General features: G+C 44.0%; 1 protein-coding gene across 1 annotated transcript; it reads right to left on the bottom strand.

Moving 5' to 3' along the window:
- Nucleotides 1–7664: 7664 nt before the first annotated feature.
- On the bottom strand, nucleotides 7665–105998 carry LOC126209839 (uncharacterized). The gene is made up of 7 exons (XM_049938969.1): nucleotides 105909–105998; nucleotides 85226–85339; nucleotides 69242–69355; nucleotides 57100–57157; nucleotides 29957–30042; nucleotides 13366–13463; nucleotides 7665–8215 (listed from the first exon to the last, which is right to left on the bottom strand). Exons 1-7 carry the CDS (start codon nucleotides 105996–105998, stop codon nucleotides 8146–8148), a joined length of 630 nt encoding a protein of 209 aa, XP_049794926.1. The 3' UTR covers nucleotides 7665–8145.
- Between the last annotated feature and the right edge of the window lie 22654 nt (nucleotides 105999–128652).

The following is a 128652-nucleotide window of genomic DNA, read 5'->3' as shown; positions in this document are numbered from 1 at the left end:
AACGGACAGTTGTTGTATTCATTTAAAATTTTATTTTGTGCACTGATGTTTTGCCTGTACAGCCATTTTCAAGCACCAGCACACACATCACTAAGAACGCTATTAGAATACCACACACAAAGCAGGCAACGGTTATAGTAAAAAGCATAAAACCAGAACAGAAAAAGAATGAAATGAAGAGTTACTATGTTTAACACATTAAACACAGATGTGTTGGGTTACAGTGATGTAATTTTGCTGTCTGTGCATGTATCATCTAATATACAATGAACAGTAAAAGAATTAAAAACTCTGTATTTACAGGTAAAAATGGTAAACAGGTTATAGTTGAAAAGTTATACAGGGTGTTACAAAAAGGTACTGCCAAACTTTCAGGAAACATTCCTCACAAACAACGAAAGAAAATTTGTTATGAGGACATGTGTCCGGAAATGCTTACTTTCCATGTTAGAGTTCATTTTATTACTTCTCTTCAAATCACATTAATCATGGAATGGAAACACACAGCAACAGAACGTACCAGCGTGACGCCAAACACTTTGTTACAGGAAATGTTCAAAATGTTCTCCGTTAGCGAGGATACATGCATCCACCCTCCGTCGCATGGGATCCCTGATGCGCTGATGCAGCCCTGGAGAATGGCGTATTGTATCACGGCCGTTCACAATACGAGCACGAAGAGTCTGTACATTTGGTGCCGGGGTTGCGTAGACAAGAGCTTTCAAATGCCCCCATAAATGAAAGTCAAGAGGGTTGAGGTCAGGAGAGCGTGGAGGCCATGGAATTGGTCCGCCTCTACCAATCCATCGGTCACCGAATCTGTTGCTGCGTACGAACACTTCGACTGAAATGTGCAGGAGCTCAATCGTGCATGATCCACATGTTGTGTTGTAGTTGTAAAGGCACATGTCCTAGCAGCACAGGTAGAGTATCCCGTATGAAATCATGATAACGTGCTCCATTGAGCGTAGGTGGAAGAACATGGGGCACGATCAAGACATCACCAACAATTCCTGCCCAAACGTTCACAGAAAATTTGTGTTGATGACGTGATTGCACAATTGCGTGCGGATTCTCGTCAGCCCACACATGTTGATTGTGAAAGTTTACCATTTGATCACGTTGGTATGAAGCCTCACCCGTAAAGAGAACATTTGCACTGAAACGAGGATTGACACATTGTTGGATGAACCATTCGCAGAAGTGTACCCGTGGAGGCCAATCAGCTGCTGATAGTGCCTGCACACGCTGTACATGGTACGGAAACAACTGGTTCTCCCATACAGTGGCGTGGTCAACGTTACCTTGTACAGCAGCAACTTCTCTGACGCTGACATTAGGGTTATCGTCAACTGCACGAAGAATTGCCTCGTCCATTGCAGGTGTCCTCGTCGTTCTAGGTCTTCCCCAGTCGCGAGTCATAGGCTGGAATGTTCCGTGCTTCCTAAGACGCCGATCAATTGCTTCGAACGTCTTCCTGTCGGGACACCTTCGTTCTGGAAATATGTCTCGATACAAACGTACCGCGCCACGGCTATTGCCGCGTGCTAATCCATACATCAAATGGGCATCTGCCAACTCCGCATTTGTAAACATTGCACTGACTGCAAAACCACGTTCATGATGAACACTAACCTGTTGATGCTACGTACTGATGTGCTTGATGCTAGTACTGTAGAGTCGCGTGTCAACACAAGCACCGAAGTCAACATTACCTTCCTTCAATTGGGCCAACTGGCGGAGAATCGAGGAAGTACAGTACATACTGACGAAACTAAAATGGGCTCTAACAGGGAAATTAAGCGTTTCCGGACACATGTCCACATAACATCTTTTCTGTATTTGTGTGTGAGGAATGTTTCCTGAAAGTTTGGCCGTACCTTTTTGTAAAACCCTGTATAATAAATTGGTTTATCGCATTATTCGGCTTGCGAGCTGTGCAAAACCATTTCATTATATTATAACGATGTCAACAGTGAGTAAAAACACTGAAAAGTGCATAGTTCGAATGTCTCCCTATCTTCAGCTTTCACAGGTAAATGTTCAACCACCTGAAACAGCGAAGCACGAGTCAAGACAGACAGGTACTGGCAGGATCCAGGCTCTATGGACAGGTACTTGGATAGGTAGGTGAGTGAGCACTTGCAGGCGAAAAGCAAACGTTGCGCGGCTTAAGTTCCGAACCAATAAACAGCTGCAGTCAACAGGAAGCTGCCCACTCCATTCCAGCGTGAAACTACATTACGGAAATGGAAAAAAGAACACATTGACACCGGTGTGTCAGACCCACCATACTTGCTCCGGACACTGCGAGAGGGCTGTACAAGCAATGATCACACGCACGGCACAGCGGACACACCAGGAACCGCGGTGTTGGCCGTCGAATGGCGCTAGCTGCGCAGCATTTGTGCACCGCCGCCGTCAGTGTCAGCCATTTTGCCGTGGCATACGGAGCTCCATCGCAGTCTTTAACACTGGTAGCATGCCGCGACAGCGTGGACGTGAACCGTATGTGCAGTTGACGGACTTTGAGCGAGGGCGTATAGTGGGCATGCGGGAGGCCGGGTGGACGTACCGCCGAATTGCTCAACACGTGGGGCGTGAGGTCTCCACAGTACATCGATGTTGTCGCCAGTGGTCGGCGGAAGGTGCACGTGCCCGTCGACCTGGGACCGGACCGCAGCGACGCACGGATGCACGCCAAGACCGTAGGATCCTACGCAGTGCCGTAGGGGACCGCACCGCCACTTCCCAGCAAATTAGGGACACTGTTGCTCCTGGGGTATCGGCGAGGACCATTCGCAACCGTCTACATGAAGCTGGGCTACGGTCCCGCACACCGTTAGGCCGTCTTCCGCTCACGCCCCAACATCGTGCAGCCCGCCTCCAGTGGTGTCGCGACAGGCGTGAATGGAGGGACGAATGGAGACGTGTCGTCTTCAGCGATGAGAGTCGCTTCTGCCTTGGTGCCAATGATGGTCGTATGCGTGTTTGGCGCCGTGCAGGTGAGCGCCACAATCAGGACTGCATACGACCGAGGCACACAGGGCCAACACCCGGCATCATGGTGTGGGGAGCGATGTCCTACACTGGCCGTACACCACTGGTGATCGTCGAGGGGACACTGCATAGTGCACGGTACATCCAAACCGTCATCGAACCCATCGTTCTACCATTCCTAGACCGGCAAGGGAACTTGCTGTTCCAACAGGACAATGCACGTCCGCATGTATCCCGTGCCACCCAACGTGCTCTAGAAGGTGTGAGTCAACTACCCTGGCCAGCAAGATCTCCGGATCTGTCCCCCATTAAGCATGTTTGGGACTGGATGAAGCGTCGTCTCACGCGGTCTGCACGTCCGGCACGAACGCTGGTCCAACTGAGGCGCCAGGTGGAAATGGCATGGCAAGCCGTTCCACAGGACTACATCCAGCATCTCTACGATCGTCTCCATGGGAGAATAGCAGCCTGCATTGCTGCGAAAGGTGGATATACACTGTACTAGTGCCGACATTGTGCATGCTCTGTTGCCTGCCCGCATCTCGTGGTCGTGCGGTAGCGTTCTCGCTTCCCACGCCCGGGTTCCCGGGTTCGATTCCCGGCGGGGTCAGGGATTTTCTCTGCCTCGTGATGGCTGGGTGTTGTGTGCTGTCCTTAGGTTGGTTAGGTTTAAGTAGTTCTAAGTTCTAGGGGACTTATGACCACAGCAGTTGAGTCCCATAGTGCTCAGAGCCATTTGAACCATTTTTTCTGTTGCCTGTGTCTATGTGCCTGTGGTTCTGTCAGTGTGATCATGTGATGTATCTGACCCCAGGAATGTGTCAATAAAGTTTCCCCTTCCTGGGACAATGAATTCACGGTGTTCTTATTTCAATTTCCAGGAGTGTAGAACAGCCACCATTTTAACAATCTGATCAAAATCCGGAGTAGGAAGTATTCAAGGCTCATTGCAGAAAAACAATCGCATGCAAGTAACTGACAAGTACAGATAGTTAGTAATAAGTACTTTTTTGTTGAGTTACGTGTTTAATACACTGAAGACCCAAAGTACACCTGCCTAATAACGTGCAGGGCTCCCGCGAGCTTGCAGAAGTACTGCAACTCGACGTGGTACGGACTCGACTAATGTCTGAAGTAGTGCTGGAGGGACTTGACACCATGAATCCTGCAGGGCTGTCCTCAAATCCGTGAGAGTACTAGCCGATGGAGATCTCTTCTGAACAGCACGTTGCAAGGCATCCCAGATATGCTCAATAATGTTCATGGCTGGGGAGTTTGGTGGGCAGCGGAAGTGATTAATCTCAGAAGAGTGTTCCTGGAGTCACTCTGTAGCAATTCTGGGGGTCGCATTGTCCTGCCGGACAATTGTTCGTCGGAATGCACAATGGACATGAACGGATGCAAGTGATGAGACAGGACGCTTACGTCCGTGTCACCTGTCAGCTTCGTCTCTAGGCGCATCAGGGCTCCCACATCACTCCAGCTGCACATATCCCACACCATTATAGGGCCTCCACCAGCTTGAACAGTCACATGCAGGGTCCATGGAATCATGAGGTTGTCTCCATACCCGTACACGTCCACCCTCACTACACAATTTGAAACTAGACTTGTCAGACCAGGCAACATGTTTCCAGTTATCAAGATTCCAACGTCGGTGTTGACGGGCCCAAGCGAGGCATGTGGTCATCAAGGGTACAGGAGTGGGCTTTTGGCTCCGAAAGGCCATATCGGTGATGTTTCGTTGAATGGTTCACACACTGACACGTGTTGATGGCCCAGCACTGAAATCTGCAGCAATTTGCGGATGGGTTGGATTTCTGTCACGCTGAACGATTATCTTTACACGTCGTTGGTCCCGATCATGAAGGATCTGTTTCCGGCCGCAACAGTGTCGGTGATTTTATGTTTTAGCGTATTCCTGATGTTCACGGTACTCTCGTGAATTTGGTCGTACGGGAAAAGCCCCACTTCATCGCGACCTCTGAGGTGCTGTGTCCCATCGCTCGTGCGCCGTCTATAGCACCACGTTCAAACTCACTCAGATATTCATAACTTGTCATTGTAGCAGCAGTAACCGATATAACAACTTGCCAGACACTTGTTGTCTTATATAGGTGTTGCTGACCGAGTGCCGTATTCTGCCCGTTTACATATCCCAGTATCTGAAAATGTTATGCTGTGAATTGTGCCATTCAAATAGCATTCATACATCGTTCCTTCCGTTTGAAGAAGCAGCAGACGAGAACCTTCCACCGGCTTGTATTTTATACATTCATCTTTTCTGACAAAGTCTGATTTGCGTATGACACTTCTCTCCACACCACTAAATGAAATTCATGGTCATTCATAGGGTTTATGTTTATTCATGTACCTTTAGTTTTTTTAAGAACACTTAGTTATCTCATACACCTTCAGAACCAGTAAGTATCTGTTGCCCCCCGATTATATTTGGAACTTTCCACAATGTTTCCATCTGTATCCTATCAATTGACTGCTTACCTCTGTTCCGGAACTCACTTCTTATGCACATTTAAGTGTATAGTATAAATCACATTAATCTCTAGCTTAACGTTTCTACAGTGTACCAGAAATTTTATTTTTTATTTTCGGAGGCTGATTATAAAAGAGTACTATGCCTGTCTACGTTAGTCTTTTATGACGCAAATTCGGAGTTACTATAGAGTAGTGTAGATTGTTTTGCCTTCTTCTATGTATATGTGAATCTTAGATATATATATTATTTTAAAGCGTGTTGTAGAGAAAAAATTACACCAAAGCCTAAATGTGTGGTGAGTCATTTGTTAGACTTAAATAAACATATAGGTGAGTACGCTATAACGACATATTTGTAATTTATCCCCTGTTTTGCTTTAATAAAAGTATTTTATTGTAGAGCAAATATAATTGTCTGACTACTAATGTGTTGTTTGTGATCAATAGACACAGGTGTGAGAGACATGCAGTTCATAATGCGTAAAGTCTGAAGTAATCAGTTTAGAAAATGTTGTCGCTGTAAAACAATATCCGTCTTTTTGTGCTCCCCTCTTCACCTTTTCTTCTGATAACCACAATCTGTTAAGACACATGTAGGTTTCTTTAGGTGAGAATAATTACTCATTTTTGTTCCAGTGTTGTGGTGTATTGTTTTATTTTGTACCATTAATACTCTTGGTATGTTACAGACTGGTTTTACTGTGGAAGTTCCTGTGAGACTGAATATAAGAATTCGAGTATGCGGCCATCATCACGGCTGTCTCACTAAGAGAATTGTAGTAATTATTGAGAACGTGCCTGCTGTTTAATTTACGAAGTCGGATTTGCTGGTGCGAGCAAAACTGGCACACTTGAAATATTCGATGCTGACACGGTCGCGAAAATAAAGACACCAAGCCAGTTATTCCGGAAACTTACATTTCGTACAAATTAAAGAGTTTCTATTCATCGTCAGTTTACCTCTGCAGCAGAGCTAAAACGCCATAAGTAATTTTAAATCTTAAAATTTATTCCAATCCATTGCGGCGAGGTGCTACAGCAACGTTCTGTTGTGATAAATATTAGAGGACAGTCGTGGGTTGGAGAATGCTCTTATTGGCTGAGAAACAACGCGTTTTACCCGCTTGTAGCGTCATCAGGTTATGACGTGCGATGTGGGTCATCACACATAACAATGCGGAGTAAGACCACTCTCACAAAATTGTAAACATGTCCCCGGCAGTTTGTTCTGTGGCTATATTTAAAGTTTTGTGAGGGTGGTCTTACTCTGTGCTGTTGTGTGTGGCGACCCACATCGCACGAGATAGCCTGATGATGCTCTTCTTGTGTCAAACGCGTGGGTTTTTCGCCAATAAAGGGCATTGTTAGCCTTGTATTTCTTTTAATATTAATAATTCAAAATTCTTTATTTTGTACAGTGATTGTGTTGTGCCTTACTGAAGAAATGCCTGTGTTATTTTATGTGTACCAAAACTAGGCAACTCTCTTACATCAGAATTAGTTCAACCTCCTCGTTTTCACATAAAGAACTGTTAACTTTATTGTTGGTGTACCCCATTTACCAAAGATTTATACCAAAGATTTTTCATGGTTCAAAGTTAAACCAAGTTCAGACAAGATATATAGAACAACAGCAATAGAAGATCCTTGATTCTTGATCAAACCTTATAATTTCTTCCAATGTAAATAATGTGTGAATTAACTGAATGATTTAACGTTCTTTAATCTACTTCTTACACCAGATGACTATACACAGAAATTTTTAAAAAAGTATTACTTCTTTGATAGAATATGATGATTTACATAGGGGATCCTTGGTATAAGCCATTGTAAATCCTAAATGCCGATGTTTTATAATCTAAAATTGCTGACAGGTGCTTGATTGGTTTTATTATTGAGGTACAGTACTGTTAACTTGAAGATAAAATAGCTTATCTTGTGCAAACACCGTAATTTTTTGCCAGTTCCTTCTGTTGTACTGTCTGACAGATGACAGTAATTTCATGACAGGGACTCAATTATAGAAGAAAATTAGCAAATTAGCGGAATAGAACATTTTCATTTAATAATTTCAATGAAAATACATTCAACCATTAATCTGCAGTTAACAACATCATACAGTCAAATAGTCTTATTTTGTTATCTACAGATTACACAACATGGGATGAAGATCACTGAGTTACAAAAATTGAAATTGAATGGCGGAAATGCACATAATGAAAATAAATGTGTATCTTTTATCGAACAACATTGAATAGCAAACACTGAACTATGCTTTGCTAGAATCAACAGTTGAAGGTTATATATACAAAGTTCGTTCCAAGCGAAACACTGCAAAATGGATTCTTGTACACTTTAGTAGTCTCTCGAATTATTCATGAAATGCTCTGTTTATGAAAACAGAAGCAGTAAGTTCAGTCAGAGATATAAAGTGCAGACACTGTTCGCAGTAACTGTAGTACCTGGATACAAGATTCCCTGTCAAAATCAAAAAATAATAACGACAACCTTTCTTCCTTCAACATTCACGGATGTCCAAAGCTAAATGTCCATGAGCTAAATGTTCCATAGAAGTAGTGATGATTCAAACTGCCAACAGCGACGATTTCACTTCACATCTATACATTCACTCTATGAGGTACCAGCCTGTCAGATTCTTGTCTCTTTCGGAGCGTCCAGTAGTAGCTGTACACGACTCGCAGGAAGAACACGTTGGGCACTGGCAGAGAAAAGTGAGAAATACACAGAGGCTGTAGGCAGATGTTAAACATTTCAAATGTAATGGGGCATTACTGAAAAATAAAATAGAAGAGCCAGATATGAGAAAATGAAAGGTTTTGTTTAGCCAGAAATACACTATACCGTTCAGCAGAATGTCAAATCATACGTTCGATATGTCCTGCACATCCTATCACGTATCAGCACCTTCAGGGATACCTTAACACAATAAAGACAAACTGTAGGAATTTAACCCGTATGCTGTATTAACGGTACTGTTTTGCTATACTATTTAATGTTATTCATGTTTCTGATAGCTATATTTATTCAACTGCATTAGAAAGAAAACCACTACTTTGGAAGAGGCCGTTGCCTCTTCAGTTGTTCTATGTAACTACTGTTTACTTCCTACTGACAGCTCAGCAAGAGTTACAAAAATGGTTCAAATTTCTCTAAGGACTATGGGACTTAACATCTGAGGTCATCAGTCTTAGAACTAACCTAAGGACATCACACACGTCCATATCCGAGGCAGCATTCAAACCTGCGACCGTAGCAGCAGCACGGTTCCCGACTGAAGCGCTTAGAACCGCTCGATCACAACGGCCGGCAGCAAGAGTTACACACGTATTCCAGGTTTGCAGTTACTGTGTGAAGTATGTATGGAGGTTCATTCACAGCAGTCTGTTTAATAGTATGATTCAACAATTCAGTTCATTTGTACAAGGTACGACTAATAAGGCGTCACTTCACTTAGTTTTAAATTTCTGGAGGTTCTGCATTTTGTACTGTGTCTATTGTTAACTTTTGAAATCAAACAACGGAAAATCCAGAATAGAATAATGACAACATTATAAAAGCAAAGACTGCTACTCACCATATAATGGAGATGGTGAGTTGGAGAAAGGCATGGCAAGAACACTGCTAAATAAGTAAGCTGTCAGTTAAAAGGTGGTCTTCTGAAGAAGTAGATGACACAACCCCCCGCCACCCCCCCCCCCCCCCACACACACACACAACTCACAGGCACATGACCACTGTGCCTAGGAGCTGAGGCCAGAATGCGATCATCTGTGCATGATGGGAGAAACATCTGGGTGGCGAGGGTAAGGAGGTGCCTGATGTGGGGAGGGGTAGGGATAGCAGGGTAGGGGTGGGGGACAGTAAAGTGCTGCTTGTGGGAGCATACAAGGATGTGGTGGTGAGGCATAAACCAGGCAGGTGCAGAAAGGAGGTTAGATAGAGGGAGGAAGGGTAGTGGAAAAACAGAGAAGTAAAGAGAACAGAGGTTACAGTGGTGGAATAGTGCCAGAGTGGTGACAGGAAGGGGATAGGTGGATGAAGGATAATGACCAACGAAAGTTGAGGCCAGTGGGATTATGGGAACATAGCAGGGAGAGTCTCTACATGCGCATTTAAGAAAAGATGGCAGGGAGGACCAGCTGGCACAGGCTGTGAAGCAGTCGCTGAAGTGAGGAAATTATGTTGCGCAGTGTTCTCAGCAACTGGGTGATCCAGCTGTTTCTTGAACACAGTTTGCCATTCATGTGGACAGACAGCTTCTTGGTTGTCATGCCCACGTAGAATGCAGCACAGTGATTGCAGCTGAGCTTGTAGACCACATGAGTGCATTCACAGGTAGCCCTGCCTTTTTTGGGATGAGTGATGCTTATGACCAGACCAGAGTAGGCGGTGGTGGGAAGATGCACAAGCTAGATCTTGCATCTTGGTCTATTACAGGGACAGTAGCGATGAGGCAAAGGCCTGCGATCAGGTGTGGAGTAGGGAAAGAAAAGGATGTTGTGTAGGTTCTTCAGTGGATGGTGGAATAGCACTGTGGGAGGGGGTGGGAATTATAATGGATAGGAAGTTTCTTAATTTAGGGCATGACGAGAGGTGGTCAAAATCCTGGTGGAGAATGCCATTTACTTGCTCTGGTCCTGTGTGGTACAGAGTCATAATGCTCCTTTGCGACCTGATGGTGAGACTTTTGGTGATGACTAGAGAAAAAATGTGTACGACTTATAAAAATATCTGCCAGTCTGTTAACAATACAACTGCCATTGCAGCACCATCTCATGTGTATATATCTCATCTTGGAATTTAAATAATAGAAAGATAAGGTCAGTTGTAACAACTAAATAGTTTTCTCAATTTCGGCTATTCCTATTTTTTGTCTTTGAGTAAGTTCTTTTTATAATGTCTATTATTAGAACACTGGCGAGAAGATTTAATACATCAAATCGTATAAATTTTCCTTCCCTAGATATAGGTATATCTTTAATCCGGGTAACGCTGCATCAGTGGCATTTTGAACTTCATAGTCTGTTTGAAAAGTGTAATATTTTTTTTATTAGGGCGTGAGGTTTCTTACTCATTCTGTATGCAGGACTATTAATATAATTAACTACAGGATGTGTAGTATATCTGGTCTTAAGGAGGTTGAGCATGGAGTGTGGTTGGTAGTGAGTTCACAAGCAAACATTCATTAACCTCCCTCTCTGTAAGGATGAAATTACACTATTTAAAGCTTTGCTGATTAAAGCATTAAATCTATTGGTAGGACCTCTATTTTATTTCGTAATACTATTAGTAGTAATAAAGCGTTTTACCTTAGTAACATAATCATTCTCATTTATAATGACTGCACTAGCATCTTTATCTGCTTTCAGGGCAATAGATTTGTCTAGTGTTAATTTCTCGTTAATTCCACTTATGATAAGATTATTTTGGGTCTTATTATTATCCACCTATTTCTTATATTTTATTTGATCTTCAATAATCCTACCACCTTTGTTAGTAATTCTGTTTTTCCTTTTCATGGACTCCTAACTGGGCTATGTCTAGAGCTATTTGTATGTTACAAATAGCAACAATGTTTTTTAAGCACTACCGTTCATGACTGGTGCTACATTGTACTTTAACCCTTTGTCATAAATATTCATTTCAGCTGTAGTAAAGGTAATATTAGTTAGGCTGACTACACATTTAAAACATTTGCATTAAGCATGATCAGATCCAAAACTAATGTTGCATGTGTGTTCCACATCTCCACGTTAACTACTGGATTGGTTTCAACCAAACTTCGTATACAGACCTCTTACAGTCTGGAACGAAACGCTGGGGGTTAAAATCACCTACCTATCAATGCGCAAATACCAATACTTTATTCATCTAGTATTTTAGAATGAGTGCATTAATATACTTCCAATAAACTTTACACATGATTTCCAATTTTAACGAAACCTTCCCTTGCTGGAGACTCCCACAAAATGATGAAAGAAAAACACTTTATCGCTTAGTACATTTTTCATGGAGTAAAACTGCTGCAAGAAACATCACGTTATAATTTACTACTTCTTTACAGCTAACTGCATTCGTAACCCATTTTACAGACAGTATTCACATATACTACTGTATGTACAGGAAAATTTATGCCATTGTACGGCAAAAGTTCAGAACGGGATCCATGACAAATACGGGTCTGCAACAAACTTATGACATCAAACTAGTCGTCTTGTCCGCCATACTTTGCGAACACTCAGCTCCTTGAAGGGCCCGTAGGAAATCAAGTCGTCAATAGAAAGGTACCCACTAAAGGCCTTAGCTTCCCCATTTGCTATAGAGAACTTGTATGCATTTAAACGTGTATTAAAGAATAATTAAACTGGTCTGAAATAGTTGCTGTGCTGTGACGGACGCATCACAGCCTTTCTTTCGCGTGGGCCTCGGTTCAGTAGATACAACATAACGTTTTCATTTATTCCTTTCTTACTGCAGACTCTATTCACAACACATTTCGCAGACATTTGCCATATATACCACTACATGTGCCTGCAAAATTATAACATTTTACAGCACATAGTTCAGAATAGACAACGTCACAAACATTGAACTGCACCAAAATGAAACTGCAAGGCGAAATTAGCTAATGATACAGGTTAAATATATGTGCAAACGCATGTGAAATATGTTGTTGTCGTTGTGGTCTTCAGTCCTGAGATTGGTTTGATGCAGCTCTCCGTGCTACTCCATCCTGTGCAAGCTTCTTCATCTCCCAGTACCTACTGCAACCTATATCCTTCTGAATCTGCTTAGTGTATTCATCTCTTGGTCTCCCTCTACGATTTTTACCCTCCACGCTGCCCTACAATACTAAACTGGTGATCCCTTGATGCCTCAGAACATGTCCTACCAACCGATCCCTTCTTCTAGTAATATGTTAAATATATGTAATATATATTTGACGTACGTGTGCGCGAGAAAAGCGACGGTAAAAAGCTCATCCTCAACCCCTGATCGATTTAAATCAAATTTGGTACACGTATTGGTAACAGTGTGGAAAGAAATACTAGGGGGCAAGAACAACCAACCTCCAACTGGGGCGAAAATTGTAACATGGAGATAGTAGAGGGGAGAAGAAGATGGGTAAAAATAGGGAGGGGAGGAGATGGATAGATAGAAGAGACAGGGACAGAGAAAGGAAAGTGGCAAAAAAGGGGTGTTGGACAGAGTGAGGGCTAGGAAGAGGTGGACAGAGAAAGGAAAGAGGAGGAGACAGAGAGGGCTGAGTGGGAGGTGGTCAGAAGGAAGGGAGAGGAGGAGATGAATATAGGGAATGGTAAGAAGAGATGGGCAAAGCAAGAGGGAGGCCAAATGGATTTAGAGGGGAAGGATTAGATGAACAGAAGGGGGAGCAGAGGGACATAAGGGGCAGGAGAAGATGGACAGAGGGGGGAGGGCAGATTGACAGAGAGATGGGGAAAATGGAGTAGGACAGAGAGATGGGCAGTAGGGGGGTGGGGCAGGTAGAAACAAAGAGGGAGTGGGGGAAATGGTCAGACAGGGAGTGAAGGATGAGATGGACAGAGAGGGCTGATGGAGGAGATGGACTGATGGTAGATTGGAATAAATGCTCAGCTAGTTAGGAAATAAAATATGTGTAAATAAAAGAGATTGAATTAGTTTTATGTGCATTGTGAAAATGGATTATTTGGATGTTTCCAGCACCATAGGCAATTATTAAACACGAACATGAATAACTACAGCTAGAGCTGAGCGACTTCTGCACCAGTCAGTATAATAGTATACTTACTCAAGTAGATGACGCACATAAAAAATATAATAATGGTGTCGGAAGGACGTTCATACCAAAAAACAGCAGACCAGGCGATAACAGCTATTACAATCACTGCTACAGTCGTCAGGGCTTTTACAATCAACCATGGTAAGAGCTTGGCAGAGCTTCCCTGAAATGTAAAAAAAGAAACTGATATTAGTAGTACAGATCTGATTTCTTAATTTAATGCATGTTTTGGTGGTAGCTCGTCATAAAAATAAGCTCACCTGAGATACACTGATAAGTCATTTGAACAAAACTAATGAAACGTGATTCTTACCAAAATCAGATACTGTAAGTGGATGCTACGCTGATTCTGGCCCAGTGATTTACCGTGAGTCATCCTTATCTCTTCAACAATTTGTGTCCCCCAACCCGCTCCCATTGATCTCTTGTGCTCCCCTTCCACACTGTTGTTGTGGTCTTCAGTCCTGAGACTGGTTTGATGCAGCTCTCCATGCTACTCTATACTGTGCAAGCTTCTTCATCTCACAGTACCTACTGCAACCTACATCCTTCTGAATCTGCTTGGTGTATTCATCTCTTGGTCTCCCTCTACGATTTTTAACCTCCACGCTGCCTTCCAATACTAAATTGGTGATCCCTTGTAGAACATGTCCTACCAGCCGATCCCCTCTTCTAGTCAAGTTGTGCCACAAACTTCTCCCCAATCCTATTCAACAGCTCCTCATTAGTTATGTTATCTACCCATCTAATCTTCAGCATTCTTCTGCAGCTCCACATTTCAAAAGCTTCTATTCTCTTCTTGTCTAAACTATCTATCGTCCATGTTTCACTTCCATACATGCCTACACTCCATACAAATACTTTCAGAAATGACTTCGTGACGCTTAAATCAATACTCGATGTTAACAAATTTCTCTTCTTCAGAAACGCTTTCCTTGCCATTGCCAGTCTACATTTTATATCTTCTCTACTTCTACCATCATCAGTTATTTTGCTCCCCAAATAGCAACTCTCCTTTACAGCTTTAAGTGTCTCATTTCCTAATCTAATGCCCTCAGCATCACCCGACTTAATTCGACCACATTCCATTATCCTCGTTTTTCTTTTGTTGATGTTCATCTTATAACCTCCTTTCAAGACACTGTCCAATTTGTTCAACTGCTCTTCCAAGTCCTTTGCTGTCTCTTACAACGTCATCGGCGAACCTCAAAGTTTTTATTTCTTCTCCATGGATTGTAATACCTACGCCGTATTTTTCTTTTGTTTCCTTTACTGCTTGCTCAATATACAGATTGAATAACATCGGGGAGAGGCTACAACCCTGTCTCACTCCCTTTCTAACCACTGCTTCCCTTTCATGCCCCTCAACTCTTATAACTGCCATTTGGTTTCTATATAAATTGTAAATAGCCTTTCGCTCCCTATATTTTACCCCTGCCACCTTCAGAATTTGAAAGAGAGTATTCCAGTCAACATTGTCAAAAGCTTTCTCTACAAATGCTAGAAACGTAGGTTTGCCTTTCCTTAATCTAGCTTCTAAGATAAGCCGTAGGGTCAGTATTGCCTCACGTGTTCCAGTATTTCCACACTACTACACCTCAGTTATCTTACATATTAAAGGTGCACTGTTATCCTGTGGGATAGAGGATAAATAAGTGGCTTTATTTGTGACAGTTATTCTTATTCCTGATATATTACCCAGTTAGGGTGATCTGTTATCATGGTATTCCTATAAGGATAATTTACAGCACAATAAGGCAATCTAAGATGGTTGCTACTATCCCCAGTCACTGTTATCCTTAACTCTCACTTAATTAGGATAATTTATTACCCAACATGGCGCCCTTCTCCATGCCACAGTCACACGGGGGAGACTCAGCCAGGTGTAGTAGACAGAGGCGCAGCGACAACCGTCCATGGTTAAAGTGAAGGTGGGACATGATAACCATGGTCATATTCGTATCAGGTAATATAGCTGCATAATACATTCCTCTTTGCTGGTGCTGGGGTTCTGTAAGGTTCCGATCTGCTGCCACACATCTTGCACCAGGTCTGAAAATAAGAACCATGATTATAACGCCTTTGTCCTGTGGTGGACGTCACTCTTACCATGAGCATCAAGAGTTTCGTTGCCCCTTATACCATGGTATCACTTTATCCACAGCATAGTGATTTTCTTGTTATGACACCGTAATGTTACAGTACAGTCTGTGATTTGGTACATAAATTAATTTTTTGCATTATTGATGAAATGGTTCTATATGAGGAGTAATGGTGATCGTGAGTCTGTCAGAATAACGATTGTATCTATAGCTAGGCCACCAGCAAATTTATGAGCCTCTAGAGTTGCTGTGAGCTCCGCTGTAAGTACTGGGGTTTCCGGAGGGAGCTTGAAGTGGGCATTATGTTCATCTGTTCGCTGTAATATATCCTTTCAACGCCATCTGCATTGCTGTGTAGAGATGGCGCGCATGTTCCCAACCACTTAAAAAGTGCAGCCAGTCGAACGTCTAAATCTGTTATCAGATTCTTGTAATCTTTCATGCAACTTGGATGGTGTGAAACTGTTGCGATTTGGTGACACAGTGGTGAAATATCATAAAAGAGTGATTAAAGTTTCTTTATAAGCCAGTATCTACCAGTAAAGCGTTTCTCTGCCAACATCCATATTTTCGAAAACAAATTATCTTGGACAAATTGTGCACATTTGAGCAGATCTTTAGATCCAATGTACTTTATTCTGAATTCGACCAAGGGGTCATTAGCTTCAACAAGAAGATATTCATAGGTGTTTACTGCAAAGCACCCAAGCGGTACCTGATGGCCTTTTATTGCCATCTGCCAAGCGTTTGTAGAGCAGCATAAATGGTCAACCCATAGCAGATGCAACTGCAGTCCATATATGGCCCGATTAGCATACCTTACAAAGTCATAAGCTGATCACCCACAACATTATGACCACCTACCTAATAGCCGGTAAGTCCACATTTGGTACGGGTATCAGCGGCGACGCATCATGGCATAGAAGCAATGAGGCCTTGGCAGGTCGATGGAGGAAGCTGGCACAACATTAGCACACACAAGTCTTCTAATTCCCGTAAATTCTGGAGATTGGGACGATGAGCTCTGAGGCAATGTTCAATCACATAGCAGATAGGTTCAATTGGGTTCACATCTGGCAAGCTGGAGGGCCAGCACATCAACTGGAACTCGCCACTGTGTACTTCGTTCCAGTCAGTCACACTCCTGGCCTTTGAGTCATGTTACCATTGCTGTTGGGAAACGTGACCGTCCTGAAGGGTTGCACGTGGTCTGTAACCACTGTGTGATACTCCCTAGCCGGCATAGTGCTTTGCACATGCTCCTCTGGACCCATGAATGCCCACATAAATGCCCCCCTTCCCCCAGAGCATAGCCGGCCGAAGTGGCCGTGCAGTTAAAGGCGCTGCAGTCTGGAACCGCAAGACCGCTACGGTCGCAGGTTCGAATCCTGCCTCGGGCATGGATGTTTGTGATGTCCTTAGGTTAGTTAGGTTTAAGTAGTTCTAAGTTCTAGGGGACTAATGACCTCAGCAGTTCCATAGTGCTCAGAGCCATTTGAACCATTTGAACCCCAGAGCATAACGAAGCCGCTGCCAGCTTGTCTCTGTCCCACAGCACAGGTGTCAAGGTTCCCCTGGAAGACAACTGATTCGCGCCCTTCCATCGGCATGATGAAGAAGGCACCGGAATTCATCAGACCATGCATCACGCTTTGTGCCAACGTTCAATGCTCCCATATCAGTTGTAGTTGACAATTTTGTGGTATTAAGATATTGTCAATGTTGTGGTGTTAACATTGGTACGTACATGGGTCGTGAACTGTGGAGGCCCATCGTTAGGAGTGTTTCATGCACTGTCTGTTCAGACATACGTTTACTCTGCTATTCATTAAACTCTGATGTTAGCTTCACCACAACTCGCTGCGTGTACTGTTTTACCAGTCTGCCCAGCCTACGACGTCCAACATCTGTAATGATGGGTGGCTGCTCAACCCCACAACATCTGGACGTGGTTTCACCTTGGTTTCATCACATGTTGAAGACACTCACCGCAGTCGTGCAGTTTCCAAAATGCTTCTGCCAAGCCTTCAGCCATGACAATCCGCCATTATTCAAACTCGGATAGATAGTGCACTGTTGTGTACATAGTTCCGCGTAGTCAGCGCGTACACAACTTTCCCACTAGAGCGCGCCCCGCTAAGCACAACAGCACAGGAGCAGCGCTTGCCCGTCTCTGCACTACGAGATGGCGCTGCCTTAGAGACAGACCAAATTCAGCTTCCGCCGATCTGCGTATTAATATATTACGCAGCCAATGAGATTGCTGCTAACGTAGAACCTTTTCTCCTCGTGGATCACACTCGCGCAGTGATACCTGAACGAGCTAGGTATTAAACGAGTGTACAGACCTCCGATTAGTCAGTCTGCATTTGTCTGCATTTGTCTGCATTAGTCTCCACCAGTCTGCACCAGTCTGTACCAGTCTGCATTAGTCTGTACCAGTCTATAGTCAAGTTTCAGTCTGCACCTAAGAAGATTATCATATTCCTGTACATAGACATGAAGATAAATGTATAGACATTTTGTCAAGTATCAGAGATACGTGAGAATAAGATTAACGTACCAAGACCAAAGGAACTTCAGATTGTCAATTGTAAATAGCATCCAGAATCAAGTTACGTAATGTTTATGCTTGTTATTATTTTAATAAATGTGTGTGAAAATTAATCAAGTTCTGTTTAAAGTTGGTCACCGTCAGTCTGCTACTCTAAGCGTGCAAGTGGCATTTCTATCGTCTGACCTAACGGCAGAAGATAAACACGCCACGATAAGACCACGAGACATATTGCTGACACTCGCCTACTTCGTTAGAACGACAAGTCAAATAATCTGATGGTGTGTGTGCCGAAGGTCTTACTTGATTGAATGTGTGATATTAATGGACTTTCACTTTTTGTAGGATGTACTTCAGAAGCCGGCCGAAGTGGCCGCGCGGTTCTGGCGCTGCAGTCTGGAACCGCGAGACCGCTACGGTCGCAGGTTCAAATCCTGCCTCGGGCATGGATGTGTGTGATGTCCTTAGGTTAGTTAGGTTTAACTAGTTCTAAGTTCTAGGGGACTAATGACCTCAGCAGTTGAGTCCCATAGTGCTCAGAGCCATTTTTGTACTTCAGATGCGTTGACCAAGTAGTCTTCTGGTCAATATAGTGGCCAAGGTATTTGAAAATTTGTTCAACTGCTGTAAGAAAAGGACCCAGTAACATCGTTGTTGGTACTTGCCATCTATTTCACTTGTATATGCAAGCAGGGGATTTGGCTGGTAATATTTCCAAGGAATTCTCATTCAACCAATCTTGAAATCTTTCCAGAGAGATAACTGGAGTTACACTCCATGGGGTTCACGCTTTTAGTATAGAAGCAGAGGTCATCACGTGTTGTATCACTTTGACATTGGTTTACAAAAGTGAATGTACATTAGCAACATAAAAATTGAATAACAGCGGCGATAAAATCTAACCCTGTGACAAATCCTTGCTCATGTACTGGGGCTCAACGTATCGCTCATCTTATCATATAATTAACGCTCTGTTGCACAGGCAAGGTTCATGAAATGGTTCAAATGGCTCTGAGCACTATGGGACTTAACATTTGAGGTCATTAGTCCTCTGGAACTTAGAACTACTTAAACCTAACTAACCTAAGGACATCACACATAGCCATGCCCGAGGCAGGATTCGAACCTGCGACCGTAGCGGTGACGCGGTTCCAGACTGAAGTGACTAGAGCCGCTCGTTCACAACGGCCGGTGCAAGGTTCATCAACTGCTGCGCTAGTCGTGGCAGCAGGGCACAATCATAAGTTTTAAAAGCTGCTTATAAACAGGCTGCAGATCCTTGTTGCCAATAATGTAAGTCAAATCTGGATGTCAGTAACTAAAGCGATAAGAGCATCAGAAGGGCCTAGAACTTTCCTAAAACCGTACTACTCGTTCCACCCATGATTCCAATCTGTGTTTAATCATGCATTCTAACGTTTTGTAAAAGCATGACAATAATGTTATTCCCCTTTATGGTATGGCTTTTTCCCGTTGCTTCACACTCTTGTAACGGGGAACAATGCGATCAATTTTCAGCACCCGAATGTCAGTATGAGTGAACCATACTGGATGATATAATCCGAGCATTAGCCGTTTTCCCACCTCTGGAATCAGTTAAACATAGTGTAGGACATGGTCCCCTATCCGGGAGCAGTTTTCATATCCTGTGCTAATCCACTGTGGAGATCCTTTTCGCGGGATCCTACCTCCTCGCAGAATTGTTCATTGAGAAGATGAGGTAGGTCATCCTCCGGTTGGCCATCTTCCATATTGTGTTCCATTGAATCCGACGCGACGGAATGTAAAAGAGCAGTCAGAACGTGCGGTGAATACTTGACGAATTTATCAGCATCAGGGCCAACGCTTTGGTTGTCATGTAATACACTCCTGGAAATGGAAAAAAGAACACATTGACACCGGTTTGTCAGACCCACCGTACTTGCTCCGGACACTGCGAGAGGGCTGTACAAGCAATGATCACACGCACGGCACAGCGGACACACCAGGAACCGCGGTGTTGGCCGTCGAATGGCGCTAGCTGCGCAGCATTTGTGCACCGCCGCCGTCAGTGTCAGCCAATTTGCCGTGGCATACGGAGCTCCATCGCAGTCTTTAACACTGGTAGCATGCCGCGACAGCGTGGACGTGAACCGTATGTGCAGTTGACGGACTTTGAGCGAGGGCGTATAGTGGGCATGCGGGAGGCCGGGTGGACGTACCGCCGAATTGCTCAACACGTGGGGCGTGAGGTCTCCACAGTACATCGATGTTGTCGCCAGTGGTCGGCGGAAGGTGCACGTGCCCGTCGACCTGGGACCGGACCGCAGCGACGCACGGATGCACGCCAAGACCGTAGGATCCTACGCAGTGCCGTAGGGGACCGCACCGCCACTTCCCAGCAAATTAGGGACACTGTTGCTCCTGGGGTATCGGCGAGGACCATTCGCAACCGTCTCCATGAAGCTGGGCTACGGTCCCGCACACCGTTAGGCCGTCTTCCGCTCACGCCCCAACATCGTGCAGCCCGCCTCCAGTGGTGTCGCGACAGGCGTGAATGGAGGGACGAATGGAGACGTGTCGTCTTCAGCGATGAGAGTCGCTTCTGCCTTGGTGCCAATGATGGTCGTATGCGTGTTTGGCGCCGTGCAGGTGAGCGCCACAATCAGGACTGCATACGACCGAGGCACACAGGGCCAACACCCGGCGTCATGGTGTGGGGAGCGATCTCCTACACTGGCCGTACACCACTGGTGATCGTCGAGGGGACACTGAATAGTGCACGGTACATCCAAACCGTCATCGAACCCATCGTTCTACCATTCCTAGACCGGAAAGGGAACTTGCTGTTCCAACAGGACAATGCACGTCCGCATGTATCCCGTGCCACCCAACGTGCTCTAGAAGGTGTAAGTCAACTACCCTGGCCAGCAAGATCTCCGGATCTGTCCCCCATTGAGCATGTTTGGGACTGGATGAAGCGTCGTCTCACGCGGTCTGCACGTCCAGCACGAACGCTGGTCCAGCTGAGGCGCCAGGTGGAAATGGCATGGCAAGCCGTTCCACAGGACTACATCCAGCATCTCTACGATCGCCTCCATGGGAGAATAGCAGCCTGCATTGCTGCGAAAGGTGGATATACACTGTACTAGTGCCGACATTGTGCATGCTCTGTTGCCTGTGTCTATGTGCCTGTGGTTCTGTCAGTGTGATCATGTGATGTATCTGACCCCAGGAATGTGTCAATAAAGTTTCCCGTTCCTGGGACAATGAATTCACGGTGTTCTTATTTCAATTTCCAGGAGTGTATTTCCTACTCGCTAAGTGAGATGTCAACATTGCTGACAGTCTCTCGTTTTTGTAGTCACTCTTCGGAATATTTGCTTAGAAAAACTTTTCTTTGTCCACGTTTTGCTATCCAGTAGTTTGTTCCCCACTAATCCTGATTTTGTTCCAGTTTGTGCACGATTTCTCCCCGCAATAGCCATGTCATTTATGTGCTAGCAGCAATACTTAGCGGTTTCTGTAGCACGACTGTAGGCGACGGAGTGTAGAACTGGGTCTTTTGCAATACATCATCCTGGTTAGTGTCTTCATCCATTCATACATCCTCCAGTAGTGGCGTATTCCTTAGCTGGTACTGAAGCATTTTGTCCGTCAACATCGAGTCTGAACATTACTCACGAATGGCAGAACTGATGATCTCTCCAGTGTCTGGGGGATCGTTCATGGCAAGGGAAGTTAGTAGCCACCGGTCGTTTTCACTATGTGTTTATAACACCATTAAATTATTTGAACGTACACGAAGCATCACACTTATCGCAGAACATCAACTCGCGACCGCGTGGAACGCACCGGCTAAGACGTCCAAACTCCACGACAGACGGAAGTAAACTGCTACAGATATTTCGTGAGTGCATTAAAATAATAAACGAAATATCTGTTCAACAGTTTACCTCCATCTGTCGTGGAGTTTGTAAGCCACGTGTGACGACTTCCCAATGCTGTTTACGGTAAATGTAAATATATTGTATTCCCGAATTGTATGCAGAATTTTCCATACACTTTGTTTAAAGTAATTTGTAGGCTGTGCTTGCATCTCTGCAATGGCCTGCTCTTTACCCAGAAGCAATTTATGTTCTTCTTTTGTTTCCGCCATAAACTCCAGTCTTCGTTTGTTGACTCCAGTTTCTTCCATTTCTTATTTTCTTCTTTGTACACAAAACATATTAACTATTTCTAAAGGAGTCATTTCTTCAATAGGGAATGGTTTAAGTCTGTCTGGCACAGTGGGTCTTTTTGTTGATTGTCTAGAAATTTTACTTGTATACACATGTTTCATGTGTTCTTATTTTCACAGTAGACAAATTGCAGAACAGTGTTAAACACAACGCAGCAACTCATTTGTAAGCTATCAGTAATTTATATTGGGCACAGAGTACTGTGGAGCTGACTGTAAATACCATTTGTTGACATTTGATACATTTCGATAATCTTCCAACGCATTGCACACACCATCCGTTTCACAGTTATAAATCGTAGCTTCCAGCCTGGTAATGTTCTTTAGCCAACGAAGTAGTAAAAATTTCTCGTAACATCGTATCAGGGCACTTAATAAATTCGACAAGATACTCACAGATACCTTTGTTCATTCCTACGCATGTGATTTGACATTTAAATTTGTTTATTGTACACCTGCAGCTCATCCATGTTTAACAGCGTATTACAATTCTCTTTTCGTTCACACTGCAGCAGAGTGTGCGTTGATATGAAACTTCCTGGCAGATTAAAACTGTGTGCCGGACTGAGACTCGAACTCGAGAACTTTGCCTTTCGCGGGCAAGTGCTCTACCAACTGAGCTACCCAAGCACGACTCACCCGCCGTCCTCACAGCTTTACTTCTGCCAGAACCTCGTCTCCTACTTTCCAAACTTTACAGAATCTCTCCTGCGAACCTTGCAGAACTAGCACTCCTGAAAGTTTCACATCAGCGCACACTCCGCTGCAGAGCGAAAATCTCATTCTGGAAACATCCCCTAGGCTGTGGCTAAGCCATGTCTCCGCAATATCCTTACAGCAGCGTTCGGCTACATTTTGATACAAATATTGAGTCTTTGGTTGATGTTTAACAATGCTCAAACTTATAACGTTTAAGTAATGTAACAATGCTCAAAGTTATAAAGTTCATAAATGTAATAAAACGATATGTTGTTGTTGTGGTCTTCAGTCCTGAGACTGGCCTGATGCAGCTCTCCATGCTACTCTATCCTGTGCAAGCTTCTTCATCTCCCAGTACCTACTGCAACCTACATCCTCCTGAATCTGCTTAGTGTATTCATCTCTTGGTCTCCCCCTACGATTTTTACCCTCCACGATGCCCTCCAATACTAAATTGGTGATCCCTTGATGCCTCAGAACATGTCCTACCAACCGATCCCTTCTTCTGGTCAAGTTGTGCCACAAACTTCTCTTCTCCCCAATCCTATTCAATACTTCCTCATTAGTTATGTGATCTACCCATGTAATCTTCAGCATTCTTCTGTAGCACCACATTTCGAAAGCTTCTATTCTCTTCTTGTCCAAACTATTTACCGTCCATGTTTCACTTCCATACATGGCTACACTCCATACAAATACTTTCAGAAATGACTTCCTGACACTTAAATCTATACTCGATGTTAACAAATTTCTCTTCTTCAGAAACGCTTTCCTTGCCATTGCCAGTCTACATTTTATATCCTCTCTACTTCGACCATCATCAGTTATTTTGCTCCCCAAATAGCAAAACTCCTTTACTACTTTCAGTGTCTCATTTCCTAATCTAATTCCCTCAGCATCACCCGACTTAATTTGACTACATTCCATTATCCTCGTTTTGCTTTTGTTGATGTTCATCTTATATCCTCCCTTCAAGTCACCATCCATTCCGTTCATCTGCTCTTCCAAGTCCTTTGCTGTCTCTGACAGAATTACAATGTCATCGGCGAACCTCAAAGTTTTTATTTCTTCTCCATGGATTTTAATACGTACTCCGAATTTTTCTTTTGTTTCCTTTACTGCTTGCTCAATATACAGATTGAACAACATCGGGGAGAGGCTACAACCCTGTCTTACTCCATTCCCAACCGCTGCTTCCCTTTCATGTCCCTCGACTCTTACAACTGCCATCTGGTTTCTGTACAAATTGTAAATAGCCTTTCGCTCCCTGTATTTTACCCCTGCCACCTTTAGAATTTGAAGGAGAGTATTCCAGTCAACATTGTCAAAAGCTTTCTCTAAGTCTACAAATGCTAGAAACGTAGGTTTGCCTTTCCTTAATCTTTCTTCTAAGATAAGCCGTAGGGTCAGTATTGCCTCACGTGTTCCAGTATTTCTACGGAATCCAAACTGATCTTCCCCGAGGCCGGCTTCTACTAGTTTTTCCATTCGTCTGTAAAGAATTCGTGTTAGTATTTTGCAGCTGGGGCTTATTAAACTGATTGTCCGGTAATTTTCACATCGGTCAACACCTGCTTTCTTTGGGATTGGAATTATTATATTCTTCTTGAAGTCTGAGGGTATTTCACCTGTTTCATACATCTTGCTCACCAGATGGTAGAGTTTTGTCAGGACTGGCTCTCCCAAGGCCGTCAGTAGTTCCAATGGAATGTTGTCTACTCCGGGGGCCTTGTTTCGACTCAGGTCTTTCAGTGCTCTGTCAAACTCTTCACGCACTATCGTATCTCCCATTTCATCTTTATCAACATCCTCTTCCATTTCCATAATATTCTCAAGTACATCGCCCTTGTATAGACCCTCTATATACTCCTTCCACGATATAGTAAACGTTTTAACAAGGAAGCTGTTTTCTACTTCTACATCTACGGGGGTTGGAACTTTAACAGTGGCAATTATTTATTCGCAATTGATACAAAAGTGTTACATATTTGCACCTGTTACTGTCCTTCAAAGTAGTCACCAGCGTTGTGTTGAACCCGTTGCCAGCGATGTGGAAGGCGTAGTATACCGTTAGAAGAGCCTGTTCTGTTCATGGTGCGAATGGAGCGGTCTACTGCCTGTAGAATCTCTGGAACAGTTCTGAAGCGAATGCCACGAAGTGGTTCTTTCATCTTCGGAATCAAAGTCACAAGGACTTAAGCTGGGGAGTGTGGTGGATGGTACAGTACTTCCCAGTCCCATCGACCGAACAGAGCAGCCACAGCTTGCGCTGTATGCGCCCGCGCATTGTCGTGCAAAATGATGGGTGGGCTGCACAGGAATCGTCGCCGCTTCTTTCGCAAAGCTAGTCGCAGGTGATGCTCCAAAAACGAACAGTAATACTGTGCACTGTCGGTCTGCCGTGGAGGAACGTAATGCGTTAGGATAACACCATCACAGCCGTACACGAGAATCACCATAACTTTCACCACGCTGGGGCTCTGACGCACTTTCAACTTTAGCGGCGACCCATAATGACGCCATTCGTTGGATTGGTGTTTCAGTTTTGGCTCGTGGCTCGTACGATGTGGCCCATGTCTCATCCAGTGTTACGAAACGGCGTAAGAAAGCCTCTCCTTCTTCTTCAGAGACGCTAGGACGACCTGCCCGATGCATGTTGTAACGGAACATATTAAAGGCTTTACTTTAATGAAGTATGCGATCCCTTCCAAATTCAACCAGTTTAACGAGTATTTATGATTATAGAAAAGTTATTGTGTATGTTAACAATGATTGCACAACATGTCTCCATAAACAGTCAACCCATTAAATTATACTGAATAACTGACCCACACAAAAGTTTATATCACTTGATCACTGATACAGCAAATGTCATCATGTAAAAACACTAAGTTCATCTTAAATAATTAATATGAAGTACGAAAAATAGTGGCCAACTTAGGTATTTTGGATCTCCTTAAATAAAAATCACCCAGAGAAACCTATTTGTTCACTAGGAGCGTTTTCACTCAGTATTCACGTAATCAATCCTATTTTAGACGAAAACCAATGTAATTCTTAATAATTCATGTTACTTACTTATTTATGCAAATTAGAGAAGTCAATTGACAAACTTCTAAAAAACGGCCTTTTTGTAACAGAGAATTATTCTGTCAAGTCAACAGATCTGTCTGTCATTTTCATAATATGTTAAATTATGTCACTCGATGCAAATTAATAACTTTTCTGCACAAATTATGATAACAGATGTACATGTGACTCATAAACTATATCTCTTTTTAGTAGTTCTTTGACAATGTTATAAATACAAGCAGCGAGAAGGGTCGAGAGAGCAGTCGGAGGCAGTGGGGCAGTCGGAATGTCACTTTGGTGAAGTGTGTTTCTGTGTTATTGTTTGGCAAAACAAGGCAAAGAACATGTAAAGGAAGTACTACTTTGTGTTGTGTTATGGTCTTTGGTGGACAGTGGAATTAATATGGCCACTAAAGTAATAAATATTTGATGTTTACATACGTGTTGGTTTCGCTCGTTCTTTATCATCAAAAGCACATGAAAAACACGGGACCTCATGTTTTTTAACCCTAGACAACCAGATTTAGAGCCAGCATCAGCATCGAGACACAGCAGCGATCCAGCGAGCAGCAGCGATTACTACAATACAATACATTGTAATGGCGCCAACCTAACATCAAGTGCTAACAAACTCCGTAAATTGGAGTGAAATAGTGCGTTTACAGCAATTAGCGATATCAACGACGACCAGGTGGACCATTACAATGTCTGCCACGGTTTGTCGCCTTTGGTTGAAGGCTTTTACCCAGCGCGCCCCTCGTGGTCTCGCGGTAGCGTTCTCGCTTCCCAAGCAGGGGGTCCCGGGTTCGATTCCCGGCGGGGTCAGGGATTTTTCCTGCCTCGAGATGACTGGGTGTTGTTGTGTCGTCTTCATCATCGTCATTCATCCCCATTATGGTCGGAGGAAGGCAACGGCAAACCACCTCCATTAGGACCTTGCCTAGTAAGGCGGTGCGGGTCTCCCCCATCGTTCCCCTACGCTCTGTAAAGAAGCATGGGACTTCATTTCCAGCGTGCCACGGCTCTGTACGGCAATCCCCCCACGCCTCTTGAACACCTTGATGACACTATCGTACTGCACGACCTCTGGCACATTCAATCTTGATTCAACTCCGTTGTTCCTGTTTCGAAAATATAGTGTCACCACCGTTACGTTAGACCGCTCGCTCATAAGTGACTGTTTCCCTAGATTATGCGCACGCCGGTGACGTGGGACAGGAGAGTCCATTTGCTCAGAAGTAAGGTAGGTATGTCAACAAAGAGTGCTATCAGCGACAATCATAGATTCCATTGCATAGTGTCTCTACAGCAGTGTTGCCACTATTTAAGTGGATACTATGACATGGACACTCTGCAAATCATATTTAAGTGGCTGGCGGAGGGTTCATTGAACCACCTTCATAATTCTCTTTTCTTCCAATCTCGTATAGCGCGCGGAAAGAACGAACACTTTATCTTTCCGTACGAGCTCTGATTTCCCTTATTTTATCGTGGTGATCGTTTCTCCTTATGTAGGTCGGTGTCAACAAAATATTTTCGCATTCGGAGGAGAAAGTTGGTTATTGGAATTTCGTGAGAAGATTCTGTCGTAACGAAAAATGCCTTTCTTTTAATGATGTCCAGCCCAAATCCTGTATCATTTCAGTGACACTCTCTCCCACATTTCGCGATGGTACAAAATGTGCTGCCCTTCTTTGAATTTTTTCGATGTACTCCGTCAGTGCTATCTGGTAAGGATCCCAGACCTCATAGCAAGGTTCTAAAAGAGGACGGACAAGCTTAGTGTAGGCAGTCTCCTTAGTAGATCTGTTACATTTTCTAAGTGTCCTGCCAGTCTTTGATTAGCCTTCCCCACAACATTTTCTTTGTGTTCTATCTATTTTAAGTTGTTCGTTATTGTAATTCATAGGTATTTAGTTGAATTTGCGGCCTTTAGATTTGACTGATTTATCGCGTAACCGAAGTTTAACGAATTCCTTTTAGCACTCATGTGGATGACCTCACACTTTTCGTTATTTAGGGCCAGCTGCCAATTTTCGCACCATTCATATATCTTTTCTAAATCGTTTTGCGATTTTTTTATCTCCTGTTTATTAGTCGATAAACGACAGCATCATCTGCAAACAACCTAAGACGGTGGCTCAGATTGTCTCCAAAACCGTTTATATAGCTAAGGAACAGCAAAGGGCCTATAACACTACCTTGGGGAACGCCAGAAATTACTTTTGTTTTACTCGATGACTTTCCGTCGATTACTACGAACTGTGACCTCTCTGGCAGGAAGTCACAAATCCAGACACATAACTGAGACGATATTCCATAAGCACGCAATTTACTTACAAGCCGCTTGTGTGGTACAGTGTCAAAAGCCTTCCGGAAATCCAGAAAAACGAAATCGATCTGAAATCCCTTGTTAATAGCACTCAACACTTCATGCGAATAAAGAGCTAGTTGTGTTTCACAGGAAGTATGTTTTCTAAACCCATGTTGACTGTGTCAATAGACCGTTCTCTTTGACGAAATTAATAATGTTCGAACACAATATATGTCTCACAATCCTGCTGCGTATCGAAGTTAATGATATGGGCCTGTAATTTAGTGGATTGCTCTTATTACCTTTCTTGAATATTTGTGTGACCTGTGCAACTTTCCAGTCTTTGGGTACGGATCTTTCGTCGACCGAACGGTTGTTTATGATTGTTAAGTATGGAGCAAATGGATCAGCATACTCTGAAAGGAACCTAATTGGTATACCATCTGGACCAGAAGACTTGCTTTTATTAAGTTATTTAAGTTGATTCACTACTAGGAGGATATTTACTTCTTCGTTACTCATGTTGGCAGCTGTTCTTGATTCGACTTCTGGAATATTTACTTCATCTTCTTTGGTGAAGGAATTTCGGAAGGCTGTGTTTAGTGACTGTGCCTTAGCAACACTGTCTTCGATAGTATCTCCATTGCTATCGCGCTGAGAAGGCATTGACTGTTTCTTGCCGCTAACATATTTCACATACGACCAGAATATCTTTTGAATTTATTCCAGGTTTCGAGACGAAGTTTCGTTGTGCAAACTGTTATAAGTATCTCGGATTGAAGTTCGCGCTAAATTTCGAGCTTCTGTAAAAGATCGTCAATGTTGGGGATTTTGCGTCTGTTTAAATTTGGGATGTTTTTTTCATTGTTCCTGTAACAGTGTTCTGACACGTTTTTTGTACCAAGGAGGATCATCTCTGTCATTTGTTAATTTATTTGGTATAAATACTATTTTATGTTTAGCACAAGTGGACTATATAAGATTGTGACATCATAGTGACTGCCATCTTGGGCCTGACGTATTCGGGGAAAAGTTTCTTAATTAACTCACTGGCAAGGTTAAGGGTCATTAATCATATTTCTTTTCAATTCCTCAGCAAATATGATGGGAAGTGGGAGGGAGACGGTGGTAGACAGAAAGGGAGGGGGAGTGGTATCAGGAATAACTGATAATGGAAAATAAGGATAGTGGGTCAAAAATAACTGGGCCAGAATTGGTATAGCCCCAGTACTACTGTAGAGTAAGTAGTAATAAGAATAATATAAAGATATACACTAACTTTATTTTACTAAAATGTAAACTTTCACGGCCGGAAATATCATGTCCATTATAATTATCCGGGCTGTTATGCCGTGGTCGGTTGATGAATCCTGAGGTGATTCCCAACGTTTCGTCTCCGACTGCGGGAGACATCTTCAAGGGGGTCCGTAGCTTGATGGTCCAACACACACACTGGCTCGAGCCAGTGTGTGTGTTGGACCATCAAGCTACGGACCCCCTTGAAGATGTCTCCCGCAGTCGGAGACGAAACGTTGGGAATCACCTCAGGATTCATCAACCGACCACGGCATAACAGCCCGGATAATTATAATGGACATTATTTTATTGCACACAGCAGGAATGGAATAATAAGCTTTAAAGAGTTGAATGTTGTTCCGTTTCTGATGAATATAGAGTATTTCTGTAAACACTTTACCTGAACAGCTCCATTGCAGAGATATATGTCACAGATAGCTTCGGTAATGTGGTATATAAGGTACACAGTCACCACTCCGTCAAGAGCTGAAATAGACACAAGACCAAGTTTTAGTTTTCTTTCTCATAACTAAGTTATTAATATAAAAAGGAATGAAGAATTCACAATGAAAATAGACTGTAGTGCCATTCATTCCACTAAAACAGTGAAGACTTCCGGTTTGTATTGTACAAACACGCTGGGTTTCTAGTTCAATAGACGGCATTGATTAAGCTTGTTCACACATCTGAGCTCATAACTGTTTCGGCATATTACTTATTTGACATTTCGCTCCATCATTACAAATGACTTCTCCATAGTGGTAGCTATGGTTTTTAATTAAACTTTAGAATCTAGGTTCATATAAATGTCAGGAGAGACGAAATGGATGGTTAGGTGGTAAGAGGAGAGTGGGAAACAAACACAGATTATTTATGAAAGTTTGGTGGAGGAACTTGAAAAATGAACTACACAGAAATTAATAATGTAGCTCAATATAACACAAATCATGTTCTACAGTCTGAGGACTGCAGTGACGCTTCCTCGTGATAAGCGGCAAATCCTGATTTGAGTCCTGCTCCGACAAAAAATTTCTTATGTCATTATTGGCGAGTAAATCATGCATAATACTATAAAATTTCTAGACAACTGTGCAGCACAGCATCCCAGAACCTCGCTTGAGGACGATGAGTGCAAAACTCATAGAAACGTTGCGACAGGACGACGGCTGATCACCCGTGAAGAGTTCATAACTGTCTTTTCCTTTCCAGTTTCAGGTGTATACTTTCGTACTCTAACTTCATGTTCTTTCCACTTGAGACAACTCACCATACGACAGACAACACACGTGTATCCATATAAACAGATCCCAACGTCTAAATAGAGTAATTCAAATTGATTGGAGCTCTGGACCCGAATTGTCTGTCCATGACGTAATATTACTGATTTACCCAGTATCAAAGGAACGAAATGCAAGTGGCGACATTTAGAGGTTTTAAGTTGTGAGTGTGTATGAGCTTAAAGCTAAGGCGTGTGGTATTTCTTGCCAGGTGCCACACAGGATATATAAATAGCACCCTGCTTCGTATAATCATCTCGTCCACGAGCAGCTATGCACAGGAATTATTCACTTTGTAAGAAATGTAAAACTCTTGCGTGTCCACTCGTTAACAGAGGATTTCGCAGGAGACAATGATATTACAGTATAGATCATTGGTTCCCTAGTCGATCCAGTATTGTCCAGAACAATGGACATTTTTATCCATCCTCAGATCTTTCCAAGAATGTGGATGCAGAGACTCATAGAACTATCACTCAAAAAGGAAATACAAGCTGTTGTGGGTTCTACCAGTATTACCCTAGTATTTAGATTACATAGTTCTTGGTGTAATGAATCTTGGTTGCAAGAAACTTTGTACTCCAATTAAAATGTTCGAGTCTCTATAAATTTCGGCCTGGCGTGAGTCAGTTTTAATACTTAAATTATATATCCCAAAACTAAACAGAGTTTTGCGTACATTGATCACCAAAAATTATTTTTCTAATAATATAATTTTATTTTTCGTATCGATCCACTTAGCAACATTGGTCTTGAACCATGAAAATTAGTAATAACCACTGTTAACTTAAATGAGTCAATACCATTTTACAGTGAAACTAATATTATTATGCTTTAGTTTTCACAAACAAAATTTATGCTTTCATTTTTAACTTTTCTGATTTCATTACCGATAATTTAATCGGCAATTAAACAAAGACATGAAATTTTCAACCTTCATTATTAATTATTAGGCACATAATTTTTTCCAGAAAACATTATGCAAATTATATCTGTAAAATAATTAAGATCGCCATGATAAAATTCATTTGAACTAGATCCTGTTCTAGAAGGATCTGAAAGCTATACACATAATACTTATAGAAATTTTAGGCTACAAACGCGATGTAATAGCTTCAGTTGTCGAGATTGGTCAATGCAACTATCAAGTTCTTTGTTGTTTTGAAGTGTTGCACAATGCATTTACTTTACAAGTAGTATTGTAGAAAGTGTCAATAATTTACGAATAACTACCGATGATAACAAAAATGAACACTATTCCAGTGATTTTTACTGAAAAAAGCCTTGGACCTATTAACTGTAAAACACAAACAGGAACCAACATCCTAGATAAGGATACTGCTATGGCAAGATAAGTAACATTTATCTGTTAAATTAATGTTTCTGCCATTATGAAATTATATAAACATTGATAACACTTGAATTGCTAGTTCAAAGTAGGGTATTTACTTGCCATACATCTATGAACATTTTGATAGTAAGGGATATGTAACATTATACTGTACAGCATACTAAGTACTTAATATTGTATAACCTGTGAAATGTATACCAGTCTGGATTCTGGAAAAAGTATAGCATGATGACTGCTCTGATAAAAGCGGATGACGTTTTGAAGTACACATTGGACAAACAAGGAGTGACTACTCTGCCATTTTTGGTCTTCAGCATAGCTTGCAACACTCTAATTTGACATTATACTTGAGCCGGCCGGAGTGGCCGTGTGGTTCTAGGCGCTACAGTCTGGAACCGAGCGACCGCTACAGTCGCAGGTTCGAATCCTGCCTCGGGCATGGATGTGTATGATGTCCTTAGGTTAGTTAGGTTTAATTGGTTCTAAGTTCTAGGCGACCGATGACCTCAGAAGTTAAGTCGCATAGTGCTCAGAGCCATTTTTTGACATTATACTTGCTAAACTTACAACTCAAAAATTGTGTTCAAATACTGTACAACTACTCCAATCACACCTTGCATCTTACCAATAGCGCATGTGTCAGAACTAAAGGTTTTCAATGGGGTGATTATGACCGACTTAATATTTGTCTGAGTAGTAGTCTTTTTGATTCTCGTTGGATGGGAGTTTTGCTTTCTTGTAATCTGGGGTGTCGGGGCCAGGCGATTGCGCATCTGATGGGGTAGCAGGTAGGCAAAGAGGCACGCAAAGCCGCCTGCCGAGGCGTGTGGTACGGCCAGGTTACAACACTGTCGCGACGTGCGTCAGATCCGCCTAGTAGCGCGCACAGCGGGATAGACTGTATTGAAAACAATGGAGAATATGCAATGCAAAATGTTGTAGCTACTGCAAAGGTCGATCCATCAAGTTAAGAAAATAATAAGATTGTTCTGTGGATATGTAGATATGGTTTTGAGGTGATAAGGTAGGGAAGTTGAAGTGCAAGGAAGATTTAATGAGCAGGAAAATAGTAAATTATTAATAACCATTACACTTTTAATTGCGCAAAAGAGATCAACATATCAAACTATAGTGCTGGTCCATACACAGACTGAGATAGCCATATGTTTAATTAATTAATTAATCTGTGAGAAATACCTTAACTGAAATTTTGATTGAAATTAGCGTTTTTTTTTTTTTAAAAAAAATACAAGACAGCTATACTAATAGTAAAGGAGTAAATGTTGGCATACATTAAGTACAGAACTACCTAAAACATTTAGTGTTTAAGATTTTTGGTTTTGTTATTTTCAATTAATTGTTTATTAATTTTTACAATTTTATACGAAATTCAATAATGGTAAGAGATACATTAATTATGATTGTAGCAGTGGAAACAGCAGGACATTTCCTATAAAACAGAATTGCCATATTAGTCTGTATAGTAACTATTAAAAGCACAGTTTTCATGAACTGATTTTGAACTGCATAACAAAAATTTACTTTTGTGTTACATTAATTTGTATGGACAAACAACTATGACTTCGCAAATCTGTTAAGATTCCTAGCATTCATAAAATGGCAAATTCAGATTTATAGTTAGATACATGGACTTTCCAGAGAACAGAGTCACGGAGGTGGTATTTAGATGGTGGCCCTTTTGCTCATTCACACTGTTCTGAATGGAGTTGGAAAGGCAACACCTGTTTCAATTCTGGCTGTGGTTTACCCATGAAGTTTAGTACTTAGCAGTTTTTCAGTATTGTCGGTCGTGATACCAAAGAATGGGATGGTGAGTGCTGGGACCAAAGTCTCCAGAGGAAGTGCTGTTAATAGTTACAAATGACATTTATTGACTTGAATACATCACATATTCAGGTCGGCATGACTCTTCCCATTGTCCCTGGCTTGGGCTGATGAATGGGTGACAGCTTCCACCTGGAGATGCTGAGCCACAACCCCGTGAGGCCAGGTAATATTTACAGGAGAAGTCAGTGGCGCTGTGTGTTGTTCTTAAGAAATCGCTTCTCATCTTCACATTTGGCCATGGTGGCTGTGTTTGGAGTCTGCCCTGTGTGAGGTACAACCCGCTGCCTTCAGGCAGAAGTTGGGCAATGACTGATGTTCTGGCGCAATGTCTCAATAGAAACTCAGCTTTGTTGGCAGCAGGCATGCAGGGCTGTCACATCATGTACCGTGAAGGACATAGTGCGGACAGCAAGTGTCGAACCCATGGCTGCTGCTGGCAGAACCCAGTCATCTCATAGTCTGGAGTTGCTCTTGCGTCGTGGTGACGCTGCTGGTTTCTGGTGACGAGAAGGGATCGCTGCCTTAAAATCCAGTAATATTGATATTCCTATGGTGCCCATTTGTTTAACTAAAACCCAGCACTTACAATCCTACCACAGTAGACTCGCCCTGGTATGGTGACTATGCACCACTTGCTAAACGGTTAACAATGCTCGGCGCCATGTATCAGTGAGTTTTGTTATCCTGGCTTCGCTCCGGGTTCTGTGACCAAGCGGTTCTAGGCGCTTCAGTCTGGAACCGCGCAATCGCTACAGTCGCAGGTTCGAATCCTGCCTCGGGAATGGGTGTGTGTGATGTCCTTAGGTTAGCTAGGTTTAAGTAGTTCTAAGTTCTAGGGGACTGATGACCTCAGATGTTAAGTTTCATAGTGCTCAGAGCCATTTGAATTTGAACCTTGCTTCGCAATCCACTGACGCGTCTGTTGGTATAACCCACATTTCACCACAGTGCTAGCTACTGAAGCACGCTGTTAATGCATCTCTCTATGTCACCTTCCATACAATTCGCCTTACTGTTGTTAAGGACTTATAATTCTCTGTTCAACGACTTGGTCGTGGCATGGCAATAATTTAAAATGTTTCCCGAACATTGATTAAGAACTTAGTTATCTTCAGTTTGTCTGAGGTGAACTCTGTCTATTTCTGAAGCCTGTGATTTATTTCAGTCACTGCCTGGTACTTACCTTATAGCACTATATGTCAGTCAGATTGTATTTATTTATGTGAGAATGAATTTAACTTTGAACAGTTCAGCTGTGTGCATTACTAGTATTTTCGAACTGTTTTAGCTTTATGTGTTGGGAGCTCGAGCATTTTGCAATTCACTTAATTAAATAGCAAAATTTGTCACTAGCCTACTAATTTTAGCATCATTCGAGAACAATGAACTTAGTTTGTTTAAATTTAATCTGTATTTGGGGCATGTTATTTATATTTGCTGCACATACCATAAACCCAACATTATTTTAAATCTGATTAGTACGTCACAGATAATTCCAGCACTTTATCGATTTATTATTAACGTGACAATAACTGTAAAAGAAGTTATGCATGCACTAAGATGACCCAAGTACAAGGCTGTCACAGATGTGGGCTCATTTCTTGGACTTACTTTGCGACTTCAGCGAGCCATAGCAGCAGCCAACTCGTCATCGCATCAACACGCCTTCAGAGCAGCAACACAATCGATGCACGCTCCAAGGGCCCAGCATCTGCTGCAGCTTGCTATGTGCTGTCGGTCGGTGAGGCCAGCCACGAAGTCGGCGTTCGAAAAAGTCCCGGAGGTCTTCTATAGGATTTAGGTCAGTCCATTACAGGGATGTTACTGTCGTGTAACCACTAAGCCGCAGCCCGTGCATTACAAACAGGTGCTCGATCGTGTTGAAAGATGCAATCGCCATCCGCGAATTGCTCTTCAACAATGGGAAGCTAGAAGGTGCTTAAAGCATCAGTATAGGCCTATGTTGTGATAGTGCCACGCAAAACAACAAGGGGTGGAAGCTCCCTCGTAGAAAAACACGATCACACCATAACACCACCGCCCCCGAATTTCACTATTGGCACTGCACATGCTGGTAGATGACGTTCACGCTGCATTCGCCACACCCACACCCTGCCATCGGATCGCCCCGTTGTGTACCGTGATTCATCACTCCAAACAACGTTTTCCCACTGTTCAATCGTCCAATGTTTACGCTCTTTACATCAAGCGAGGCGTCGTTTGGCATTTACCGGCGTGATGTGTGGCTTATGAGCAGCCGCTCGACCATGAAACCCAAGTTTTCTCACCTCCCGCGTAATTGTCATACTACTTGGATGCTGATGCAGTATGGAATTCCTGTGTGACGGACTGGATAGATGTCTGCCAATTACACATTACGTCCCTCTTCAACTGTCGGCGGTCTCTGTCAGTCAACAGACGAGGTCGGCCTGTACGCTTTTGTGCTGTACGTGTCCCTTGACGTTTCCACTTCACTGTCACATAGGAAACAGTGGACCTAGGGACGTTTAGGAGTGTGGAAATCTCGCGTACAGAAGTATGACACAAGTGACATCCAATCACCTGACCACGTTCGAGGTCCATGAGTTCCGCGGAGCGACCTATTCCGCTCTCCCACGATGTCTAATGACTACTGAGGTCGCTGATATGGAGTACCTGGCTGTAGGTGGCAGCACCATGCACATAACATGAATATGATATTCGGGCTGTCTGGATACTTTCGATCACGAAGTATAACTTTTTATTTAATTACGTTTTACCAGGAAACTCCCAATGTTGTGCCAGCGCAGCGCTATGTGTGGTAGAAATGACAGCACATGCTCCTAGTTCTTAATGTTTATAATGTCATTTCAGTTATTTTAAAGTGAAACTGATGACAAACTGCAATATTTTCTAACAACTTTTTTTGGAAAGGAATCGATTAGGGAAAAAAAATAACGAACAGGATGAGAAAATCCAGAATGTTTTGAGGGGCTTAGCACAAAGGTTAGTTATGGTTCAAATGGCTCTAAGCACTATGGGACTTATCATCTGAGGTCATCAGTCCCCTAGACTTAGAACTACTTAAACCTAACCTAATGACATCACACACATCCATGTCTGAGGCAGGATTCGAACCTGCGACCGTAGCAGCAGCGCCGTTCCGGACTTAAGCGCCTAGAACCGTTCGGTCACAGCGGCCGGCGGTTAGTGATGTCGAAAAGCAACTGGCAGACCGCTTTAATGAGATGGAGAGTGATCTTGGGGAGAGAGTAGATTCTGTGCGGACAGGGTCTGCTAACAGGGCGGCAGAAACGGAGAACGCACTAAAATCAATAACTACCAGTGAAAGGCAATGTGGCTTAGTGCCAGACGAAAGTTAAAGCAGACCTGGCCTCTGTGAAATCAGAGGCGAGTAGTCTGGACACTGCTGTATTTAAAGAGGTAGAGGTAAGGAGTAATGGGTGGGCAGTGGAGACCATGTCGGTCGATGACCAGATTAAATTGGTTGAGTGCACAGCCGAGGTCAAACCAAAATTCTGCAGCGTTCTGGGATTATGCCACGTCTGAAGAACTTTCACCTAACAAAACGTCGGCAGTAGACAAGCAGCTGCAATTGCAGAATGTCTTTCTGAACGGACAATGTTATAACAACAATAGAGGCAGTATGAGTGAATTTTGTCAGTCGATTTGCAGAAGTTAGTTCATTTTTGGTTATGAAATGTAGATTAAACCTGAAGAAACTGCGAGAAGGTGGGAATTTCAGGAGATGTGATCTGGATAAACTGAAAGAACCAGAGGTCGTAGAGAGAGCATTAGGGAACGATTGACAAATACAGGGGAACGAAATACAGCTGAAGAGGATAGGATAGCTTTGAGAGATGAAATACTGAAAGCAGCAGAGGATCAAGTAGATAAAAAGATGAGGGCTAGTAGGAATCCTTGGGTAACAGAAGAGATATTGAACTTAATTGATGAAGGAAGAAAATATAAAAATGCTGCAAATGAAGCAGGTAAAAAAGGAATACAAACGTCTCAAAAATGAGATTGACAGGAAGTGCAAAATGGCTAAGCAGGGATGCCTAGAGGATAAATGTAAGGATGTAGAGGCATATATCACTAGGTGTAAGGCAGATACAGCCTAAAGGAAAGTTAAAGAGACCTTTGGAGAAAAGAGAACCACTTGTATGAATATCAAGAGCTCACATGGAAAATCAGTTTTAAGCAAAGAAGGGAAAGCAGAAAGGTGAAAAGAGTCTATACAAGTGCGATGTACTTTAGGGTAGTATTATGGAAATGGAAGAGGACATAGATGAAAATGAAATGGGAGATAAGATACTGCTTGAAGAGTTTGACAGAGCACTGGAAGACCTAAGTCGAAACAAGGCCCCGGGAGTGAACAGCATTCCATTCGAACTACTGGTAGCCTTGGGAGAGCCAGACCTGACAAAACTCTACTATCTGGTGAGCAAGATGTATGAGGCAGGTGAAATACCCTCATACTTCAAGAAGACTATAATAGTTCCAATCCCAAAGAAAGCAGGTGTTGACACGTGTGAAAATTACCGAACTATCAGTTTAATAAGTCACGGATGCAAAATATTAACACCAATTCTTTACAGATGAATGGAAAAAGAAGCCGGCTTCAGGAAGGATCAGTTTGGATTCCATAGAAATGTTGGGACACGTGAGGCAATACTGAACCTACTACTTACCCTAGAGTTAGGGGAAGGCAAACCTACGTTTCTAACATTTGTGGACTTAGATAAAGTTTTCGACAATGTTGACTGGAATAATCTCTCTCAAATTCTGAAGGTGCAAGGGGTCAAATACCGGAAGCGAAAGGCTATTTACAATTTGTACAGAAACCAGATGGCTGTCATAAGAGTCGAGGGGCTTGAATGGGAGCAGTGGATGGGAAGGGATTGAGACAGGGCTGTAGCCTATCCCCGATGTTATTCATTCTGTTTATTGAGCAAGCAGTAAAGGAACAAAAGAAAAATTTAGAGTAGGAATTAAAATCCATGGAGAAGAAATAAAAACTTAGAAATTTGCCGCCAACATGTCAATTCTGTCAGGGACAGCAAAAGACTTGCAAGAGCAGTTGAACGGAATGGACAATGTCTTGAAAGGAGAATATAAGATAAAGATAAACAAAAACAAAACGACGATAATGGAATGTAGTCAAATTAAATCAGGTGGTGCTGATGGAATTAGATTAGGAAATAAGACACTTGAAGTAGCAGATGAGTTTTGCTATTTGGGGAGCAAAATAACTGATAATGGTCGAAGTAGAGAGGATATAAAATGTAGACTGGCTGTGACAAGGAAAGCATTTCTGAAGAATAGAAATTTGTTAACATCGAGTATAGAGTTGTCAGGAAGTCCTTTCTGAAAGTATTTGTCTGGAGTGCAGCTATATATAGAAGTGAAACATGGACGATAAATAGTTTAGACAAGAAGAGAATAGAAGCTTTCGAAGTGTGGTGCTACAGAAGAATGCTGAAGATTAGATGCGTAGATCATGTAATAAATGAGGAAATGTTGTTGTTGTTGCTGTCTTCAGTCCTGAGACTGGTTTGATGCAGCTCTCCATGCTACTCTATCCTGTGCAAGCTTCTTCATCTCCCTGTACGTACTGCAACCTACATCCTTCTGAATCTGCTTAGTGTATTCATCTCTTGGTCTCCCTCTACGATTTTTACGCTCCACGCTGCCCTCCAATGCTAAATTTGTGATCCCTTGATGCCTCAGAACATGTCCTACCAACCGGTCCATTCTTCTTGTCAAGTTGTGCCACAAACTCCTCTTCTCCCCAGTTCTATTCAATACCTCCTTATTAGTTATGTGATGTACCCATCTAATTTTCAGCATTGTTCTGTAGCACCACATTTCGAAAGCTTCTATTCTCTTCTTGTATAAACTATTTATCGTCCATGTTTCACTTCCATACATGGCTACACTCCATACAAATACTTTCAGAAACGACTTCCTCACACTTAAATCTATACCCGATGTTAACAAATTTCTCTTCTTCAGAAACGCTTTCCTTGCCATTGCCAGTCTACATTTTATATCCTCTCTACTCCGACCATCATCAGTTATTTTGCTCCCCAAATAGCAAAACTCCTTTACTACTTTAAGTGTCTCATTCCCTAATCTAATTCCCTCAGCATCACCCGACTTAATTCGACTACATTCCATTATCCTCGTTTTGCTTTTGTTGATGTTCATCTTATATCCACCTTTCAAGACACTGTCCATTCCGTTCAACAGCTCTTCCAAGTCCTTTGCTGTCTCTGACAGAATTACAATGTCATCGGCGAACCTCAACGTTTTTATTTCTTCTCCATGGACTTTAAAACCTACTCCGAATTTTTCTTTTGTTTCCTTTACTGCTTGCTCAATATACAGATTGAATAACATCGGGGATAGGCTAAAACCCTGTCTCACTCCCTTCCCAACCGTTGCTTCCCTTTCATGCCCCTCGACTCTTATAACTACCATCTGGTTTCTGTACAAATTGTAAATAATGAGGAAATACTGAATAGAATTGGGGAGAAGAGGAATTTGTGGCCCAACTCGACTAGAAGAAGGGATCGGTTGGTAGGACATATTCTGAGGCATCAAGGGATCATCAATTTGGTATTGGAGGGCAGCGTGGAGGGTAAAAATCGTAGAGAGAGACCAAGAGATGAAGACCCTAAGCAGATTCAGAAAGATGTAGAAGCTTGCGCAGGATAGAGTAGCATGGAGAGCTGCATCAAACCAGTCTCTTGGACTGAAGACCACAACAACAGCAACAGTTCATTTACACAAACGATTGACACTCTTACAGAAATTTCCATTCCAAAAATATGGCAAGCCTTATTACTGTCAGTGGAACTTTTCCAACGCCCCACGGAACGAATACACGGTTTTTTGAAGCGAATGGACAATGGGGTTACTAAAACAAAGGAAACGGACCGTATTAAATCCTAGAGATGGAATCGTCTGACAACGTCAAGTGTCAGCTGCCAATGGAAAACGCTCTTGTGCTTGTAGGGAGTGTTATGCTATTTAAAGGAGCTATGGACGCCATGCCGCAAGTACCAATGTCATTTCCAGTGCAATAAGTTAAGTCAAAGAGGAAACGAAAGAGACCGAGTGTCAGCGATAAACGAGCTCAAAACGTGCCTTTTGCCATCACACCAAGCCGTGGAATGACTGAATGACATGGGTCGTTGAAATGTTGCTGTCGACTATACGTGAGGTAGTTGATTTTGTATGTCACTGTTTTGATATATTCATAAAATACTAAGTCTTTATTTTATTATAGTGGAATGCTGTGTTTTTAGTTATTTTTCTTTCTTGATAGGGTTATAATCTGTAATGATAGGATGTAGGATATTGTCAAGCGGTTTGATTATGACAGTAACTGGTATGCACACACTTTTTGAAAGAGGGAGGCAAGTGGAAGGATTCCTCGCTCCCAGGTCGCATACCTTCAAGAGTGTGCTGTATGGCTATCAGAATGCTTAAGATTCTACAACTGTGCGTGGGAGGAGTGGTGAATGCATTACAATATCAGCCACCAGAAGCAGGAATATTGTTTGCTAAACAATCAGACGTCCTATTTAGGAGTTACCAGTGGACACAGAAAGTAGCCTAAAAGGAGTTTGAAAGTAAGAAATGATGAATGGTTACAGGAAACGTTCACAGAGCTGCCACTTGAGTTAGAGAATGGAGCAGTGTTGACAAAAGTAAAAGGGGTGTATCAAGGACTACAATTTTTGTATGAGAAGTTGAAGGGACAGCTACATTACGTAGCAGATATGACTCCATAGACGTTGATATGTTGGTAATGAGAATGGTTAGATGCAGGTGGAAAAGTAAGAAAGACCGTATTTGCCACTGCAGACAGTGAGGTCATTCATGACTTGGATAGCCGCCTGGGATTAGCCGAGCGGCCTAGGGCGCTGCAGTCATGGTCTGTGCGGCTGGTCCCGGCGGAGGTTCGAGTCCTCCCTCGGGCATGTCCTTAGGATAATTTAGGTTAAGTAGTGTGTAAGCTTAGGGACTGATGACCTTAGCAGTTAAGTCCCATAAGATTTCACACACATTTGAACATTTTGAACATGACTTGGATAATACTGTGGGGAATGTACAAGCAGTAGCAGATGAAAATACTGCAACTTTGGAGTGGCACTTCACGAATCTGGAACACAAGGTACTGAACAGCGCAAGGTGCTGTCAGTGTTAACTGTGGAAGTGGTACGACGTGTAATGAATACCATGGGACTGGTGAACAGCAACTTGCTTGGAATACAACATCGATTAGATTTGGAAAAGGAGAGAATGGTTGTAAAAACATTGTTATGGTCGCTAGCAGGCAACCTAAGTGACACAAGAATTGAAGTAGCAGAGTCACAAAAAGTTGTGCTTCACTCAATATGTGGGCAGTTAAACCAAACGTTGCCACAACCACAATTGTTTCTAATCGGACTAGAAGATGCACAACGAAGAATGTCATGAGAATTTCAGTACCTGGTATAACCGATGAAGCAAATTATGTCGCTATTCTACCACTTGATAACCTTTGGAATTCGTTCGAATTATGTGATACTACATGTACTGGAACTACACTCCTGGAAATGGAAAAAAGAACACATTGACACCGGTGTGTCAGACCCACCATACTTGCTCCGGACACTGCGAGAGGGCTGTACAAGCAATGATCACACGCACGGCACAGCGGACACACCAGGAACCGCGGTGTTGGCCGTCGAATGGCGCTAGCTGCGCAGCATTTGTGCACCGCCGCCGTCAGTGTCAGCCAGTTTGCCGTGGCATACGGAGCTCCATCGCAGTCTTTAACACTGGTAGCATGCCGCGACAGCGTGGACGTGAACCGTATGTGCAGTTGACGGACTTTGAGCGAGGACGTATAGTGGGCATGCGGGAGGCCGGGTGGACGTACCGCCGAATTGCTCAACACGTGGGGCGTGAGGTCTCCACAGTACATCGATGTTGTCGCCAGTGGTCGGCGGAAGGTGCACGTGCCCGTCGACCTGGGACCGGACCGCAGCGACGCACAGATGCACGCCAAGACCGTAGGATCCTACGCAGTGCCGTAGGGGACCGCACCGCCACTTCCCAGCAAATTAGGGACACTGTTGCTCCTGGGGTATCGGCGAGGACCATTCGCAACCGTCTCCATGAAGCTGGGCTACGGTCCCGCACACCGTTAGGCCGTCTTCCGCTCACGCCCCAACATCGTGCAGCCCGCCTCCAGTGGTGTCGCGACAGGCGTGAATGGAGGGACGAATGGAGACGTGTCGTCTTCAGCGATGAGAGTCGCTTCTGCCTTGGTGCCAATGATGGTCGTACGCATGTTTGGCGCCGTGCAGGTGAGCGCCACAATCAGGACTGCATACGACCGAGGCACACAGGGCCAACACCCGGCATCATGGTGTGGGGAGCGATCTCCTACACTGGCCGTACACCACTGGTGATCGTCGAGGGGACACTGAATAGTGCACGGTACATCCAAACCGTCATCGAACCCATCGTTCTACCATTCCTAGACCGGCAAGGGAACTTGCTGTTCCAACAGGACAATGCACGTCCGCATGTATCCCGTGCCACCCAACGTGCTCTAGAAGGTGTAAGTCAACTACCCTGGCCAGCAAGATCTCCGGATCTGTCCCCCATTGAGCATGTTTGGGACTGGATGAAGCGTCGTCTCACGCGGTCTGCACGTCCAGCACGAACGCTGGTCCATCTGAGGCGCCAGGTGGAAATGGCATGGCAAGCCGTTCCACAGGACTACATCCAGCATCTCTACGATCGTCTCCATGGGAGAATAGCAGCCTGCATTGCTGCGAAAGGTGGATATACACTGTACTAGTGCCGACATTGTGCATGCTCTGTTGCCTGTATCTATGTGCCTGTGGTTCTGTCAGTGTGATCATGTGATGTATCTGACCCCAGGAATGTGTCAATAAAGTTTCCCCTTCCTGGGACAATGAATTCACGGTGTTCTTATTTCAATTTCCAGGAGTGTATTTCCAGTGGACTAGTGTTGATCTACACCACCATTGCTTTATAGTGAAGTGCAAACCAGTGGGAAAATGAGTATGAGTAAAGTCACAAAAGTGTTATTGGTGCCAGAGTAAAAAGAAACTTCTGTGATAATGTCAGTACAGGTGTTACAGAGTTGCCAAAGAGAGTATTATCGATGTCTACAGATCGTCTGGGTAGAACGGCTCACACACGTAGAATTAGGTTTAGGTGCTCTGAGGTGCATGGAGAAAATGCGACAGTGCAAATTAATTAGTTACAAACATATATACACTTTATTGCGCTGTGATACTTGACTAAGCTTTTACAACTAGTGTGATGTGCTTGTGGACTGATACAAGTAAGCAGTGGCTTGTGAAGGCATGCGTTACTGAATACAACATCAGCAAGACTGTGTCTGTCCTGGCCGCCACACTGCCAATCACTCGAATAAACACTTGTTCCTATGTGAAGGCTACAGGCGACTCCTCTTGTAGACTGAATCTCGCAGGACGATCTCCACTTCGAACTGTAGCTATGAACTGCAACCCTGGAACTCCGTACTAGCACTGTCATGCGCCAACGCCGAAGATAACCGTCGGCTGCTGTTTGTGACTGTCGTTTGTCACAACGCGGCAGTCCATCTCATCCGCGGCGGTGTGGAAGTTGCTGACTGGGCCGCACTTGGTAGTTTCTCACATGAGAATGGTACAGACTACCGAGCAGGCATGCAAAGTGCCATTGTTTCGGTGTAATGCAGAAGAAGCCGAAGTCAGAGGGAAGTGTAATTGACAGAGCCTTATTTTAAAATGCGCAGGCATTGAGTGTACTCAGTATTCACTCCGGAAGTGGTGCTCAAAAATTCTTATGAGGGAGGCGAGCCAAGAGATTTGATGACGATGGAGTCAAAAGGTAACGGGAGGCTAATAAATGACGCGACCTGTGAACAGGTGGTACGACATTCCGTCGTCACTGGAACGACGGTCGTAAATGTGCCACACTCTACGTTGTACTGGCTGGAAAACCCCTTAGATGTGTTGACTGACCCTAATCGCCGGCCGGAGTGGCCAAGCGGTTCTAGGCGCTACAGTCTGGAACCGCTCAACCACTACGGTCGCAGGTTCGAATCCTGCCTCGGGCATGGATGTGTGTGATGTCCTTAGGTTAGTTAGGTTTAAGTAGTTCTAAGTTCTAGGGGCTGATGACCTCAGAAGTTAAGTCCCATAGTGCTCAGAGCCATTTGAACCATTTTTTTTACCCTAATCTTCCTAAGAAAGACCTTGAAATGAGACCCACATAGATTTCGTAGCCAAATTTATAGGATCATGAAAGGGACGAATCAATGTGGAGCAGATGGCAATACGTAATGACCGTCAGTGACACAGCTTATTGCGCTGTGCTAGTTGAAGCTAGGCTTTGTGTGGCGTACATATGTCGCAAGAGGAAAACTTTACTCCCTCATGGAGCTACTGTACTTTTGATCACATAGTGTATGTGACGCAGGATTCCTTGTATTCGGTTCATTGGTTTAGTGGAGATATGGAACATACAGGCACACATATATACATTTTTATGATATGTATGGATTTTATTTTGCGTACAATGTGTTACTCCGTCACTCGCGAAAAGGTACACGTGAGCTTAATTTTGTTTTGAACGCTGAAAACGCAATGCACATGCTGACCCCGTCAGTTCACAAAATGTTACACTTCTGTATTTATGTATTTTACTCGCGCTCATTTTGGTGCTGGTTTCAATATCTGATTCGCTTAGTGAAAGATAAGGCAAGTGGAGGTAGTGACACGACGTACTACACTCCTGGAAATTGAAATAAGAACATCGTGAATTCATTGTCCCAGGAAGGGGAAACTTTATTGACACATTCCTGGGGTCAGATACATCACATGATCACACTGACAGAACCACAGGCACATAGACACAGGCAACAGAGCATGCACAATGTCGGCACTAGTACAGTGTATATCCACCTTTCGCAGCAATGCAGGCTGCTATTCTCCCATGGAGACGATTGTAGAGATGCTGGATGTAGTCCTGTGGAACGGCTTGCCATGCCATATCCACCTGGCGCCTCAGTTGGACCAGCGTTCGTGCTGGACGTGCAGACCGCGTGAGACGACGCTTCATCCAGTCCCAAACATGCTCAATGGGGGACAGATCCGGAGATCTTGCTGGCCAGGGTAGTTGACTTACACCTTCTAGAGCACGTTGGGTGGCACGGGATACATGCGGACGTGCATTGTCCTGTTGGAACAGCAAGTTCCCTTGCCGGTCTAGGAATGGTAGAACGATGGGTTCGATGACGGTTTGGATGTACCGTGCACTTTTCAGTGTCCACTCGACGATCACCAGTGGTGTACGGCCAGTGTAGGAGATCGCTCCCCACACCATGATGCCGGGTGTTGGCCCTGTGTGCCTCGGTCGTATGCAGTCCTGATTGTGGCGCTCACCTGCACGGCGCCAAACACGCATACGACCATCATTGGCACCAAGGTAGAAGCGACTCTCATCGCTGAAGACGACACGTCTCCATTCGTCCCTCCATTCACGCCTGTCGCGACACCACTGGAGGCGGGCTGCACGATGTTGGGGCGTGAGCGGAAGACGGCCTAACGGTGTGCGGGACCGTAGCCCAGCTTCATGGAGACGGTTGCGAATGGTCCTCGCCGATACCCCAGGAGCAACAGTGTCCCTAATTTGCTGGGAAGTGGCGGTGCGGTCCCCTACGGCACTGCGTAGGATCCTACGGTCTTGGCGTGCATCCGTGCGTCGCTGCGGTCCGGTCCCAGGTCGACGGGCACGTGCACCTTCCGCCGACCACTGGCGACAACATCGATGTACTGTGGAGACCTCACGCCCCACGTGTTGAGCAATTCGGCGGTACGTCCACCCGGCCTCCCGCATGCCCACTATACGCCCTCGCTCAAAGTCCGTCAACTACACATAGGGTTCACGTCCACGCTGTCGCGGCATGCTACCAGTGTTAAAGACTGCGATGGAGCTCCGTATGCCACGGCAAACTGGCTGACACTGACGGCGGCGGTGCACAAATGCTGCGCAGCTAGCGCCATTCGACGGCCAACACCGCGGTTCCTGGTGTGTCCGCTGTGCCGTGCGTGTGATCATTGCTTGTACAGCCCTCTCGCAGTGTCCGGAGCAAGTATGGTGGGTCTGACACACTGTGGTGTCACTGCCAGAGACCACACTTGCTAGGTGGTAGCTTAAATCGGCCGCGGTCCATTAGTACATGTCGGACCCGCGTGTCGCCACTGTGTGATCGTAGACCGAGCGCCACCACACGGCAGGTCTCGAGAGACGTACGAGAACTCGCCCCAGTTGTACGACGACGTTGCTAGCGACTATACGGACGAAGCCTTTGCTCTCATTTGCCGAGAGACAGAATAGCCTTCAGCTAAGTTCATGTCTACGACCTAGCAAGGCGCCATTAGCCTTAGATAGCTTGTATCAAAAGAGTCTCACTTGTATGGCCATAATCTCCAGATGTCTCATCAAGAACGATGTATATAAAGGAAGGATTAAAAGTTAAGTAGTCCAGAAGATACGTACTTTTCTTTATAGCATTCATTAAGTCTCCTGTTTCAGACCTCACTCCATCCGTCGTGAGTTAGCGCGTGCATCTTGGCCGCCTCTTTCAATTAGTGTGCGTAGTGTTGGCAAGTCTGCCGACACAACACTCTCCGGTGTCAATGTGTTCTTTTTTCCATTTCCAGGAGTGTATATTATTTGTCTGTTAGTGTTTGACTTTGTCAGCCAGCGCATTTGGTTTACACGTGCTGCAGTGCTGCCGCCGTGCTAGGGGACATCTGACGACAGGTTGGTAGTGATGGCAGCTAACAGAGCACCATGGCTGTACCATGCGGAACAGTCTGATTTAGACAATCTCCACACATGACGACAGATCCGTTCGGTAGTGAGCATAAGGGAATAGATTCACTTTTACACGTTTGTGCATGTGCAGTGCCATGTCTGTCGTTACTGCAGAGCACGAACCGTCATGTAAAAGATGAGAAAAGATAATTCTTTGTATATGTAGATATGCTTTGGAGATGGTAAGTGCGACAAGTTACAGAGGCGAGACGATATTTTAAAGTAAAAAATAATAAATAATTAATACCTATTACAGTTTTAATTGCACAAAAGAGATCGTTGTATCAATCTGGAGTGCTAGTCGATATGCATCATGTGACCTAGCCACAAGTTTCACTATTTAATTAATTAACATGTGAGAGACATTTTAATTGAATTTTTGACCAGAATCGGCACATTGGCAGTGAATGACAGTTATTCTAATAGCAAGGTAGTATCTGCTGTCATAAATAAATGTAAAAGAGTTACAAAATTTAGTATATAGTATTTATGTTTGTAATGGTTATTTTTAATCGATTGTTTATTACTTTACACACATTCTGTATAATTAAGTTTGATTGTGGCAGTGGATACAGTTGGGCTATTACTATGAAATACAGCTGACTGTAAGTTCAAATGGTTCAAATGGCTCTGAGCACTATGGGACTCAACTGCTGTGGTCATAAGTCCCCTAGAACTTAGAACTACTTAAACCTAACTAACCTAAGGACAGCACACAACACCCAGCCATCACGAGGCAGAGAAAATCCCTGACCCCGCCGGGAATCGAACCCGGGAACCCGGGCGTGGGAAGCGAGAACGCTACCGCACGACCACGAGATGCGGGCTGACTGTAAGTGTCTGTAGAGTATTTATTGAGGGCACAACAATTAAGACCCGATTTTGAATACTCAAACAAACATCTACATTTGTGGCGAAACTACTGCACGTAGAATCAACTGTGATATTTCAGTTTTGTTTACATTTTTAACGTGCTCCTAATGGCAAATTCAGATTTACGATTTTAGTGTTATATAAAAAGTGGTAAGGAAGGTGATTGCTTGAAGCGAGTAAGTGATGTAGAGATATAAAAACTCTGAGGAAGGGGACCCCTGAGGGGATAAAAAGATGGCGACCACCTTTCCCAGTGACACTGTTCTCGATGGAGCTGGACGGACAGGAACTATATCAGATCCGACGGTGGTTTAGTCGTACGGGTTAAGACGTAGAAATATTCCAGTGGCAGTGTCACGATACTTTAAAACTTTTAGTAAATAGTCATTGATGATTAGGACCTATCTGCTACGAGTCAGATTTCAGTTCAGTTTGTGGGTGATGATGTTCATTAATTTTCTTAACTGATGGGCTCTTAGATAATAATATTGTATGTCTGTCAGGTTCGTATTTATTTGCATTAGAGTGAAGGCAACTTTCAATAACTTAGCCTGAACACCGCATGTGGTTTAGAGCTATTTAATTTTTAGACTTTAGGGGCATGCGCTACTTCCATTTCACTTAATTCGGTAGCCGAGTTTATCACCCGTCTACGAACATTTGCGTAATTTAAAAACAATAAACTTTCTTTGCAATATATCGACCGTCTTTCCTTGGCATATGTTACGTAGATTTGCTGCACCTATGATAGACCTAATGTTATGTTGAATCTGATTAGTACGTCAGACAGAATTGCAGTATTTTATCTGTTTATAACTGTAGAAGCACCCCTAATCGTCTAACACGATTCAGTTAAGAAAGTCGCCAGGTGTAGTACCAGATGTTCCGCAAAGATCACTATTGGGCCCATTACATTTTCCATTATACGCTAATGATGGGTGACTGTTCTCTTACCACGCATATGTTACTCATATGCTGCATACCTTCAGTTATACCCAACTGTCACTCCGACACACCTGTGGACAGCCGTCCAGCATGTAAATACTGAGATACTTGCTTTATCGGAGATGGCAAAGAACAAAGATATGAATGTTAATGCACCTAAAACGCAAGCAGTCTTAGTAGATCAATAAGGATATATTAACCCTAATTTCAGAGGATCTCTTCCACCCTCAATACTGAACTGAACGTGAAGGCTCTCGATCTTCCACCATAATCGAGTTCATCAACATGAGGTGGCATTAAAATTGCTACACCACGAAGAAATGCAGATGATAAACGGGTATTCATTGAACAAATATATTATACTAGAACTGATATCTGATTACGTTTTCACGCAATTTGGGTGTATAGATCCTGAGAAATCAGTACCCAAAACAACCAACTCTGGCCGTAATAACGGCCTTGATACGCCTGGGCACTAAGTCAACCGAGCGAGGTGGCGCAGTGGTTAGCACACTGGACTCGCATTCGGGAGGACGACGGTTCAATCCCGTCTCCGGCCATCCTGATTTAGGTTTTCCGTGATTTCCCTAAATCGTTTCAGGCAAATGCCGGGATGGTTCCTTTGAAAGGGCACGGCCGATTTCCTTCCCAATCCTTCCCTAACCCGAGCTTGCGCTCCGTCTCTAATGACCTCGTTGTCGACGGGACGTTAAACACTAACCACCACCACCACCACCACTAAGTCAAACAGAGCTGGGATGGTGTGTACAGGTACAGCTGCCCATGCAGCTTCAACACGATACCCCAGTTCATCAAGAGTAGTGACTGGTGTATTGTGACGAGCCAGTTGCTCGGCCACCATTGACCAGACGTTTTCAGTTGGTGAGAGATCTGGAGAATGTGCTGGCCAGGGCAGCAGTCGAACATTTTCTGTATCCAGAAAGGCCCGTACAGGACCTGCAACATGCGGTCGTGCATTATCCTGCTGAAATGTACGGTTTCGCTGGGCTCAAAAATGGCTCTGAGCACTATGGGACTTAACTGCTGTGGTCATCAGTGCCCTAGAACTTAGAACTACTTAAAGCTAACTAACCTGACATCACACACATCCACGCCCGAGGCAGGATTCGAACCTGCGACCATAGCGGTCGCGCGGTACCAGACTGTAGCGCCTAGAACCGGTCGGCCACTCCGGCCTGCTCGCAGGCATCGAATGAAGGGTAGAGCCACGGGTCGTAACACATCTGAAATGTAACGTCCACTGTTCAACGTGCCGTCAATACGAACAAGAGGTGACCGAGACGTGTAACAAATGGCACCCCATACCATCATGCCAGGTGATACGCCAGTATGGCGATAACGAATACACACTTCCAGTGTATGTTCAGGGCGATGTCGCCAAACACGGATACGACCATCATGATGCTGTAAACAGAACCTGGATTCATCCGAAAAAATGACGTTTTACCATACGTGCACCCAGGTTCGTCGTTGAGTACACCGTCGCAGGCGCTCCTGTCTGTGATGCAGTGTGAAGGGTAACTGCAGCCGTGGTCTTCGAGCTGATATTCCATGCTGCTGCAAACGTCGTCGAACTGTTCGTGCAGATGATTGTCTTGCAAACGTCCCCTTCTGTTGGCTCAGGGATCGAGACGTGGCTGCACGATCCGTTACAGCCATGCGGATAAGATGCCTGTCATCTGGACTGCTAGTGATAAGAGGCCTTTGGGATCCAGCACAGCGTTCCGTATTACCTCCTGAACCCACCGATTCCATATTCCGCTAACAGTCATTGGATCTCGACCAACGCGAGCAGCAATGTCGCGATACGATAAACCGCAATCACGATAGGCTACAAATCGACCTTTAGCAATGTCTGAAACGTGATGGTACGCATTTCTCCTCCTTACACGAGGCATCACAACAACGTTTCACCAGGCAACGGCGGTCAACTGCTGTTTGTGTATGAGAAATCGGTCGGAAACTTTCCTCATGTTAGCACGTTGTAGGTGTCGCCACCGGCGCCAACCTTGTGTGAATGCTCTGGAATGCTAATCATTTGCATATCACAGCATCTTCTACCTGTCGGTTAAATTTAGCGTCTGTAGCACGTCATCTTCGTGGTGTAGCAAATTTTAATGGCCAGTAGTGTATGAGGTAGCCGAGTTGGTGCGAACGAGGGTTCTAATATGCCAAGACTGCCTGGTAGCTACAACAGGAAAACACAATTAACTAGCAGGAGTACATAATAAGAAAGTATTTGTTAGTTTGCTGTAGTCCATGATGAGTTGGTTGACAATTATAGAAGACGCGTCTAGACTAAGCGTCTGTAGAATGACATAATTTACAAGTCACAAATCTTGCAGTGACGAATTAATCTCTCGTAATCTTGAATGTCGAATCCGGTGACTTTGAGGACTAACTTGGAACGGAGCTACTAAGACTTGATGGCAGCAATGACTGAGCTGCAGACGGTGACTAACATCGGCGCTGGCTGACCACAGAGCGCGGCTACCAACTGTAGACTGGCACAACTGCACTATTCTCCTGCTGCACATGAAGTGGCCGAGCGGCGCCTCGCGGCGAGCATGAGTACTGCCACTGGCTGTGTACTCTCTGGCTAACACAGCTTATCTTCTGTTCCGTTTATCGAGAGAATCGCATCCGGCGGCTCGATCTCTCAGGCGGCGGTGTGTCATCACAGAACGCACAACTGCAGTCTGTAATACACTCCTGGAAATTGAAATAAGAACACCGTGAATTCATTGTCCCAGGAAGGGGAAACTTTATTGACACATTCATGGGGTCAGATACATCACATGATCACACTGACAGAACCACAGGCACATAGACACAGGCAACAGAGCATGCACAATGTCGGCACTAGTACAGTGTATATCCACCTTTCGCAGCAGTGCAGGCTGCTATTCTCCCATGGAGACGATCGTAGAGATGCTGGATGTAGTCCTGTGGAACGGCTTGCCATGCCATTTCCACCTGGCGCCTCAGTTGGACCAGCGTTCGTGCTGGACGTGCAGACCGCGTGAGACGACGCTTCATCCAGTCCCAAACATGCTCAATGGGGGACAGATCCGGAGATCTTGCTGGCCAGGGTAGTTGACTTACACCTTCTAGAGCACGTTGGGTGGCACGGGATACATGCGGACGTGGAACAGCAAGTTCCCTTGCCGGTCTAGGAATGGTAGAACGATGGGTTCGATGACGGTTTGGATGTACCGTGCACTATTCAGTGTCCCCTCGACGATCACCAGTGGTGTACGGCCAGTGTAGGAGATCGCTCCCCACACCATGATGCCGGGTGTTGGCCCTGTGTGCCTCGGTCGTATGCAGTCCTGATTGTGGCGCTCACCTGCACGGCGCCAAACACGCATACGACCATCATTGGCACCAAGGCAGAAGCGACTCTCATCGCTGAAGACGACACGTCTCCATTCGTCCCTCCATTCACGCCTGTCGCGACACCACTGGAGGCGGGCTGCACGATGTTGGGGCGTGAGCGGAAGACGGCCTAACGGTGTGCGGGACCGTAGCCCAGCTTCATGGAGACGGTTGCGAATGGTCCTCGCCGATACCCCAGGAGCAACAGTGTCCCTAATTTGCTGGGAAGTGGCGGTGCGGTCGCCTACGGCACTGCGTAGGATCCTACGGTCTTGGCGTGCATCCGTGCGTCGCTGCGGTCCGGTCCCAGGTCGATGGGCACGTGCACCTTCCGCCGACCACTGGCGACAACATCGATGTACTGTGGAGACCTCACGCCCCACGTGTTGAGCAATTCGGTGGTACGTCCACCCGGCCTCCCGCATGCCCACTATACGCCCTCGTTCAAAGTCCGTCAACTGCACATACGGTTCACGTCCACGCTGTCGCGGCATGCTACCATTGTTAAAGACTGCGATGGAGCTCCGTATGCCACGGCAAACTGGCTGACAATGACGGCGGCGGTGCACAAATGCTGCGCAGCTAGCGCCATTCGACGGCCAACACCGCGGTTCCTGGTGTGTCCGCTGTGCCGTGCGTGTGATCATTGCTTGTACAGCCCTCTCGTCTGGAGCAAGTATGGTGGGTCTGACACACCGGTGTCAAAGTGTTCTTTTTTCCATTTCCAGGAGTGTATGTTGTATATGTCACTTCATTCACTACAGAAGTATAAAAGAATTGCTTCCTCTCGAGTTTAAAATGAAACTCAGAGACACTAATAATCTCCCTGCCTGACTACGGCAGTCCCGATCTCCAGGGAATTGCTTAATCGAGCGCATGCAGGCTGCCACTGAATTTCTGTGTACGATTCATCTATGATGTTAGCTAAATTCGACCATATCACTTCTGTCTACGAAAAATTATTACAGCTGCGTGGAAATAAGCATGGCGATTATAATACACTGAGTTTATAGTCTTCTCAGTCATTCAAAATGGTTCAAATGGCTCTGAGCACTGTGGGGCTTAACTTCTGAGGTCATCAGTCCCCTAGAACTTAGAACTACACTACTGGCCATTAAAATTGCTACACCAAGAAGATGACGTGCTACAGACGCGAAATTTAAACGTCAGGAAGAAGATACTGTGATATGCAAATGATTAGCTTTTCAGAGCATTCACACAAGGTTGGCGCCGGTGGCGGCACCTACAACGTGCTGACACGAGGAAAGTTTCCAACAGATTTCTCACACATAAACAGCAGTTGACCGGTGTTGCCTGGTGAAACGTTGTTGTGATGCCGCGTGTAAGGAGGAGAAATGCGTACCGTCACGTTTTCGACTTTGATAAAGGTCGGATTGTGGCCTATCGCGATTGCTGTTTATCGTATCGCGACATTGCTGCTCGCGTTGGTCGAGATCCAATGACTGTTAGCAGAATATGGAATCGGTGGGTTCAGGAAGGTAATACGTAACGCCGTGCTGGATCCCAACGGCCTCGTATCACTAGCAGTCAAGATGACGGGCATCTTATCCGCATGGCTGTAACGGATCGTGCAGCCACGTCTGGATCCCTGAGTCAACAGATGGGGACGTTTGCAAGACAACAACCATCTGCTCGAACAGTTCTACGACTTTTGCAGCAGCATGGACTATCAGCTAGGAAACCATGTCTGCGGTTACCCTTGGCGCTGCATCACAGACAGGAGCGCCTGCGATGGTGTACTCAACGACGAACCTGGATGCGCGAATGGTAAAACGTCATTTTTCGGATGAATCCAGGTCCTGTTTACAGCATCATGACGGTCGCATCCGTATTTGGCGTCATCGCGATGAATGCGCATTGGAAGCTTATATTCGTCATCGCCATACTGGCGTATGACCCTGCGTGATAGTATGGGGTGCCATTCGTTACACGTCTCGGTCACCTCTTGTTTGCATTGACGGCGCTTTGAACAGTGGACATTACATTTCAGATGTGTTAAGACCCGTGGCTCTACCCTTCATTCGATCCCTGCGAAACCCTACATTTCAGCAGGATAATGTTCGGGCCTTTCGGATACAGAAAATGTTCGACTGCTGCCCTGGCCAGCACATTCTCCAGATCTCTCACCAATTGGAAACGTCTGGTCAATGGTGGCCGAGCAACTGGCTCGTCACAATACGCCAGTCACTACTCTTGATGAACTGTGGTATCGTGCTGAAGCTGCATGAGAAGCTGTACCTGTACACGCCATCCAAGCTGTGTTTGACTCAATGCCCAGGCGTATCAAGGCCGTTATTATGGCCAGATGTGGTTGTTCTGGGTACTGATTTCTCAGGATCTATGCACCCAAATTACGTGAAAATGTAAACACATGTCAGTTCTTGTATATTTTATTTGTCCAACGAATACCGATTTATCATGTGCATTTCTTCTTGGTGTAGCAATTTTAATGGCCAGTAGTGTACTTAAAACTAGCTAACCTAAGGACATCACACACATCCATGCCCGAGGCAGGATTCGAACCTGCGACCTTAGCGGTCGCGCGCTTCCAGACTGTAACGCCTGGAACCGCCTTCTCAGTCATTCCCCTCCCGCTTATTAACAGCAATTTACACAGTACCCGTTATTAACAAAGGATATTCCTATTCCTGCCATGTTGTCTAAACTATTTTCTGTACTAGGAAAGCCACATTTGAACAATCTTCCATAAAATACTAGAAAATTAATTTCCTTTCAAACTTCAAGGGACAGCTTACGGTCCATCTTCTATCACACTAATACATCTTCTATACTCATGTCTGCTGTTCATTCTCGTCTGCCCTCCCTCGCACACCACTTTTCCCTCTCCATTATCTACAGAGTTCTCTACTTAAATTCTGTTCTTTCTTAACAGCTACTGTCACAAATACTTCAATCTTCTCTTTTCCACTATCCCTTCCACTGCTATACATGGACAATCAGTATTTTCAAAATGCCGTTTATTATTACTGTTATTAATAGAAATTATCATCATTGTGAACATTATGTAATACATTTGGTTTATGTTGTTCGTGGTGAGAGGTACGAGGGGGGCTTAAGGCCTTATCTGAGTAAGCTAAATAGGCAATAAATAAATAAAGAGAAAAGAGGTAAATTTGTAGATAATGGCAGTAGAACATTAAAAGCGATGCAGAACCCCGGAAACGAATACTGTTGGTTCATGTGATCATACTAAGTTTAAATACAACGCAAAAAAGAGAGTAACCTCTTAGTTTCTTGATATTCACCACTTGCCAAACTGCAAAACTGAAATAAGAGGCAAGTGAATGCACGAAAGTCTGAAATAGAATCATGCTAGCCATTTAAAATTACATGGGAAGAGAAAAAAGGAGAAATAATTTCGAGAAAAGAAAGAAAGCAGAAAAGAAATACGATAAGAAGCCAAAGAGAAAAATCAATGAAATGAGAGCGAGAAATAGAAGAAGAAGAAGAATAAAAGCTGAAACTGTATTAAGTCAAAAAATACACCAACTGTCACTTGACGAAACAAAGAAAAGCAGTAGAAGAAACCTTTTGCACTGGCTACGGAAAGAGCTTTGAAGATTGTTGAGTGCGGACAGAATCAGCGATGACAACACGAGATGTGTTCTAATTGTGCAGGCTCAGGACCTTATGTTTTTGATCAGCGTTGAAGTTTAAAAGTTGCACAGTCCTAACTGTACCCTCAGCTGACAAGGCAGGTATGACAACACAAATGTAAACTTAAGAAAAACTATTAAAACAAAAAAAAATGTTTGTTAGACTTGAGTTTTAAAAAACTTGATAAAGTGAGGGTATTGGATAAATTGCATATTGACTAGGTTATTTCTTTTTGAATAAATTTGATTTTTCATAGCAAAAAAAATATTAAGTGAGGATTATTACCTGACCCGCCCAGGGCGAAGTATGACAACAATACCAGTATCTGCGCGAAGCTCCAAAACTGTATTAACAAAAAAGAATGTACATTTGTACTTAGTCAATTTAAGTTGTTCTTGACATATTGTAATAATAGATTTTATTAAAATATAGTGTCAGCTGCTTAGTATTCTAGATCTAGTTGTTTAGTATATTAGATGCCTCATACGGGAAAGTTAAACCCTCTATGTAAGTGTAATAGGAAATAGACTCACCTCGTGAATCAGCACTTTGCGTGTGGATATAAATAGCGAAACAATTGACGGGAAAGACAAGCAAATGGCGAACAATATGATTTCTAGTCTTCTTGAGGTATTTCACAAACCACGGTACTCAGCAAACAGTGGGATTCAAGGTGACACTTTATATCATCTACTAAAGTACAATATTGAGCCAAACTAGAAATATTTTCAGGCTGACCTAAGGAGAACAGAATGCGAACATTCCTATGTAACAAATGGTGGGTAAGTACAAGAATCAAGTACCAGATATTTAAGATACCAGCGAGTATGTTGTGGAATGTTTTAATGTGTGGATATGAAAACCATCTGTAGCTCCTCGGCAATCAAATGTTTATCAGATTGAGAGCTTTCTGTGGTACTGACTATAATGAAATAAGCCCACAGAATAAAACGATTTCGCTAGCATGGCGAACTACGAGGGTCGTTCAGTAAGTAATGCTCCATATTTTTTTTAAAAAAAGGCATTAATATACACAGACAAACGTCCTTGGTGCTGCTTCACATTTGTTATTTGTACGGTGCGCCGGTCAAGTTGCGAACCGTTCTGGCAGATGGCAGAGCCGTAGTACAGCATCAAAATGGCGTCTACCTTCGACTCCTCACTTTGCTAGCAGCATACCATTATTGAATTTTTCTGTGCAGAAAAAGGAACCATGGTGAACATCCATAAACATTTGTGTGCAGTGTATGACGATGCTGCAAATGATGGAAGTACAGTTGGTCGATGGGTAAAGAAATGTGCAGTGTATGGCGATGCTGCAGTTGATGGGAGTACAGTTGGTCGATGGGTAAAGAAATGTGCAGTGTATGGCGATGCTGCAGTTGATGGGAGTAAAGTTGGTCGATGGGTAAAGAAATGTGCAATGTATAGCTATGCTGCAGTTGATGGGAGTAAAGTTGGTCGATGGGTAAAGAAATGTGCAATGTATAGCTATGCTGCAGTTGATGGGAGTAAAGTTGGTCGATGGGTAAAGAAATGTGCAGTGTATGGCGAGGCTGCAGTTGATGGGAGTGCAGTTGGGCGATGGGTAAAGAAATGTGCAGTATATGGCGATGCTGCAGTTGATGGGAGTACAGTTGGGCGGTGGGTAAAGAAATGTGCAGTGTATGGCGATGCTGCAGTTGATGGAAGTACAGTTGGTCGATGGGTAAAGAAATGTGCAGTGTATGGCGATGCTGAAGTTGATGGGTTGTACAGTTGCACGATGGGTAAAGAAATGTGCAGTGTATGGCGATGCTGCAGTTGATGGGAGTAAAGTTGGTCGATGGGTAAAGAAATGTGCAATGTATAGCTATGCTGCAGTTGATGGGAGTAAAGTTGGTCGATGGGTAAAGAAATGTGCAGTGTATGGCGAGGCTGCAGTTGATGGGAGTGCAGTTGGGCGATGGGTAAAGAAATATGCAGTATATGGCGATGCTGCAGTTGATGGGAGTACAGTTGGGCGGTGGGTAAAGAAATGTGCAGTGTATGGCGATGCTGCAGTTGATGGAAGTACAGTTGGTCGATGGGTAAAGAAATGTGCAGTGTATGGCGATGCTGAAGTTGATGGGTTGTACAGTTGCCCGATGGGTAAAGAAATGTGCAGTGTATGGCGATGCTGCAGTTGATGGGAGTAAAGTTGGTCGATGGGTAAAGAAATGTGCAATGTATAGCTATGCTGCAGTTGATGGGAGTAAAGTTGGTCGATGGGTAAAGAAATGTGCAGTGTATGGCGAGGCTGCAGTTGATGGGAGTGCAGTTGGGCGATGGGTAAAGAAATATGCAGTATATGGCGATGCTGCAGTTGATGGGAGTACAGTTGGGCGGTGGGTAAAGAAATGTGCAGTGTATGGCGATGCTGCAGTTGATGGAAGTACAGTTGGTCGATGGGTAAAGAAATGTGCAGTGTATGGCGATGCTGAAGTTGATGGGTTGTACAGTTGCACGATGGGTAAAGAAATGTGCAGTGTATGGCGATGCTGCAGTTGATGGGAGTAAAGTTGGTCGATGGGTAAAGAAATGTGCAATGTATAGCTATGCTGCAGTTGATGGGAGTAAAGTTGGTCGATGGGTTAAGAAATGTGCAGTGTATGGCGAGGCTGCAGTTGATGGGAGTACAGTTGGTCGATGAGTAAAGAAACGTGCAGTGTATGGCGATGCTGCGGTTGATGGGAGTACAGTTGGTCGATGGGTACAGAAATGTGCAATGTATGGCGATGCTGCAGTTGATGGGAGTACAGTCGGTCGATGGGTAAAGAAATGTGCAATGTATAGCTATGCTGCAGTTGATGGGAGTACAGTTGATCGATGGGTAAAGAAATGTGCAATGTATGGCGATGCTGCAGTTGATGGGAGTACAGTTGGTCGATGGGTAAAGAAATGTGTAATGTATGGCGAAGGTGAAGTTGATGGGAGTGCAGTTGGGCGATAGGTAAAGAAATGTGCAGTGTATGGCGATGCTGCAGTTGATGGGAGTGCAGTTGGGCGATGGGTAAAGAAATGTGCAGTATATGGCGATGCTGCAGTTGATGGGAGTGCAGTTGGGCGATGGGTAAAGAAATGTGCAGTGTATGGCGATGCTGCAGTTGATGGGAGTACAGTTGGGCGGTGGGTAAAGAAATGTGCAGTGTATGGCGATGCTGCAGTTTATGGGAGTACAGTTGGGCGGTGGGTAAAGAAATGTGCAGTGTATGGCGATGCTGCAGTTTATGGGAGTACAGTTGGGCGGTGGGTAAAGAAAGTTACTATGTCAGCAAATGCAGAGACAGAGTTCCATGATCAGCTACGCTTGTGACGTCCAGTCACAATCACACCTCCAGACATGCTGAATCGTGTGGATGCCATTATTCGTGCCGACCGTTCGCGCCGTGTTGTCTACGAACTTCCATTTATTTGGGCTGCTTAATGCACGCTCTTCCACAACGTTGGCGCACGGCCATGGAACGTGACGGAGACTACGCAGAAAAATAGGACATGGACAATACATGTTGATGTATATTGTCATCGAATTCTGACTCTTAACAATAAATATGTTCTGAGAATAAAATGTGGGGCATTACTTATTAAATGACCCTTGTAAATTAAAATCAAATGAGGAACATGACCAGCATGTCCAGAAATAACAGCCATAATACGATAACCAGCATGTTGAGGCTCCATGGGGTTGAGACTGGTGGGGTTGTTGACATTGCACCGAGAACTGCACAATGACGCCACAGACCGGAATGGATAATCAGTTGATGTACATCATCAGACAAGCCATGGCATTAAAGAGAATTGAAATCGTATTTCATACTTCTATAATGTACGTAGTCACATTAATTCTCTGTCATTATTTAGGCGAGAATAAACAGATGTTAGTTAAAGTGGGCCTGGCACAGTTCCTTCGCGCACCTTCCACGACGAATCATGAATTTAGTTGATATTTCTATAGCAACGCCCCGTGCTGCCGCACTTGTCTGCAACTATGGCCATACTGGCGCCGCCTGAAAACTGGCAACATTGCTTCCAGCTGAGACTTTCTTCCGCCAGTACAGCTAGGCTCAAAAACCATTTACCCACACTCCAGGCATTCACGAAAAAGCAATGAAACAGCACTTGTCTCACGAAATCGAATACTTTGACATCCTTCAAGTGAATATGCACTTGTCACATAGTTGTATATAGGACAGACTTGTGACAGATATAAATGTGCAAGGGGAACTACATTTGGCAGGTGATACAGCCTTTCTGGCTGGGTGTAAGAAGGACTTCGGAGAACTGTGGAAAGGGATGGAAAGCAACACTTAAAACAGAATACAACTTGAGGGTAAACATAACAAAGACGAAGGTGATGGGCTGGATGAGTAACAGTGACTTTGTTAACAGGGAATGACGAAGGGACGTAAGCTGGATGATACACCTCTCCACTGAAGTGTGGAAGATTAGCTAGGACGCTCAAAACAAAGGAGACCGCCTTGCTTAAGTAAAATAGCTCTCTTGACACAAGGTAATGATCAAGAACTGAGAAATCACAGTACTGAAGAATACATGTGCAAATCATAAGAAGTACAAGACTTCTATCAGAAACAGCTGATGTTCAAATTGGACAATTGTCTACTGAAAAGAATAGGAGGGGAAGGAAATCTGCTGAAGCACTGAAACAGAAGAATGGAATGGCTGGTGGAATATCTGACAGATAACCGAGGAGTAGTTCATCTGGTACTGCAAGCAGCAGCAGAGAGAGATACGAAGGGTGTTTGAAAAGTCCGTGTAAAAATGAAAACTACTTAGGTGTTTGGGGTGAACCTTGTTTATTTTTCGACATAGTCTCCTTTTAGACTTATAAATTTCGTCCAACGCTGTTCTAATTTGTTGATCGCTTCCGAATAATAGGAATTGTCCTAGTCTCCAAAAAAAAAATAGCTATTAGTTACTATAATCACATCTTTGTCCAACCAGCCATTTCTTCAAATTGGGGAACAAATAGTAGTCCGAGGCAGCCAAGTGTGGAGAATAGGGGGGATGTGAAACGAGTTGGAATCCTATTTCCATTAATTTTGCGACGTAACTGCTGAGGTGTATGCTGGTGCATTGTCGTTATGGAACAGGAATTTTTTGCGGTCCAATCACCGGCGGTTTTCTTGCAGCTCGGTTTTCAAACGGTCCAATAACGATGAATAATATGCACCTGTAATAGTTTTACCCTTTTCCAGATAGTCGATGAGGATTATCCATTGCGAATCCCAAAAGACAGTCGCTGTAACCTTTCCCACCGAAGGCATGGTCTTCACGTTTTTTGGTGGACATTCTCCCCTCATAACCCATTGTTTAGATTGTTCTTTGGTCTTAGGAGTATAGTAATGTATCCATGTTTCACCCACAGTGAATTAAAGTCCTGCGGATTCTTCCTGAACAGTTGCAAACCATCCCTGCAACACTTCACACGATTCCGTTTTTGTCAAGCGTGAGCAATCGCGGAACCCATCTTGCGAATAGCTTTCTCATGTCCAAATGTTTTTGCAAAATATTATGTACCCGTTCATTCGAGATGCCCACAGCACTAGCAATCTCACGCACCTTAACTCTTCTGTCATCCACCACCATATCATGGATTTCATCAATGATTTCTGGAGTCGTAATCTCCACAGTGCGTCCAGAACGTTCAGTACCACTTGTGCCAATTTGGCCACTCCGAAAATTTTGAAACCACTTATAAACTGTTATAATCGAAGGTGCAGAGTCACTGTAATGTTTATCAGGCTTTATTTAGTCTCCTGAGGCGTTTTGCCGTTGATAAAATAATGTTTAATCATCACACGAAACTCTTTTTCGTCCATATTTTGACAATCACTCGACTTTCTGATTCACAAGAATGTCAAACACAAAGAAATAGACCAATATGGCTGAAACTTGGTGTGCGTTCTTTCCAAAGATGCTACTAACTAAACATGACCTCGATAGGCGTCGGTGGTGCCATCTCTCTGACTTTGCACGGACTTTTCAAACGCCCCTCGTATACACTGAGGTGACAAGAGTCATGGGATAGTGATGTGTATTTATGCGAATGGCGGTAGAACGTCGAATACAAGATATAAAAGGTCAGTGCTTTGTCGGAGCTGTCATTTGTATCCACGTAATTCATGCGAAAAAGTTTCCGACAAGATTATGGCCGCACGACAGGAATTACCAGACTCTGAAGGAAGGGCGGTAGTTGGAGCTACACTACTGACCATTAAAATTGCTACACCATCTTCATCTTTTTAAAACAAATTCTGTAGGCTGAAGAGCGGCGTAATAAGCTGCTGCCAGCCTGCCCCCTTTAGGGGGAATCGAAACCCAATAAAGGAAAAAAAAATTGCTACACCAAGAAGAAATGCAGATGATAAACGGGTATTCACTGGACAAATATATGTGATTACATTTTCACGCAATTTGGGTGCATAGATCCTGAGAAATCAGTACCCAGACCACCACCTCTGGCCGTACTAACGGCCTTGATATGCGTGGGCATTGAGTCAAACACAGCTTGGATGGCGTGTACAGGTACAGCTGCCCATGCAGCTTCAACACGATACCATAGTTCATAAAGTGTAGTGACTGACGTAATGTGACGAGCCAGTTGCTCGGCCACCATCGACCAGACGTTTTCAGTTGGTGAGAGATCTGGAGAATGTGCTGGCCAGGGCAGCAGTCGAACATTTTCTGTATCCAGAAAGGCCCGTACAGGACCTGCAACAAGCGGTCGTGCATTATCCTGCTGAAATGTAGGGTTTCGCAGGGCTCAAAAATGGCTCTGAGCACTATGGGACAACTGCTGTGGTCATCAGTCCCCTAGAACTTAGAACTACTTAAAGCTAACTAACCTGACATCACACACATCCATGCCCGAGGCAGGATTCGAACCTACGACCATAGCGGTCGCGCGGTACCAGACTGTAGCGCCTAGAACCGGTCGGCCACTCCGGCCGGCTCGCAGGGATCGAATGAAGGGTAGAGCCACGGGTCGTAACACATCTGAAATGTAACGTCCACTGTTCAACGTGCCGTCAATACGAACAAGAGGTGACCGAGACGTGTAACAAATGGCACCCCATACCATCACGCCAGGTGATACGCCAGTATGGCGATAACGAATACACACTTCCAGTGTATGTTCACGGCGATGTCGCCAAACACGGATACGACCATCATGATGCTGTAAACAGAACCTGGATTCATCCGAAAAAATGACGTTTTACCATACGTGCACCCTGGTTCGTCGTTGAGTACACCATCGCAGGCGCTCCTGTCTGTGATGCAGTGTCAAGGGTAACTGCAGCCGTGGTCTTCGAGCTGATATTCCATGCTGCTGCAAACGTCGTCGAACTGTTCGTGCAGATGGTTGTTGTCTTGCAAACGTCCCCATCTGTTGGCTCAGGGATCGAGACGTGGCTGCACGATCCGTTACAGCCATGCGGATAAGATGCCTGTCATCTGGACTGCTAGTGATACGAGGCCTTTGGGATCCAGCACAGCATTCCGTATTACCTCCTGAACCCACCGATTCCATATTCCGCTAACAGTCATTGGATCTCGACCAACGCGAGCAGCAATGTCGCGATACGATAAACCGCAATCGCGATAGGCTACAAATCGACCTTTAGCAATGTCTGAAACGTGATGGTACGCATTTCTCCTCCTTACACGAGGCATCACAACAACGTTTCACCAGGCAACGGCGGTCAACTGCTGTTTGTGTATGAGAAATCGGTCGGAAACTTTCCTCATGTTAGCACGTTGTAGGTGTCGCCACCAGCGCCAACCTTGTGTAAACGCTCTGAAAAGCTAATCACTTGCATATCACAGCATCTTCTTCTTGTCGGTTAAAGTTCGCGTCTGTAGCACGTCATCTTCGTGGTGTAGAAATTGTAATGGCCAGTATTGTATATGCATGGGGCATAGCAGTATTTAGGAAATTGAATGCCCCGAGCTCCCTGTGTCTAGAGTGTGTCGAGAATACCAAATTTCAGGCATTACCATTCACCACAGACAATGTAGTGGCCCACAGCCTTCACTTAACGTCCAAGAGCAGCGGTGTTTGCATAGGGTTGTCAGTGCTAATAGACAAGCAACACTGCGTGAAATAACCGCCGAAAGCAATGTGGGACGTACGTCGAACGTACCTGTTAGGACAGTGTGGAGAAATTTGGCGTTAATGGGGTTTGGCAGCAGACGACCGACGCCTCTGCTAACAGCACAACATCGCCTGCAGCGCCTCTCCTGGGCTTGTGATCATATCGATTGGACCCTAGAACAACTGGAAAACAGTGGCGTGATCCGATGAGTCCCGATTCAGCTCTTAAGAGCTGATGGTAGGGATCGAGTGTGGTGCAGGCACCAATCCATGGACCCAAGTTGTTAACAAGGTGCTGTGCAAACTGGTGGTGGATCCATAATTGTGTGGGCTGTGTTCACATGGAATGGACTGTACCTTCTGGTCCAAATGAACCGATCATTGACTGAAAATGGTTATATTTGACTACTTGGACAACATCTGTAGCCATTCATGATCTTCATGTTCCCAAACAGAGATGGAATTTTTATGGATGACAACGAGCCCGTCACCGTGCCACAGTTGTTCACAGTTGGTCTGAACAGCATTCTGGACAGTTCGAGAGAATGATACGGCCTGCCATATCGTCCGACACGAATTCCATTGAAAATTTACAAGGCATAATCGAGCGGTCAGTTCGTGCACAGTACGCGGCACTGGCAACACTTTCGGAGATATGGACGACTATAGAGGCAGCACGGCTCAATAATTCTGCACGGAACTTCCAACGACTTGTTGGAGTCTATGCCGCATCGAGTTGCAACACTACGCCGTGCAAAAGGAGGTCCGACACGACACTAGGAGGTATCCCATGGCTTGTCATCTTAGTGTAGAACTCAACTGAAACCATAGAAATGGTAGAATATCAAAGGTACATTGTAAACTGTATTGGGTGTAGTAATTACGTGGCAATGAAATGGGTAGCAGAAGATAGGAAAAGATGGAAGAGCGTCGAACAAGTGGAAAGGCTGACGGATTAAAAACAATTATAAGGTTATTGATTGGTGACTCCATGTTGTCTTGTGCACTACGACCAGATAACAGGTATACTTGAAAAAAGAGACAGCATTGGTCGTATATTTTTTACTATTGCAAAATCGATTTCCTGTCACTGAGTGACCATCTTCAGTGCTATACTGTATAACTTAAATTGGGATGCACTGTTGTCACTAAGCTTAGGGCAATCACATAGACTGACTATGCCGACACTACACCGGGTAAAAGGAGGTCCGACACGACACTAGGAGGTATCCCATGGCTTGTCATGTGATTGCCGTAAGCTTAGTGACAACAGTGCATCCCAATTTAAGTTATACAATATAGCACTGAAGATGGTCACTCAGTGACAGAAAATCGATTTTGCAATAGTAAAAAATATACGACCAATGCTGTCTCTTTTTTCAAGTATACCAATTATAAGGTTGTGTTCCACAATATTTCGGGCGAACTGCCGGATGTTTGCAACTTCCTGCCACAATATTTCGGCGCAGAGTCTTCTGGCCATCTTCAGGTGACAGTGGCGAAAACTCTTTTTTTTCTTTATTGTTATTTGACTCCTTACAATAAGGTGGGCTGGCAGCAGCATACTACGCTGCTCTTCAGCCACAAGTTTTACAAAGAAAATACAACGGAGACACAGAAGATACAGAACAAAGTGAGGGGCAAAAAACAGTAGACACAGGAACAAATAACAAGAAGCCGTTCACACTCGACGAAAAAACACTAAAAACTGTCGGCACTTGGCACAAACACTGACGACTTAGACGGTACAGCTGAACGAAGGAGCGTGACACTAAACCACAAACACGACGGCACACACACGAGAAACTGATGGCGATGATCTCCAGCGCGCAAATATCCACTAAACATGTGCGAGTCCGGGGACCTGCCAAGAGGGGAAGAAGGGGGTGGGGGACGGAGAGGGGAGAGCAAAGATGCCAATGGCAGAGGAGATGGTAGGAGGAATGAAGGTATGGGGGTAGGGGAAGCCCAGGGGAGGAGTGGGGAGAAAGGAGGGACGCAAGGGGGAGAGAAGGGAGAGAGGGTGCCCATAGGAAAGAAACAGAGTAACAGGGAGGGAGTATCAAAGTTGGTAGGAGGGGTAGATGGAGGGGAAGAGGGCATCATCAGGGAGGGGGAGCTGGCGGAAGCCACCTTGGGAGAGGGTATGGAGTGTCGAGAGATGGAGAGCAGGTGGGACGTGGAAATACAGGTGCGGCAGCGGACGGGGGCGGGAGAGGATGGGACAGACAAGCGGGTGAGGAGGATTGAGTTTACGGGAGGTGTAGCGGATCCGTATCCATTTGAGGAAAAGGAGGAGGTGGGGGAACGGGATAAGGTCGTACAGGATCCGCGTCGGGGAGGAGAGACGGATGCGATAGGCGAGGCCAAGAGCATGGCGTTCTAGGATCTGAAGGGATTTGTAAAAGGTAGGGGGAGCGGAGATCCAGGCAGGGTGGGCGTAGCAGAGGATAGGGCGGATGAGGGATTTATAGGTGTGGAGGATGGTGGAGGGATTCAGACCCCATGTGCAGCCAGAAAGGAGCTTGAGGAGATGGAGTCGGGAGTGTGCCTTGGCTTGGATAGTCTGGAGATGGGGGGTCCAGGAGAGGCGACGGTCAAGGGTGACGCCAAGGTACTTAAGGGTGGGGGTGAGGGCGATAGGGGCCATAAATGGTGAGATAGAAGACGAGGAGACGGAAGGAAGGGGTGGTTTTACCTACAATGGTCGCCTGGGCGAAAACTCCCTGAGATCTGGTATTTAAGGCCCCTCTGGCACATGCGTGGTGGATTCACTTGGCGTTGCGCGTGCGCTATTTAAGCGCGTTCGATTCTGCTGCGCCGCGCCCCCTCCGTGGTGGAAACTCGCCGCATCGATATCAATTCGATTGTCTTCCCGCGGTTCCATCACAGAACCACGCCGGCTACGGAGGACACGAAGTTTTTCGGCGACTGGATTCCATGCCGAATTCAATTGGTAACAGCCGTCACGATTAATAAGAGACTCATTGTCAGACAGCCGTATTTCCACGGATTCATTAATAATAGAACTGCAAAAGTTAGTCGTATGGGCCACAATTTTTGTCTAATTGTAATTCATGGCATGACCAGTGGAAATACAGTGTTCGGCGATGGCAGACTTACAAGGCTGAGGAAGGCGAGTGTGCCGATGACGTCCTACAATGCGATCGTACACAGTACGCGTCGTTTGCCCTACATAAGATTTGCTGCATTCACACGGAATCCTGTAAACACCTGCCTTGCGCAGCTCTAGGTCGTCTTTGACAGATCCCAACAGCGACGAAATTTTTGCAGGAGGGCGAAAGATTGCTTTCACTCTATATTTTCTTAGTAATCTGCCTATTTGCGCTGAAATATTACCAATATATGGTAAACAGGCAGTCGTTTTAAAGGCCTTTTCCTCTTTTTTGATCCGTCGTTTACAGGTCTGCAGCGCTGTCTCCGCTTGCTGCGACGAATACCCATTCTTCAGAAATACAGTCTGCAGGTGCTCCAGTTCGGTTTGCAAATTATCAGTGTCTGAGATGACGTGGGCTCGGTGATTGAATGTCTTCAAAACACCCATCGTTTGTGCCGGATGGTGGCAACTAGCGGCTTGCAAGTAAAGGTCTGTGTGAGTGGGCTTTCTATATACCGAATTACCAAGTGTGCCATCTCTCTTACGTCGCACCAGTACGCCTAAGAACGGCAGGCAACCCTCCTTCTCCAACTCAATAGTAAATTTTATGTTTTCATGTATGGAGTTCAGATATTGTAGGAACTCTCGCAGACGATGCAAACCATGAGGCCAAATTATAAAAGTATCATCGACATATCGCCAAAATACTGTTGGTTTAAAAGTGGCTGATGCGAGCGCTCGCTCCTCAGAATCTTCCATAAAACGATTGGTCACCAGGGGAGACAAAGGACTCCCCATGGCGACGCCGTCTGATTGCTCATAAAACTAGTTAAATGAAAAATATGTAGAGGAGAGGGTGTGCTCAAACAGCGCTGTAATGTCAGCTCCAAACTTATCGCCAATGAGGTGTAGTGAGTCCACAAGAGGTACATTTGTAAAAAGTGAAACTACGTCAAAACTGACCAACAAGTCATAACTTTGCAGCTGCTATAACTTAAGTCTGAGTAGTTCGCCCGAAATTTTGTGGAACAATATGTACGCTGGGAAAGTTTTAAATCTCACAATTATCAGGTGAAATTGGAAACGAGATCGCTACTGAAGTACAGCACCGAGGTGAACTCCTCAATGCAAGGGTACTCTAATTGCTATCATGGTTTATTTTCTAATGCACTCACCGAAAACAAGACACCTGCGATGGTGGCGCCCGTCTTGAGGGACAGTCCACAGCAACAGTCGTTCAAAACCACCACCTCTGCAACAGTGGTAGGTTTTCTGGCTCGGGAGCTGCTCTGTAACAAAGGGATGATGGTCACATTTGAGTCAAAAGCTTGAAGCACGTTCAGGAATTAATGGACAAATAGTTATGAGACGTGACTGGCCACACTGATTATACTGCACATGCTTAGAAGCTTTCTTATTGCCCTCATTGTTATCGACCTAGTATTACCGTTTCTCTGAATGACAGATATGATGTGTGTGAGCACAAGTACGCTGCCGCTTCAGTGCAGGCACAACGCAAACAGGATAAATAATTTGCACTCCTTCTAGTAAATCTAACTTTGGCAACGAAAGGAGTGCAATATTGAGGCATAAAACTTTTTGAAAATCTGCCTTCGGTTTAAGGACTGACACATTGACAGATGGACGCATGTGACGTTGTAAATATTTATAAAATAATTTATTATGGTTAGCTCGCTTCGTTCCTAGAAATACAAAAATTTCTGAACTGTTTGGTCTCTTTCCCAGTGTGACACTATGATGCATATTTTACTAGTGTGAATCATACCGTTTTCATTATAACGAATAGCTTACACCAGGTACATCTACGTCTACATACATACTCCGCAAGCCACAGTAAGGTGCGTGTTGGTGGGTACTGTGTACCACAACTAGTTGCTTCCTTTCCCATTCCACTCGCAGAAGAGCGAGGGAGAAACGACTATCTACGAGGTGAGACAATAAAGTAATAAGACTGATGTGAAAAAAAAATGCTGCTTACCGTTTTAGTCAATTTTAGTGTTGTCTCCTTCAAAGTAGTTCCCTTCTGATTGCACATACTTTTTTCAGCGTGTCTGCCATTGATGGTAACATTTCTGGAACTCATCTTTTGTAATATCCTCCAAGATCCTCGTCACAGCTTTTTGGACATCTTGTGTTGTTTGAAAATGGTGTCCCTTGACCGCCGTTTGCACTCTTGGACATAGGAAAAAGTCGCGTGGAGCGATATTTGGTGAATAAGGTCGCTGTAGTAGCACTGAAAATTGTTTTGAGGTTAAAAATTGCTGTACTGACAGAGCAGTATGGGATGGCGCATTATCGTGATACAAAATCCAATTATCAGCAATGTTGGCACGGACATTAAGAACTCTTTTACGAAGTGTTGTGTACACAGTTCCACGTAGTCAGCGCGTACACAACTTTCCCACTAGAGCGCACCCCGCTAAGCACAACAGCGCCGGCGCAGCGCTCGTCCGTCTCCACACTACGAGATGGTGCTGTCTTAGAGACGGACCAAATTCTGCTTCCACCGATCCGCTTATTAATATGTAACGCAGCCAATGAGATTGCTGCTAACATAGAACCTTTTCTCCTCGCGGATCACACTCGCGCAGTGATACCTGAACGCGCGAGGTATTATAACGAGTGTACAGACCTCCGATTAGTCAGTCTGCATTAGTCTGCATTAGTCTGCATTTGTCTGTCCCAGCCTATAGTCAAGTTTCAGTCTGCGTTTAATAAGATTACCATATTCCTGTACATAGCCATGAAGATAAATTTATAAACACTTTGTCAAATATCAGAGATATGTGAGAATAAGATTAACGTACGAAAACCAAAGGAACTTCAGAATGTCAATTGTAAATAGCATCCAGAAACAAGTTAAGTAAAGTTTATGATTGTTATTATTTTAATAAATGTGTGTGAAAATTAATTAAGTTCTGTTTAAAGTTGGTCACTGTAAATCTGCTATTCTAAGCGTGGAAGTGACATTTATATCGTCTGACCTAACGGCAGAAGATAAACACGCCACGATAAGACCATGAGACATATTGCTGACACTCGCCTACTTTGCTAGAGCGACAAGTCAAATAATTTGATGGTGTGTGTACCGAAGGTCTTGCAGTACACACACCACACGAAGTCTTTTTAAAATTTCTTTGTAGTAATATTGGTTAACTGTTTGTCCAGGACGCACCCACTCTATATGAACAATTCCCTTGGAATCAAAGAAACACACAAGCATGCATTTCAGTTTTGACTTTGACATCCGACCTTTTTTTGGCCTGGGAGATCCCTTTGAGCACCATTGCGAGCTTTGGTGTTTTGTCTCTGGATTGTAACTAAAAAACCAACTTTCATCATCAGTGATAAAACCGTTCAAAAATTCTGGATTGATTTCCTTTTGCTCTAACAGATCGGCTGCCCCATTTTTCTGTCTTTCTCGCTGTTGTGGTGTGAGATTTTTGGGGACCATTTTTGCACAAATCTTCCTCATACCAAGATCTTCAGGTATTATTAGACGAACCGTGTCTCGATTGATGTTCAGTTCTTCTACAATCATTTTTCACGGATAATCTTCGATCAGATCGTACGAGTTTACGCACCCTGGCCAAGTTGACATCCCTCCATGAGGTTGATGGTCGTCCACTGCGGTCTTAATCTTCAACATTCGTTCTGCCTTCACTTAACATTTTATGCCACTCCAAAAGCCTTCTGAAGTTTACCGTAAGTTGTCGTCGCGTTTTCACCCAATTAACACAAAAAGAAATGGCATACCGCTGCGCAATATTATGCTGTTCCATTTCCGTGACGAGAGACACAAACACGTGTCAACTCACTACAGCACAACTCACGACTGAGCAGTTGCATCGATGTGCCGCTTGGACTAGAAGCAGCGTATAGACCAAGGTCAAAGATATTGTGCCTACGCAAGCCTGCAGGGTTGCGACATCTTGCAACGAAAATCAGTGTCATTACTTTACTGTCATACCTTGTATACACCTCTGTATGAGTCCTAATTTCTCGTATCTTATCTTTGACTTCCCTATGCGAAATCTATGTTGGCGGCAGTAGAATCGTTCTACAGTCATCTTCAAATGCCGGTTCTCTAAACTTTCTCCCTCAAGGGATTCCCTCTTGAGCTCTCGAAGCATATCCGTAATACTTGCGTACTGATCGAACCTACCGGTAAGAAATCTAGCAGCTTGCCTCTGATTTGCTTCGATGTCTTCTTCCAAGCCGACCTAGTGTGGATCCCAAACACTCGAACAGTACCCAAGATTAGCGTCATCTATACGGTGTCCTTTACATAAGAACCCATATCGTTCGCTACGTTACGCCCAGATATTTAAACGGCGTGATTGTGTCAAGCTGGACACTACTAATGCTGTACCCGAACATTACGAATCTATTTTTCGTACTCATCCGCATTAATTTACATTTTCCTACACTTAGAGCTAGCTGCCAGTCATCACATCAACCACAAATTTTGTCTAGGTCGTCTTATATCAGCCTACAGTTACTTATCTTTGACACCTTCCTCTAGGCCACAGCATTATCAACGAACAACAGCAGATTGCTGGCAATGCTGTCTGACATGTCATTTATGTACAGCGAAAATTGCAACAGTCCTATCACACTTCCCTGGGGCCTCCGATGAACACTCGTCGTCGAGGACAACATACTGGGTTCTATTACTTATATATATATATACACTCCTGGAAATTGAAATAAGAACACCGTGAATTCATTGTCCCAGGAAGGGGAAACTTTATTGACACATTCCTGGGGTCAGATACATCACATGATCACACTGACAGAACCACAGGCACATAGACACAGGCAACAGAGCATGCACAATGTCGGCACTAGTACAGTGTATATCCACCTTTCGCAGCAATGCAGGCTGCTATTCTCCCATGGAGACGATCGTAGAGATGCTGGATGTACCCCTGTGGAACGGCTTGCCATGCCATTTCCACCTGGCGCCTCAGTTGGACCAGCGTTCGTGCTGGACGTGCAGACCGCGTGAGACGACGCTTCATCCAGTCCCAAACATGCTCAATGGGGGACAGATCCGGAGATCTTGCTGGCCAGGGTAGTTGACTTACACCTTCTAGAGCACGTTGGGTGGCACGGGATACATGCGGACGTGCATTGTCCTGTTGGAACAGCAAGTTCCCTTGCCGGTCTAGGAATGGTAGAACGATGGGTTCGATGACGGTTTGGATGTACCGTGCACTATTCAGTGTCCCCTCGACGATCACCAGTGGTGTACGGCCAGTGTAGGAGATCGCTCCCCACACCATGATGCCGGGTGTTGGCCCTGTGTGCCTCGGTCGTATGCAGTCCTGATTGTGGCGCTCACCTGCACGGCGCCAAACACGCATACGACCATCATTGGCACCAAGGCAGAAGCGACTCTCATCGCTGAAGACGACACGTCTCCATTCGTCCCTCCATTCACGCCTGTCGCGACACCACTGGAGGCGGGCTGCACGATGTTGGGGCGTGAGCGGAAGACGGCCTAACGGTGTGCGGGACCGTAGCCCAGCTTCATGGAGAGGGTTGCGGATGGTCCTCGCCGATACCCCAGGAGCAACAGTGTCCCTAATTTGCTGGGAAGTGGCGGTGCGGTCCCCTACGGCACTGCGTAGGATCCTACGGTCTTGGCGTGCATCCGAGCGTCGCTGCGGTCCGGTCCCAGGTCGACGGGCACGTGCACCTTCCGCCGACCACTGGCGACAACATCGATGTACTGTGGAGACCTCACGCCCCACGTGTTGAGCAATTCGGCGGTACGTCCACCCGGCCTCCCGCATGCCCACTATACGCCCTCGCTCAAAGTCCGTCAACTGCACATACGGTTCACGTCCACGCTGTCGCGGCATGCTACCAGTGTTAAAGACTGCGATGGAGCTCCGTATGCCACGGCAAACTGGCTGACACTGACGGCGGCGGTGCACAAATGCTGCGCAGCTAGCGCCATTCGACGGCCAACACCGCGGTTCCTGGTGTGTCCGCTGTGCCGTGCGTGTGATCATTGCTTGTACAGCCCTCTCGCAGTGTCCGGAGCAAGTATGGTGGGTCTGACACACCGGTGTCAATGTGTTCTTTTTTCAATTTCCAGGAGTATATATATATATATATATATATATATATATATATATAAATTATTTATTGTTGGCGAATTTTCCCTAAAAGGAAATCGTTAAGCTTATGACTTTGAAGGCTTGTTCTTCTTGTCCTTCCAGTACTCCTTCATTCTCTTGGAGAGGGCCTCTTTTCTCTCCTCAGACCATTCTTGTTTGGTCCGCTGTTTTAGCGCTTCTGACTTTACTTCCCAATTGTCTATGTGTTTTCGGAAGGTGCTTCTGTCTGTGGTGTTTGTGGTGCCAATTGCTTGTAGGTCTTTTCGGACTCCTTCCATCCAGGGTGTCGAGACTTTAAGTGTCTTGATGTGTTCTAGAATTTTCTTGGTGAGTCTTGTTTCAGGGAGTCTATCTAAATGTCCGTAGAATTTAAGGCGCCTTTTTCTCATATCGTTCTCGATGTTCGAATATGCTTCTACTGTTGAGTTCTTCTGTAGTCTGTAGCCATCTGGTGTGGGTCTTCCTCCTAAAATTTTCCTCATGATTTTGCGTTCTTCTTTTTTGATTTCTTCAATTTTGATTTTCCTGTTGAGTGCTAGTGTTTCGCTGGCATACAGTATGGCGGGTTTGATCACTGTGTTATAGTGTCTGATCTTGGTGTTTCTGGAAATGCATTGTTTGTTGTAGACGTTTCGTACCATGCCTAGTGATTTCCGTGTCTTCTGTTGTCTGTCTTCGTAAGCCAGTTTCTCTGTTCCGGTCGGTTCGGTGATTTCGCCTAGGTATCTGAAGTGTGTGACCCCTTTAATTTTGCCGTACTTGGTTGTGATGTCCTCGCCTTCTCTTGTTAGGACTTGCGTTTTTTCAAAAGAGATTTGTAGGCCGACTTTCTCGGCGCATTCTTTCAGGATTTCGATCTGTTTTTTTGCTGATGTTGGGTCATAGGTCAGTATCGCTAGGTCGTCTGCGAATGCTAGGTAAGGGATTTCCAGTCTTTTCCTTCCTAATGTGACTGGTCTCCAGGTGTTTTGTCTCCTGACTTCAGCTTCCCATTCGCTCATTACTTTGTCCAGGACGATGTTGAACAATAGCGGGGATAATCTCCTTGTCTTAGGCCAGTGTGGATTTCAAAGGGGTCCGAGATTTCGCCCATGAATTTGACTTTGGATTTTGTATTGGTTAGTGTCTGTTCGATTAGTCTTCGGGTCTTTTGGTCTAGGCCTTTTTCTCTGAGGATTTGGATGAGGGACTTTCTGTCGATCGAGTCGTAAGCCTTTTTGAAGTCGACGAAAGTGCAGATGATTTTTTTGGGGCTTGTCATGTGGGATTTTATGATTGATTTCAGGTTGAAGATTTGTTCGGGGCAGGCTCTGTTGGGTCTGAAACCCGCTTGGTATTCCGAGATGGCGGGTTCCAGTTGTCCTTGCGTTCTGGTGAGAAGGCAGGTTGATAGAATTTTGTAGATGACCGGTAGCAGGGAAATTCCTCTATAATTGTTTGTGTCTGTCCTGTCACCTTTCTTGTGTAGCGGGTGAATGAGTGCGGTCTTCCAGTCGTCAGGTATGATTTCGGTTGTCCAGGTGTTCTGTATGATTTGTGTGATTTCGTTTGGCGAGTTTGGTCCTAGGTTCTTCAGCAGTTCTGCCGTTATTCCGTCTTCACCGGCTGCCTTGTTGTTTTTCAGTTTCTTTATGCAGTGGAGGATTTCTTCTTTTGTTGGTGATGGTGAGTTTCCGGCGCGTTGGCCGGTTCTCGGGGTTCGAAGGTTGAGTTAGGTTCCGGGCAATTTAGTAATTTTGAAAAGTACTTCGCGAGCTCTTCACAGTTTTCTTTGTTGGTAAGTGCCAGTTTTCCGTCTTCTTTTCTGAAGCAGAGGTTCTGTGGTGAGTATCCTTTAACTTGGTTGGCGAACGTCCTGTAGAAATCCCGTGTGTTGAAATTTCTGAAGGTCTCTTCGATGGAGTTTAGCTGATCGTTTATGTATTTGCGTTTCTCTTGTCTTATTGTTTTCGATGTTTGTCTTCGAATTTCATAGAAGTTGTCCTGTGTTTCTTGTGTTTTGTTGCTGTTGTAGTTTGTGAAGGCTGTTCTTCGATTTTGTAGGGCGATTTCGCAGGTAGTGTTCCACCAAGGGTGCCTGGGTTTTCTAGTCAGCGGGATCAGTTCTTTGGCTGTGTTCACAATTTTTTGTTTAAAGCTGGTCCAATCTTTCGCCTCTTGTTTTTCCCAGTGTTCTGTGATGTTCGATTCTCTGATCTTTCTTGTATCAAATTTCGGTGAGGTCAATTTCTTTTTGTGTTGTCTTCTTGGTGTGAGTTTGATTTTGATTCTTGTTAGGTAGTGGTCCGAATCTATGTTGGCGCCTTTTCTCACTTGGACGTCGTGGATTTCTTTCTGGTAGTCATAGGAGATTGCCACGTGATCTATCTGGAATTCGCCTAGTGAGTGGACTGGTGATCGCCACGTCTTTTGTTTCTTGGGCTTTTTCATCAGGGAGGTTGACATGATTTTGAGGTTGTTTTGCTGGCAGAGTTCGATCAGTCTGGTGCCGTTTTTGTTGGTGAATTTGTGTGCAGGGAAATTTCCTACTGTTTTTCTGTAGCGTTTTTCTCTGCCGATTTGTGCGTTGAAATCGCCTAGTAGAATTTTCGCGTTGTCTTGGGGTATTTTTGCCAGGGTGGTTTCGAGTTTGTCCCAGAATTTGTCTGTTTCTTCCGGTTTGTCCTTGTTGTCTGCGTTCGTGGGGGCATGTACGTTGATGAGGGTGTAGTTCTTGTTGGCGTGTTTGATTCGCATGGCCATGAGCCTGTTGTTGATCGCGTTGACTTCTTTTACTGAGTCTAGGATGTTTTTGTTTACTGCGAAGGCCATGCCGAGGAGTGCTCCTCCTTTGCCGATTTTCCTGTTGGTTCCACTCTTGAAGAATCTGTAGTTTCCGTAGTCTATTGTGTCTGAATCCGTGTATCTTGTTTCTTGTAGCGCTAGGATCAAGATCTTTTGACTGGTGAGTTCCGTTGTTAGATTGTGTAATTTTCCCGTTTGTATTAGTGTCTGTATGTTGAAGGTGCCAAAGTATGTGTGTGTTTTCTTGGGTAGTTTGCCAGAGCGCTCCGACTCGCCCTTTAGTACATCTCCAGGTCCCCCAGAATCCGAGTGCCTGGTTGCCGTCTTGCGACGGGTGGATCGTCCACCTGGGGTAATGTTGTTTTTAGGTGTACTTGCCATTATGCTTGTAATTCGTCTGGCTTGCGCCAGTTTGGTAGAACCAGGGATTTTCAGTTCCTGGAGCTCGTATCAGCCGCACCATTGGTGACAGACGCTGGCCAGAGTACCGGTGGTTACCACACAGACGTGTCTGGGCTTTTGTGTTAGTTTTCTTCGTTTCGCCGGTTTTTACTCCGGGTCCTTATCCTCGAGGATGTGATAGTTTTGGTCGGCCCCGAGTATTTGATTTCCTCGGTGCCACCCATATCTGGGAGGCTTTCCCCTATCCGCCACCTGGGGAGGCGCCCTATGGAGGATCTATCAACCTCACACGGGTATATATATATATATATATATATATATATATATATATATATATATATATCGTAAGTAATAGAACCCAGTATGTTGTCCTATATATTATATGATAGTGGAACAAACACTGGTAGCAGTTACTTCTGTAAAATAACTGGGAGTACGCGTACGGAACAATTTGAAGTGGAATGATCATATAAAATTAATTGTTGATAAGGCAGGTGCCTGGCTGAGATTCATTGGGAGTGTCTTCAGAAAATGTAGTCCATCAACAAAGGAGGTGGCTTACAAAACACTCGTTCGACCTATACTTGAGTATTGCTCATCAGTGTGGGATCCATACCAGGTCGGGTTGACAGAGGAGGTTGAGAAGCTCCAAAGAAGAGCGGCGCGTTTCGTCACAGCATTAATTGGTAAGCGTCATAGCGTCACGGAAATGTTTAGCAAACTCAAGTTGCAGACTCTGCAAGAGAGGCGCTCTGCATCGCGGTGAAGGTTGCTGTCCAGGTTTCGAGAGGGTGCGTTTCTGGATGAGGTATCGAATATATTGCTTCCCCCTACTTATACCTCCCGAGGAGACCACGAATGTAAAATTAGAGAGATTAGAGCGCGCACGGAGGCTTTCCGGCAGTCGTTCTTCCCGCGAACCATACGCGACTGGAACAGGAAAGGGAGGTAATGACAGTGGCACGTAAAGTGCCATCCGCCACACCGTTGGGTGGCTTGCGGAGTATAGATGTAGATGTAGATATCTGGGAGCCTATTCCCTATGTGCGTACGTTCGTTAACAGTCTGAAGTGATGTACCGTGTCGAATGCTTTTTCGGAAATCTAGAAATAGAGAATCAACTTGTTGCCCTCCACCCGTAGTTCGCAGCATATCATATGAGAAACGAGCAAGCTGGGCTTCGCACGAGAGATGCTTCCTAAAACCGTGGTGATCCGTCGTCATGAGCTTTCAGTCTCTAGGAAATGCGTTATATTCGAACTCAGAATATGCTCTATGATTCTGCAGCAAACCGATATTAAGGCCACTGGTCTGTAATTTTTGCGAATCCGTCCTGTTACCTTTCTTATATACTGGAGCCATCTCCGTTTTTTCCCAGTCACTTGGCACTGGCGTGGAAAACTGTTTAAAAACCACTCAGTATGGGCACTGATCGAAGGTCATAAATGGAGGGCGCGGTTTCGAAAAGATACTGTCTCACACCTCCTGTCTCACAGATAATCGTAATTGGTAATTGAAAATTGTAGTCACAAGCAATTTTCCTATCCGTCAAAGGCACAATAATTTCGGTTTGAAATACACTTCTCTTACGTTAACTGCATTTATTACTGAGTACTTAATGACAGAATTTGTGAATAAATCCCTGTTTTATTAACTAGGCATGATTTTGTACAGGATAACGAACGAGTCTTCAGTGTATCAGTCTTTTTGATACCAACTAACGATTTCTTGCTACACATTCGCTTTTTGACCCAGCAGTTGTACTTTCCGATCTTCTGTCAGAGACGGGAAAAGACTTGGACGGGCAGCTGGGTGGCTGGGATTGTGCCTTGATGAGAGGTTATACGATAAAAGTCAACAAAAGTAAGACAAGATCACTGGAAGTCTTCGAATTGGTTTAGGAAACGTGATATTAGATGTGTAGGTTCGTTTTCCTGTTTGGGCTACGAAATAAATGATGATGATTGAAATAGAGAAAGTCAAAATGCAGAGTGGCAATAGCAAGATCTAAGATAAATTTAAATATTAGGAAGCATTTTCTGCACGTATTGGTCTAGACTGCACCCGTTGACGGAATTGAAACGTGAATAATAAACGATTCAGACAAGAAGAGAATGTATTTTGAAATACTGCGCCAAAGAGGATCCTGGAGATAGGTAAATTTGCGCAACGAATTAGATAGTGCTGAATCTAATTCGGGAGGAAAGAAGTAGAGGGCTTCCAGAAAAGTATTGTCCCTGAATTCTGTATGTCAAAACCCATAACCCATTTTTTAAGTAAAACAAACTTTATTAACAGTCTACATCTTTATGCTTGACGTCTACATATTTATTTCTCAACATAGTCATCCTGGCGAAGAACGCATTTCTCCCTAAGGAAGACTGTCACTACACAATGTGTCGACTTTGTTGACGGAGCCACAGCCTGATCTGTGCTGCACCACTTCAGCACTATCAAGATGATGTCCTCGAGGGTGTTCTTTAAGTCCTGGAATCAGATGAAAGTCGGGTGGAACTAAGTTGGGACTTGTATTACCCTCTTTCTAAACAACTATCTTTTGTGTAAAACATTTATATAAAGCTTGAGACCACAGAGTCGATGCTCATATTTGTGCTGTCTGTGTAATGAAAGAAGATTCAACCTTTAAATCATTTGAGAGCAGCTAGGAGAAGCTTGGCTGTTCGCACATGTTCTTTTTGTTTTCAGCTATGGACGAGTAAGTATTGTGAAGTATAATTGTAATGATTTCACAATAAACTAATTTATCTTGAGTTACTTAAGTGGTTCTCTGTTATTTAACCAGTCCACATATTTATTCCACTATTAATTACTTTTACGTGACACCAATATATATATATATATATATATATATATATATATATATATATATATATATATATATATATATATATATATATATATATTGGTGTCACATCAAAGTGTTGCGTCCTCTCTGCAAGAAACGCTGAAAAATAAAACTCGTAATACAATTAATAGTGGAATAAATATGTGGACTGGTTAAATAACAGAGAAGCACTTAAGTAACTCAATATATATATATATATATATATATATTTACTAATTTTCAATGTCCGTTCTCACTTATTGTATGTGTGAAACCTGGAATCATTGAGAAAAAAAGTCTGAACGTTTTTTTAAAAATCAGTCATGCAGCAGAGAGTGGCTATCAAATTAAATTTCCTAAAATTCAATCGGTTCAGATCCTCTGTTGCGCCGGTCCCAACACCAATCTGAGACCATTGTCTTGATTCTGGTAACGAAATTCTAAAATATTTTAATTGGCTGAGGTGGAAGCTGAGTTACAGACTATATGGTGCATCGATCTACGACAGTGAAAGAAGTTGTGGATTGTTGTCCCAGCACTCACATCTTGTCTGATATTATCACGGTGAAGAAGAGGGAGCTCCGTACATGGACTAAACATTGGAATTCATGGTTTCAGTGTCCTAATCTAACTTAACATGAGGACTGATGGTCACGAAGTAGATGAATTCTGCTACATAGGCAGCAAAACAACCAGAGACGAACGGAGCAAGGAGAACATCAATAGCAGACTAGTGCTGGCAAAAAGGGCATTCCTGGGCAAAGAGAAGTCTACTGTTATCTAACATAGACCTTAATTTGAGGAAGAAGTTAATGAGTATGTACGTTTGGAGTACTGCATTGAATGGTAGTGAAACATGGACTGCGGGAAAACAGGAACAGAAGACAATCGAAGCATTTGAGACTTGGTGCTACAGACAAATGTTGAAAATCAGGTGGACCAATAAGTTAAGGAATGAGGAGGTCCTGCGCAGAATAGGAGAGGAAAGGAATATGTGGAAAACACTGACAAGGAGAAGGGACAGGGTGGTAGGACATTTGTTAAGACATGAGGGGATGACTTCCATGGTATTAGAGGGAGCTGTAGAGGGCAAAAACTGTAGTGGAAGACAGAGATTGGAATACATCCAGCAAATAATTGAGGACGTGCAAGTGCTGATATGAGATGAAGAGGTTGACACAGGAGAGAAACTCGTGGCGGGCCGCATCAAACCACTCAGAAGACTGAAAAAAGGAAAGCTACACTCCTGGAAATTTAAATAAGAACACCGTGAATTCATTGTCCCAGGAAGGGGAAACTTTATTGACACATTGCTGGGGTCAGATACATCACATGATCACACTGACAGAACCACAGGCACATAGACACAGGCAACAGAGCATGCACAATGTCGGCACTAGTACAGTGTATATCCACCTTTCGCAGCAATGCAGGCTGCTATTCTCCCATGGAGACGATCGTAGAGATGCTGGATGTAGTCCTGTGGAACGGCTTGCCATGCCATTTCCATCTGGCGCCTCAGTTGGACCAGCGTTCGTGCTGGACGTGCAGACCGCGTGAGACGACGCTTCATCCAGTCCCAAACATGCTCAATGGGGGACAGATCCGGAGATCTTGCTGGCCAGGGTAGTTGACTTACACCTTCTAGAGCACGTTGGGTGGCACGGGATACATGCGGACGTGGAACAGCAAGTTCCCTTGCCGGTCTAGGAATGGTAGAACGATGGGTTCGATGACGGTTTGGATGTACTGTGCACTATTCAGTGTCCCCTCGACGATCACCAGTGGTGTACGTCCAGTGTAGGAGATCGCTCCCCACACCATGATGCCGGGTGTTGGCCCTGTGTGCCTCGGTCGTATGCAGTCCTGATTGTGGCGCTCACCTGCACGGCGCCAAACACGCATACGACCATCATTGGCACCAAGGCAGAAGCGACTCTCATCGCTGAAGACGACACGTCTCCATTCGTCCCTCCATTCACGCCTGTCGCGACACCACTGGAGGCGGGCTGCACGATGTTGGGGCGTGAGCGGAAGACGGCCTAACGGTGTGCGGGACCGTAGCCCAGCTTCATGGAGAGGGTTGCGGATGGTCCTCGCCGATACCCCAGGAACAACAGTGTCCCTAATTTGCTGGGAAGTGGCGGTGCGGTCCCCTACGGCACTGCGTAGGATCCTACGGTCTTGGCGTGCATCCGTGCGTCGCTGCGGTCCGGTCCCAGGTCGACGGGCACGTGCACCTTCCGCCGACCACTGGCGACGACATCGATGTACTGTGGAGATCTCACGCCCCAACTGTGGAGACCTCACGCCCCACGTGTTGAGCAATTCGGCGGTACGTCCACCCGGCCTCCCGCATCCCCACTATACGCCCTCGCTCAAAGTCCGTCAACTGCACATACGGTTCACCTCCACGCTGTCCACGTCCACGCTACCAGTGTTAAAGACTGCGATGGAGCTCCGTATGCCACGGCAAACTGGCTGACACTGACGGCGGCGGTGCACAAATGCTGCGCAGCTAGCGCCATTCGACGGCCAACACCGCGGTTCCTGGTGTGTCCGCTGTGCCGTGCGTGTGGTCATTGCTTGTACAGCCCTCTCGCAGTGTCCGGAGCAAGTATGGTGGGTCTGACACACCGGTGTCAATGTGTTCTTTTTTCCATTTCCAGGAGTGTATTTCTCACGCGACGACATCGTTACCTTACACACCGCCACGTCACACGCTACTATTCGGAGCCCTGTAGCAGCAGAGTGTTGCAGCTTGCGTCAACGAAGTGGCAAGACGACCGAGTAATATACACACATCAAAAAAAAGTTTTGCATCATCCAAGTTCCGCGAAATGCTGAAGATAGACGTTGACTGTGGATATTGCATCACAGACGTAGTCCCTTTGACTGTTCAGGGATGTCACTAAACCCTCCCAAAGATGTAAACAACCATGAATGAGCAACGCCTACTGGACGGAGGGGGTCCGAAAGCCGATCAGTTCCAGTCATTCCACAAGGAAGGAGGTATACGGCTCGTGTTGTCTGTAGTCAATGCCGCGGTTAGATCGAGTCCGCGTTGTTACTTTGTGCCAGGAAGGGATCTCAACAAGGCAAGTGTCCAGGCGTCTCGGAGTGAACCAAAGCGATGATGTTCGGACATGGAGGAGATACAGAGAGACAGGAACTGTCAACGACTTGCATCGCTCAGGGAGCCCAAGGTCTACATCAGTGAATGATCGCTGCCTACAGTTTGTGGCTCGGAGGAACCCTGACAGCAACGCCACGATGTTGAATAATGCTTTTAGTGCAGCCGTAGGACGTCGTGTGACAACTTAAACTGTGCGCTACTTCACTCCCGACGTCCGTGGCGAGGTCCATCTTTGCAACCACGACACGCAGCGTGGTACAGATGGGCCCAAAAACATGCCGAATGGACTGCTCGAGAGTGGTATCACGTCCTCTTCATCGAAGAGTGTCGCATATGCCTTGAACCAGACGATCGTCGGTAACGTGTTGGGAGGCAACCCGGTCAGGCTGAACGCCTTAGGCATACTGTCCAACGAGTGCAGCAAGGTGGAGGTTCCCTGATGTTTTGGGGTGGCATCATTTGGGGCCGACGTTCGCCGCTGGTCGTCATGGAAGGTGCCGTAACGGCTGTATGATACGTGAATGCCATCCTCCGACCGATAGTGCAACCATATCGGCAGCATATTGGCGAGGCATTCGTCTTTATAAATGACAATTCGCGCCCCCCTTCGTGCACATCTTGTGAATGACTTCAGGATAACGACAACGCTCGACTTGAGCGGCCAGCATGTTCTACAGACATGAACGATATCGAACATGCCTGGGATAGATTGAAAAGGGCTGTTTATGGGCGACGTGACCCACCAACCACTCTGAGGGATCTACGGCGAATCGCCGTTGACGAGTGGGACAATCAGGACCAACAGTGGCTTGATAAACTTGTGGATAGTATGCCACGACGAATACAGGCATGCATCAATGCAAGTCGACGTCCTATTGGGTATTAGAGGTACCGGTGTCTACAGCAATCTGGACTACCACCTCTGAATATCTCGCTGTATGGTGGTACAACATGCAATGTGCGGTTTTCATGAGCAATAAAAAGGGCGGAAATTATGTTTATGTTGATCTGTGTTCGAATCTCTGTACAGAGAGTTCTCGTAACTGAGGTGAGGCAATAGTTTTTTTTGATGTGTGTACATGACATGTACTTCAACCGATATCGTGAACAAAATTAAAAGACGAAGGAATTACTTTTCAACACGCCCTAGTATATGTTACAATTTGACTAAAAGGAGGGGTCAATGGGTAGAATACATTCCAAGGCAGCAATAAATTGTCAGTTTGGTAATGGCACGAAGCGTGTGCTTGGGCGAGGGGGAGGTGGGAAATAAGGTATCAGTACAGTAAGCAGGTTGAACTGGATGTGGGCTGCAATGGTTTTGCGGCTGCCACAGCTGGGAGAGCTGCGTCGAACCGGTCTTCGGACTGTAGACAACAGTAAGAGCCGGCCGCTGTGGCCGAGCGGTTATAGGCGCTTCTGTCCGCAACTGCACTGCTGCTACGGTCGCAGGTTCGAATCCTGCCTAGGGGACTGATGACGTCAGATGTTAAGTTCCTTAGTGCATAGAGCCATTTGAACCATTTTGAGCCACAGTAAGAAAAAAAATTCTTTTGCTTGGTCCTACCGCCATAACCTGTCCCGTGGCAATGTTGCGTTCCAATATGAACTCAGTTGACACCCTAAGAAAGGCAAAATAGAGGAAGTACATTATAGAGTATGTTGAGTGTAGTAGTTACGTGGGAATTGAAGTGATGGCGAAAGATAGGAAATGCACAATAGCATAAAAAAACATTGGAGATGAGATCTCTACTAAAGTACAGCGTGTGGGTGAGGCTCTCAATGCAAGGAAGCTCCAGAACTTTAAACACTATCGCAATTTCTTTTCTAATGAACTCACCAGGCACAAGAGGGTATCGATGACAGCGGCCGTCTTGAGCGAGAAATCACAGCAACAGTCTTTGGGATGTGCCCCCTCTGGATCAGTGATTGGTTCTCTGACTGGGAAGTTCATCTGTAACAAAGGGATGATGGTCACATTTCACTTTGAAGCTTGAAGCACATTCAGGAATTATTTGCCAGATACATATGAGTTGTGACTGGCCACACTGGTTACGTTGCACATGCTAAGTACCTACAGCTGGACATCCGATTGTGGAGCTTTTTGTTGTTATCGATCTATGTGACATTAAAGGTGTAGACGCGTTTTGCTATTTGAGCAGGAAAATAAATTATGGTGGTCGAAGTAGAGAGGATAAAAATGCAGAGTGGCAATAGCAAGAGAAGCATATCTGCAAAACATTAAGTTCGTTAACATCTAATACAAATATTGGGAAGTATTTTCTGAACCTATAAGCCTAGAGTGCAGCCATGGACGGAAGGGAAACGTGGGTAATAAACGATTCGGACAAGAAGCGAACAGAAGATTTTGAAATACTATGGTAAAGGTAATACTAGAGATGGATAGATTGCATAGTTAATGAGTAGTGAATGAATCTCACAGGGAGAAAGAAAATACTAGGGTATGCTGAACAGTATTGCCTCTGAATTTTGTACGTGAAAACCCATAAAAGTTTTTAAAATAAAATAAACTTCATTAACAGTCTACATCTTTATTCTTTTCGACTACACATTTAATTCTGAACTTAGTCACCCTCGCGACGAACACATTTCTCTCAAAGAAAGACCATCACTGTATAATGTTTGACTCTGTTGACGGAGCCACAACCATATCTCTGATTGCATTGGTTGAAAACTATTAAAGTGAAGTCCTCGAAGTAGTACTTTAAGTTCTGGAAACAGATGAAAGTCAGACTGGCCCAAGATGTTGTTGTATGGTGCATGATATTTGACAGTGAACCAAAGGAGCGGATTGTTGCAGATGTCACAGCACCCATGCATGGTCTGGAATTGTCATGGTGAAAGAGAGGAAGCTCCATGTGTAGACGACACCTTCGAATTAATTGGGAGTTCTCCAGCAACAGAGGGTTGCTACTTGGATCAGCGAAGTGAGGAAGTTGACCGAGTAAAAGGCATGGCATGTAATACTTCGATGGATATTGAGAACAAAATAAAAAATTTGAAGGCATTATTCAGCCCCCTCCCCCGTTTCCCCATGTATGTTACAATGTGACTAAAAGGAGGGATCAGTAGATAGAACACCTGCTGATGCATCAGAGAATTGTCAGCTTGGCAATGGAGGGAAGTGTGTGGCGGAGAGGGGAGGAGGGAGGAGGGAAGGAGGGGAAGAATTAATACAGCAAGCAGGCTCAAATGGATGTGCGCTGCAGTGCTTCCTCAGAGGCGAAGAGGCTTCCACAGGATACCCTAGCCTGGAGAGCTGCATCAAACCAATCTTCGAGCTGTAGACCACAACAATGAAAAGTAACAAAACCTTTTGCTCAGCCATACCGCCGCAGTGCGTACTGTGACAGTGTTGCCCCCTACATGATTTCAGTTGACACCATAATGTAAGCGCCACAAGTGTTTTGGCCGGAAAGGGCGACTCCTGGCGCCACTGGAGTTTGGAACGTCAAGCCAGCCTGTTGCGGTATCAAGTTGGTTGCACGTAGAAACCAGGGTTAACTGGTGGTAAGGTTCTGGGAACAGGGACATTTCACGTTTCTGCACATGAAACATGGGCAGGCTATCTCAGACGGTTATTTATTGTGGATGGCTGTACGTCTAAGGCTACAGAGTGGGTTATTCTCTGAACAGAGGCCTCAGGTGTTTCGCTTTCGCGGCACGTTTGCAATACGGTGCGTGCCGCGTACAGCTGCTGTCGGCCGACTTACTTTCTTTCTACATCTACATACATACATACTCCGCAATCCACCATACGGTGGGTGGCGGAGGGTACCTAGTACCACAACTAGCATCTTCTGTCCCTGTTCCACTCCCAAACAGAACGAGGGAAAAATGACTGCCTATATGCCTCTGTACGAGCCCTAATCTCTCTTATCTTATCTTTGTGGTCTTTCGGCGAAATGTAAGTTGGCGGCAGTAAAATTGTGCTGCAGTCAGCCTCAAATGCTGGTTCTCTAAATTAGTAGCGATTCACGAAAAGAACGCCTCCTTTCCTCTAGAGACTCCCACCCGAGTTCCTGAAGCATTACCGTAACACTCGCATGATGATCAAACCTACCAGTAACAAATCTAGCAGCCCGCCTCTGAATTGCTTCTATGTCCTCCCTCAATCCGACCTGAAAGGGATCCCAAACGCTCGAGCAGTACTCAAGAATAGGTCGTATTGGTGTTTTATAAGCGGTCTCCTTTACAGATGAACCACATCTTCCCAAAATTCTACCAATGAACCGAACTATCCGCCTTCCCCACAACTGGCATTACATGCTTGTCCCACTTCATATCGCTCTGCAGTGTTACGCCAAAATATTTAATCGACGTGACTGTGTCAAGCGCTACACTACTAATGGAGATTCAAACATTACGGGATTCTTTTTCCTATTCATCTGCACTGATTTACATTTATCTATATTTAGAGTTAGCTGCCATTCTTTACACCAATCACAAATCCTGTCCAAGTCATCTTGTATCCTCCTAAAGTCACTCAACTACGACACCTTCCCGTACACCACAGCATCATCAGCAAACAGCCGCACATTGCTGTCAACCCTATCCAAAAGATCATTTATGTAGATAGAACTACCACACTTCCCTGGGGCACTCCAGATGATGCCCTCACCCAGTACAAACCTACACCTACGGACGACTTCTGAACTACTGCTCAAGATTTTTAACATCGTTGCGCTTCAGCCGTTGTGCGTACAAGAGCTTCAATGCGTTAGAAAACAGCCAACCAGTTGCAAAAAACATGTTTATTAAATCTTGACCATGGTTTCGTCGGTTTTAAAATCGTCTGCTTCAGAAGATGTACGAGATAAAATCACATTATCTACAGTCAATGCGGGAGTCGTTGACTCTATTTAGTACATGTCATCCACTTAATCACCATTTAAATGCAGTATATAAAAATTCCATCAGTGTTCGCTAAAGTTATTGAAAAGGCTTGTATGTAAGGATAATTGATCATTTATATCACACGATTTACTCTCAAATGTACAGTTCGGCCTTAGAAGTCGTTTAACAACTGAAAATGCTATATTCTCTTTTCTCTGTGAGGTACGGGATGGGTTAAACAAAAGGTTTCGAACGCTAGGCATATTTTTTGATTTAACTAATTCGCGTGATGGTGTTGATCACAAAATGTTGCTCCAGAAGTTGGACCATTACAGAATACGGGGAGTAGCTCAAAATTGGTTCAGCTCTTACTTTAGCAACAGACAGCAAAAGGTCATTACTCACAATGTTGAGAAGGGCTGTGATGTGAGGTCTGAGTAGGTTACAGAAAAGTGGGGAGGTGCCCCAGGGATCAGTGTTGTGGCCACTCCTGTCCCTTATTTATATAAATGATTTGCCCTGTAGTATTACGGGTAACTGTTTCTGTTTGCTGATGACACTAAAGTAAAGTATGTTGTGTGCAACATTGGTTTGGTTTCAAATAGTGCAGTTCATGACTTAAGCTCATGGCTTGTAGGAAATAAACTAACGCTAAATCACGTTAAGACTCAGTTTTTACACTTTCTAACACACGATTCAACTAAACCTGACGTTTTAATTTCACAGAATGGTCATATGATTATAGTAAAACTGAACAGTTAAAATTTCTGGGTATTCAGATAGATAGTACACTGTCGTGGAAAGCACATGTTCAGGATCTTGTTCAAAGACTTAATGCTGCCGTTTTTACTATTCGAACAGTACCTGAAGACAGTATCGTTCGACAAGAATATTAGTCTACTTTGCTTATTTTCATTCTCTTATGTTGTATGGTATTATATTTTGGGGTAACTCTTCACATTCTAAGAGGATATTTTTGGATCAGAAACTGGCGGTTTAGGCATAAGTGATGTAAGTTCACAACCCTCTTGTCGACTCCTGTTCACGTGTCTAGGTATTTTGACAGTGGCCTCTCAATATAGATAATTCCTTACTGTTATTTCTTGTTAATAATATTAGCTTATTCCCAAGAATAAGCAGCTTTCACTCAGTTAATATTTGGGAGAAATCAAACTTGCATTTGGTTCGAACTTCCTTAACTGTTGTGCAAAAAGGTGTGCAATATACCGCTGCATCCTTTTTCAATAAGCTACAACTCGAATCTTAGCAGTAATCCACTCGCTTTCAAATCGAAACAGATATTTTCATGGGTTACTACCTATATTCTGTCCAGAAGTTACTTGAAAAAGTAAGCTGATTCTTGTTGTATTGTTGATTGCTTTTACTTAAACTTATGGATTGACTTTTTTAGGGTTCATACACATTTTATTTTTGTCTGTTATTACTTTTATGTTGTAATTTCATGTACTGACACGTTCCATTACCTTGGAGATTTGCTCCTCAATTTGGTCCTACGGAACTTGACGTGTAAATAAATAGTAGGCATCTACTGTAGGGCTTTGTCTTAAGAATTAAGTGGACGACATGTACTACACAGAATCAACGACTCCCACATTGACTGTTGATAGTGTGATTTTGCATCCTACATCTTCGGAAGAAGACTGTTTTAAAACCGTCGAAACCACGGTCAATGCTTAATAAACCTGTATTTTGCAACAGGTTGCCTGTTATTTGTAATGCTTTGAAACTACTGTACAGTTTACCTGAACTGTACTATATTCAGTAAATGTTTCTCTACTACCATGGCGAAATCTTGTGCAGCGTCGTTGCTTCGAAAGGTAAGTGACAGAAGACAATACTTCACACCGCAGGCACAGATGCTTTACGAAAAAAATGGAAATTTTTTTGAAAGTTGTAAGAAGTTAGAAGAAATCTAAAACTTACTGAATGACGTACATGTTGAAACAACAGAATATTAATATCCATCTCAGAAGAATAGTGTTCTCACTAACATTTTCTAGTTTATAATACTTCTTCCGTTCAGATCACCAACGTTAAGTGCAATGATAATTAAATCGAGATCCTACGCTGCCGACAGGGGTTGATATACATCAACGGGGACAGTGGAAGATCAGTGCCCCAACCGGGACTCGAACCCAGGATCTCCTGCTTAGCCGCGCGGGATTAGCCCAGCGGTCTCAGTCGCTGCAGTCATGGACTGTGCGGCTGGTACCGGCGGAGCTTCGAGTCCTCCCTCGGGCATGGGTGTGTGTGTTTGTCCTTAGCATAATTTAGGTTAAGTAGTGTGTAAGCTTAGGGACTGATGACCTTAGCAGTTAAGTCCCATAAGATTTCACACACATTTTTTTCTCCTGCTTACAAGGCAGACGCTCTATCCGTCTGGGCCACCGAGGGCACAGAAGATAGTGCAACTGCAGGGACTTATCCCTTGGATGCTCTCCATGAGACCCACATTCCCAAGCTAATTTCCACACACTACATTCGTAGTGCCCCTGTCCATTACACTCATTACTCATGGCGGACAATCTTGCCGAGTGCCATAAGAGTTCGGGCAATACGTGTGCATCCACACAGAAGAAGAAGGTCAATGGCTGGTTAGCCTTAACTATATGGAGATGGTAGGTGTTGTGTACATACTCATAGTTCCGCGTAGTCAGCGCATACGCAACTTTCCCACTAGAGCGCGCCCCGCTAAGCACAACAGCTCAGGCGCAGTGCTCGTCCGTCTCCGCACTACGAGGTGGCGCTGCCTTAGAGATGGACCAAATTCTGCTTCCGCCGATACACGTATTAATGTGTAACGCAACCAATGAGATTGTTGCTAACGTAGAACCTTTTCTCCTCATGGATCACACTCCCGCAGTGATACCTGAACGCGCGAGGTATTATAACGAGTGTACAGACCTCTGATTAGTCAGTCTGCATTTGTCTGCATTAGTCTGTACCAGTCTGCAATTGTCTGTACCAGTCTATAGTCAAGTTTCAGTCTGCACCTAAGAAGATTATCATATTCCTGTACATAGCCATGAAGATAAATGTATAGAACTTTGTCAAGTATCAGAGATATGTGAAAATAAGATTAACGTATCAAGACCAAAGGAACTTCAGATTGTCAATTGTAAATAGCATCCAGAATCAAGTTACATAAGGTCTATGCTTTTTATTATTTTAATACATGTGTGTGAAAATTAATCAAGTTCTGTTTAGAATTAATCACCGTCAATCTGCTACTCTAAGCGTGCAAGTGGCATTTGTATCGTCTGACCTAACGGCAGAAGATAAACACGCCATGATAAGACCACGAGACATATTGCTGACACTCGCGTACTTCGTTAGAGCGACAAGTCAAATAATCTGATGGTGTGTGTACCGAAGGTCTTACAGTACGCACACCACAGTAGGTCCGAAAGAATAGATACCATCTTCATATGACGTTAAGTGGTGTTGGGCTTGGCTAGCACTTGAATGGTTCACCATCCGTGTCTGCCAAGTGCAGCTGACAAGCGGGATGCACTCAGCCCTTGTGGAGACAATTGAGGAGCTGCATGACTGACAAGCAGCGGCTCCGGTCACGAAAACTGACAATGGCTGAGAGAGTGGTGTGCCGACCACGCGCCCCTCCGCGTGCACATCCAGTGACGCCTAAAGCCGTCGGCACACGGACCGTGCTGTCGAACGTTAACGTTGAGCGTGCCCAGTTCAACTTTCTGCTGAACGCTCAGGAACGATGCGACTTGTGCGTACGGTACGTGGGCCCCAACGTGGTGTACGCGATCGCAACGCACTCCAGCGGCAGTTGAGGGATGTTTCTTGTTCGTAAATCACACTGTTTACTCAACGGACGCGCGTAAAATTCCCACGTAAGCTCTATTTGAACGCACATTTCTTCCATCGTCCACGAAAAGGACACAGGCTTATAAAAGTTCCATTACAAACAGTGCGGTACAAATTTGGAATACTTCTCCGCAAAAGATAAACATTATTCATCATTCCCACATTTTAGTAAAACCCCAAGGTAAGTCTTACTTGATCACTGTTCCTACCCAGTAGCAGAATCTTTTCAACATGTGAATTACGAAGCATAAAAGAAAAAGGAGCAAACTATCTTTATACAAGTAGCGCAAGCTGTCCTGTAGATTAAGTCAATCGAACAAAGTCACCCCTCAGAAAAGGTGAACTTATGTTTACATAACATCGAATATTATAGCATATACTTATATTAAAGTAATAATAAAGTATCAGGACCAATTAAAAACGTGAATGTTATGGGAAAAAATTGAAAGTGTTGAGACGCGAACCACCGCCCCAACAAAAACTTATCACGAAGCAGAGACGCTACACATTACGCTAAACCAACAACACTCTGGCTCTCCTGAATCTTATTTTACCCCTTGATAAAAACGTTAATCGTAGATAATTATGTTACTAATTGAAATTATAAGAAATTGTACCGAGAACAATGCGTTTTGGGTGGATCTTCAGTGTGTCGCTGCCTTCAAATAGCCTACTCTCACAATACGCAAGTTACAATAATTCTTTTGGCACGAATACGATGTTTCTCATTATTTTATTGGAACGAATCATACAACTACCAACGGGTTTTCCAGTGATTCTCAATTTGCTGGTGCTCAGAAACGGCATATATACATATAGGCTTGAAATGAATGCCAATATGGCGCTTCACAACTCTGTACTGAAGGGAGACAGCGCGCTTGTGACGTAGGTGGCGTTGTGCCATCTCATTGGCCAACGCTCAGACGCACGCTCAGAATATCTGACATGCCAGATATTGCTCTGCACGTTTTGGAAAGACTCCCGAGCGTGTTATTCCTCGCTATGACGTCAGAAGCTCGGCATGCTCAACGCTAGGATGCACGGTCCGTGTGCCGACGGCTTAAGGCAGGGCTTCACAACATACGTGCTCGCGGAGCAAGCTGTGAGCAGCAAGGCGCGAGCACCGAGCAGCGCGAGCACGCTACCCCCACTACCGGACCAGAGCGGAGAGTGGGGAGAGTCACGTGGGGCACACAAATGGCTCTGAGCACTATGGGACTCAACTGCTGAGGTCATTAGTCCCCTAGAACTTAGAACTAGTTAAACCTAACTCACCTAAGGACATCACAAACATCCATGCCCGAGGCAGGATTCGAACCTGCGACCGTAGCGGTCTTGCGGTTCCAGACTGCAGCACCTTTAACCGCACGGCCACTTCGGCCGGCCGGGCACACAATAGCTGCCGCCAGTCAATGTAAATCCGCGCCACCTGCAGGCATATCACTCACGAATTATTACTGCGACAAATGAAACAAATAAAGGAGAATCTACACGTGCCACATAATTTTATTAGCTTAGTGTATGCCTCTACATTCGTATCAATTTGTGAACTGTTACACAATAAAAGGTGCCACTGAAGTGTGGGATTCTCGGTTGTCTTGTACTTTTTGCCCTTTACAATTGCGTCTATGTTTGGAGTAATTGTTCTCGTGCATTGTAGGCCCAGCGTGCAGTTTAAATTTTGATCAGACAATGCGTTTCTCAAGCGCGTCTTGTTACATTTCATTGCAGAGAACAGTTGTTCACAAACGTATGTGGAACCGAATATTGATATTATTGTAGCCGCTAGTTTGTGCAAACGAGGAAATCTATCCTGAAGGAAGTGTCTGTAGAATTCCAAAACGTTTTTCTTGTTCTGAAATTTGTCTCTGTATTCTCTGTGACACTGCAGGTCAATAATTTCTAGTTGCAGCTCAGGACGAATTTCTGCTATATTCGCTGAATATGGAGAGGAGAACAGATCAAAATCACTGTCTAGTGCTGTCAGATCTTGAAAGCGTTGATCAAATCCTTCCTTAAGGTTCAAAATGGTTCAAATGGCTCAGAGCACTATGGTCATCAGTCCCATAGAACTTAGAACTACTTAAACCTAACTAACCTAAGGACATCACACAACACCCAGGCATCACGAGGCAGAGAAAATCCCTGACCCCGCCGGGAATCGAACCCGGGCGTGGGAAGCGAGAACGCTACCGCACGACCACGAGCTGGCTGACTTCCTTAAGGGCAACTAAACTATGTGAATAAGGTTCACAGTCTTTGTGAACATCTTGCATGGATGATAATTTAGGAAAATGAGCAAGAGTTCCTGTTTCCAGCTGACTCACACAAAGTGTCAATTTCATTTTAAAAGCTCGTATTCGATCTATGAAATGAGTAATTAGCAATCTTTACCTTGTAGTGAAATGTTCAAAGCATTCAGATGGCTAGTTAAATCTGGTAAGAACGCGAGATCACATTTCCATGAAGGCTTTTTCAATTCAGTAACACACATGTTATTTATTTCCATGAACATATTTATCTAATCAAATAGGCAAAAAAATCGATTTAATAATTCGCCACGACTAAGCCAGCGGACCTCGCTGTAATAAGGCAGCCTACCATACTGGCTTTCTACATCCTCAAGAAAGCTTTTAAATTGCTTGTGTTGTAGCCCATGCTTCCTTATATAATTGGTTGTACGAACAAAACTTATCACATTTTTTAGAGTGATACTCTTTGCACATAAGTTTTCCTGATGGATCACACAGTGAACGCCCCTTATTTCATTCGGCACGGTCAGTTTTTGCATTTTCTCCTTCAACAGCGCAACGAAATCTGATTTTTTTTCCGTGTCATCGGTGGTGCACCGTCTGTAGACACTGAAACTAAAGAACTCCACGACAACTCTATATTTTCAACACTTTCTTCAACACTACTTAAAATATCACCTCCGGTTGTAGTGTTCTTCATGGCTACTACATCGAGGAGCTCCTCCCTCATCTGAAGATCTCTATTAACACCTCTAATAAATATGGCAAGCTGCGCTGTTCCAGTGATATCAACACTTTCGCCCAGAGCTAGAGAATACGCCATAAAATCTTTACAGATATTTGCAAGCTGGCTCTGGACGTCGTCTGCCATGTCCTGTATGCGATGCATAATGGTCATGTTAGATAATGGCACAATCCGAAACTGTTCAACTTGAGATGGACACAAATGTTCCGCTGCAACTACGAAACATTTTTTTATTAAATCGCCATCAGTGAAGGGGCGCAGGGATTTTGCTAAAAGCAAAGCAATTTTGTAACTCACTCTGAGAGCTGCCTCAGTTGATTTTTCTTCGTCGTCCATATCTTCTTCAGATAGCTACCTTTTAAGTTTAATAACTTCTTGTGCACGATCTGGTCCATCACATTTTCCACTTCCGTAGTCTTTCGCGTGGTACGACATATAATGTCGCTGCAAATTAAATTTCCTAAAAGAATTCAGCGTTTTGTGACATACTAAACATTTTGCAACACCATCTTTTTCTGTAAACAGATACAATTCCTCCCAATGGGGGTTAAACTGCGAAAGTACGGTTGGAGTTACACAACGGCGACTTGACATGATTCTTAACCAGCGAAGTGACTGTTAGAGCTGATCGTAGTACTTTAAACGTTAAACAGTCGGCGCGAATTCAATAGGCCCTATTCAAACGTGCGCGCGCATTTCCCCTCCCTCCCCTCCCTACCTACTCAGCGACCTTGCACCTGCTCGTGAGCACGTGCCTGAGCAGACGCGAGGACTCGCGCTCAAAACCTGCCAGTTGTTAAGCCTTGGCTTAAGGGCTGAGGATGACATGGCGGCCGGTCAGTACCGTGGGACCTTCAAGCCCTGTTCGGAAGGTTTTGGTTTTTCTACGTTGACATTGTTTGTGTATGTGCACTGGATGAAGGAAAAAAGTCATAAAACTTAAACGCTAATTTTGCGCAAAAATACGATCCTGGACAGAAATGGGTGTCATTTATTATAAAAGTATAATAAAGCATTTGACACTTACTGATGACGAATCGTCATAAATCTAAATGTTTGCTTCCAAAGTGAAATTTCGTCTTCTGCTCCTATGGAAGTGTTGTACTACACTGAAGCGACGGAGGTCGTGGGAAACCTCCTGCTATCGCGTCGCAACTCCTTTCTCCCGGCATATTGCAGCAGATCGACGTGGCATGGACCCATCCAGTCGTTAGAAGTGCCCTGTAGAAATACTGAGCCATACTTCCTGTGCGGCGGTCCACAATTGCGAAAGTGTTGACGGTGCTCGATGTTGTCCACGACTTGACCTCTCGAATATATCTCATAAATATTTGATGTGCTTCATGTCAGCTGATCTGGGTGGCCATACTATTCGCTAGAAACTGTCCGGAATGTACTTCAAACCGGTCGCGGACAATTCTGGCCCCGTGACATGTTTGGGAATGTGAAGTGCATGAATGGCTGGAAATGGTCTACATCTACATCTACATTTATACTCCGCAAGCCACCCAACGATGTGTGGCGGAGGGCACTTTACGTGCCACAGTCATTACCCCCCTTTCCTGTTCCAATCGCGTATGGTTCGCGGGAAGAACGACTGCCGGAAAGCCTCCGTGCGCGCTCGAATCTCTCTAATTTTACGTTCATGATCTCCTCGGGAGGTATAAGTAGGGGGAAGCAATATATTCGATACCTCACCCAGAAACGCACCCTCTCGAAACCTGGACAGCAAGCTTCACCGCAATGCAGAGCGCCTCTCTTGCAGAGTCCGCCACTTGAGTTTGCTAAACATCTCCGTAACGCTATTACGCTTACCAAGTAACCCTGTGACGAAACGCGCCGCTCTTCTTTGGATCTTCTCTATCTCCTCTGTCAACCCGACCTGTTACGGATCCCACACTGATGAGCAATACTCAAGTATAGGTCGAACGAGTGTTTTGTAAGCCACCTCCTTTGTTGATGGACTACATTTTCTAAGGACTCTCCAAATGAATCTCAATCTGGTACCCGCCTTACCAACAATTAATTTGATATGATCATTCCACTTCAAATCGTTCCGCACGCATACTCCCAGATATTTTACAGAAGTAACTGCTACCAGTGTTTGTTCCGCTATCATATAATCATACAATAAAGGATCCTTCTTTCTGTGTATTCACAATACATTACATTTGCCTATGTTAAGGGTCAGTTGCCACTCCCTGCACCAAGCGCCTATCCGCTGCAGATCTTCCTGCATTTCGCTGCAATTTTCTAACGCTGCAAATTCTCTGTATACTACAGCATCATCCGCGAAAATCTGCATGGAACTTCCGACACTATGTACTAGATCATTTATATATGTAGTGACAAGGAATGCTCCCATAACACTCCCCCGTGGCACGCCAGAGTTTACTTTAACGTCTGTAGACGTCTCTCCATTGAGAACAAAATGCTGTGTTCTGTTTGCTAAAAACTCTTCAATCCAGCCACACATCTGGTCTGATATTCCGTAGGCTCTTACTTTGTTTATCAGGCGACAGTGCGGAACTGTATCGAACGCCTTCCGGAAGTCAAGGAAAATGGCATCTACCTGGGAGCCTGTATCTAATATTTTCTGGGTCTCGTGAACAAATAAAGCGAGTTGGGTCTCACACGATCGCTGTTTCCGGAATCCATGTTGATTCCTACAGAGTAGATTCTGGGTTTCCAGAAACGACATGATACGCGAGCAAAAAAAAAAAAAAAAAAAAAAAAATGTTCTAAAATTCTACAACAGATCGATGTCAGAGATATAGGTCTATAGTTTTGCGCATCTGCTCGACGACCCTTCTTGAAGACTGGGACTACCTGTGCTCTTTTCCAATCATTTGGAACCTTCCGTTCCTCTAGAGACTTGCGGTACACGGCTGTTAGAAGGGGGGCAAGTTGTTTCGCGTACTCTGTGTAGAATCGAAGTAGCCGAACATAATTATTTCCAGTCAATGATCAGCTGGACCAGAGGACCCAGTCCGTTCCATGTAAACACAGCCCACAACATTGTGGAGCCACCACCAGCTTGCACAGTGGCTTGTTGACAACTCCGGTACATGTCCTTGTGGTGTCTGCGCCACACTCGAATCCTACCATCAGCTCTTACATACTGAAAAAGGGGCTCATCTGACCAGGCCACGGTTTTCCAATTATCTGAAGTCGAACCGACATGTTCACGACCCCGGAGAGGCGCTGCAGGTAATGTTGTCCTGCTTGCAAAGGCATTCACGTTGATCGTCTGCTGCCACAGCCCATTAACGCCACATTTAGCCGGACACGTTCGTCGTGTCCCACATTGAATTCTGCGGTTATTTGTCTATTACCACTGACAATCCTACGTAAACGCTGCTGCTCTCGGACGTTAAGTGAAGGCCGTGGGCCACTGCATTGTCCGTGGTGAGAGGTATTGCCAGAAATCTGGTGTTCTCGACACCCTCTTGACATTTGAAGATGGTATCTGTTCTATAGGACATGTCCGAAAGAACAGATACCATCGGTGACCATGCGGCTCTCTAGAATGAAATGATAATTAAATCAAGACCCTAACCTGTCGACAGGCGTTGATATACATCAATGGGGACAGTTGCAAATGTGTGCCCCGACTAGGACTCGAACCCAGGATCTCCTACTTACATGGCAGTCGCTCTATCCATTTTTTTGTTGTTGATCTCGTTTTGTTCGTTAATGTTCGTTGTACATGTTCGCGGTGGACGTCCCATAACTCTTGTTCAGGTGCATCGTTGGTCCTTTAACTCAGTTTGTTTTATTACAGAGGTTAGTTTACCCCCTGACCGAACATGCTGAGCTACCGTGTGCCGGCACCCATCTGAGGCACCGAGGGCACAGAGGATAGTGCGACTGCAGGGATTTATGCCTTGCACGCTCCCCGTGAGACCCACATTCCCATCGTAATGTCCACACACTACATTCATAGTGCTCCTGCCCATTACACTCATTACTCGCGGCAGACAATCTTACCGAGTCCCAGACATGTCCGAAAGAACAGATACAATGTTCATATAGTTAAGGGTAACCGGTCATTGACCTCCTTCTTCTATGCTGTATGCACACACATTGCCCAAAGTCTCACGGGACTCAGTAAGATTGTCTACCGCGCGTAATGAGTGTAATGGGCAGGAGCATTACGAATGTAGTGTGTGGACATTCAGTTGAGAATGTGGGTCTCACGGGGAGCGTGCAAGGGATAAATCCCTGCAGTCGCACTATGCTTTGTGCCCTCGGAGCTTAGATGGATAGAGCGTCTGCCATGTAATCAGGAGATACAGGGTTCGAGTCCCGGTCGGGACACACAGTTTAAACTGTCCCCGTTGATCTATATCAACGCCTGTCGGCAGCTTAGGGTCTCGATTTTTCCCTCTTGACATTGTGCATCTCGGAATATTGACCTCTCTAACGATTTCCAAAACGGAATGTTCCTTGCGTCTAGCCAGCTCCAACTACCATTCCGCGTTCACAGTCTGTTAATTCCCCTCGTGCGGCCACAAGCACTTCGGAAACCTTTTCACACGAATCACCTGAGTACAAATGGTAGGTCTGCCAACGCAGTGCCTGTTTCTACTTTGTGTACGCAACGCTACCACCATCGGTATACAGGGTGTGATTCAAAAGTTTGAAGCCGGCCGATATGACCGAGCGGTTCTAGGCGCTTCAGTCCAGAACTGCACTGCTGCTACTGTGGCAGGTTCAAATCCTGCCTCGCGCATGATGTCCTTAGGTTAGTTAAATTTAAGTAGTTCTAAGGGGACAATGACCTCAGATGTTAAGTCCAATAGTGCTTAGAGCCATTTGATCAAAAGTTACTAGACTTAGAACTAGAAATTTATTGGACATTTACGTGCAGCGGACTAAAATTCTTCAAAATATGATCCTTCAGCTTCAACACAGCGCTGCCATGGCGTCTTCCAATGTTCACGGCTCTTCTGGAAGGCCTCGGGCGGCATGATGTCCAGGGCTCTGGTCGAAGCCTGCTGCATGGCGTCGATGGAGTCGAATCGCTTCCCTATTAGGCCTGTCTTGATTCGGGGGAAGAGGAAAAACTCACTTGGAGCCAGGTCGGGGCTGTAGGGTGGCTGTGGCAGTGTTGTCACGTTGAACTTGACCAAAACTTCGGCGGCGCCGCGCGACGTGTGAGCGGGCGCGTTGTCGTGCTGGAGAATCCAATCGGCCTTGATCGCCGGGCGCACCCGGCGATCTCGATCCCTCAGCTCGATGGTCATTGTTTAAAATATCCCGCACTCTCCCCACATTTTGATCTGTTCAGCGTGATGATGGCCTCCCAGAGCGGTCGTCATCATCAACATTCTCACGGCCATCTTTGAGTTGTTTGTGCCACATGAAAACCATTGCACTTCCTTAAACACCTCTTGAATCATGCCGAGAGTCTCCGTGGCGGTTTTGTTCAGTCGCACGCAAAACGTAATCGCATAATGCTGCTCCATTCTCGCCTCTCCCACCTTTCGACCGAGGTTAATGACACGCACTCACTCTGCAAGCGATGCGCACTCTCCAGGGTTCCGGAGGCCACTGCCGCAGCGTCAGTTCGTTCCATGAGACCCCCCACTACTTCCCCCACCCGGCGGAACTGGCCCGTGCGCGCTCCCATATTCAGAAATGAATCAGTCTTGAAACTTCTGAATCACACCTTGTATGTGCGTATCCATGACTACTGTCACCTCAATGTAAGTGACACACAGTGAAACATATACAGGAATTCACTGAAGAACTGTAAATCTATCGTTTACAAAGAGAAAGAAACGTCAGTAGATTGTTTCAGACAGATTGTTAAGCTTTCCCGCAGGTTGGTTAATGTAAAAACGACACCCTTCGAATTAATGTCGAGAATTTCGGAGAAATGAACGGTACTATTACACATGTACTAGTAATACAAATCACTCAGTCGTTAAAATCAGTGTCTGATTTCCGTTATAAATGAGAAACGCTGTAACTGATGGGTCTGCTTCGCGTAGTGCGTGATGGCAGAAACTCATCTGTCTGCCCTCCATCACATGACAGAAATGGTGTCTGAAACAGTGGCGTCGCAAGATAGGGACAGTGAGGCCTACACATATGTATGAAACGAATGTCACTACACAGGCTGCAAATCTCTCACTGGTGACTTTGGATGAAAAAGAAAAAAAAATCACAAAGATTATTTTGCTGGCCTACATAAGGCTCGACACGGTGAAAAAGTAGGACAGTGATATTAATTTTTAGTATAACGTTTATTTCTCTCTATCGCAAGTTTATAAAATTATATTATCGATTTCAAATATGCTAACATTCATCTTCCGATCTGAGACAGAATTTCAATATTTGATGCCGAGAACTCATTAGAGAAAGCGACAGTAACCCATCAACTTTCTATCATCACTTAAAGACACAACGGCACACAGTGGGCGATGTAAGGAAGGCTGTCGAGGTTTCACACATCGGAAAAAAAGGAGTACTGACGAATTTTCTTGAAGATATCTAAAGATATTCACATAAAAAATAACACTCAAGAAATTCTAAATAAACAGATCGATTTGAAACACGAATATTACACACAAAATTATATTGAAATTATCCTCACAAACACGAGATGAGTAGAAAACAAAATTTCCAGTCATATTAGAGATAATGTTACCATGAAATTAAAAAGAGCCTCTGGTAAACATAGGTTTAAGAATAAAACAATACAGGGAAATTGTTGTAAACTTCGAGCACCACAACACTATCTGGCACAACCAATAAAAAAGTTTTAAATTACATACGACCGTAGAACCACCTACATACCTATCATATAAACAATGTAGTACAGATGGTAAGAGCAAAGATATAACCTATAGAATACCGTAGAAGTAAACAGCCTGTAACCAAATAACATCGCTGAATCGACTGTGAATTCAGCTGTCAAGTAACGTCCTTATCATTACTTTTATAAATAACTGCTCCAGCAAAAGTTTAACACCTACCATAGGTCCACCAACAACAAAGGAGCAAACTTATACAGTTGTGTGACACCAAGTGAGACAATCGACGTCGTATGGATATCAAGAGCACCTGATGTACATAGCAAATCAAAATTCTACAATACGGTAAATTATCGAGTACAAAATTTGAAATATCCTACCACAATACATACTTTCCACTGATAACCTGAAGATGGCAGTGACGCCGAAAATAGACGCAAACACGAAGTGTTTTGGTCTCATATAACAACATAGAAAAAATATGGTTCATAAGAAGGTCTATCTACATGCAATAAGTACAATATGTATATAGAGGGAAGTGACAAAGGAGACACCATAAAATAGCGCTAGAGAGTAGAACATGCCACATACAGTATTGTACATTCAGGCACTGAATCAGAAAACTCTGTGTGGTTCGCTATGCTGTTGTTTAATATACAAAGAGGCATGCATTTACTAGAGACCACCAACTACATAAAAAATTAACATATTAAAACAAAGCATTTACAGAAGAATGTTGGTAAGTTTACCTGTGGAAGTAAGAGTTCAACAGCTGAAAATTTGGGGAGAAGAGTTAAGCAGACAAAAGAATAACTCTAAAGAGCAAGCTGTTCATTGATAATGGAAGTTGCTCTTTAATAAATTACGAACACATTTAAAAAATAAAATACAAGGTACATAAGAACAAAGCTGTACTGTTAAAAAGTTCGTTTCACATTATTAAATTACGAGTTAAATTAACAAATGAAACCTAAAATTCAGGAGGCAAGGCAGGGTACACTGAGTCATCGGTAGACGCCGCTGGATTGTGCCATTTAGTAGTTTTGACAAAGGCCCACATTGTCTCCGGGAAGAAATGAAAGGTGGTTAAAAAATTACGAGAATGAATGGTGAAGAACGGGCTGCCATCAGATTAATGGCGGGTTGCATGCAGCCCACGGGCAACGCTCTGTTTGTCTGTGTTCTATCGTGTTAGGCTACGGCCACACGAGCGCGTTTCCCACGCTCTTAATGCGGAAATTCACGCAGATATTATAGATCACTCCTTGTTGGACGGGCCTGTCCACATGACGTGTTTCCACATGCTGCACGCTCCAGGACTTCTGTGTTCATGCGGCGTGAACGTGCTGGAGTGCATTCGATCTGTGTCCCCCCCTCCCCCCCCCCCACACACACACATGTTGGACGATGGCCAATAGTCCGGAGAGCGCACTGCGTTTTTATGGTCTGCCTGAGGAAGGAGCCTTCAAGGAAGAACTGTGGCTCCTAATCGGTTACACATGTAGCAACGCAGTGCAGCGACCGGTGGTTTATCTGAATTCTGTTAATGTGCCTTCCTTGCATTACTTATATTAGTTACTAATTACTGTATTTCGTATAGGGTAACGCAATTAGTGATACATTAACACTCCATTTGTGTTGCACTATGTCACCACTGCTTTGACAATCCCCCTGTGGAAGAGACGATGTAACTTTGTGGAACAGTCTGTGTGCAGGTGTCACGACATACCAGGGTACATGGACAGGGCATTCGGGAGGTGGTTGCAGACAGACCGAACCATTACAACATTATTGTCGCTGCACTCTTCTTGCTACGTCTTATAAAGTGTCAAAATGTAGCATCTGGAAGGTGGAGTAATGATTATGGGAGTGCAGAAACACCGATGGCTGTGCAACACGAGAGCCACAAAGTAGAAAACCACAGATAAAACGACAATCTTTGCAAGCTGTTAAAAGGCCTTTTAGGGAGAAAAGTGTGGTGGAATGGATGACAAGCAGAAATAAGATCTTGCTGAGCACAGAAAATAAATATTTCATTAACATTTGCAACCAGTATACACTGAAAAGTATTCATGAATAAAATGTCACCAAGACAGTTTTTAGACTAAAAATACTAGTCTTCAGTGTAGTGGAACAAAGCCAGTTCAGGGTCATTTTCATTGACAGGTTTCCTCCCCCCCCCTTCCCTAGAATAAAGTCAAGGTCTCCCCTCTCCAAAGTCAAATTCAAGGTCACAAAATGGCATAATGTGGCAGATGAGATGGCAGGTAAGGTGGCAGATACGATGGCATGCAGTGGCATACAGGATGGCAGATTATAACTTCAGATAGTTGTGGCACTGCAGTCACCAACCCTGAGGTACTATTCTCCTCCACCAACCGAGTCACTTGTGGTCTGTTGGCCTTAGTGGCAGGACCATGAAGTGACAGCGGAAATCAGCTGGGCAGAACAAGAGGAAGATGAATATGACTATGTGTAATTACTACTAATCATAACCTCCCACAGCCGCGCGGGATTAGCCGTGCGGTCTAAGGCGCTGCAGTCATGGACTGTGCGGCTGATCCCAGCGGAGGTTCGAGTCCTCCCTCGGGCATGGGTGTGTGTGTTTGTCCTTAGGATAATTGATGTTAAGTAGTGTGTAAGCTTAGCGACTGATGACCTTAGAAGTTAAGTCCCATAAGATTTCACACACATTTGAACATAACCTCCCACTGTTAATTGTATGTGTGTACAAGTACTTCTCACTTTTTTTCTTTTTCCCCATCGCAGTGCCGTACTGAGATATCGGAGCAGTGCATTCAACTCATCAAGCTCCCATTACATGAACTGTCACTTGTACAGCCACAGCAGTGCACAGATAGTGTTGAGCCACATGTAAGTGTTTTGTTGAGCACTCCACCACTAGTTGGGTCACAGCTGCTGGCTACCAGGTATATCTGATCAGAACACACAACCAATCATCAAGCCACTGCAAGTAGTCTGCAACTATTTGTCATGACTTATAATACATGTGAATATAGGCATATAGGCAGACAGTAAATACAAAGCAGTAATGGAAACAGAGAATGTCAAACATAGTATCAGAGTGCAATTTGACAAGATGGGTTGGAGCATGCTATGTTGTGCAATGCTCTACAACAGTGCTCACCTGACAAAAGAGTATGAACATCTCATTCTACCATCAACCTAGATGACATTAAGGTAGCCATCATAGTTTTGTATGCAAAGGCAACACTCGAGATAGGATCTGTAGACCCATCCATTTAGGTAAGGTATTCAAGTACTGTGGACTCAAGTGACAAAGAGGGTGCAGCATCAGGTGTGTTAGACAAACTGAATGACTTAGAACAGTGTATAAGAGCATACATCTGTGCAGTACCTAAGTATTAACTCCACAGATGCTGAATTTATGGCGTATAAGAAGCAATTATTTGGGCAACATTGTAGGTGACTTAGTGCACCCAACATACAAAGAAATGCCGTTTGGTGTAGCCATGCAGTCTGAGGCACCTTTCCACGCACTAATGAGTTCTTCTTGACCAATCATGAATGAGGTTGAGATACCTAGTAAATGCAGAGCAACAATGTTAGTTGTTAGTTTAAGTGGAAGTATACTGCATATTCCGAATTGAAGCATCAGCCTATATGTTGAACACATCCATTAAATTACTACACAAGGAGAATCCAACATGCGCAAAATGTCTAGTTAGCAATTTACAGCTTTATCTGCAACATATGTTGGCATCCCTATTTTAGAGCTCATCAGATCATTTAGTAGAATCGAGAGCCTCTGCCACCTGAGCAGTTATTTTACAGCCTCACTTCAAAAACAATGAACTAACAAACTGAGCTCTACATCTGCACTGGGACAACAACAAGTGTATTCTTGAAGTGGCAGAACCTGAGTAGGCCCTGTACAAGTCCTCCATTTCCAGTGCAAAAGTGGACAGTTACATGTCATTCATTCTAACTCAGAGGAGGATAAAAAAAGGAAGAGTTAATATTGGGAATGAGCGTTGATTAGGTAAAAGGCCACAGTCCTTAGCTCACTTGACATTTGTCTTGATTTTGATTTCTTCCTTCCTTATTTCCTGCACAGCCATACATGGCATCCCTGATGGGGATATCTTTGAAGATCATATTCTCCGCAGTTATGGGAGAAGTGAAACTGTAAAGCTGTACAGCTGTAAAGCTGTGCAGCTGTAAAGCTGTGCAACTAAAAGCTGTGCAACTAAAATCTGTGCAACTGTCAAGCTGTGCAACTGTAAATCTGTGCAGCTATAAAGCTGTGCAACTGTAAAGCTGTGCAACTGTAAAGCTGTGCAACTGTCAAGCTGTGCAACTGTAAAGCTGTGCAACTGTCAAGCTGTGCAGCTGTCAAGCTGTGCAGCTGTAAAGCTGTGCAACTGTAAAGCTGTGCAACTGTAAAGCTGTGCAACTGTAAAGCTGTGCAACTGTAAAGCTGTGCAACTGTAAGGCTGTGCAGCTGTAAGACACTGGTAGACAGGGTTAAAATGAGAAGTGAAACTGTAAAGCTGTACAGCTGTAAAGCTGTGCAGCTGTAAAGCTGTGCAACTAAAAGCTGTGCAACTAAAATCTGTGCAACTGTCAAGCTGTGCAACTGTAAATCTGTGCAGCTATAAATCTGTGCAACTGTAAAGCTGTGCAACTGTAAAGCTGTGCAACTGTCAAGCTGTGCAACTGTCAAGCTGTGCAACTGTAAAGCTGTGCAACTGTCAAGCTGTGCAGCTGTAAAGCTGTGCAACTGTAAAGCTGTGCAACTGTAAAGCTGTGCAACTGTAAAGCTGTGCAACTGTAAAGCTGTGCAACTGTAAAGCTGTGCAACTGTAAGGCTGTGCAGCTGTAAGACACTGGTAGACAGGGTTAAAATGATATTTGAACTATCTCTGAAATGTGCTAGAACTGTGTGGATCTGCTGTGACGAGATGTTAGTTGCTTAATGTTGCATACAACAAATGGAGAGACTAAGAGCTCAATTTTTAATGGCATGTGCAAAGAAATGTTAAATAAAATTCGTATGTGCAGTCCTTGGACAGCTAGTGCTGATTTCATTGGGTAACGAGACAATGCCGTGCAGGAGGCAGAGCAGAGGGAGTACTTCAGCAGGGCCAGTGCTGGGCGTAAGATGCAGCAGCCAGGCTGCAGCGAAAACATTACCTTAGCAGAGATGAAGCAATGAGAAATTCAGCACTCCTGAAACCTGTACCTCATGCCAGCTTCAGCAACGGCGGGAAGCAGAGTTTCTTAGTGCAAGAACATAGTATGAAGCAGATTAGAGTGTGCGTTACACCCACTCAGTGTAGTTTAATGTTTGCAGTGTCTAGTGAAAGGGTCTGAATAGCCTGAATGTGTTTGCAGCGTTTAGTGTAATAACTTCTCCATTGAGAAACTCTTGTATAAGATTTCCAAATTTTCTAAATTGTTAAATGGATAGCGAAGGGGAGAGAAGATATCCTCTTAGAAGTAGGGAAGGGGTGCAAGTGGATAATGGTAGGGAAAATCCCTCAGACCAGCTATAACAATTGCAAATAGATAATACTGGATAAGATCCTTCTAATCAGATATTAGCAGTGGATAGTGGTGTTAGAAATATTGTTCATAAAAGGGTGGTTGGTTCAAATGGCTCTGAGCACTATGGGACTTAACATCTATGGTCATCAGTCCCCTAGAACTTAGAACTACTTAAATCTAACTAACCTAAGGACATCACACAACACCCAGTCATAAAAGGGTGGACTCGGTTTTAAACAACTACACTGAAAATGAAAATTATGTCGCGCCTGACCACAATGACATGGTAAATTGGAATGAAAAAGAAAAGAAACAGGATGTGGTGTCGACATTTCCAGTGAGTCGACAGTAGAACAGCGTAGATTAAGCTATGGTAGTGCATCAGCCTGTAGTCTGCCAAATGAGAATATTAGTGATGATGATAATGATGTGGGGGACGACATTCAAAGTCAGATGCAAGGAATGATTAACATAATAAAATAAAAAAGAAGTAGGGCATAAAAACTCATCAGAATCTAGATGAAGGACAAACGAGCCCCATGAAAACTTCAGGGCCTTGGATGGGAAAGTCATGAAACTTAAAGCTAATACTGACTACATTATCAAGGGAAAGGACAAAAAAAATTTTACAATTTAAGTCAGTGCAAGAATGAGAGAAATAGTAAGATCAATGAAGAATCCAATATTCACAATGAAATGAACAGCCGTTATAGGCAACTCGAAGTCCATTCAGTTAGTAACGAACATTTAGCACCTGAAACTGGTAATTAAGTATTTGATGTACAACATAATATTGGTGAAATTTTTGATACAAATGATCAAAGTAAACATACTAGAAATGTATCGAAACAAAGGTTAAAGTTTGTAAACTCAGTATTATTGAACAGACAGCTCAGGATATACATATTAAATCAATGTCTGAAGAAACGTCTCGATATAATAATAGTATTTCCTACGTGGAATACAATATGTGATCAAAAGCATCCGGAGACCTGGTTGAAAATTACTTAAATGTTCGTGGCGCCCTCCATCGGTAATACTGGAATTCAGTGCGGTGTTGGTCCACCTTTAGCATTGATGACAGCTTCCACTCTCGCAGGAATACGTTCAATCAGGTGCTGGAAGGTTTCTTGGAGAATGGCAGCCCATTCTTCACGCAGTGCTGCACTGAGGAGAGGTATCGATGTCGGTCGGTGAGACCTGGCACGGAGTCGGCGTTCCAAAACATCCCAAAGGTGTTCTATAGGATTCAGGTCAGGATTCTGTGCAGGTCAGTCTATTACAGGGATGTTATTGTCGTGCAACCACTCCTCCATGGGCCGTGCGTTATGAATAGGTGCTCGATCATGTTGAAAGATGCAATCGCCATCCCCGAACTGCTCTTCAACAGTGGGAAGCAAGAAGGTGCTTAAAACATCAATGTAGGCCTGTCTGTGATAGTGTGACGCAAAACAACAAGGGGTGCAAGCTCCCTCCATGAAAAAATCGACCACACCATAACACCACTGCATTCGAATTTTCCTGTTGGCACTACACACGCTGCCAGATGACGTTCACCGGGCATTCACCATAGCCACACCCTGCCATCAGATCGCTACATTGTGTACCGTGATTCGTTACTCCACACAACGTTTTTCCACTGTTCAATAGTCCAATATTTAGGTTCCTTTCACAAAGCGAGGCGTCGTTTGGCATTTCCCGGTGTGATGTGTGGCTTATGAGCAGCTGCTCGACCACGATATCCAAGTTTTCTCACCTCCCGCCTAACTCTCATAGTACCTGCAGTGGACTCCAATGCAGTTTGGAATTCCTGTGTGATGGTCTGGATAGATGTCTGCCTGTTACACATTACGACCCTCTTGAACTGTCTGCGGTCTCTGTCAGTCAACAGACGAGGTCGGCCTGCACGCTTTTGTGCTGTACGTGTCCCTTCACGTTTCCACTTCACTATCATATCGGAAACAGTGGACCTAGGGATGTTTAGGAACATGGAAATCTCGCGTACAGACGTATGACACAAGTGACACCCAATCACCCGACCATGTTCGAAATCCGTGAGTTCTGCGGAGCGCCCCATTCTGCTCTCTCACGATGTCTAATGACTACTGAGGTCGCTGATATGGAGTACCTGGCAGTAGGTGGCAGAACAGTGCACCTAGTATTGACAACGTAAGTTTTTGGCGGTGTCAGTATACTTTTGATCACATAGTGTACATTTGTAAAGAGAGTGTAGGTGTGATTCACATCAGTTTGAGAGGAGTCACAGAAAATATAAAGAATTTTGTTAAAGTAGTTAAGGGAACTGTAACCACCGAAGTCAGTCGACTTACCAGGAGGATTACACCCCAACTAAATTTGCAGAATGACTGGGATAAGAGAACATTGTCATTACAGAAAGCGATGCAGCAGGTTCAATCGCTGTAGACAGAGTTCATGGTGTGTCAACACAAAGGAACATGCAGTCACTGCTATTCATGCATCATTTAGAGGCAAACATTATATTTATGTGGGCACAACGAAAAATATTCCAATGGGTTATGTGTAAACTTAATCAGGCAAGTGAGCACAGTGGTTAACAAAAATAGACGAAGTGTTGTTGATTTGCAGCTAAAAGTAGTAGCTGGCAAAAGAAAATGCATTGTTGTAGTGTTGCAGCAAATAAAGTATGAATACCAACCTCAGGGGTGATTGCACTGCTAGTGATACGTTGGGATCCAGCACAGCGTTCCTATTACCTTCCTGAAGCCACCGATTCCATATTCTGCTAACAGTCATTGGATCTCGACAAACGCGAGCAGCAATGTCGCGAAACGATAAACCGCAATCGCGATAGGATACAATACGACCTTTATCAAAGTCGGAAACGTGATGGTACGCATTTCTCTTCTTACATGAGGCATTACAACAACGTTTCACCAGGCAACGCCGGTCAACTGCTGTTTGTGTATGAGAAATCGGTTGTAAACTTTCCTTATGTCAGCACGTTGTAGGTGTCGCCATCGGCGCGCCAACCTTGCGTGAATGATCTGAAAAGCTAATCATTTGCATATACACAGCATCTTCTTCCTGTCGGTTAAATTTGACGTCTGTAGCACGTCATCTTCGTGGTGTAGCAATTTAAATGGCCAGTAGTGTAGGTTTTGATGAGCGTTTTTGCGAGTATCAAAATATGTGACGTAAATGGCTGTATCTTTTGACTACTTTGAGTTATATGTTTCGAAATAAATTCCCTCAAAGCAAATATGCTCTCAGCTGTGTTAGGTACAAATGTAATGTCCAATACCGCGCGGGGTAGCCGTGCGGTCTATGGCGCCTTGCACAGTTCGCACGGCTGCTTCCGTCGGAGTTTCGAATCCTCCCTCGGGCATGGGTGCGTGTGTTGTCTTTAGCGTAAGTTAGCTTAAGTTAGATTAAGTAGTGTGTAAGCTTAGGGACCGATGACCTCAGCGGTTTGGTGCCATAGGACTTACCACAAATTTAAAAATTTTTACTATCCGCTGGTGACAAACGAAAATTTGCGTCATACCGGAACTCGGACCCGAATTTTCCACGAGTGGTCGCCTTAACCATTATGCTATCCGTGCACGCCTCCCGCACTGACCGTAAGTTCTACAGGGCTATTACAAATGATTGAAGCGATTTCATAAATTCACTGTAGCTCCATTCATTGACATATGGTCACGACACGCTACAGATACGTAGAGAGACTCATAAAGTTTTGTTCGGCTGAAGCCGCACTTCAGGTTTCTGCCGCCAGAGCGCTCGAGAGCACAGTGAGACAAAATGGCGACAGGAGCCGAGAAGCGTATGTCGGGCTTGAAATAAACTCATATCAGTCAGTCATAACAGTGCAACGACACTTCAGGACGAAGTTCAACAAAGATCCACCAACTGCTAACTCCATTTGGCGATGGTATGCGCAGTTTAAAGCTTCTGGATGCCTCTGTAAGGGGAAATCAACGGGTAGGCCTGCAGTGAGCGAAGAAACGGTTGAACGCGTGCGGGCAAGTTTCACGCGTAGCCCGCGGAAGTCGAGGAATAAAGCAAGCAGGGAGCTAAACGTACCACAGCCGACGGTTTGGAAAATCTTACGGAAAAGGCTAAAGGAGAAGCCTTACCGTTTACAATTGCTACAAGCCCTGACACCCGATGACAAAGTCAAACGCTTTGAATTTTCTGCGCGGTTGCAACAGCTCATGGAAGAGGATGCGTTCAGTGCGAAACTTGTTTTCAGTGATGAAGCAACATTTTTTCTTAATGGTGAAGTGAACAGACACAATGTGCCAGAACTGCGAGCTCGCATCAACGATGCTTTCGAACTCATTGATGGGGACATGCTGCGCCGAGTGTGGGAGGAACTTGATTATCAGCTTGATGTCTGCCGAATCACTAAAGGGGCACATATCGAACATTTGTGAATGCCTAAAAAGATTTTTTGAGTTTTTGTATGTGTGTGCAAAGCATTTTGAAAATATCTCAAATAATAAAGTTATTGTAGAGCTGTGAAATCGCTTCAATCATTTGTAATAACCCTGTATATGTAAAAGCGTCAACATCACTACACCCTAGTCTCCTACATTTATCACGAAATGCTTGCAGGGTTTACTCTGTATTCCCGCATCAGTCAGAAATGTGACATATGGACATGGTGAAGTTTGGGTCGGTCTGGGGCATGTGCGCGAGTAGCCTAATGGTTAAGGTGGCCGCTCGCGGTATGCGGGAGATCCGGCTTTGCGTCCCGGTCCGACACTAATTTTCACGTGTCACCAACAGGTAGCTCATCCGCCCATAATACAGCCGAGGCCAGGTTATTCGAATTCAGCGATTTTTTCCATTTAAAATAATAACACAGAAAACTAGTCAAAATTATATCACGTTATCGCAAAAGAAAGATTTGCAAAGACTGAAGTCGGCTGAAAGGTGCCGAAAGAAATTTTGGTAACAAAAAATCTGAAGGTGGCTGTCAATTTATTTTTCTCCTCTCTGGTGGTGGAGTATTTATTGCTGTCAGAGGTAGTTTGCCTTGTGGCGAAATTGTTCGTGTGAAATAGTATGGGTAGAGGTTGTACCTGACAATCGGCCTAACTATTAATTGGATCGTTTTACCGACCCCCACCCCACTCAGAAGGTATAGTTGATGAACAGTTCAAAGAAAACCTGAGTCTCATTTCAAATAAGTACCCCGCTCATACAATTATAGTCGGAGGTGACTTTAATCTACCCTCGATATGCTGGAAAAATTATACATTTGAAGCCGGCGGCAGGCATAAAACGTCATCCGAAATTGTACTGAATGCTTTCTCAGAAAATTATATTGAACAATTATTTCATGAGCCCACTCGAACCGTAAATGCTTGCGAAAGCATACTGGACCTTTTTCCAACAAATAATCCTGGACAAATAGTGAGTAATGTGACGAATACAGGGATTCGCGACCACAAGGCAGTTGCTGCTAGGCTGAATACCGTAACACCTACAACCATCAAAAAGAAACCCAAAGTATATCTATTTAAAAAAGCTGATAAAAATGCTCTTAACACCTTTTTAAGAGACAGTCTTCACTCCTTCTGACCTGATCATGTAAGTGTAGAAGTGTTGTGGAATGTTTTCAAAGAGATAGTATCGACAGCAATTGAGGGATATATACCACATAAATTAATAAATGATGGTACTGATCCCCCATGGTACACAAAGCGGGTCAGATCGTTGTTGCAACGAAAAAAGCATGCCAAATTTAAAAGAATGCAAAATCCCCAAGATTGGCAAAGTTTTACAGAAGTTCGAAATACGGCGCGTGCTTCAATGCGAGATGCTTTTAATAACTTCCGCAATGAAATTTTGTCTCGAAATCTGGCAGAAAACCCAAAGAGATTCTGGTCATACATAAATCACACCAGTGGCAAGACGCAATCAATACCTTCACTGTGCGATAACAACGGTGAAGTCACTGATGACAGTGACACTAAAGCAGAGTTATTAACCACGGTTTTCCGAAACTCCTTCACCAAAGAAGACGAAGTAAATATTCCTGAATTCCAATCAAGAGCAACTGCCAAGAAGAGAAACATAGAAATAGATATCCTCGGAGTAACGAAGCAGCTTAAATCACTTAATAAAGGCAAGGCCTCCGGTCCAGATTGTATACCAGTCAGGTTCCTCTCAGAGTATGCTGATAAAATAGCTCCATATTTAGCAATTATATAAAACCACTCGCTCACAGAAAGTTCCGTACCTAAAGACTGGAAAATTGCTCAAGTCACACCAATACCCAAAAAGGCAAGTAGGAGTAGTCCGATGAATTACAGGCCTATTTCACTGACGTCGATTTGCAGTAGGGTTTTGGAACATATACTGTATTCGAACATTATGAAGTACCTCGAAGAAAACGATTTATTGACACATAGTCAGCACGGTTTCAGAAGATAGCGTTCTTGTGATACTCAACCAGCTCTTTATACTCATGAAGTTATAAGTGCTATCGACAGGGGATGTCAAATTGATACCATATTTTTAGATTTCCAGAAGGCTTTCGACACCGTTCCTCACAAGCATCTACCCAAACTGCTTGCCTACGGAGTATCGCCTCAGTTGTGTGACTGGATTCGTGATTTCCTGTCAGAAAGGTCACAGTTAATAATAACAGACGGAAAGTCATCGAGTAAAACAGAATTAATTTCCGGCGTTCCCTAAGGAAGTGTTATAGGCCCTGTATTGTTCCTGATCTATACTAACGACATAGGAGACAATCTGAGTAGCCGTCCTAGATTGTTTGCAGAAGATGCCGTCATTTACCGTCTTGTAAAGTCATCAGATGATCAAAACGACTTGCAAAATGATTTAGGTAAGACATCTGTATGGTGCGAAAAGTGGCAATTGACCCTGAATAAAGAAAAGTGTGAAGTTATTCACATGAGCACTAAAAGGAATCAGCTAAATTTCGATTACGTGATAAGTCACACAAATCTGAAGGCTGTAAATTCAACTAAATACTTACGGATTACAATTACAAATAACCTAAATTGGAACGATCACATAGATAATATTGTGTGTAGAGCAAACCAAAGACTGCGATTCATTGGCAGAACACTTAGAAGTTGCAACAGGTCTACTAAAGAGAATGCTTACACCACGATTGTCCGCCCTATTCTGGAGTATTGCTGTTCGGTGTGGGATCCGCGTCAGGTGGAACTGCGGAAAAGTACAAAGAAGGGCAGCTCGTTTTGTATTATCGCGAAATAGGGGAGATCGTGTCACAAACGTGATACGTGAATTGGAGTGGCAATCATTAAAACAAAGGCGTTTTTCGTTGCGACGGGATCTTCTCATGAAATTTCAATCACCAGTTTTCTCTTCTGATTGCGAAAACAATCTGTTGGTACCCACCTACATAGGGAGAAATGATCATCACGATAAAATAAGAGAAATGAGGGCTCGCACAGAAAAATTTAAGTGCTCGTTTTTCCCGCGTGCCCTTCGAGAGTGTAACGGTAGAGAGACAGCTCGAAGGTGGTTCCTCTGCCAGGCACTTTATTGTGAATAACAGAGTAATCACGTAGATGTAGATAGATACGAGTCGTTTTTAATTACTTTTGAAATGTTCTCCACATACTAAACATAATTGCTGATATTAATATTACTTACTGGCCCTGGTCCGATTGTAGTCCCACCACAGGCAGAACTTGTTTGTCGGTTTGGGGGCGTTTCCTGGAATAAAACATATTTTAAGACGTAGTACAAAGAATAAACTGTGAACAAAGCATACAAAACAAAAAATAGGTAAAATGTGCTAGGTGTTTGGGCAGGGGAATTCTAGACTGTATTTGAAATAAAATTTTGTTTTATTTGACGAAAGCTTTAACAAATTTATAATTCTTGGTTGGAAGTTGACAATTAAGCCAGTGCTAATTGTTCCATACATGCTTAGACCCAATCGGTAGGGAACTCAAGTTTATAGTTATTTTCTATTTTTATTCCTAGAACCTAGATTATTTTTAGAAGCTATGTTTAGATACTGGACAGGAAAATGGCAATATTACAGAGATTCATATCAAACTAAAAGGACTATTTTGTTAGCTACTCATTCTGTAAACTATGTATTTTTTTATTTGTTTTATCCAGTAAATTATTTTTAGTGCACTGTTAGTACATATGACATAGGACAGGTCAGTGATAATTTAATCTACATCACTATATAAAGGCAAGTTGTAGTTCTTGACCGATTTATTTCTTATTTTTACAAGATACTCTAATAAGCTTTCAGACAGACATAGATTACATTTTTAATTAGATATCGTCAATAAATACATATGTAATGTATAAAGGGGAAACACTGTTATCAAAAATCTCGAAAAGCCATTGACCGATTTATTTCAAATTTTTGCATGATGCTCTAATAAATATTCAGACAAATATTGGCTATATATATATATATATATATATATATATATATATATATATATATATATATATATATATATATATATATACTCCTGGAAATTGAAATAAGAACACCGTGAATTCATTGTCCCAGGAAGGGGAAACTTTATTGACACATTCCTGGGGTCAGATACATCACATGATCACACTGACAGAACCACAGGCACATAGACACAGGCAACAGAGCATGCACAATGTCGGCACTAGTACAGTGTATATCCACCTTTCGCAGCAATGCAGGCTGCTATTCTCCCATGGAGACGATCGTAGAGATGCTGGATGTAGTCCTGTGGAACGGCTTGCCATGCCATTTCCACCTGGCGCCTCAGTTGGACCAGCGTTCGTGCTGGACGTGCAGACCGCGTGAGACGACGCTTCATCCAGTCCCAAACATGCTCAATGGGGGACAGATCCGGAGATCTTGCTGGCCAGGGTAGTTGACTTACACCTTCTAGAGCACGTTGGGTGGCACGGGATACATGCGGACGTGCATTGTCCTGTTGGAACAGCAAGTTCCCTTGCCGGTCTAGGAATGGTAGAACGATGGGTTCGATGACGGTTTGGATGTACCGTGCACTATTCAGTGTCCCCTCGACGATCACCAGTGGTGTACGGCCAGTGTAGGAGATCACTCCCCACACCATGATGCCGGGGGTTGGCCCTGTGTGCCTCGGTCGTATGCAGTCCTGATTGTGGCGCTCACCTGCACGGCGCCAAACACGCATACGACCATCATTGGCACCAAGGCAGAAGCGACTCTCATCGCTGAAGACGACACGTCTCCATTCGTCCCTCCATTCACGCCTGTCGCGACACCACTGGAGGCGGGCTGCACGATGTTGGGGCGTGAGCGGAAGACGGCCTAACGGTGTGCGGGACCGTAGCCCAGCTTCATGGAGACGGTTGCGAATGGTCCTCGCCGATACCCCAGGAGCAGCAGTGTCCCTAATTTGCTGGGAAGTGGCGGTGCGGTCCCCTACGGCACTGCGTAGGATCCTACGGTCTTGGCGTGCATCCGTGCGTCGCTGCGGTCCGGTCCCAGGTCGACGGGCACGTGCACCTTCCGCCGACCACTGGCGACAACATCGATGTACTGTGGAGACCTCAGGCCCCACGTGTTGAGCAATTCGGCGGTACGTCCACCCGGCCTCCCGCATGCCCACTATACGCCCTCGCTCAAAGTCCGTCAACTGCACATACGGTTCACGTCCACGCTGTCGCGGCATGCTACCAGTGTTAAAGACTGCGATGGAGCTCCGTATGCCACGGCAAACTGGCTGACACTGACGGCGGCGGTGCACAAATGCTGCGCAGCTAGCGCCATTCGACGGCCAACACCGCGGTTCCTGGTGTGTCCGCTGTGCCGTGCGTGTGATCATTGCTTGTACAGCCCTCTCGCAGTGTCCGATATTTACTAGCAACTGAATTATCCATTTACAAAAGCTAGACCTTGTTGAAGCAGGAAATTTTCTATCAAGAATGCAGCATCCTAGGTTGCAGTTTTTTGCTTTTTCTAAAATGGAAATAGCGTCTAGTAAGTACTTCCCATAATAGCAGAAGTTTCCTATCTTTAATTACACTTAGTTATATAGCCATCAGGAGTGATTCATTAGAGCAGCATACTATTGGAGTGTATGTTTTAGTTTGCTTATATCCGTGACAATTCTACCCAATTATGGGAGTCTTCAAAACGTGGTCTCTGAATGAACGATTCTCCCTAGGTTAACAGTGTTGAATCTCACTGTAGTCTACAGAGTTTTCCTTCTGAAATGCCACAGTCAGTCTCATGTCTTCGGTTTTGTATGTGTATAAAGACCGTTTTCCACCTTCCCTATCGCTGCTAGTTTCCCCAGAATAACAGAACTCTCTTTGTGTTAACACTTCCTAACTAATTATACCGAGAAACAATCAGTACAGTGTTGTTTTTATAAAGTACACACATTCTATGGTGTAAAAGTTGACAGAACAGCTCTGTATTAAGAACGGTATATATATTTAAGAGCAAATGCTCCAAACAGGAAATAGCTACCCTTCTTGTTGACAGAGGTTTCAGTTGTGAATAGCAAAACCTCTTAAAATCAAACCAAGGTGGAGCAATATGGTACAGATATTATGTGGTTTTCATTCTGTTTGTATCTAGGCTGGATAAGAGAAGAGAAGGATACCTCTAGAAAACGACTGATATTGAGACACGTTTTAAAATTAAAAAAAAAAAGAAAGCCGTATATAAATAGCTTGAGAGTCTGCTAGAGAAGAAATGGGAAAGATGGGCACATATTTCTGAAGTCTAACCACTTGGTCAACAAGCAATAATGTGTACCTTCCTCCTGGATAGCAGTCAGTACATGTGGGAGATGATTGCAGGTGCTTAAGCTACCTACCCAACACACCCATTCACAGCAGCTTACTCACTATATGCCCAAGAGCGCTTTCGTAGATGTATATTGTGTAATGAAAACTATAGTGCGATGTATATTGTGCAATGAAAACTATAGTGACAGACTGAGCTGAAATCAAGTCTTACGTCTTGGTTAGGCTGACAAGTGGTAACCTGATTTTAAACTGCCAAAGTCAATAACCAATGCGATATAGTAAGAACAGAACTAATTTGCTCTGAAAAATCAAATTTACATGTTCATCTTAAGGTGACTCCTCTTCATACACTATGACTATTAAAGAACAATTTCTTGTTTTCCTAATGTATTGCAATTAGTGAAACTGTGCAAGTTGCGAATCAGTTCATAGTTTTGACAGTTTGGGAAAACCGAGCAAACAAATTAAAAACGCAGGTAAAAATCTTTCTTGAATACCTGCTATACTGCGTAAGACAATCAGTGAGATTAAACAGCACAGTGTGCGGTTAAGTGAAATATGCGGACACCGACTGATGATGGTGTCACATCATTCATTTACACGTAAAGCGAATATAAAAAGGAATTGAGTTTTGGTCAAAGCAGAATATCCCTAACATATTTGAACCGTACGGAACGTGGGTAAGATGAGATACCGATACCTTATTTAAATTATCTTTTCAAGCTCCACTTTTGCGAGCCACTTAGATAAACTGCCAAACCTATGGTACATATTAGTGTAATATTCGCACGCTGTTTGATGGTTTTTATCAGATACCAAATACATGCTAAATTTTGCATGTAACACAATCTAGGCAATATAGTTAAAGCCGGTTATAACGACGTCGAAGGGACCGACGGTATACGGTTGTTATAGCCGACAGTCGTACCACCCGGGTTTTTGCATAGTTTTTTGATAAAAATTTCGTATTTGTAAATCTTAGGCTGCCATACAGTTAACGCCGGCCGCTGGTGGCCGAGCGGTTCTGGCGCTACAGTCTGGAACCGCGCGACCGCAAAGGTCGCAGGTTCGAATCCTGCCTCGGGCATGGATGTGTGTGTTGTCCTTAGGTTAGGTTTAAGCAGTTCTAAGTTCTATGGGACTTATGACTTCAGCAGTTGAGTCCCATAGTGCTCAGAGCCATTTGAACCATACAGTTAACACTTCAAAAAGTTTTTGAAATGAACATAAACAGTCGCGACCGCAAGAAATCCTTATTTTGTGGAGAGGGAATGAAGATAAAATGCCAGTAAAATGTATGAAACTTGTAATAAGGGAAGACAGAAGTAGCAAGAATGTAAATTGTTCAAGAATGTCGAATACGCTCTTGGATAATGAATGAGATAAAATGCTGGCCACGTTTAAAACGTGTTGTAGGTACTGTGCAGTATAATGGTCACGAGTGTCACAACTTCGTAACAGTTACTGTATTCCAAAAAATAATCAACGATAGCAAAATGAATAGTATTCTACACATAAATTACATGAAGGCCTACATTTTGTCCCCTATTTCTCTGTGAAATGTTATACGAATGTGATACTGTACCTAACTCACTGAAAATATCCAACACACATAATCATAAAGCATCAATAACGAATACACTATTGCTCCACTTCTGTGCTTTCAAAAAATAACTCAGATGGGAATTTAATTTTCTAGTTTTCCACAATCACACAAAAACATTGACATTTAGTCTTCCAACCAGTTGCTTTAAAATGCGATACAGTAAGCATACTACTTAAATGCTTTTTTCGCTTAAAATGTGCGTGCGCATTTTGCATTCGTTCTAACGCCTGATTTGAAACCAAAAATCTGCAGCAAAAAAGAGTTTAAATATAAGTGTTTCATTAATGTTAGTAATCCCCAAATACGTAACAAACAAAAATGAGCATTGGACGTTATCCATATCCATACTTTCGGTACTAATATTGTAAATGCAGAAGTAAGTGTCTGTTCGCTTTCACGACTACACCGTTGAGCCGATTTCGATGAAATTTGGCATGGAGATAGCTTGAACGCTGAGGAAGAACACAGGCTACCTTAGAAAGTGTTTAGTTCGAGACATTTGTTAATTTGAAGAAAATAAAGCGGAATATGGAAAAATAGTTATTCTTTGAAAAAGCTACTTACTGTTTGACTTTTGAACTTTGTCATATTTACGAATGTGCTTTTGTTGTTTGACACGTTATAAACAAGACGATTCAACATAATGAATAAAACACTAATACAACCCCCAACGTCTGTAATCCATACTTCTATTCTAATTTCAGACACAAACCAGTCGCATTTTGGTCGCTGAGCGTCTCTTAGAGCCTCTGGCATGTTTGAAGACTGACAACTATGTTTTTTAAATGATGTACGACAGAGAGGCGTTGTTCCTTCACATATAGGCTGCATTTGGTTATATGGAAGCGTAGCAGCGTATAACAGAGGCAGAATCGTGAGGGTATCTGACGTCATTGCCCATCCAAATGTAAAATTTTTGCTGCATCCAAATTATTTATTTTTTTTTCTTCCTCAGTTTAACTCTATTTAATAATTTTGAGAAGTTCATATTTTACTTTGGTACCGCCACCATCACTCATCGTAACGAAAGTACTGATAATACTCAACAAATCGCGGTCTTTTGATTAGCTTTGCCCCGTCCTTAGTAGTATTCCAAACCGGGCCGGATTCTATCCGCTCGGGACTGTCTGTGTGTGTGTGTGGTCATTATTTTATCGTCAACTACGCGCAAATCGGCGAATTAGCATAAAATAAAGAGAATTACTTGCAGCAAGTGGTCATCGTTTTATCATCAACTACGCGCAAATCGCCGAATTAGCATAAAATAGAAAGAATTATTTGCAGCAAGTGGCCGAACAAACAATAAAGCCATACGAACAATTCATTTCATTTTATTGACAAGCGAACGCAGCTGCGAGAAACAGCTAATAGCAGTTACGTTTCTCCGAAAATGTAATGAAGAGTAGGCCGTTTGGTAAGATAACTTGCAATAAGCGATATCGATTTTTTAGATACCGTTTGTGTACGATTTAGACGGTAGCGTTAGATTTCGCTGTTGTAGCCAATACGATATATACATGTACTATGCAAAAGTTAGTTGTTAAGCCAAAAATACTATAGTTGTCGTTACGATAAAACTAACCATTTCCAGCGTGAATGGATCCGCTCAGGTTATGTCCTTCCAAATGTGAGTTCTCTTTCACAAAAACAAGCCAGAACTGGATCACAGTTCCGCCTCCCAGCGCAAGATGGGCAGTTCTTATTTTCTGTTTATTTTAGCTGTTTTCACTATGTTCAGTGCTTCACAATTTTGACAGCGACGACCAATGAGGCAGCGACGATAAAAGTAGGCCGTAGCGTCTGGCTGCGGCGGGACTGCGCGTCGACGTCCGATGCTGATTGGGCGTCCATATCCGCAGCGACGCCACGCATCTCAGACGTAGTGCAGCCGGCGGCCGCAAGGGGGCAGGCGTTTCCAGCCGGCGCCGCTGTAGAGAGCCTATTTGCCAACCGTAGGGACGTTTCCCTACTCGTAGGGACTCTTGGCTCCTTCTTCCAAAATGCAGGGGCGTAGGAACGGATTCACAATCCCTCTGTAATACTCGGGGAATATATATATATATATATATATATATATATATATATATATATATATATATATATATATATATATATATATGAGAGATGTTTCCTAGTGGGCACACACACACACAAAACATACATATCCACCTCACCCTCCTGGTATTAAAAGAAGAAATCGCACACTAACGAGAAGTCAGAGTGTCCCACCTCAAGTTCGTGTGGAGGAAACACTGATTAAGTTCATAATCTTTTGAAAACTCAGCGTTATTTCCCATGCAGAGCTATAACTGAAGGGCTGAACATTTCTAAATGTCAGGACATTCGCTAGAATGTTTTGAAGCGGAGAAAAAGTCTGTGAAAAGTTTGTCCCACACACATCGACTCCAGAACAAAAGCAACCGTCCGTGGGCGCCTGCTGTGACTTGATTCAAATGCAAACAGCAGACAATTCTTTTCTGGAAAAAATCATCATGGGTGACGAGACTTGGCATTATCCATATGAACCTATTAAATGGTTCAAATGGCTCTGAGCACTATGGGACTTAACTGCTGAGGTCATCAGTCCCCTAGAACTTAGAACTAACCTAAGGACATCACACACATCCATGCCCGAGGCAGGAGTCGAACCTGCGACCGTAGCGGTCGCGCGGTTCCAGACTGTAGCGTCTAGAATCGCTCGGCCACCCCGGCCGGCGAACCTATTAAAAGACGACAAAGTGCAGACTGGCTCTCTCACGGTTTGCCTAGACTGAAGAAGGTGCGAATGACAAAATCCAAAGTGAAGATAATACGTGTCGTATTTTTTGACGCTCACAGCATTATCTACAGTAAGATATTCCCACTGGAACCAATATTATTTTGGTGTCGTGGTATGGTTGTGCAAAAGGATTCAGAGAGTTTGTGATCAAAATGGGAGGGGAGGGATTTCCCCTCGTTGTATATCAATGAGCTCTCTCATGCAGCTGCAATTGTGGTAGAGTTTGCAGCGGCGAAAACATGTACCAGCTCTTAACCAATCCCCATATTAACAGGTTATCAGCAGCACTTCGAGGGCAGAACAGATTTTAGGGTTTCTTATATCAAGGTCGCTGATAAAACTTCTGGGGCATCATGTTACACTTGAAGCAAATATGCCTCGGGGCAGGAGTCGAACCTGCGACCGTAGCGGTCGTACGGTTCCAGACTGTAGCGCCCAGAAGCGCTCGTCCACCCCGGCCGGCGAACCTATTAAAATACGACAAAGTGCAGACTGGATCTCTCATGGTTTGCCTAGACTGAAGAAGGTGCGAATGACAAAATCCAAAGTGAAGATAATACGTGTCGTATTTTTTGACGCTCACAGCATTATCTACAGTAAGATATTTCCACTGGAACCAATATTATTTTGGTGTCGTGGTATGGTTGTGCAAAAGGATTCAGAGAGTTTGTGATCAAAATGGGAGGGGAGGGATTTCCCCTCGTTGCATATCATGCAGCTACAATTGTGGTAGGGTTTGCAGCGGCGAAAACATGTACCAGCTCTTAACCAATCCCTATAGTAACAGCTTACCAGCAGCAGTTCGATGACAGAACAGATTCTAGGGTTTCTTATATCAAGGTCGCTGATAAAGCTTCTGGGGCATCATGTTAAGACGTCACCCCCTCCATCCCGTCTCCCCGAAGATCCTTCTGTCACCATTTCTCATTCATAACTAGAGCAATTGTGTGGGTTTTGTCATTCAAGACCTGTACACTGTAGTGAGCGGATTCGGTTTGTTTGAGAAGATGGTGTGGGTAATTGTTACAAATAATGATGATAATAAATATTTTATCATTATTGAAACGACGCGAGTTCTTTCATTGAAGGTGTAAGTTAGAGGACAGTGTGTGTGTGTGTGTGTGTGTGTGTGTGTGTGTGTGTGTGTTATAAATAATAATAATAATAGTAATGTAACGTTCTTTAACAAAGATGAAACAATAAACTTTACGATTACCTTAAAATGAGATCTGAAGTATGAAATGAGAACTGAACTCGAATTGTTTGTTGCGTGTTGGAAGTGCAAGTGGAGTGCTTATTCTATGTTATTGTTAGCAAAAGTTTAGACGAATTGATTGGGCAATGCAACTCCCAATACCAATAAAGAAACACAGTCACTGCAAGATACATTCAGCCCCTTAGGCACTGAATCATGTTGCCCAGTGCAAAACTGATAACTTTGGACCCTGTGTATACAACAAAGACATTAAATTGTCTTACCTCTAGAGCAGCAACGGTGGAAGGCGATATATTCTGGTCTGTCACAAACAAAATAACAAATATGCTGACCACAGGCTCAGCGGTGCAGTGCTGACCGTAATACTTTCGAATGTACATGAAATTCTTTTAGCTGTTAAACGAGAACATTTAAAAAATCGAACTTAGTGAAAAATATATGACCTGGACAGGGAGGCGGTATTGATTGTCGTGACTTTGATTTTTCGTGAAATTATATTGCAAGTTAAGTTTGGCTTTTTCAAAAATATTTGACAACTAAAGTTACATTGGTCAAAAAGAAAAAAAAAAAGAATATTTCATGTCTAGTAAATAACCCACAAATAATGAGATTTTTACAGCAAGTATGATCTGACCTCACTAATCCAGCATAAATGCATATTATTAAATTACACATAGCACTGTTAACAAGTCTTAGAAGCATTACAAAAGTGATCTATCTAACTACCCTTTTTATTAATCAGTTTACACACATTCTGGGTTTACTCAACAATTACAAATTATTAGCCAGCTCATCTATACTAACGTTCTGTCAAATCGAAAATTACAATTATTTAACATCTTTACCTTGCTTGCATGCAGATTTCTGCTTCCAAGTTCTCTTAATTCCTACATTAATCTAACACTTGGCGGCTTCACAGAGCATACCACAAAAACTGTCTACTCCATCGTCTTTCGCTGACAGACAGCTACCTACAACTTTGCGCCCAGGAAGCAGTACCTTTGGCTCTGCGGTCGTGCGCAGTCAGCGATCTGCATTATATTGCCTATCAGAGACACACATCGTTTATAAAATCATTTCCTAGGTTCATTTTAGTTTACATTAATAATATCGTATTCGGTGTGCCACACACAAGTGCGGCCCAGTAGACTCCTTTCAATACTTATTACAAAATTAATGCCTCATTTGTGGTCCTTGGGAAAAATACGTACCACAGTTTAGGGGTAACCCAAGGCTTTTGGGAATACGTTTTACCACCTCTGTCTATGCCTGACATCTGGTGGTAATAGGCTGCACGACGTGTACGAAAACTGCTACAACAATCACATTCTGTTTCTCGTGGGGATTACTGCTGTTGTCAGAATACATTGCTTCGCTTGTGCAATATACACTATTGTGACCTGTATCAGCTCATACCTTTATTGCGTGATAAAGTTTCAAGGATTGTTTTCACATTGTGGTAAGTATACTTTAATATCGATAGCAAATATATTTAAAATAAAGTAAAAGAAAACGTAAAAAAAAGAAAACACTGTTCATTATTTTTTACGTGTAATGGCAACACATAACAGCATACAAAAGGGAAGTGGGAGATCCATTTACCAGTAATTTTAATACCACACAAAAGTGCCATGGTGATGTATATATGTACCATCATAGTTTTTGATGCTAAATCACAAAAATAAAATTATCAAAAAATTGATCACATTACTAATAAGATAGCGGATAGCAAAAATAATTACCTTCGCAGAGTTGCTACAAAAATGCGCCTGCGAAAGGATTAAGGCGAAAGGAAGTGAACTGAACTGATCTATACGAGATGTTTATCCTTTACTTTCAAGATGTGAACACACCACAAAGGCAAAAATACTATCACCGCCGCGGAAGTTAAGAATATAACGGTGGAAGTAACAATAATGTCTTCTATTCAAGATTGTTGCTAGAGTCGCGGTTTCCCGAACAGTGGCCATATTTCTACTGCTCATTGCGTTGTATTGCTAGAAGGTTAGTTTAATTTACGTTCTTTGCTGCAAACAAGTACCGCATTTGCAAATGGTTGTCTCGTGATGCTCATTACCTCCGTGCGAAATTTTTACTTAAGAGGCAACAGACCATCGACACGAGGAGCGCTAAGCAACAAATGGTTCAAATGGCTCTGAGCACTATGGGACTTAACATCTATGCTCATCAGTCCCCTAGAACTTAGAACTACTTAAACCTAACTAACCTAAAGACATCACACAACACCCAGCCATCACGAGGCAGAGAAAATCCCTGACCCCGCCGGGAATCGAACCCGGGAACCCGGGCGTGGGGCCGGCCGAAGTGGCCGTGCGGTTAAAGGCGCTGCAGTCTGGAACCGCAAGACCGCTACGGTCGCAGGTTCGAATCCTGCCTCGGGCATGGATGTTTGTGATGTCCTTAGGTTAGTTAGGTTTAACTAGTTCTAAGTTCTAGGGGACTAATGACCTCAGCAGTTGAGTCCCATAGTGCTCAGAGCCATTTGAACCATTTTGAACCCGGGCGTGGGAAGCGAGAACGCTACCGCACGACCACGAGATGCGGGCGCTAAGCAACGAACAGGTCATTATTTCCCCACGTACCCTCTCCAGACAGTGCCTAACGTACCCTTGCTTCAGCACCTCGTTTCGTCCCTGAGATAGGCCCTTATAGGCCAACTTTCCATACACAATATTGACAGACGAATACAGTGTTTAATATTTATAGAGTTCGGCAACTTTTTCAATTTCTTAATATATATATATATATATATATATATATATATATATATATATATATATATATATAAGGAGATGTTCAAAACAGAATTTTTCCATGACCATTTGACCATTTGCTGGGCCAGTACCATAGTAGTCTAGTGCAATATAAAGTTTATCAATATATGTTAACAGGGACATTATAACACGAAGAACAGTCAGCATTCCAGCAGCAGCTTACTTACTACTCTGCCACACACTGTCTGCTGTCGCCATGCAACAGCGCTTCTTAGTCACTACTGAAGCAGTTTCTTTATACTGCCTACCAAAGAGTGAAAAAGCTTATTCCAAAGTGTTTCAGTTTTGTTATATTCTTTGCAAAATATTCCTTTTAATTACGATTCCTTTGAATGTGCATTTTCCCCCCATCTCTTGTACTATAATCCGAATTCGCTGTAAGTTTCTTGTTTTACTTCGAGGACTACAGAATTTCTGTTTTGCATAAACAATGATAAAACCCGCAGAACTGCTAGAGCCTCATAACGCACAACTAATTTCGTTACAAGCAACCACTTTGTGAGATATTTTAGCAACTCTCGAGTTTCAGATGTCTTAAGAGTTGATCAGGAACAATCATGACTCAGTTTTTCATAACAAATGGGCAAGAGAACTGCGACTTTCAAGCAAATCTAGAACAGCATTAAATTATGGAGCAACCCAACGTACTTGTGAATCTTGGCCTAATTTTAATAGCTGAGAGGATATATCCTGCGAAACATCCTGTCTTTATATGATACATTTCTGCTGCATCATTCAAGACATGGTGGACAGCTACAGTAGTTCCATTCTATGGCTCATACAATGCGCGACAATTTAGTCCTTGCGTAAATGAACATGCAGCAAAGCGGAAAGCGGCTCCACCTGCGCATGATGCAAGCATTGTTGATGCATCCTATCTTGCGATACCTACAAATTGCTTCTTGATACAGCGTATTTAATCTTGAAGAGCTGCTATTATTGTACTGAATATACCTTCTCTTGTTCCACCTTCTAATTCAACAATATCGAAAAACTAATTGTAAGCAACTCCCTCAAACGCATGTATACTATTAATCAGGTTTAACTGGAAATTTTTCTACTTGCGTTCGTCATGATACTAAAGTTTTCATCCGATTCTACAGTGTGACATGGAAGAAGTATATTTTCGATCGTCGTACTTCTGAAAGTGTGGTGGAGGGAGTAGATCGTGATAGCGATAGTTCTTTTCCACACAAGACACCACTACAATTACAATGGAGCAGTGGGACCTGCAATATCGTTTGTTCGTCTACGACAGTTTCGTTAGAAGTGGTGAGTCTGTTATGGCTGCGCAGCGTATTTTAGGTGTGTAATTCAATCACGATCAGTAGAGATTTGATCCGGGTCTTAGCACAATCCTCTGGTTGGTGGAACACTTTAGATCAAATGGGAACATAATGGATAAGACGCGAACGAATGCGGGACCGAGACGAAGCATAACGACGCCAGAAAGTGTTGCAAGGATAAGGGCAACGATAGTCAGAAGCCAAGACGGTCATCTAAACGTCATCTTAGTGAGCTAGCAATCAATCGTGAAACGTTTACACGAATTTTCTACATACTGAAGTTCCAGCAGTACAAACTTCTTGGCGCCGGCTGATGTGGCCGAGAGGTTCTGGGCGCTTCGGTCTGGAACCGCGCGACCGCTACGGTCGCATTTTCGAATCCTGCCTCGGGCATGGATGTGAGTGATGTCCTTAGGTTAGTTAGGTTTAAGTAATTCTAGGTTCTAGGGGACTGATGACCTCAGATGTTAAGTCCCATAGTGCTCAGAGCCATTTGAACCAAATTTCTTACTGTGAAACAATTGAAGACAACTGATGTTGCTGTATGTGAAGACTTCGCTTGTAGAATGCAAGTGATTTGAGTGTTAATGTAATTTAATTGATGCAACTCATTTTCATTCAAATGGGACCCTCAATAAGCAAAACCTGCGTTACTCCCCTTCTTAGCATCCACAATGTATTCATCAACGGCCTTTACTCTCTGAAAAAGGCTCAGTCTGGTGCTGTTGGCTCCTTCCGCATTTTTGGACCGTATTTTTTCTAAGATAATGGTGCCACAATCACTTCCATTCGGATCGGTAAATTGATGTGCTTGAAATTTGAAACCAGAAC

This window comes from Schistocerca nitens, chromosome 10 (genome assembly GCF_023898315.1).
Source record: "Schistocerca nitens isolate TAMUIC-IGC-003100 chromosome 10, iqSchNite1.1, whole genome shotgun sequence".
Classification (NCBI taxonomy): Eukaryota; Metazoa; Arthropoda; class Insecta; order Orthoptera; family Acrididae; genus Schistocerca; species Schistocerca nitens.
This window is presented reverse-complemented; position numbering and strand designations above follow the sequence as displayed.

Bases quoted from the DNA above. Each gene is read 5' to 3' on its own strand.
- LOC126209839 (XM_049938969.1), bottom strand. From the start codon at position 105,998: ATGATCTTCAAAGATATCCCCATCAGGGATGCCATGTATGGCTGTGCA. The intron at 13,464-29,956 runs GTAAAGTGTTTA...TTTACATTTCAG, and splicing joins TCTGCAATGGAGCTGTTCAG to GGAAGCTCTGCCAAGCTCTT. The intron at 8,216-13,365 runs GTATGAACGTCC...TTTCTCTGCCAG, and splicing joins GCCTGGTCTGCTGTTTTTTG to TGCCCAACGTGTTCTTCCTG.